This window comes from Capricornis sumatraensis, chromosome 1, assembly GCF_032405125.1.
Source record: "Capricornis sumatraensis isolate serow.1 chromosome 1, serow.2, whole genome shotgun sequence".
Taxonomy (NCBI): domain Eukaryota; kingdom Metazoa; phylum Chordata; class Mammalia; order Artiodactyla; family Bovidae; genus Capricornis; species Capricornis sumatraensis.
Window position 1 is genome coordinate 99,853,703 of NC_091069.1, and position 138,010 is coordinate 99,991,712.

At 47.0% G+C, this 138,010-nt stretch overlaps 2 protein-coding genes across 2 annotated transcripts; both read left to right on the plus strand.

The window, feature by feature from the left end:
* The first annotated feature begins 42,222 nt into the window (after window positions 1-42,222).
* On the plus strand, window positions 42,223-89,839 carry RFX8 (regulatory factor X8). Its single transcript, XM_068967311.1, has 11 exons — window positions 42,223-42,294; window positions 63,449-63,559; window positions 64,791-64,844; window positions 68,911-69,024; window positions 70,573-70,723; window positions 72,889-72,947; window positions 74,226-74,382; window positions 75,725-75,819; window positions 80,385-80,499; window positions 84,485-84,801; window positions 89,645-89,839. Exons 1-11 carry the CDS (start codon window positions 42,223-42,225, stop codon window positions 89,837-89,839), a joined length of 1,440 nt encoding a protein of 479 aa, XP_068823412.1.
* Window positions 89,840-104,519: 14,680 nt separating this feature from the next.
* CREG2 (cellular repressor of E1A stimulated genes 2) lies at window positions 104,520-120,764 on the plus strand. The gene is made up of 4 exons (XM_068989141.1): window positions 104,520-104,927; window positions 107,768-107,937; window positions 118,642-118,755; window positions 120,617-120,764. Exons 1-4 carry the CDS (start codon window positions 104,520-104,522, stop codon window positions 120,762-120,764), a joined length of 840 nt encoding a protein of 279 aa, XP_068845242.1.
* Window positions 120,765-138,010: the final 17,246 nt, after the last annotated feature.

Below are 138,010 nucleotides of genomic sequence, written 5' to 3' on the forward strand. Positions count from 1 at the left end.
GCATGAGGGATCTTAGCTCCCCAGCCAGGGATCAAACCCATGTCCCCTGCATGAGAAGGTAGAGTCTTAGCCACTGGACCACCAGGGAAGTCCCTGAGTTTACTTTTGTTTGACTCCTATCTGGGGACACTGTGTAAAGACTCACTTTGAAGAAAGTACCTGTCCTTAATCTCACTCGATAAACTAGAAAATTAGTCTTTAGGGAAAACGTTACCTAACAACCTTCATAAGCACAGAGACAGACAGAGGTCACCCTTTGCACTGTTTTTAATGCCTGCGTGTCCTACTGATTTCTCACAGGTGACTGCTGCTGCTGCTGCTACTAAGTCGCTTCAGTCGTGTCCAACTCTTAGCGACCCCATGGACTGAACCCCACCAGGCTCCTCCATCCATGGGATTTTCCAGGCAAGAGTACTGGAGTGGGCTGCCATTGCCGTCTCCGCACAGGTGACTGAGTCATTCCCTAATCTCGGTCCAAGTCTTCTGAACATTTTTATACTGGTCACTTTATTCTAACTTTCAGATTGTTCCTCAGAGAAAAATTTCGTGGTTCAAGCATTTGAATTATTTCACAGCTCTTCTATGAAGCCACATGGCTTCACACAGCCACAACTTTACGCAGGGTATCAGCCATGCACAGAAGCCCACACGCAGACATCCTAGGTCCCACTATCTCTCTTTATGTTAGCCAGTTTATTAGGTACCTGATGGGCCCTTAGCTTTTTTCTGTTTATTTTCTTTCTGGGAAGAGTCATGTTGAGATGGACAAAAGGCCAGCACTCAGAAAGTCAGTTATTGTTCCGCCAACAATCAGAAACCTGTGCCTGAAGACCTGAAGATCTGATGCTGACGGCCCTGTCCCATTCTCACATCCACAAGGGGTTTATTTTTAATAGCAGTGATGCTTCAGGGGATATAAGGGACACACAGAAAAAGGGAATGCAAACAAGTGAACAGATAAGCAAAGTGCTTCCTTTGACAGAAGGGCCTCCCCCAGTCACAGTGTTCGTCGAAGGCCATCTAGTGGATCCACGTGGGAAAAGTGCTCAGTGCTCGGGGGAGACCAGGGCCCCGGGTGCCCAGGGAGGGGGGCGGGCCCTTCAGGACTCAGAGTCCGATTTCTTCTCAGGAAGAAGAGCAGTCAGTCTCCTCGACCCGCATCAGCTCCTGCGTCCTGTCATTTCACATTGCTTGGGGAAGGTGATGGGCCTGACGTGCATGTGTGAAGACCAGAAGGCGATGAAAAATAGTAGTTATATCTACTAAACTGTGGCCTTCTCTGGTGGCTCAGATGGTAAAGAATCTGCCTGCAATGCAGGAGACCCGGGTTTGATCCCTGGGTCGGGAAGATCCCTGGAGAAGGGAATGGCAATCCACTCCAGTGTCCTTGCCTGGAGAATTCCATGGACAGAGGAGCCTGGTGGGCTACAGTCTACGGAGTCACAAAGAGTCAGACACATTGGAGCAACTAATACATTCACTTTTTCTACTAGACTGCACAAAGCTGGGGACTCAGTTAAAGGTATGGACCTCTAACACATACACAAAAGCAATCCACGATTCCCATAAACAGAGATGCCAGCATTGCAGGGTTTTATTCATTCACCAAATATTGAGTTCCCAGTATGTGGGCATTACCGTGTGCATTGATAGTTTTGACCTGATGTCTAAAGGAAGGAAAAGGCTTCACCCACGTAAAATTATCTAAAGGGAAAGGGCAGTGAAATGTCACCCTGCAACAGAGAATCAGGGAAGAAGCTTCCATGGGGAGGTGGGATTATTTTCCTCTTTGGGTTTATTTTTGGTTATAGTTAAAGAAAATGATACACACTTTTGAAACTTGAAAAAAGCAGAAGGGAACTCTATCCTCATTTCCCATGTACTTCCAGTCTCAGCAGGAAACCTCTATTTAGGGTTCACTTGTATAATTCTTGGAGGTTTTAAACTGGGCCTTAAAGGATGAAAAGGATCGGTCAATGGGAGGAAATGGGAGAGGGACAGGAGAGTGGGACACTTTGGAAGGGAAAGGGTTAATTTCAGGTAGCACCCAGCTGCGTTATCATTGTGATATATGAATTTTCTGATAGTCTCAGGCCCCGTGAGTTTCTGATAGTACTTATAATTTTTATTAAAAAAAAAGGAGAGAGAGAAGAAAAGAACTAGTTAATTCATTCCAGATACCTGGCTTTTTTCAAATTCCCCAGATATTTTTTTTCTGCTTTGGTTTGACCACAAAGTGAACCCAAGAGTATGAATCATCAGCCTTCATCTCATGAATGTTTTATTCCAAGAACTTTCAGAACTTTTTATATTGCATTCAAATCCTCGGGCAACTCAGTATTCTCCTGCTCTTGCTGGCCTCGGAAGGAAGGGCTGTGTTTATTTTTAAGTGTGGGGGTGCCGGCTCTGCAGCAGTTAAGTTAGGCTTTAACTCCCAAGTCAGCTGAGTTGGAGTGGGAGCAGCTCAGTCTCTGCAGACCTCCTGTACTAGTCTTGGTGCCCTTCCTCCGGACAGCTGCACCCACCTCTGCCAGAAGATTTAGCAATCCACAGCAAATTGCTGTGAATTATTGGGCTACGTCTCTTGGACAGCCAGGAGGTCAAACCAGTCAATTCCAAAGGAAATCAGCCCTGAATATTTACTGTAAGGACTGATGCTGAAGCTGAAGCTCCAATACTTTGGCCACCTGATGCGAAGAACCCACTCATTGGAAATAAGACCCTGATGCTGGGAAAGATTGAGGGTGGGAGGAGAAGGGGGCAATAGAGGATGAGATGGTTGGATGGCGTCACTGACTCAATGGACTCGAGTTTGAGTAAACTCTGGGAGATGGTGAAAGAAAGGGAAGCCTGGCGTGCTGCAGTCCTTGGGGTTGAAAACAGTCGGACATGAATGAGCAATTGAACAACAACAAGAACAACAAATGCAGCCCATAATATCCATGCAGCCAGTCTGCTCCCTGTGATGGGCTCAGTGCCTCGGACCTCCGACATTTACAGAAGGAATATAGGAATAATGACCAAAGAAGTTCTCTATCCAGGCAGCATCCAGTGCATCAGCCGCCAGCCATGTGTGATAAAGTGCCAGCTCACCCAAGCTGCCCACTCTCCCCAGGCAGGAAGCTGGACTCAGCACCCCTGGTGGGTGTCCCAGCTCACTCAACCTGGAGGAGACTTAGAACTTTCCAGGCTTCAGTGGCCCGTGCAGGACACACCCTCCCTGAGCCTCTCGGACCCACCACTTCTCCAGGCAGCGGTGACCACAGTCAGGGTGCCCCACAAAATCCTTGTTAGCATGCTTCCTGGGGGGGTGTCTGTGCTTCCCTTCCCCACTCCCTCCCAACCTTCAGAGGGACGCAGCCCGCCGTCCAGGGCGTGGACAGCCGAGCGCAGTGGACAGCCTAGCATCCGAGTCCACCCAGACCCTGTGCCACTGATCTCTTGGCCCACATTTCCTGTCTCTTTTCCTTAGCTCTTTAGGCCCTGGATTCCTACTCAGTGTCCTCAGGTTCTGTGTGCCTAGCTGCTGCTGCTACCAGAACAATCCCTCTAAAACTGCTGGAGGCCCAACAATGGGGGAGAGGGTATTGGAGGGGCGTGGAGGAAGGGGAGGGCGTGACAAATCGGGAGAGTAGCACTGACATATATACACACCATGTGTACGATAGACAGCTAGTGGGAACCTGCTATATAACACGGGGAGCTCAGCCTGGCACTCTGTGATGACCTAGAGGGGTGGGATGGGGGAGCGGAGGGAGGGAGGCTCAAGGGAGATGGAATATATGTATACCTATAGCTGATTCAAACTGTTGTACACCAGAAACTAACACAACATTGTAAAGCAATTATATCCCCCCCCCCCACTGAAAACCGAGGGGACTTCCCTGGTGGTCCAGTGGTTAAGAATCCGCCTTGCAATGCAGGGGATGGGGCTTTGATCCCTGGTTGAGGAACTGAGATCTCACATGCCACGGAGCAACTAGCCCACATGCTACAACTACGGAGCAGGAGCAACACAGCTGGAGAGTCTGCATGCTGCAACGGAGATTCCCCATGCTGCAACGAAGACGGGACACAGCCAAATAAACAAGTATTAAAAAAAAAAAAATGCTGGCGACCCATGATAGTAAGGGCTGATTTCTTGGTCATGTCACACACCCACTCTGGCCTGGTGGAAGAACCCAGCTCTCTAGAATTATTAAGGGACCTGGGTGGATGGAAGCTCCCAAAGCCTCCTGCTGTAGGTCATTGGCCAAACAAGCCACACGGCCGTGCCTCATCCCAGTGGGAGTGAAGGATGGTCCTGCCATACTCCAGGAAGAGAGCAGAATTGGATGGATTATCTGCAGGGCTTTGGAGCCTGGCTCCCAGATTCGCCTTCTCCCCACAGTGTGGTTGGACTTGTTTGTCAGCCAGGCTGACCTTGGCCATCCCATCCGGCTCTCAGCATTGCTTGCTCCTTGCTCCAATCCACCCACAGTTGCAGGGGAATAAATCTCTCTGGCTGAGGAATCCCGACCACTACTTCCTGCCAGAGGAAGGAACTGATCATCGTTCACGGGAGATCAGAGTGGTGTTATTAAACAGGATTCCCAGAGCACTTCCAAACACCTTCTCAGCCAGCAGTTTTCAAGTAGCCAGCCAAGGAAGTTCCACCAGCGTTCCTGAAGCCCATTTTCTGTGCCAAGTACTCTGGGAGATGCTGGGGTTACACCTACCGGCCACACGCCATCCCTGCTGTGAAAGGACTAGCGTGCCAACAAGCAGATTCAAAAATACCCCAAGCAAGCCTTACCTCATTTACTACACCAGAACCGCAGCAGGTGGGGATGGGCCAAGGGAGGCATCTGAAGGGAGTGAGCCAGAAATCTGGCATCAGTGGGGTCAGCTGTGCCCAGCAACGAAGCCTCCAGTGGGGTGCAGAGGGCTCAGCCACGCGGCTGTCTGTGGCAGAGAAGTCGTGTCAGAAAACCATGTTATTGCCCACACTCAGGCAGATCAAACAGGACATAAAACCGTTGCTTCCCGCAAACCAAGGCTTTGTATTTTAATGATACGTCTAGCGGCCTCCGCAGGGACTCACTCTCAGCTACGCGGCTCCCAGGCCTGTCGCTCTCTGCGTTGCTTTGTCATCTGTAAAGGGAAGTTTTTGTGAGCATTAAATGAGATACTCTATATTAGCAGTCTGCAACCTTTTCGGCACCAGGGACCGTGGAAGACAACTTTTCCACATACTGGGGAGGGGGAGCAAGGGATGGTTTCGGGATGACTCACGCTTGTTACATTTACTGTGTACTTTATTTCTATTATTATTACATTGTGATATATAATGAAATAATTATATAACGCACTATAATTTTTTTTATAAAGGAGGAAAAGGTTTACCTGAAAATTAGTCCCTTGTGATAATGAACAAGATTACAGTTGCATAGCAACTGAATAAAAGAATCAGATCATCCGGCATTAGATACTCATATGAAGCACACGACCCAGACCCCCCACAGATCCCTACTGTGCAGTTCCCAATAGGGTTCAGGCTCCTACTGGGAGCTTGAGAATCTAATGCTGCCCCTGATCTGACAGGGGGTGGAGCTCAGGCAGTAATGCAAGCGATGGGAAGCGGCTGTAAATGCAGATGAAGTTTCATTCACTTACCTCCTGCTCTGCAGCCATGGGCTATTAGGAGCCCATGGACCAGGCCCAGTCCACGACCTGGGGCTGCAGAGCCTTGCTATATACAAAGTACTTACTGCAGTGCCAGGAAACGGTGGCCTCTGCTAACGTCCCTGGAAGCAGGTCCAAGCACCTGCAGTGGGCACCCAACGCATGTGACATCCAGAGAGAGGGATTTTTATCCCCCTCCCTCTTTTACAATAAAACATCTTTCAGTAGTAATTAAGAAATGGAATAAATAATAATAATGGCCAGAAAAACACAGTAAAGTGTCCCTTTAATAGAACTTTATAGATAATAATGACAGCAAAACATAAAATATAAAAGAAGCACCCTGTTCAACAAAGGAAATAAATTTCCAGTACAACAAAGGACAGGAGCAACAGAACAGCACTTTCTAGTTACGTGAGCCTCCCTAATGGCTCAGCGGGTAAAGAACCCACCTGCAATGCAGGAGACAGGACACCAGGGTTTGATCTCTGGGTGAGGAAGATCCCCTGGAGAAGGAAATGGCAACCCACGCCAGTGTCCTTGCCTGAAAGGATCTCATGGACAGAGGAGCCTGGCAGGCTGAATTTTTTTATAAAGGAGAAAAACTTATACCTAAACATTAGTCTCCCTCGGTAATGAATAATACTACAGTTTCATAGCAATGGAATAAAAAGGAAGGCAAGAGACTTCCCTGGTGGCTCAGTGGTAAAGAACTCACCTGCCGGTGCAAGAGACAGAGATTCAGACCCTGGTGTGGGAGAATCCCGCACGCCCCGGAGCAGCTGGGTCGGTGGGCCACAGCTCCTGGGGCTGTGCCCTAGAGCCCAGGAGCTGCAACACTGACCCCGCAGGCTGCAGCTACTGAAGCCTGCTCGTCCGCAAGCCCGTGCTCGGCAACAAGAGAAGCCGCCACAGTGAGAAGCCTGCACACTGCAGCTAGAGAGTGGTCCCCGCTCAGTGCACCAGAGGAGGAAGTCCACGTGCAGCAGTGAAGACCCAGGGCAGCCAAAAATAAACAAAAATTTTTTTTTTTTAAAAAAGGAAGGCAAATAGAAAAACTACACTTGAATTTTAAATACCTTTTCAAACATTACTCACATTTAAGCACGTTTTTTAGGTATGGAAAATTCGCACATAACAAAAATATTATACCTTGCAGGTTGCCTGGCTTCACGGTTTCAAATTTTAAAAATAGAAACTCCAGGTGATCATCTAGAATGCCAGAGTAGAAGGAAATCATACTCCGTTTCTTCATCTCTACAACCTTTCTGCTCTCATTTATCTCAAATCTACTGTTGAAATGGCAGGAGTATGCCATTCCATAGAAGCTTAGACATGAACTTGGAGTGAACTCGCTCAAAAGGAACGCAAGACCAGTTTGCTCTCAAAGGGATGGGTGTAGCCGAACCCAGGCTAATCTGTGGCCAAGGGCATAACTGGAATCCTCTGACTCACTTTCCTGTAGCGGATGAGCTTTACTCGGCATTGGGGTAGGCAGAATTCTAAGATGGCCTCAAGATTCCCAGCCCCCGTGTCAGGGCACCATCTCCCACTATTCAATCAAACACTCATCTAGGCACCTCTCAAGGGACTTTTCAGGTGGAATGAAGGTCTCCAACCAGCTAGCCTTTTAGGAAGATTATACAGGTGGGATTGGCATGACCGCAGGAGCCCTTTCAACCTGGGAGTAGAGTCAGAGGGGCTTCCCAGGTGGTGTAGTGATAAAGAGCCCCAGAATGCAGGCAGACATATGAGAGGCAGGTTCAATCTCTGGGTCAAGAAGATCCCCTGGAGGAGGGCATGGCAACCCACTCCAGTGTTCTTGCCTGGAGAATCCCATGGACAGAGGAGCCTGATGGGCTACGGTCCATGGGGTCATACAGAGTCGGACATGACTGAAGCAGCTTAGCACACACACGTGCACGTAGAGTTAGAGACACAGGAAATCAGAGATTTGAAGCAGGAGACACATTGGATGCTCTGGGGCTGGTTTGAAGACGGAGGGAGGCCATGTGACAGATGACATGAGTGGCCTTAGGGACCCGACCCTCAGACAGGATGTGGGAACCTCAGTCCTGCCACCACAAGGAACTGCATTCTGCCACCAGAATGGGCTTGGGTGGGTCGTTTATCCCCTGGAGCTCCAGGTGAGGACTCAGTCCGGCCGATACCCTGAGCAGAGGGCTGGCTAAGGATCACTGTGCTGAATCCTGATGATCATGGCTGAGCTAATGAGCAGGTGCTGGGGTTGGTTTGTTTAATCAGTTTTCATTTTATGGAAACAAAACTGACAAGCAAAATTGTCTCTATTTAAGATGCACAGCTTGATGCTTTGACATATGTATGCATTTTGATGTGACCATCACAATCAAGCTAATTAACCTGTCCATCACCTCACAGGTTACTTTCTGTGTGTGCTGAGAACACTTGGGATTTACCCTCTCGGCAAATTTCACATACATGATACAGTATTGCTCATTACAGTCACCAAGCTGTACATGAGATCCCAGAACACATTCATTCTACGTGTTGGAAACTTCGCACCCTTTGACCGACATCTTCCCCTTCTCCTGCCCTCATCCCCTGACAACCACTGTTCTGCTCTGTGCTGTCTTTTTAAAAATTGGAATATAGTTGCTTTATCATGTTTGTTAGTTTCTGCTGTACAACAAAGTGAATTGGCTATATGTATACGTATTATTGGTCTTCCCAGGTGGCTCAGTGGGTAAAGAACCCACCTGCCAATGCAGGAGGCATAAGAGGCACAGGTTCCATCCCTGGGTCAGGAAGATCCCCTGGAGGAGGGCAGAGTAACATACTCCGGTATTCTTTCCTGGAGGATCGCATGGACAGAGGAGCCTGGCAGGTTTTAGTCCATGGCGTTGCAAGAGTCGGACATGACTGAAGTGGCTTAGCAGGCACACATCCCCTCCCTCGCGAACCTCCCTCCCTCTTCCCATCCCTCTCCTCTAGGGCATCGCGGATCACTGAGTTGACCTCCCTGTGTTATACAGCAGCTTCTCGCTGCTGCTGCTAAGTCACTTCAGTCGTGTCCAGCTCTGTGCGACCCCATAGACGGTAGCACACCAGGCTCCACCGTCCCTGGGATTCTCCAAGCAAGAACACTGGAGTGGGTTGCCATTTCCTTCTCCAATGCACGAAAGTGAAAAGTGAAAGTGAAGTCGCTCAGTCGTGTCCGACCCTCAGCGACCCCATGGACTGCAACCTTCCAGGCTCCTCCGCCCATGGGATTTTCCAGGCAAGAGTACTGGAGTGGGGTGCCATTGCCTTCTCCGAACTTCTCACTAGCTAGCTCTTTTACACATGGTTGTGTATATACGTCAGCACTACTCTCCCCTCCCCTTCCCCGGCTGTGTCCATGCGTCTGTTCTCTGTGTCTGCAAATCTAATCTTGCCCTGGAAATAGGTTCACTCCCAATCTTCACTGCAGCACTGTTCACAATGGCCAGAATATGGAAGCAACCTAAATGTCCAAAGCCAGATGAATGGATAAAGCTGTGGTACATATTTACAGTGGAATATTATTCAGCCACTAAGAACGAACAAAATATGGTCATTGTAGGGATGTGGATGGGCCTAGAGTCCTTCATACAGAGTGAAGTCAGGAAGAGAAAAACAAATATTGTATATTAATGCAAATATATGGAATCTAGAAAAATGGCACTCTGTGCCTCTGAGATTGACTTTTTCTTAGTCTACATATAAGTGAGCTCATGCAATATTTGTCTTCCTGTGTCTGGCTTCTCCCACTTGGCATAAGGCCCTTCTGGTTCATCCACATTGTCACAAATGGCAGCGTTGCTTTCTTTTTTATGAATAATATATATATATATATAATAGTATGTTCTCCATCCATCAAGGACTTAGGTGGTTTCCATGTCTTAACAAAGAAGGCTGAGCACCAAAGAATTGATGCTTTCAAACTGTGGTGCTGGAGAAGACTTTTGAGAGCCCCTTTGACAGCAAGGAAATCAAGCCAGTCAATCCTAAAGGAAATCAACCCTGAATATTCATTGGAAGGACTGATGCTGAAGCGCCAATACTTCAGCCCCCTGATGCAAAGAGCCGACTCATTGGAAAAGACCCTGATGCTGGGAAAGACTGAGGGCAGGAGAAGGGGGCAACAGAGGATGAGACGGTTGGATGGCATCATCGACTCAATGGACATGAATCTGTGCAAATTCCGGGAAATAGTGAAGGACAGGGAATCCTAGCGTGCTGCAGTCTGTGGGGTCGAAAAGAGTCGGACACGACTAGTAACTGAACAGCAAACATCTTAACTATTGTGAACGGTGTGGCAATGAAAAGATGAGTGCAGATGTGTCTTCTAGATGCTGATTCCATGTTTTTGGTTGCTTATTCAGAAGTGAGAGCTGTTCTAAGTCACTGTGTTTGCGGCCCTGTGTTATGCAGAAATAGAAACACTAACAAGGGATAAGTAACACAAATATGCTAAAGTTTACGTAAACATTATTAAAAATCGGCAATAATTGCACCAATTGTTTAGGACATAAGCCAAAAAAGATTCTTGAAGGGAGGAGTATTCTATCACTGATTTTCTTTGAATTGCTTGAGCATGGCAATAATAAAAAGCTGATGGGCTTTTAGTTGGTCTTATTATTTTAAAATTATTTGCAGATGGTGCATCTCCTTACTGCCTGCAGCTGGCTGCTCCCTTTGTTCTGCTGTTGGTGAGCTGCTGAGAACCTGGGACCTAAAGGAAGGAGGAACTTTCTGGATCAGACAGTTACTTCCCAGTAGGGCAGAAACACAACCACGAGCCCCTTCCCCTTATCCCAGGTGGCGCTGGTGGTAAAGAGTTCACCTGCCAACGCAGAAGATCTAAGAGCCGAGCATTTGACACCTGGGTGGGGAAGATCCCCTGGGGAAGGGGATGGCGGCCCACCCCAGTATTCTTGCCTGGATAATTCCATGGACAGAGAAGTCTGGAGGACCCCCAAAGGTGAGAGGAGTGAAGAAAAGAAACTCAACTACCATACACTTTTGCCAAGAGCAGGTACTAATTACTTAAGATTCAAAGAAAAAAAAAAACCCAAATCCTACTGACCCATCATGAGCATCACGAGAAAGTAAGTACAGAACACCCTCTGTTTGAAGTCTGTGCATATCTCAGAAACATCTAACAGTTCCAGGGGGCCTTTGGGGAATGATATTCTGGAATAAATAGCGCATGCACGCTCGTGTGCTGTCATGTCTGACTCTTTGCGACCTCATGGACTTTAGTCCACCAGACCCCTCTGTCCATGAAATTTTCCAGGCAAGAATCCTGGAGTGGGCTGCCGTTTCCTCCTCCAGGGGATCCAATGCAGGTCTCTTTTGTCTCCTGCACTGTCAGGCGGATTCTTTACCACTAGCGCCACCTGGGAAGACCCTGGAATAAACGGTGACTAGGATCAAGTCCCTGCCTATAGGAACCTCAGGAGCCGGGGCAGTACATCTCTCCTGACCACCTGTCCACCCAGCTTTCCCATCCTGTGCACCTGGCCAGGAGCCTGGTTGTTCTGTTGTGATGATTGAATTAGGCTTCCTTCAGAGGTAGAGGACAGCTTAGCCTTCCTGCTCTGATACCTGTTTCCAAACTTACCTCGAGTAACATTATTTTGATACATATCGCACAAAAATGTTTAAAGTGTACTTTATAAAACAATGTGAAAGCAGATACACACTACATAAAACAGATAAACAAGGTCCTACAGTACAGGATCTTGTTTTTTAATTTTTAATGAAATAATCTGAAAGCTATTTCTGCAAATAGACTAAACAGAATTCTTTCTTTTAAAAAAAAGCAATATGTCTTCTCATTTTGCCGTTCACAAGATGCCTGAGAATGATGTGCAGAAATACTTTTCTAAAAGGTTACAAAATAACTTGCATGGCATTCCATGGCTCTTTGATTTGGTAATAAGCAGCAATCACAGTAGCTTATTCACTTACAGAGACTAATTCATGCCCAGGGATACAGTCTAGAATTTGGTAGGCAGTTACTAACAGCTGCAGAAAAACGCCGTGAATCCTGGGGCGGAGAAGAATCATCATAAAAATTATAGCAATAGGATCTGCAAGGATTAAGGAGCAGCACCCAGATGAGTTTCACTGTACAAAACACATCATACAGATGACTGGCCTCCCTAGATGCAACCTCAACTCAGGAAAACACTGAGAGAAACCAGGATGTGCCAAGAGGAGTTGTTCTTGTTCAGCTGCTCAGTCATGTCCAACCTTTTGCAACCGCATGGACTTTAGCCCTCCAGGCTCCTCTGTCCATGGGATTTCCCAGACAAGGATGCTGAAGTGGGTTGCCATTTCATTCCTCAGGGAGTCTTCCTGACCCAGGGATTGAAGCCAGGCCTCCAGCATTGGCAGGTGGAGTCTTTACCACTGAGCAACCAGGGCTGCCAAAATGTAGGTGGGCCATATAGACAAAGCAGCTATGATTAGCTCCGTCGCTGAAACAGTGCCTCCCTTCCAGAAGCACAGTGGAGGAAATGACTAATTCTCGCCAAGGTTTGGGAAGATTTCTGAGAAGAAATGCCCTCTGTCCACCATTTGGACATAAGGTAGAGAAAGAAGAAAGGAGGAAACCAAAATATCTTAGGGCTTTATAGCCCAGATGTCAAGACAGTTGAGCCTAACTAACCAAGCCTCAGGCGCAGGCTTGGAAGGGTGTCTGCCCACCTGCCATTGAACATGCCTGCAGGATTTTCACGTGGTTCTTGGGGAATTAGAACGACAATATATTTTCTTTTTTTTTTTAAGACTACAAACACACTCCATTTCATACAAAGAAGGCAGGCTGCCAATCTTTTGGAGCTGAGATTCTTAAATTATTCTTGGCTATAGACTTGAATGTGTGTGAACTCAGAGCCCTTCTTTGTTTTCTTATCTCATTCCGGGGGAACCCAGATAATTTCTGGTCGCAGCTGCATATCTGGGTTTGTAAGTGATCTCCTGGAAAATCGCTGTTAAGTTGCTGAAATTATCCTTTAAACTTTTAATTTCATTCCATGACATAACACACTTGAGCTTTGTTCTTATGGCTCCATCTCGATTCCTGGCATTTCCCCAGCCGTGCTGTATCATCAAAGAACTTCATGCATTTTTAAACAAAATGATCCTACTTTCCCAGAGCCTTTCATTTCTTTTTCAGGGTCTTCGACTTTTTAACGATCAATTACACTTGCAAAAAAAAAAAATAATTCCAGAATATTGCTAACTGTGGCTTCCATTATCCACTGCCTCATATGTGAACTTTTAACTTCTCCTTTAAATACATTCTTGAAAAATTATTCAATCTTTTGTTCTTCTAATAACGTCATCTCTTTCTCAGCATGCACACTGTTTATGACTATGCAATTAATTTTTCCTTCCAGACCTAAATTTGTTGACTCTTAATAATCACCCAACTTCCAGAGTATCCAGAATATATCAATAGATAAGGATGTTACATCAATCTCTACTTTCTAAGAAATTCTAAGCTGAAAAAGTATATAGATATTATTTTATCTTGATACTAGGATCATAAATTACATTTTAAAAGATTAACTACATAAAACATAAGACTTTTAAAGATTAACTACATAAAATATAAGATTTGTTCAGCAAAAATTTACCGAAACAATAATTAATTATATACTTAACAAAGCAAAGGAAAAGCACAGGAAAATGTTTGCAGAATATCCATGGGAAATGAATAGCAACCAAATCACATCTTACTAGACCCCTCCTACACTGTTGGTCAGAATGTAAATTGGTGCAGTCACTATGGAGGACAGTATGGCGGTTCCTTAAAAAACTAAAAATAGAGTTACCACATGACCATACAACTCCACTCCTGGGCATATATCCAGAGAAAAACATGATCCAAAGGGATATATCACCCCAATGTTGACTGCAGCACTGTTGACAGTAGCCAGGACATAGAAGCAACGTAAGCGTCTATCGACAGAGAAACAGATAAAGAAGCTGTGGAGCCTACATACAATGGAATATTATTCAGCCGTTAAAGAGATAATGCCATTTGCAGCAACATGGGTGGCCCTAGAGACTGTCATACTGAGTGAAGTAATTCAGACAGAGAAGGAGAAATGCCATATGACATTCTGCATGTGGAGTCGAAAAAGAAATGATACAAACTTACTTACAAAACAGAAAGAAGCACACAGACTTGGAGAACGAACTTATGGTTGCCGGGGAGAAGGTTGGGGGGAAGAACAGTTAGGGAGTTTGGGGTGGATATGCACACACTGTTTATTTAAAATGGGTAAGCAGCAAGGACCTGCTGTGCAGCACAGGGGACTCTGCTCACTGTGACGTGGCGGCCTGGGTGGGAAGGGGGTTTGAGGGAGAGTGGATCCATGTACGTGCATGACTGAGTCCCTTTTCTGTCCATCTGAAACTATTGCAACATTCTTAATTGGCTATAACCCAATACAAAATAAAAACCATACAGATCCTTATGAAGAGCTGTTACAAATCAATAAGAAAAGAACAAACACCCTGGCAGAAAAGCAGGTAAAGAACACGATTATCATCTTCATAGAAGAGATTCAAAAGGCATGAACTGAGGAAGGAAAACAACGTTAGTAATAATCAAAATGAGAAAAAAAGGTACTGATTAGATCAACAACTTTTTTTTTGGGGGGGGCGGGTAGAATTGGCTTACAAGATAAATCAGGATGTGAAAACATGGGCAAGCGTGTGAAAGGACTGTGTGTTTCATAAAATGTAAGAGCAACTTTACCAAGGAGCAATTTGATGGTCTCTATTAAAAATTTAAACATGCTTTGGGTTTGATCCCTGGATAGGGAAGATCACCTAGAGGAGGAAATGAAAACCCACTCCAGTATTCTTGCCTGGAGAATCCCATGGACAGAGAAGCCTGGCAGGCTACAGTCCATGAGGTCACAAACAGCCGGACATGAGTGAGTGACTAAAAAACAACAAAGATGCTTCTTAACCCAACGATTTCACGTCTAAGGAACTATATGAAGAAAAGAATCATCCACTTGTAGAGAGAACTCTGTAGAATAGTATACATTGCTCTATTGTTTAAAATGAAGGGAGAGGATGAGATTTCCTATTTGTTTAAATGACAAAAAATACTGCCTATTAAATATCAACAACAAAGCTAGTATTATTGAAGAGGAAATAAAGTGCATGATAGAAACTGCCAAAAATGAGTAGACTTCTTTCTTATTTATACTGTAGCGTTAGTCGCTCAGTCGTGTCAAACTCTTTGCGACTCCATGCACTGTAGCCCGCCAGGCCCCTCTGTTCATGAGATTCTCCAGCAAGAATACTGGAGTGTGTAGCACATTTATAGAGAAGCAATAATTCCTCATTCACTTGACATAATATGGGAAACCTGAGAGGTGACTGAGTGCTGAGAGTGTCTGTCGAACGTTAGAACAAGGCAAAGATCAACTCAAACCAGTGTAATGTTAATAGCTAAGACAGTTCAGTTGGATCTATTGTCACTTACGACATCTGCTGGATCATCGAAAAAGCAAGAGAGTCCCAGAAAAACATCTATTTCTGCTTTATTGACTATGCCAAAGCCTTTGACTGTGTGGATCACAATAATTGTGGAATATTCTGAAAGAGATGAGAATACCAAACCACCTGACCTGCCTCTTGAGAAATCTGTATGTAGGTCAGGAAGCAACAGTTAGAACTGGACATGGAACAACAGACTGGTTCCAAATAGGAAAAGGAGTACGTCAAGGCTGTATATTGTCACCCTGCTTATTTAACTTCTATGCAGAGTACATCATGAGAAATGCTGGGCTAGAAGAAGCACAAGCTGGAATCAAGATTGCCGGGAGAAATATCAATAATCTCAGATATGTAGATGACACCACCCTTGTGGCAGAAAGTGAAGAACTAAAGAGCCTCTTAATGAAAGTGAAAGAGGAGAGTAAAAAAGTTGGCTTAAAGCTCAATATTCAGAAAACTAACATCATGGCATCTGGTCTCATCACTTCATGGCAAATAGATGGGGAAACAGTGGAAACAGTGGCTGATTTTATTTTGGGGGGTACTCCACAATCACTGCAGATGGTGACTGCAGCCGTGAAATTAAAAGATGCTTGCTCCTTGGAAGGAAAGTTATGACCAATCTAGATAGCATATTAAAAAGCAGAGACACTACTTTGCCAACAAAGGTCCGTCTAGTCAAGGCTATGGTTTTCCAGTGGTCATGTATGGATGTGAGAGTTGAACTATAAAGAAAGCTGAGTGCCGAAAAATTGATGCTTTTGAACTGTGGTGTTGGAGAAGACTCTTGAGAGTACCTTGGACTGCAAGGAGATCCAACCAGTCCATCCTAAAGGAGATGTTCATTGGAAGGACTGATGTTGAAGCTGAAACTCTAATACTTTGGCCACCTGATGCAAAGAGCTGACTCATTTGCAAAAACCCTGATGCTGGGAAAGACTGAAGGTGGGAGAAGGGGACGACAGGGGATGAGATGGTTGGATGGCATCACTGACTCAATGGACATGAGTTTGGGTAAACTCTGAGAGTTGGTAATGGACGGGGAGGTCTGGTGTGCTGCAGTCCATGGGGTCACAAACAGTCAGACATGACTGAGTGACTGAACTGAACTGATATTAATTATTCATACGAAAATAGCCCTTATAACATAAATTTAAACATCTATGGGGAAAAAATTAATATTAGTTTCTTAGATCCATTTTCCCCACAGTACAATGACTTGATTTAAACCAGGGGCTAAAATAAGGAATTCCCTGGTGGTCCAGTGATTAGGACTCGGCACTTTCATCGCTGACAGTATGAATTTGATCCCTGGTTGGGAATTCTTCAAGCTTCGTGACATGGTCAAAAAAGAAAAAAAAAGGAAAAGTAAGCCAGTGACTAAATTAATGGATGAATACTTATACATTTATTATGAGTTTTGTTGTGACTTTTTAATCTATATATAAATTGAAAGAGGCAATACAAGAGTTTTACTCTTATTAAATGAATTTTGCAAATAACCTAATCTTGGAGAAATTCCATTGAGTATAATTCCAGACTGACAATTCTCCAATACACATTGTAGATTACTTATTTTCCTAACCTCTTGCATTGTCTCTTGTCTGTTTTTACATTTTTGGTGTATTTGTTACACAGGTGAAAGAAAAAAAAAAACTATGCCAAATTGGGATTGCGATAAAAGACTGCATTTCCTTTCAGTATTATTTTGGGACATTGTTGAACAGTCCTGCTCAAAGATTATTTGATTCTCTAGGGAACATAGCTTTGTTTGTTATTAATTACTACTAACTATGGCCCAGATTCTTAATTGTAGCTTTTTGTCCAGTAGAGTTGCAAAGATTTGTCTGGTGAAGAAAGTTCCACCAAAGATTACAGTTTTCTTGCCCCGTCAGGATTTAATTAGCTTTGTTTCTAACAGTCTTATAGGCTGATTGTTGTACCCTCACCAAATTCATATGCTGAAGTCCTGACCCCCAGTGCCTCAGAATGTACTTGGAGATAGAGTTTTAAAGAGGTAATTAAGGTAAAATGGGGTCATTGGGGTGGGCCCTAATCCAATAGAACTGGTGTCCTCAGGGGAAGAGGAGGCCAGGAGGCAGCATACACAGAAGACAGACCGCATGAGGACACAGAGAGGCCTGCCATCTTCAGCCCACCCGAGAGGGCACCGAAAGCCTGCCCCGCCACACCTCGGCCTCTGACCTCTAGCCCCTAAGATCGCGAGCTCCCACATTTCTGTCGCGTAGGCCTGAAGCCTGTGCTACTTTGTATGGTAGCCTTAGTAAACCAATACACTTACAAAGGTATTTCAGCACAACTTTCCTGACTGAATAAACAAATTCTTCCAAGAAGGAGCTTTAAAGTTTTGCTGAATCTCCAACTAATGTGTTAAATAAACATTCTATATTTGAATGAAAGTCAAATAAACTTTTAACGTTTCGGAGATCGTATTTTGACAAAAAGTGATAAAATCTACTCCCTGTTCTCGAATTGGACGTTTACTCCATCCCAGTCTTCGTTCCCAAATGCCCTATTGTTAATTCTTTTGATATCTATCTGATAACACACCCACCAGTCAGTCATCAGCCAATATTTTAATCAGCTTTTTTTTTTTTTAAGCATCCTCTAGAGACTTCAGTTAGAATGCCCTGTGCCAGCCCTTTTCCAGGTCACCCAGATTTTTTTCCTGCCTTCTTTGTGTTATTTGAGGTCAAAGGTTGCTGACAGATTTTCAGTCACTGAAAGGTCCAAGCCTTAAATTCCAGAGGGCAGGAAGGTGAGGGAAGCTGAGGCTTTTCAGGCTTAAGAAAACTGTTAGGGGGACTTCTCCGGTGGTCCAGGGGTTAAGAATCTGCCGATCAATATAGAGAATGCGGGTCCCACCCCGGCCCAGGACCTGAGATCTCACAGGCCGTCGAGCAGCCGAGCCCGAGTGCCACAACTGCTGAGCCTGTGCTGAGATCCGGGAAGGCACAGCAACGGAAGCCTGTGTGCTCCAACAGTGCCTTGTAAGGAAGAGGAACCCCTGCTCACCGCAGCTAAAGAAAGCCCTTGTGCAGCCAAAAGTAAATAAATAAATAGACAGACACTTAAAAAAAATAAAGCTGTTAGGGAGCAGTCACCTAGCTCATCATGGGGACCATTCTGTGGGGAGCCTGACCCTAGGGATTCTGCGTCAGCCCCATTTCAGTGATGTTAGCAGACATAAAGCCTAATAGAGCTTTGTGACAATGCATCTGGGACCTTATCTTTAATCTCACCCATCAGAACCTGACGCTTTATTCACAGCAAGGCACTCTCTGCCTATATTATGAAAATAGCTATTCCACATCTCTAGAGTGGACTCAGTTGGGGCCATTTGCTGAAGACAGGGAACGGGTCTGATTCCTTACAATGCAATGGGAGGTAGTTGTTTTTAACTAAAGAAAAACACTAGTATTAGTTGCTCGATAGTGTCCAACTCTTTCTGACGCCATGGACTGTAGCCCAGCTGGCTCCTCCGTCCATGGGATTTCCCAGGCAAGAATGGTCAGCAGAGCGGGGATCCATTCCCTTCTCAAGGGGCTCTTCCTGACCCAGGGATTGAACCCAGGTATCCTACATTACAAGCAGATTCTTTTCTATCTGAGTTGCCAGGGAAGAACCCCCACCGAGAAAAAAAAAAACAAAACCACTAAGTCATTTTCAATTAGAAAAACATGTATTAGCTGACTCAAGGCACTTGGAGGCCACAAGGAAGCCCTTAGCCCAGGGGAGAAAATGTATCACAGTGTCTGGAATAATTAGTTATTAATAGCTATGTAATTGAATAATTCATTACAAATTAAATAAGTGATTCACATAAAAATAAATAAGTAAAATTCCATTTCAATTATAATTACAAGTTTAACAGAATTAGCTAGCACTAATTCAGAGGACTGCTGGATTGGGGCAGGCACACAGGGACAGAGACGTCGGTCTGGAGGCCCGGCACCCAGGCCCTGTAACAGGAAACAGAGACGCCACCACACTTATTTCCTTCTATCCCCAAGAGGAAACAGCAGTAAATATGTGAAATGTCTGTCTTCTGTAAGGTGCTGTGCTGTCCTGTCCACTGCTGAGGAGTGGGGCAGGGGATCTGCGGGGTCATCCCTGAGCCAAGATAACAAGAGTAGGCGCTGCCCACATCAGACACGTGATGGTCGTTGTCTCAAGTCACTTAGCCTTCACAACTAGCCCTGAGGAGGAGCTACTCTCCCCCTCTTTACAGGTGAGTGAATAAAGTTCGTGAAGTTAGGAACCTCACTCAGAATCACATAGTGGCCAAGCTGGGCGCTAAACTCTGAACTCTGGTCTCATGGATTCCCCAAAGTCATTCCTCAGGCACCGATAATTCCAAAGTGAGTCATCAAATGAATTAGGCATGATCTGGAATCAATGAGCATTTTTTAAAATTTATTTTGAAAATTCTTATTGGAGTATAGCTGCTTTACAATGTTTTATTACTTTCTACTATATAGCAAAGTGTGACCCCATGGACTGTAGCCTGCCAGGCTCCTCTGTCAATGGGATTTCCCAGTCAAGAATACTGGAGTGGGTAGCCATTCCCTTCTCCAGAGGAGCTTAAAAACCAAGGGTTGAACTTGCATCTCCTGCATTGGCAGGCAGATTTTTACCACTGAGCCACCAGGGAAGCCCAGGGGAATACAAACCACATTTTGAGTCCTTTTGGTGACTCAGAAAATCTGTAATGCTGAAGATATTTTGAGGTCATATGCTATTACTAGAGCATCCACACATCAGACAGAAATGAAAACCTTTTGTAAAGGAAGACAACATAACTCTAAGCTTCAAATTATTTCTACATATTATTTCTCCAACAATATCAAACACATAATGAGGAACAATCAGGTACGACATCACACCCATTTGGATGACGATTAAAGACAAAACAAGAACAGAAAATAGCAAGTGCTGATGAGGACAGGAGATACTGGAGCCCTGGTGGACTGCTGGTGTGAGTGCAGAATGGTGCAGCCTCTGTGGAAAATACTGTCCTGGTTCCTCAAAAACTTAAACATAGAATTACCATGTGATCTAGCAATTCCACTCCTGGGTATATATGTCAAAGTTGAAAGCAGCTCCTCAAAGAGACATTTCTATACTCATTTTCATAGCAGCAGTATTCACAATAGCCAAAGTTTAGAAATAACCCAAGTGTTCATCAGTGGATAAGCAAACTGTGGTCTCTACACCCAGTGGAATATTATTCAGCCTTCAAAAGAAAGGAGGACTTCCCTGATGGTCCAGCGGTTAAAGATCTACCTACCAATGCAGGGGTCACAGATTCAATCTCTGGTCCAGGAAGATTCCACATGTAGCAGGGGTGGAGGGTGGGCAACTAACCCATACACCACAACCTCTGAGTCTAGCTCCAGAGCCTGGGGGCCTCAGCTACTGAAGCCCTCGTGGCCACAGCCCATGCTTGGCAACAAGACAACCCAGCACAGTGAGAAGCCTGTGCACTGCAACTGAAGAGTAGTCCCTGCTCCCTGCAACTAGAGAAAGCCTGTGTGCAGCAGCGAAGACCCAGTGCAGCCAAAAAACAAATAAAATTTTAAAAATGAAGAAGTGTTTAAGAAAGGAAATTATAACACTTGTTATGACATGGATGAAACTTGAAGCCATTATGCTAAGTGAAATAAGCCGGTAGCAAAAACACAAATACTGAATGGCTCTAGTTACACAAGGTACCTAGAGCAGTCACATTCATTGAGACATAGAAAGAAGAATGCTGATTTCAAAGAGATAGTGCGTGTGCATGCTAAGTTGCTTCAGTCATGTCCGACTCTTTGCGATCCATGAACTATATACTTCCAGGCTCCTCTGCCCTTGGGATTCTCCAGCCAAGAATACTGGAGTGGGTTGCATGCCTGCCTCCAGGGGATCTTCCCGACTCAGGGATAGAACCCACATCTCTTATGCCTCCTGCACTGGCAGGCAGGTTCTTTACAACCAGAGCTACCTGGGAAGCCCTCCTCAGAAGGGAGGAGAAATGAAAGAGTTATCATTTAATGAGTATACAGATTCAGCTTTGCAAGATGAAAAGAGTTCTGGAAATGGGTGGTGGTGAAGGTTGTGCAACAACATGCATGTACTTACTCGCTCTGAATTGTACACCTAAGAATGGTTAAGATGGTAAATTTTATGTTAGGAGTGCTGTGCTGTGCTCAGTCGCTCAGTCATGTCCGACTCTGAGACCCTGGGCTCCTCTATCCATGGGGATTCTCCAGGCAAGAATACTGGAGTGGGTTGCCATGCCCTCCTCCAGGAGATCTTCCCAACCCAGGGATCAAACCCAGGTCTCTTGCATTGCAAGCGGATTCTTTACTTTCTGAACCACCAGGTATTTACCATAATAAAAAACATTGAGAAAAATATTTGAAACAAACCAAAAATTACCAGGCAACCAAAAGACAGATAATACTAATGTGAATTTTTAGGAACAACAAACAGTAGAAATGGGAACTCCAGACAGGGGAACTGCCAGATTATAAAGAAATCCACAATCACTATGCTCAAAGAAGTAAAAGCTTGAAATTTTTGGCAGGGAATTGGAAGGTATAAACAAAATCAAGTGTTTGCTAGGAATTCAGGGGGAAAGAAAGAGTGGAGGAACAAAAAGCACTGGGGATTTTTAGGACAATGAAATTGTTCTGTATGCTATCCTGTACGTGATGTCATGCTTGCACATGTGTACCTAAAGACATTGCATAGGATGAAATGTGCACATCCCAAACTGGAAGCCACCCAAATATCCATGAAGAGCAGAGAGGATAGATAAATCACAGTATAGTTAGACAACCATGCGGACTGCTTTGCTGCAAAGAGCATGAGCTAACTGCAACTAGATGAGGCCACAGGCGTGAATTTTAAAACCATAAGTTAAAAATGTCTTGCTGCAAAAAAATTAAGTGATTTCATGTGTAATACCTGAAATAGGTAAAATTGTCTGTACTGTTTAAGGATGCATACCTGGGAGTTCAGGCTGTTTAGAAAAGCAAAGATGAGATTGTCATAAAAGTCAGTATGGTGATTCTGTTTGTGAGAGGAATTATGATTAAGAAGGGCTGAGAAAGGCAATATTTCATTTCTTAACTTGGTTGATGGTTACAGGAATGATTACATATTAGTATAAATGACTGTAGAGTCAACAAACTATGACCTGTGGGCTAAATCCTGTTTGCCACCTGTTCTTGTAAATCAAGTTTTACTGGAACACAGCCTTACTCATTTGCTTACATATGTAAGCAAGAACACAGACAGAGTCTCTATTTCAGCATTTATACAACCATGTGGGGCTCCATGGCCCCTATTTTCTCTAACACATTTGAAGATTCATGGTGTGTTTTTAAACATGTGTATTGTCCAAAGATGCTCAGTTCAGTTCAGTTCAGTTCAGTCACTCAGTCGTATCCGACTCTTTGCAACCCCATGAACTGCAGCACGCCAGGCCTCCCTGTCCATCACCAGCTCCTGGAGTTTACCCAAACTCATGTCCATTGAGTCGGTGATGCCATCCAGCCAACTCATCTGTTGTCCCCTTCTCCTTCTGCCCCCAGCCCCTCCCAGAATCAGCCAAAGATGCTACAATTCATTAATCTGTATTTGTAGTCCATCCCATCCTTAAAGCTAAGTGACTCCACACTCCAGTGGGGATCTGATAGTCCCTCCTCCCTTGACTTGCCTGTGGATTTGCAAAGTGACTTGACTGTCAACTGTGTTGTGAATGTTCCTCTCATTCTCAGCAAAGCTGCTTTATCCAGGAAGAAGAGTCACCTTTCTTGGGTTTGAGGAACTCTCTTCTTTGTGTAAGACAAACAGTTTTTCAGCTACACGAGAGCTGAGTTTGGGCGCCATTGTTTAAGCTTTCCTGTGCTGCCTTTCGTGATAAATTGAGACTTTTGTTTTGTTTTGTTTTTCTTCCTTGCAGAGGAAATCAAGTACAGGAGAAGTCTTTATGGTGGGCTATATCTGATTCAGCAAAGGCAACAAACTCAGGAAGTTCAAATGTTGTCTCCCTGGATGGACCCAAACACAAAAATACCACCTCCATCTAATAAAGTAGAAAACACTACGCTGGAGCAAAAGATGCAAGAAATGGTCTTTTTAAGAAACACAAAACTCGAGTATTTTTTATCACATCTTCTTAGAGGCCCTTTCTCATTAGTCATTCAGCAAATGTTACAGTATCTATCCAGTACTATGCTAGGAACTCCCCACATTAAGGAGCTTACTTTATAGGCAAGGGATAGGACTTCCCTGGTGGTCCAGTGGTTAAGAATCTGCCTGCCAATGCAGGGGACATGGGTTTGATCCCTGGTCCAGGAAGATTCCACATGCCATGGGGCAACTAAGCCTGGACACCACTACTGAAGCCTGTGCACTCTAGCGCCCATGCTCTGCCGTGAGAAGCCTGCACACAGCAACTGAAGAACAGCCCCAGCCCCCCGACTTGATGCACCTAGAGAAAGCCCATGCACTGCAATGAAGACCAAGCATAGCTAAAACTTACTTTAATTTTTAAAAACGTATAAGAGAAGGGAGAGCCCAGTGTGAGCAATGCCGGAGTGGGGTTGAGCCCAGGTGGGTATGGAGGACACTGGGAACCCCCACTTAAACTGGCTGATGAAGAAGGGGGCCTGGAAAGTCTTCCAGGACAAGGGGAAATTGAGCTGAAGTAGCCTGGACACCAGTTAGCCAGAAGATGAGAAGACCCAAAATTCCAGGCAGTCAGAACAGCTTGTGCAAAGGCCCTGAGCTGTGCAAACATGCAGCTCCTCACAAAACTGCAAAGTTCTGTGCTTTAGGGACGTGAGTGAGATAGGGCTAGAGTAGCAGTTGTTCAAATCTGAATAATTTCTATACAAATATTTGAAACTATAGGCTTCCATCTGTAGGGAAGAAAAGAAGTCCTCAGGCGTGTGGTCATGGACTTGTCATGCTTTTTGGTAAACAGGACCCAGAGTGTGACAGAAATGTGCACAATCAGGACACATTTAGTTGCAGTAAAAATTGCAACTGTATGATCTTGAGCTAAATACTCCAGTTCTCTAAGGCCTCAGTTGATTTACCTACAGAGCAAAAAACATGCTGCTGCTGCTGCTGCTAAGTCGCTTCAGTCGTGCCCGACTCTGCGACCCCATAGACGGCAGCCCACCAGGCTCCCCCGTCCCTGGGATTCTCCAGGCAAGAATACTGGAGTGGGTTGCCATTTCCTTCTCCAATGCATGAAAGTGAAAAGTGAAAGTGAAGACCCTCAGTCCTATCCGACTCTTAGCGACCCCATGGACTGCAGCCCACCAGGCTCCTCCGTCCATGGGATTTTCCAGGCAAGAGTACTAGAGTGGGGTGCCATTGTCTATTCCACAAATGGATGCGCATGAAAGCGTTCTGGGAGCAAATGTGATGTGACGGTAACCACGAATGCACTAAGTTTCGCTGGGTTTGCCATCAGTGTTATTATGATCACAATTTTTGTAATTATATTATTACCATAGTTTTCACCATCTTGACAAAGTTAATCACTTCCCAGAAAGATGAGCAATGAAAAGAAAGGAGAATAGAGAGGATAAAGTAGAGGGGGAAGGGAGGAGAGGCCCAGGGACTCCAAACCCCAGAGTCCCTGGGGGCAATGGCAGAGGGAAGCCTGCACGCAGGGCCAGGAGGAAGGCCACGGCCGTAGCTGTGGCGTTTGGCTGGGCTGTATGAGAGGCAGGAAGGGGAAGTGGCTCGTTGTGTGGCAGGCAGAGAAATAATAAGAAAGTAAGCCTGTGAACCAACAGTTTGCGGCTCTCAGCATATTTCTTGAGCAGCTATGATCACACTCTGTTTTTTGTTTTTAAACGAATAAAAGCAAGGAAATCCTAAAGTGATGTGTCTGTTCAGGTTGCACGAACCCTTCCAGTGCATAGCCCACACGCGAGCTCAAGTGCCGACTAGAGGAAAATCCCAGAAAGTCTATTCGGATCCTAGCAGAATGCAGAATGTATAAAACACGACTCCATATGTGTTTTTAGTTCCATATGTTGCCTCTCCTTGGACACACCGAAGGCTGGCACAGATCCTGTGGCAGAAGGCACAGCACTGCCTGCAATCGTGGGGGGCTGGGGGGAGTCAGGCCTTCACCCCCATACCAGGGAGAGCAAATGTCCCTAGCGTCTCCTGTTCACACTGCTCCTGTGGGCGGGGTAGGCGCAATGAGCTCAGGAGGTGCCTCCCCCATCTCTGGGTGTGGGGTGGGCTGTGGGGAAGAGGTTGTCGAAGCAGAGAGGTGCTCAAAGGAAGCCAAAGACTAGGACCATTTGTGTAAAGCAGCGTGGCTTCTGGGACAGCTCGAGATATCTGACTAATTCCACACTGCAGCTCATTGCAGCTCATTTGCCAGACTTAGTGCCGTGGAAACCCAGGACCCGTCAAGAGGCTCATTTGTGGTAATCAATGTCATGAAGAAACAAATAAGCCAAAAATGGGGGAGGGGTGGAATTCTGCAGACAATGAAACTAGAAACAAGAAATCAAACGGAGTGAAACAAACTTATTTCCCACAGGACCTCTCAACAATGCAGTAATACCAGGTGGCGCTAGTGGTAAGGAACCCACCTGCTAATGCAGGAGACATAAGAGATGCAGCTTCAATCCCTGGGTCAGAAAGATCCCCTGGAGGAGGGCATGGCAACCCACTCCAGCATTCTTGCCTGGAGAGTCCCCATGGACAGAGGAGCCTGATGGGCTATAGTCCATAGGGCCGCAAAGAGTCGGATACCACTTAGCACTCACACCCATGAATCATCAAGATAGGATTTGGGAGTTTCAAAAGGAGAACCTCTTTTTTTTTTTTTTTTTGACAGAACACTAAACCAGAGTCCTCATAATGCCATATTGATAAAACACTAGTGCTAATTATACTGTTAATAACATATTGCATTTGAGTATCTAACATGTTGAAGAAAGTTTTTAAGGCAGACCTGAAACTACTTTGTGTGTATATGAATGTATTTTATGGATCATCCCCTAGAATACAGCGTGTGTGTGTGTGTGTGTGTGTGTGTGTGTGTGTGTGTATAGTCATGTACAGATGTGAGAGTTGGACCATAAAGAAGGCTGAGCACAGAAGAATTGATGCTTTCATATTGTGGTGCTGGAGAAGGCTCTTGAGAGTCCCTCGAGATCAAACCAGTCAATCCTAAAGGAAATCAACCCTGAATATTCATTGGAAAGACTGAAGCTGACGTTCCAAAACTTTGGCCACCTGATCAAAGAGCCAACTCACTAGAAAAGTCCCTAATGTTGGGAAAGACTGAAGGCAGGAGAAGAGAGGGTGAAACAGGGTGAGATGGTTGGATGACATCACCAACTCCATGGACATGAGTTTGAGCAAACTCCGGGAGAAAGTGAAGGACAGGGAAGCCTGGTGTGCTGCAGTCCATGGGGTTGCAAAGAGTCAGACACAACTTAGCAACTGAACAACAGCAGTATATATATGAAATAACTTAAAAAAAAAAAAGAAAGAAATAACTGAAATCATGTTAACGATTTCTTTCCAAAGGCAGCTGGACATAGGTAACAGTCACAAATTTACTGAGCGCTTACTGTGGTGCCAGGCACTGTGCTGAAAGCTTCATCCACCTGCTCTTAACCTCACAGCTATACTCACTGGTAGCGAGTGCCCTATTTCAGAAACAAGGAAAGTGTCTCTTAGGCCTCCCCCCAAGAGTGGTCAAGCCCATGGCCCTCTGCAGCTGTGTGACTTTGGACATGGTTCTACAAGCCTTGTTTTCCTCCCTGTAAAATGAGGTGAATAGTACTATCAATTCAAGTGGACTTACAGCTCATGAATAAGACCCTAAGGGGTGCCATGTTCTCTTGCATCTGTGGGGTACCAGGCTGGGGGAATCTAAATTTTGGGCTAATCTTCTAGAGTTACCCCATGTAATGATTCTTTCAGCCCTCTGAGCCCACTCCCGGTCTCCTTAGGTAAACAGGATCTCTCTGTCAGTTTCTCTTCCTTCCTCTGCCTTTCCCCAGGATGGCCTGAGGCCACATGGGGTCTGTGTGGGAAGACCACATTACTCATGGTTCAGGCCAGGCCACTCTGGAGCATGACAAAGACCGCTAGAAACAGTGGCACAAGGGCCTCAGGCATAAGCTGCACTGTCCCCAGCAAACCCACCCACGTGGGTCCCCTGGCACACCTTGCCCTCTTCTCTGGCTGCTGGGACTCAGAGGCTACAGCCTTGTCCTCTGGTGACAGGAAGGCCAGTGTCTGAGGTTAGGCATGGCTGAACCTCGGTCACCCTCCCTGGAGACTTGCTCCCTCTCCCTCTGGAGGGCTCAAGGAGGACCAAGGAGGTCTGGATGTGCCTACCCCAAGGTGGCTCCATGCCAGGAGACCCACCCTGTGACCCTGAGTTATATGACCTTTCTGATGAGATCCCTATGAACCACCGTCTGATGTGTTCAATTATACAGAAAATTTGGGGGTAGCCCTGTTTTCATTCCTAGCCCTTAGTTAGTGACAGCGATGGCTGTGGGTACCACCAGGTCAGGTACCACTGCAAGGTGTTCTTACTGAGACCTCTGCACCCTCGAATATGCATGTCCTATGCACGCGCTTCATAATTATTCATTGAGCGATGGCTCAAACCTAGCCATCCCTATGCTGAGCCATGATCACCAAGAATACCTCAAAGTGGTCTTCTTCAGGTTGGTGTGGGAGCAACCTGCTTCTCCCAGAACGCTCCCTGAGAAGATACAAGTTTTAAAACTACATCTACTCATCATAAGATCTTCTTTAACTAGCTCAATGGCAAAGGCAGTTTGCTGGAAAACACAGAGGAATCCTGCAGAACTCAGCTCCAGGAGGGACAGCTGAGCCACCTAGGGAATGGAAAGTCCTCAGGCATCAGCCCTGTCCAGCTCTCGCCACCTGTATCCGTGGCCCCTCACTGCAGAGAGCTTCCTTCAGCTCATCTACCTCCTGGGCAAGGTCCTAAGAAGTGTGGCCAAGCTAAGTGATCCAGGTGGGAGATGGATCTCCCTTGACTGCTCAAGTGCACGTAAACATGGATAGGAGGGGTTACATAAGCGTCTAGGCTTCTGGCACAGTGATGACACATGAAAGTGACATTTGAGAATGATGCTCTTGACAAACTGTTTACATCTTGGATTGGCTTTGGGGTCTTTTTTTTTTTTTTTTGGCTGCTCTGTGCCACCTTTGTGATCTTAGCTCCCTGAAAGGATAAGCACAGAGTCCTAACCACTGGACTGCCAGGAAAGTACCCTCTTTGGGGTCTTAATGTGAGCAATTTTTAACCCAAGTGGAGACATGCTTCTTTTCATCAAACAGACTTTAACAATATTTAGGCACCTATTGCAGAGAAGGCAATGGCACCCGACTCCGGTACTCTTGCCTGGAAAATCCCATGGATGGAGGAGCCTAGTAGGCTGCATTCCATGGGGTCGCTAAGAGTAGGACATGACTGAGCGACTTCACTTTCACGTTTCACTTTCATGCATTGGAGAAGGAAATGGCAACCCACTCTAGTGTTCTTGCCTGGAGAATCCCAGGGACGGGGGAGCCTGGTGGGCTGCCATCTATGGGGTCCCACAGAGTCGGACACGACTGAAGCGACTTGGCAGCAGCAGCAGCAGCAGAGACTTCAGTTATAATGCCCTGTGCCAGCCCTTCTCCAGGTCACCCAGATATTTTTCCTGCCTTCTTTGTGTTATCTGAGGTCAAAGGTTGCTGACAGATTTTCGGCCACTGGAAGGTCCAGCAGTAGCAGCAGCAGGCACCTATTGGGACGAGTACTTTTGTCTGGAAACAAAGCATCCAGGCAGATGCTCTTTATAAGACATGCCTCTGTTTTTAGATTTATTCTGTAATTATAAATTAATTATTTCTTTGGAGTATAATCACTCTACAATGTTGTGTTAGTTTCTGCTGTATGTATCAGCTATATGCACACCAAGACACAGCTGGGAAAGTGAGAGTGTTAGTTGCTCAGTCATGTATGACTCTTTGCGACCCCATGGACTGTAGCCCACCATGCTCCTCTGTCCGTGTGATTCTCCAGGCAAGAACAATAGAGTGGGTTGCCATTCCCTTCTCCAGGGGATCTTCCTGACCCAGGGATAGAACCCAGGTTTCCTGCATTGGCAGGTGGATTCTTTACTATCTGAGTCACCAGGGAAGCCCCTATATACAGCTATATGTGCACATATATCCCCGCCCTCTTGAACCTCCCTCCCTCCTACAGCCCCCACCCCCACCCCCGCCGCCATCCCACCTCTCTAGCTCATCACAGAGCACTGAACTGAGCGCCCTCTGATAAAGCAGGCTTCTTGCCTCTCCCAGGTGGGGAATCCTATTCGCTGATTAGCAGGAGAGGGGTCACACGTCCACTTGAAAAGTGTCTACTGTCCTTTAGTTGCTTTCAGAGAGATGTGGCAAACAGTGACTCTGGGGATGCTTTAGTGGAAGTTATCTCCTGGTGAGCATCATGAGATGATTCCATGCAGACAGCAGGGGACAAACAGTTGTCAGAGTATGTTTTTACCAAAGAATAACATGAACTATGAAGCAAGACGAAGGTTTGTCATACCAAGGGGTCAGCTCATGCTACCATTTTAAAACTGCTTAGAAAATAATTCCTCCACACTCAAAAAAACTTAAACAAAATAGTATCTATGGAAGTCTAAAGTAATTGCTGCAGGTTCCCCAATGGCTTAAGCAGTAAAGAGTCCACCTGAAATGCAGGAGACTCGGGTCCGATCCCTAAGTTGGGAAGATCCCCTGGAGGAGGAAATGGCAACCCACTCCAATATTCTTGTCTGGGAAATCCCTTGGACAGAGAAGCCTGGCTGATTATAGTCCACAGGGTCACAAATGACTGCACACACAAGCATAGTCATTGTTTAATATGCTTTTGCCCATTCTCTTGGGAAATTATTAAATGAGTCAAGGTATAATTTATGATTTTGCACACGATCATGATTTGAACAAGTGCCTTTTGAGGTTATGTGACACCTAAAAAATGACTTCTTTAATTCCTATGTTCCTTTGCGCACAAGGAAACCACTTTTCCTTTTGTTTCTGCTTTGTGTTCTATCAGCCTTCCAGAAAAATCCCACTTTGAATGTAACAAAAGAGTTCAAATGTGTTACTCTACAAATTACAGGTTACAAGCAGTCAGTGAGGAATGAAGTCCATTCCTTCTCTTTCCACACATTCTGAGAGTTCCCGGCGGATAATACCGTTGATCATGCTGCAGGTGGCCCACCTTTCACGTGAACCGAGAGGATGGGAGACCATGGTCAGTGGAAAACAAGCTGTGCAGAAATGGCATGCCCCTGCATGGCTCCAGACCATGGGCTTCAGAGCAGGAAATGGCAGGGACGCACTTGGTGTGACTTGGAGCTGCCCATCACCCACATGCCAGGGACTGTCATGTCCCCATAAGTTTCAACAAGAGCCTGATCCAGACACTCAGAAGGTGAATCCAGACCAAGGAAAATTTCAACATACGGTAGTGATCTGGAATCTCTCCAGTGAGATTGTCTTGACTGAGCACAGTTTGAAAGTCACCATGGCTTATGGGTTTAGAGCCCAGTGATCTTAAAAGGTCCCTTTCAGGGGCTTCCCTGGTGGCTTGGTGGTAAAGAATCCACCTGCCAATGCAGGAGACATAGGTTCCATCCCCGATCTGGGAAGATTCCACATGGCTTGGAGAGTTCCAGAAAAACATCTATTTCTGCTTTGTTGACTATGCCAAAGCCTTTGACTGTGTGGATCACAATAAACTGTGGAAAATTCTGAAAGAGATGGGAATACCAGACCACCTGACCTGCCTCTTGAGAAATCTGTATGCAGGTCAGGAAGCAACAGTTAGAACTGGACATGGAACAACAGACTGGTTCCAAATAGGAAAAGGAGTACGTCAAGGCTGTATATTGTCACCCTGCTTATTTAACTTCTATGCAGAGTACATCATGAGAAACACTGGGGTGGAAGAAGCACAAGCTGGAATCAAGATTTCCGGGAGAAATATCAGTAACCTCAGATATGCAGATGACACCACCCTTATGGCAGAAAGTGAAGAAGAACTAAAGAGCCTCTTGATGAAAGTGAAAGAGGAGACTAAAAAGCTGGCTTAAAGCTCAATATTCAGAAAACTAAGATCATGGCATCCAGTCTCATCACTTCATGGGAAATAGATGGGGAAACAGTGGAAACAGTGGCTGACTTTGTCTTTCTGGGCTCCAAAATCACTGCAGATGGTGATTGCAGCCATGAAATTAAAATACACTTACTCCTTGGAAGGAAAGTTATGACCAACCTAGACAGCATATTAAAAAGCAGAGACATTACTTTATCAACAAAGGTCCATCTAGTCAAGGCTATGGTTTTTCCAGTGGTCATGTGTGGATGTGAAAGTTGGACTATAAAGAAAGCTGAGCGCCAAAGAATTGATGCTTTTGAACTGTGGTGTTGGAGAAGACTCTTGAGAGTCCTTTGGACTGCAAGGAGATCCAACCAGTCCATCCTAAAGGAGATCAGTCTTGGGTGCTCATTGGAAGGACTGATGTTGAGGCTGAAACTGCAATACTTTGGGCACCTGATGTGAAGCGCTGACTCATTGGAAAAGACCCTGATGCTGGGAAAGATTGAGGGCAGGAGGAGAGGGGGATGACAGAGGATGAGATGGTTGGATGGCATCCCGACTCAATGGACGTGGGTTTGGGTGGACTCCAGGAGTTGGTGATGGACAGGGAGGCCTAGTATGCTGTGGTTCATGGGGTTACAAAGAGTCGGACACGACTGAGCGACTGAACTGGACTGAACTGAACTGGAGCAACTGAGCCCACACACCACAACTACTGAGCCTGTGCTCTAGAGCCCGGGAGCCGCAACTACTGAGCCCTGCAACCCCTGAAGCCCCCGCACCCCAGAGCTCGTGCTCTGCAACAAGAGAAGAAGCCACAACCAGAAACCCGGACACAGCAACAAGAGAGTAGCCTTGCTCACTGCAACCAGAGAAAGCCCGCACAGCAACGAAGACCCAGCGCAGCCAAAAACAAAGAAATAAATTAAATTATTAAGAAAGGTCCCTTCCAGGCAAAAATGGAACATACAGTTGTCTGTTTTCTATAATGCTCTGTCTGTGCAGATGCCAAATACATTCTACTTTCTTGACCGAGTGCATCTGACTCATTAGCTGTGTTTAACACTACATCTATTGCCCAGAGACACCTGGTATATCTACAGAAAGTGAATAATTGTGAGGATTGAATGAAATTAAGCTCCCTAGATCAGAGATGGTTTTGTGCAAGGAAAAGGCACAGCTGTTGCCCTTTTAAAAGGTGAAATGTGACTAACTGGATCATCTATAAACCAGTTAGACTGAAGTAGGCAAAAGATATAGCTGTTTGGCTAAAAGAGACATGGCAGAGGGGAGACAGAGCTTTGTGTGCACAAAATGTGACATCAGGAGTTGGAATTCTGTGTATATAAACTTTAAGATTTCCTTTCCCTTGTGATGACAAGGGGACATTTTGAGGGCAGATCCTGAGCCTGAGTTAGAGAGAGGTTGGACTTTTCAGGTGCAAGAGAGCCTATAACTAGGTCTGACTGCCTCATGAAAATTTTTGTTATGTCTGTGGCAAGGCCACATTATTTGAAAAGAAAATGGATTTTATACCTAATTCTATTTAGCAGTCTATGTGGCTATATGCTGAACTCAAATGAAAGCTGTAATTATGCTGCTAGCGGAAGGATCACGTACAGAGCCAAGTGTCCTTTCCACATCCAGCACATAAGGAAGGCAGAAACTGTGAAAAAAAACCTGACTGTTACAGTGCTAACATGTATCTATTCAAATGCTTCATCTGTAAGGGACTGGTTGAACTAGGGGCACCAGCGGTGGTGGGTGGAATTAACCGGTCCTTTGGGTGGAGGGTGTGAAATTGACCCAAAGGCCTCATTAGTAATGTCCTCTCCCCACCAGACCTCAGTAGCTCTGGAACAAAACGAGGTAATGTGTGCACTTTGCAGCATCTCATGTTTGATGCGGTAAACAGCAAAGAGGCCAACAGTCAACCGAAGAATCCTGGTACCTACTGTGTTTCCAGGGTTTCTCGGTGCCTGGTGCTTGCCGGGGCTCAGTAAATATGTCAGTGTTACATAATCAGCAATGATGCAATAGGGCCACAAGTTGGCCTTGAATAACAGTGAGCTCATCTCTTGTTTATTTCCAATCTCTGTGGAAATGGGTGGGCTTCTTGGGGAGCTTCTTGGGTGGCAGGGAGCTACTGCAGGATGGAAGCTGACATGCTCTCAGCTCCTACCGGCCACCAAAAAGGATGCGCACCGCTGGGGACCCAGGACCTGGGCACGCAGGCCAAAGCAAAGCCCATGAAGGGGCCTCACAGGGCCCCCACCAAGTGGGTGCTACCTCTTCTCAAGACAACCACAGAAGAAGGGCTGCCCTCCAGTTACCTTGGAGGAGCTGCCATGTCCTTTTCCCAGTGGCTTCCTCTCTCCTCCTGCGGGTCCTCCTTCACCTCTGCCTTTCTGCTTTCTCCATCACAGGTGCTTCCTGGCACTGCCTGAAACCTGTGCCAACCTGCTCCTTGCCCATGCCGCTGGCCTCCCATGCTTGCACCATGAAGGACTCTCTACAGACACTGTTCCCCTCAGCTCCTGTCTTGAGAGGGGCTGACGTGGGGTCAGGCTTTCCAGGAGGCAGAGTGGTGAAGAACCTTCCTGTCAATGCAGGAGACCTGGGTCAGGAAGATCTCCTGGAGAGGGGAACAGCAACCCACTCCAGTATTCTTGCCTGGAGAATCCCATGGACAGAGGAGCCTGGCGGGCTACAGTCCATGGGGTGTCAAAGAGTTGGACACAACTGAAGGGACTCAGCACGCACGCATGACATGGGGTCAGCTGTTCCCTGATGGATGTTTTAAAGCAGCCAGTCCATAAAAAAGGACATTCAGCTGAAAAGAGAACTAGGGCAGACAGCGGCCCCATCACTTAATTACAAGTTCTTCCCACATATCCGCCCATCCTACTATATTACCTTCCCCAAAAAAAACCTCCCCAAGTTTCAGGACCAGGGTGATCCCTGGCACAGCTCAGCAAAGGAGAGTCAGGTACTGTCTGAGGTGGCTCCATTGACCTGGCCAAACCTCAAGGCTCAGACTCTGCACTGAACATCCTAGGATGTCTCCACTGGGACTGCCTTGGAGTCTTCCCCTGACACCCTGATAATGGGGACCCCCTGACAACTACATCACAGTGCTGTCACCTGGAAGGCAGTTGGCACTGTCTGTGGACTGAATCTCTGTCCTGCTTCCAGAAATGGTTGTCAAATGTACATGTGGTATTATTGGTGGTGCCTGGTTTCCTGTTTTGATCTGTTTTTTGACATTTTTAGAAATTTTGGTAAAATACACATCAGTTCAGTTCAGTTGCTCAATCGTGTCTGACTCTTTGCGACCCCTTGGACTGCAGCACGCTGGGCCTCCCTGTCCATCACCAACTCCCAGATTTCACTCAAACTCATGTCCATCGAGTCGGTGATGCCATCCAACCATCTCATCCTCTGTTGTCCCCTTCTCCTCCTGCCTTCAATCTTTCCCAGCATCAGGGTCTTTTCCAATGAGTCAGTTCTTCGCATCAGGTGGCCAAAGTATTGGAGTTTCAGCTTCAACATCAGTCCTTCCAATGAACACCCAGGACTGATCTCCTTTAGAATGGACTGGTTGGATCTCCTTGCAGTCCAAGGGACTCTCAAGAGTCTTCTCCAACACCACAGTTCAAAAGCATCAATTCTTCGGCGCTCAGCTTTCTTTATAGTCTAGGTCTCATATCCATACATGACCACTGGAAAATACACATAAAACATAAAATTTACCATTTTAAAGTGTACAATTCTGTGGCATTAAGTACTTCTACATTGTGATGCAACTATTTCCACTATTAATCTCCAAAACTTTTCCATCATCCCAAACTGAAATTTTGTATCCACTGCGCAACCCTCCATCTCTCTTCCCCCAGCCCCTATATATATACATACATATGTGTAAATGTAAATGTCGCTCAGTCATGTCCGACTCTTTGCGACCCCATGGACTGTAGCCTACCAGGTTCATCCATCCATGGGATTTTCCAGTCAAGAGTACTGGAGTGGGTTGCCATTTCCTTCTCCAGGAGATCTTCCCAACCCAGGGATCGAACCCAGGTCTCCCGTGTTGTAGGCAGACGCTTTACCATCTGAGCCACCCAAGAAGTCTATATATATATACTTTATATATAATTCTTTGGTGATGGACAGGGAAGCCTGGCATGCTGCAGTCCATGGGATGGCACAACTGAGTGACTGAACTGATACAATTGTTTATATTTAATATATACTCTTTATCTTTACTCTTTTTAAAAAAATAATAGCAATTTCAATGAGTACGGCATAGTAAATCAGCACGGGTTTTGATTTGCATTTCCCTTTTGATGAAAGTGAAAGAGGAGAGTGAAAAAGTTGGCTTAAAACTCAACATTCAGAAAACTAAGATCATGGCATCTGGTTCCATCACTTCATGGGAAATAGATGGGGAAACAGTGGAAACAGTGTCAGACTTTATTTTGGGGGGCTCCAAAATCACTGCAGATGGTGATTGCAGCCATGAAATTAAAAGACGCTTACTCCTTGGAAGAAAAGTTATCACCAAGCTAGATAGCACGTTAAAAAGCAGAGACATTACTTTGCCAACAAAGGTCCATCTAGTCAAGGCTTTGGTTTTTCCTGTGGTCATGTATGGACGTGAGAGTTGGACTGTGAAGAAAGCTGAGCACCGAAGAATTGATGCTTTTAAACCGTGGTGTTGGAGGAGATTCTTAAGAGTCCCTTGGACTGCAAGGAGATCCAACCAGTCCATCCTAAAGGAGATCAGTCCTAGGTGTTCATTGGAAGGACTGATGCTGAAGCTGAAACTCCAATACTTTGACCACCTCATGCGAAGAGTTGACTCACTGGAAAACACCCTGATGCTGGGAGAGATTGGGGACAGGAGGAGAAGGGGACAACAGAGGATGAGATGGCTGGATGGCATCACCGACTCGATGGGCATGAGTTTGGGTAAACCCCAGGAGTTGGTGATGGACAGGGAGGCCTGCTGTGCTGCAACTCATGGAGTTGCAAAGAGTCGGACACGACTGAGTGACTGAACTGAACTGAATGACTAATGATGTTGAGCATCTTGTGCTTATTGGCCATCTGGATATCTTCTTTGGGAGAACAAAATCCTTTGCTCAGCTTTTAACAGGGCAATTCTATTGTTCTTATGGTCCCCTGGTGTCTCAGAAGGTAAAGAATCCTCCTGCAACGCAAGAGACTTGGGTTTGATCCCTGGGTCAGGAATATTCCCTGCAGAAGGGAATGGCAATTCACTGCAGTATTCTTGCTGGAGAATCCCATGGACAGAGGCACCTGGTGGGCTACAGTCCATGGGGTTGCAAAGAGTCAGACATGACTGTTCTTATCGTTCAGCTGTCCCATGTGTTTTTAATCTAGATGAAGAAGTCCTTCCTAGGGACTTTGGAGCTGTCAGTGGCCCAAGTAATAGTGGCCTGACTGAGCCTGTGTCCCTGCCACATGCCCTAATACTTAAACACACATGCCAGGCCCCTGAGAAGCGGGGTTAGGAGACAGCAAGCAGCTGGTCTCCCCAAAAGGTAGTAATTAAATAGTTCTTGAGAGAAGGACCGCTACGGCAGGGCTGCAGGTCCAGGGACTCGTCTAGGGCAGGGGGTCTCACTAGGCTCCAGTTGGAGTCGCCCCCACCTCTCCTCCCTCCAATTCCCAGCACCAGAGGTTCTCACCCCAGGTCGCAGGTTAGCATCACTAACCTCTGAGGAGCTTATAAAAGCAAGTTTGAGCAGGCCTTCCCCTCAAACCCCAGACCCTCTGGGGGTGTCTCTTGGGAGGCTACATCTTTGAAACCTGCACAAGTAACTCCAAAGCGCAGTCAAGGTTGAGGACCACGGTTGAGGGATTCACCAGATGCCCTGACCTGACTTGAACTCGGTGCGTGCACTGGGTTTTGCGTGTTGCAACCTTGTCTGACTGGTTGGCAGGGGGAAGAGCGCCGCGTGTATTTCTGTTCTACGGTCTTTGGATCCTGGGAGAAGCGAGGACACCGCCCCCCAAACCGTCCCAGCAGGCACGGGGCGTGGCCCAACGCCACCAGAGGCCCGGGGGGCCCCTCCAGACCGCCCCGCAGGACTACGCGTCCCCCCACTGCCCCCAGCAACCCCCCACCCCGCGCTCTCCAGCCCTCCTCCAACCACGCGTCCCCCATGCGCGCCCCGCCCCCGAGGTCCCCCGCCCCTGCCCAGACCTCCACGCGCCCCCTGCGGACCCCCGAGATCCCCAGCCCCTCGCTGACCCCGCGCCCCCGCGCGCCTCCTCCCGACCCCCGCGCGCCCGGCTCTAAAGTAAACAGCAGGGAGCGGCGGCGGCCCGACGGTGCCGCTGCGGACTCGCCTCCTCGGAGCAGCGGGCGAGTCTAGCCATGGCCGAGGGCGAGCCGCTCTCCCGGTTGGGCGGCGCGGGCGGCCGGGGCCTGCACAGCGGCATCATCCAGTGGTGAGCGGCCCGGGGGCGGGGGGCTCCCGGCGGATGGGAGGGGCGGGGGCGCGGCGAAGAAGGGGGCGCAGCTCCCCCCGCTGCTGCCCCTGGGACCTCCGGCCAAGTGCCAGGGGCCACCGCCTGCGCCCGGGGCAGATAAAAGGCTCGAAAGGACAGCCGTTCACACGCAGGAAGGACCAGCGTTTTCTAATGTTGGTGGGATAGGTCTAGACACACACACACACACACACACACACACACACACACACACACACACGATGGGCCATGTAGACACACACACACACACACAAAATCGGCCATTTGGGTTTCCCACCTGGGGGCTACCTTGTTGGTCTGCCAGACACACACACCATGACCCATGGGGGGTTTCCCACCTGGGAGCTCCCCGTTGGTCACACTTCCCTGCAGGAAGTAATCCAGCCCGCCCTCGAGGGGCTTGGTGGTGGGTCTGGGCTTCCATCTACATGGAGAGCACCCAGCTAGGCCAGGAGAGGAAGTGTGTTCTCTGAGTGTGCCATTCTGCCTGGGAAGTTCTCTAATTTAAGGCAAAGCCGTTTTTTTAGCTCTAACAATGCACTCCACATTTGCTTGTGAAGTTCACTTCTGGCTATTTAAATAGAGGAACTGGAAGAAAAACACCACCAGCCCTTGGGACTGATGAACTCAAGGGTTTGTAGCTCTTCCTAAGTAGCAAAATAATTGAAACCAGCCCTAAAACCTTCCCTTTAGAAGGTGAACAACGAGTAGACAGCTGATTGCTTCTCTTTTCAAGTTTTAAGGCGTATTTCTCAAGAAAAACTTTCTGAAAAATTTCAGTGGGTGAGATAGAAAAATGAACAGTGTGTTTGTGATTGGAACCTAAAAAAGTCTAAATTGGTCACCCCTTTTCTCCAAAAGGAGATTCTCGACGTCTTTTCTCTGGCATAAGAAAGAAAATCAAGAGAATAAATATTTTTTAATGTTTTAAAATTATTTTAAAATATTAAAAACAATAACCACAGTACACACAGTATTTTCCAAGTGTTTCAAGCAGACCTCTGCTTCTTTCACACTTACTCAGGCCCCTCATCGTATCAGCAACCTTCTTACAAAAAAGGGCTCTGAGGAGGCCGTTGTCAATTTTCAGGTTAGACTTTCTAGGACTGGAAAAAGTCTAGAGACTCGGAAGAATGATTCGAGATTCAAAAAAATACCTGGAGCTTCTCCTTGGGTCTTTTGTAAACTGGTGGGATGCAGGCTGCCCACGAAGCTGGTGCCCTAAAGGCAGGATGGTGTTCAAGGCCTGTGTCGCCAGTTTTGTCCCTGCAGGCCTGGGATTCCTAGGTGGGGTTGCGCTCTTCAAGCGTGGGAGGGCAGGAGGTGAGGAGGGGCAGAGTTTCCCCAGGAGGACTGCTCTCTAGGCATCCAGTCTATGAGGTGCTAGAGAAGACTCTTGAGAGTCCCTTGGACTGCAAGGAGATCAAACCAGTCAATCCTAAAGAAAATCAACCCTGAATATTCATTGGAAGGACTGATGCTGAAGCTCCCATACTTTGGCCACCTGATGCAAAGAGCAGACTCATTGCAAAAGACCCTGATGCTGGGAAAGATTGAGGGCAGGAAGAGAAGGGGATGACAGGATGAGATAGCTGGATGGCATGAAGAAGTTAGAACCCTTGTGCACTGTCGGTGGAATGTAATTTGGTGCAACCACTATGGAAAATTATAGCGATTCCTCAAAACATTGAAAAGAGAACCACCGTGTTATCCAGCAATTCCCCTTGAAAGCAGGGATTGGAACAGATATTTGTACCTCCATGTTCATAGCAGCGTTATGCACAATAGTCAGAGACGGGAGTAACCCAAGTGTCCATCAGTGGATGGATGGATAAACAAAATGTGGTCTATACATAATGCACTATTTTTCAGATATAGAAAGGAAGGAAATTCTGATGCAGACAGCAACATGGATGAACCTTGAAGACATTATGCTAAATGAAATAAGCTAGTTCCCAAAGGATAAACACTGTGTGATTTCAGTATATGAGAGGAGTCAAATGCGTTGAGACAGAAAGAAGAATGGTGATCGGCAGGGGCTGGGGGGCTTCCCAGGAAGTGCTAGCAGTAAAGAACCTGCCTGCCAATGCAAGAACCTTGAAGAGAGGAGAGTTCAATCCCTGGATCAAGAAGGTCCCCTGAAGGAGGGCACGGCAACCCACTCCAGCTTGCCTAGAGCTGGTAGGCTACAGTCCGTAGGGGTCACAAAGAGTCAGACATGACTGAAATGACTTAGTAATGCACACACACAGGCAAGGGCAGGGAATGGAGAGTGTTTCTGGCTGGTACAGAGTTTTAGATTTGTGAGAGAGCCGGAGTTCTCTGGATGGATGGTGATACACAACAAGGCACCAACAATTTCACAGTAATGAGAAGACGCTTAATGGCACTGAACTCTGCATTTTATAATATGCTTTATGGTATATATATTTTATCAGAATTTTAAAAAATGAACAGTTAAAAAAACACACAGAACCCCTCAGTTTGTAACAGAGCCAGCCTGGTGTCCTGGAGGATGTTAGAAGATGCCTTTGCAGATGTAACCAGTTAAGAGGAGCTCTCACTGGACTTGGGGGCACTGGAGTGGAGCATCCATCCACAGCCGAGGAAGGCTAAGGGTTCCTGGCATCTGCAGCAGCGAGGAGGGAAGGATGGAGCACGTGCTCCCCCAGGCCTCAGGAGGAACCGACTTGGCTGACACCTGGTTTCTGGACTGTCAGCTTCCCCAACTGTGACAGCATACATTTCTGTTGCTTAAAGCCACCTGGCCTATGGTAGTTTGTTACCTGAGGAAATCAAGACAGGGTCAAAGCTTCCTCCCATCCCCATATGATGACTTTTCCTCCTTCCAGGAAGCAGATGGGATTAACAACTGTGGCCTCTAGTTTGCAAGGAAAGTCAGTTTAGACCTCAGCATGCCTCATCCCAGAAAATAAGCTGTGCAGTAAGAAAGAAGATGCATTGTTGGTAAAGTGTTAGTCACTCAGTCGTGCCTGACTCTTTGCTACCCTGCAGACTGCCACCCACCAGGTTCCTCTGTCCATGGGATTTTCCAGACAAGGATACTGGAGTGGGCTGCCATTTCCTTCTCCGGGGGATCTTCCCGACCCAGGGATCGAACCCGGGTCTCCTGCAGTGCAGGCAGATTATTTCCTGATTAAGCTACAAAGGAAGCCCACATTGTTGGTAAATTCCCTGCTAAAAAATGCTTCTGTGTTTAAAAACTGCTGGCTTCGCCAAGGAGGAAAAGTCAGATTGGGAGATTGGAATTGACCCGTATATACTACTGATACTATGTATAAAATCGATGCCTAATGAGAACCTACTGCATAGCAGAGGGAACTCTATTCAGTGGTCTGTGGTGACCTAAATGGGAAAGAAATCCAAGAAAGAGGGGACAGATGTATATGTATAGCTAGTTCTTTACCGTCTGAGCCATCTAATTTTGATCCCTAGGTCAGGAGATCCCTGGAGAAGGAAATGACTACCCACTCCAGTATTCTTGCCTGGAAAACCTCAGGGACAGAAGAGCCTCATGGGCCACTGTCCGTGGGTTGCAACTAACTCTTCATGGCTGGTTCACTTTGCTGTACAGCAGAAACTTATGTAACTGGAAATCAACTACACTCCAATACAAATTAATTTTAAAAAATGAATCAAAATATAGTGGCTGCCCTAAGTCACTTGGGTTTAAAAGTTATGTAAACAACTGTTTCAGAGAAAGAGGGGGAGGGGAGAGCTGTGCATACATGTCCCAGGTCACAGGCACATGGGCACCGGGAAGCCACATGAGCTCCAGCTGTCACCCCCCAGGGGTGTTGACTCTATGCGGGCAGGGGGAGTGGCCTTGTTTTGTGTCCTGGTGAGTAAATACTCCTCTGTGTCATAGTTACAGAGATCTTGGCTCTCACCTTTGTAAAGTTACATGAAGCAGTGTCTGCTGAACACAATAATTTGGGCTTCTTATTAATATGCCTGCACACCAAAAAGATATAAAAGCGACAATACTGCACCATGTTGGAAGTCTAAAGTCACAATCAACATATTGATACTTAACTCTGGGCCAAGCACAAAAGGGTACATTGCAGATACTGACAGATTAGCCATGGCGTTCATTCAATAAACTAAGTATGTTTCATTTAGTTAGATCCACCCTTGTCTCTGACCCTTATGAAAGCATCCCCTTCTAGAATCACTGATGCCAGCCTCCTCTTCCTGCTCTTCCTCCCCACCCCACCCCCAGGTTGGTTGACAATTTCTGCATCTGCGAAGGATACAGTGTGCCTCGCTGCCTCATGTATGAGATTTACATGGAGACCTGTGGGCAGAATGCTCAGAACCAAGTCAACCCAGCCACATTTGGGAAGGTATGTTGTGAAGATAAAAATACAGTGTCCACTGAGTAAAAAAGTATGCAAGTTATTAATAATCAATGAGGAAATGCTGAAGAGTCGGACACGACTGAACGACTTCCCTTTCACTTTTCACTTTCATGCACGGGAGAAAGAAATGGAAACCCACTCCAGTGTTCTTGCCTGGAGAATCCCAGGAACGAGGGAGTCTGGTGAGCTTCCATCTATGGGGTCGCACAGAGTCGGACACGACTGAAGCAACTTAGCAGCAGCAACAGCAAGTGGATATAACCGGCTTCACCCTGGAAACCAGCCAGATGATGAGCCTACTTCCTCACACCTTCCCAAAGCCATCCCATCCTTTGTCCACACTTCATAGTGAGAGGCCAGGAAAGGGAAGGGTGGGGTTACATTCACCAGAGAGAATGCAGCTCTGGCAGCCCCAGAGACCCCCGGCGCTCAGCCAGGCTTGCCGGGTCATTGTTCCCTGCATAGACATGCCACATCTCAGGACCCCAGAAGCACTAAGAGCTGCCTTGTGAGGTCAAACAGCAGATCCTTCCCACAATTTACTCATATCTAGAGAACTCTTGTGCTCTCAAAGGTTTCTTCTGGAGGTTAAGAGCTCTGTCAGGGGCTTTGTTTATACCACGCAATATGCAGCAAATGTTAGCACAAGGATGGCCCATCTGAGACCCTCTACATCCAACAAATATTCATTGAGCAACTGCTACTTCAGCACTGTTTTAGATGCCGAGAGTACAGCAATTAACAGAGAACAGAGAGAAATTCCTGCCTTCACTGCACTTATTATTTTTTTATTTAAATTTACTCTATTTATGTATTTATTTTGTCTGCACTTGGGCTTTCTGTAGTTGCAGCAAGCCAGGGTTTCTCTCTGCTTGTGATGCTCGGGTTTCTCAATGCAGGAGCTTCTCTTGTTGCAGAACACAGACTCTAGAGTGCAGGCTCACTAGTTGTGGCACGTGGGTGTAGTTGGTCTGTGGCATCTTCCCGGATGGACCAAGGGTCAAACCCATATCCCCTGCCTTGGCAGGGAGATTCTTAACTACCAGTTCCTGTGTTTATTATTAGTATATTATAGTTGATGGAGACAAATAAAGAATATAAAATATATAGTCTAATAGACTAGATTGTGTAAATGGAGAAGGCACTGGCACCCCACCCCAGTACTCTTGCCTGGAGAATTCCATGGACAGAGGAGCCTGGTGGGCTGCAGTCCATGGGGTCGTGAAGAGTCGGACACCACTGAGCACATTCATGCATTGGAGAAGGAAATGGCAACCCACTCCAGTGTTCTTGCCTGGAGAATCCCGGGGACGGAGGAACCTGGTAGGTTGTCTTTGGGGTCGCACAGAGTCGGACGCGACTGAAGTGACTTAGCAGCAGCAGCAGCAGATTGTGTAAATGCTGAGTAGAGTAGAAAGAGTTAAGGATCCATGTGTGTGCCTGTGTGTGTATGTATATGGATGTGTGTGTTAGGGGAAGGCCTGTAATTTGAGGGGAGGCAAGAAGTAACTTTTGAGTCCAAACTTCCAGAAGATGAAACACTGAGTATGGGGCTATATGAGCAAAGAGCAGAGCAGGCAGAGCCAACGTCAAAGACGCAAGGCAGGAGGGGGCTGACACAGCAAGGAGGCTGCAGTGGTTGGAGGGCAGAGACCAGGGAGAGAGGATCAGAGGCTCAGTTCTGGCAGGTGGGAGAAGCCCAGGTGTGTAGGGGTCAAATCCTGGGTGTATTTGGAGGACAGCCAATAGGATTTGTTGATGGAAAGAATTAATAGAATCACAGAGCTTAATTGTTTTAGCAATAATAGCTTTCATATTGCTTCATATTTACTTTCAATCTGGTTTTCAAGAACAGACAGAATCTACTCAAAACAAGTTAACAGGATAATTTTGATTGTTATCATTTTTTAATTTTCTTTTGGCCGCACTGGGTCCTAATGGTGGCGGGGGGCTTCTGTAATTGCAGCACTCGGAACTCATTGCCCTATGGCGTGTGGGGTCTTAGTTCCTGAGCAGGGATCGAACCTTCATCCCGTGCAATGGAAGGTGGATTCTTAACCACTGGACCACCAAAGGTCTTGAAAGGAGAATTTTTTTAGAGGGATATCTCATTTAATCCAATTCCAAGAAGTTTGACCAGACCTCATAGAATCTAATCTAGTACTGCCCAATAGAAATGTAATAGGAACCAGATATATAATTTTTAAATACTCTAGATTTTCCTTTTAAAAGTTTTTAAGGTGAAATTGATTTTATAAATTTTAAATTTCACCCCAAATATTCAAAATACTATCATTTCAAGATGGAATCAGTATTTAAAACTTACTGAGTTGTTTTGTTCATTCTTCTTGCTAGATCTCAAAAATCAGATGCATTATTTCACACATAGTTGTTCAGTCACCTAGTCGTGTCCGACTCTTTGCGACCCCATGGACTGCAGCACACCAGGCCTCCCTGTGCCTCATCATCTCCCGTAATTTGCCCATGTTCATGTCCATTGCGTTAGTGATGCTGTCCAGCCATCTCATCCTCTGACACCCTCTTCTCCTTCTGCCCTCAATCTCTCCCAGCATCAGGGACTTTTCCAGTGAGTTGTCTGTTCGCATCAGATGACCAAAATACTGGAGCTTCAGCTTCAGTATCCGTCCTTCCAGTGAGTATTCAGAGTCGATCTCCCTGAAGATTGACTGTTTTGATCTCCTTGCTCTCCGGGGTACTTCCAGGAGTCTTCTCTAGCACCACAGTTCAAAGGCATTAATTCTTTGTTGTTCTGCCTTCATTACAGTCCAGCTCTCACAACCGTACATGACCACGGGGAAGACCATAGCCTTGACTGTGTGGACCCTTTACATGTACAGCCCGTCAATCAGACCAGCCCATTTCAAGCGCTCAGTGGCCACTTGTGGCTGCTGGGTCGCCTCTCAGACAACCTGGACTAGATTCTGGGTCACCAGGCATCTCCTCTCTCCCTCTGGTGTGTCTGTAAACCACTATGGGGCTGCTTCTCCTGCTAGGCCCGCTCCAGGCCGCATCCCGGAAGCCAGCGTCCCCCCCCCCCCGCGGTGTCACGATTCCCCATGATGCCGCTTGTATGGTGCTTGCTTTCCAGATGCTTTACTTGACCTTCTGCCCCAGGCCCTGACTCTGTAACGATCTGCAGGCAAGAGAGGCCTGCAGGAAGGATGGGTGGGTGGGAGGAAACAGTTGGCATCCTTAATGCTTGGTCTTGTGACAGCCGTCAGCCGAGGCAGGTAGCGTTAGAAGTCAAGGAACAAACCATGAGTGAGTAAGGTCAAGGTTCCCACAGCCTGCTACAACGCTGGGGCAGTTGACTTCATTATGGACTTCATTCAACTGACTTCATTCAGACTTCTTTCCACCGGTTATTCCCTCAAAAGGATCCTGTATTCCCAAAAGACCCTGGAGGTCACTGGTCCAACTGCATATCCAGTGACAAGCCCTTCAAAGTCACCTCCAGCTGGGAGCTTTGTATGAGAACAGGATGCCCTCTGGGGGCAGAGAGAGGCCTGGGACTCAGAGCTGTGAGGGGGCAGCGTGTTTCTCTGTGTCCGTTACAAGGAAGTGACTCTTCCCCTGGGCAAACAGTCCTCCCCCAGGATCCGTGCTTGGCAAGCAGAGCACAGGCGGATGGAAAGCCACCTGGCTCCTTGCAGGCCTTGGGGCAGCTCACAGTCTGCAGGATCAGACCCCCCTGGAGCCCCCTAGCTGGTGCTGAAATGACCTGGGGATAAGGAGCCTGCTCACGGGCCACAGAGGTGTCAGTCCAGCCTCTCTCTGGTTTCTAGTCTTTCTTCCCTTCCTGTCTGCTGCCTTTCTCAGTGTTCCTCAGCAGACAGAGTGGAACTGGCTCCTGACATGCCCTCACTTTCCATCCACTCATGGCCTGATTCTCTCGGGTTCTTTTGTTCTTTTAAACAATATGATAAGCATCTGTGAAGCCACCACCCTATAGGAACCATGTGGCCAGAAACCCCTCTCCCTGCCTTCCCCAGCTCCTGGGAACCATCAACCCCTTCATCATTATCTTGCCTTAAACATATTTTTTTTAATTTTTTGGGCTGCATTGTGCATTATGTGGGAGCTTAGTTCCCCAACCAGGGATGGAACCCGTGCCCCTGCATTGGCAGCGTGGAGTCTTAACCACTGGACCACCAGGGAAGTCCCTTTCTTGCCTTTTTAAAAAGAATCGTAGTACATTTATATCATTTCTTTTTTCCTTAAACTTCTGATCCCCTTAACCCATTTTGCCCATGCCCCACCCCTCCTGTGACCTCTGGCAGCAGCCAGTCTGTTCTTTGTGATCAGTGAGGTTTTTATTTGTTGGTTTGTTTTTAGTTTTGCTTTTGTTTTGTCACTGTTTTTTTAGATTCCACATATAAGCAAGATCATACCATCTTCGGCTTCCTCTGTCTGACTTATTTTATAGATTGCATTTCTTTCAAAAAGCCCAGTTTTAATTTTTGTGGCTTGACTTTTTTTAGAAGGAAATCATGTTATGTGTCATCTTTGGGGACTTGTTCCACTTCCTCTTACATCAAGACTCCTCTGCATTCGTTTGACTGCTGTGTAATAGTTCAGTTGACTCGTTCGCTCTCCTATTGATGAGCATTTGGGTTGTTTCCCAATTTTGCTGTTATGAATATTCACATGTGTCTCCTACTGTGCACGTGGAGCTGTTCTCTTGGGTGTGTGTCTGGGGGTGAATTTGCAAGCTGATGGGTTATTTGACATCATTTTCTGAAATGATGGCTCCTGTTGGGCTCCCATTGGGCACCCATGGGCAATTCTGTGAATTCCAGTGATGTTTCCAAAGCACTGATATTCACCGCTCCACTGAATATTCTTGGCTCTCAACTTTTAACTTCCCTGCCCATTTGTTTCATTATGACTTCAATGTATTGGTGTTTCTCTTCAAAGATAGGTTCCCCAAGGGTACAACTCAGTGTCTCAGGAGGGCTCAGGATGGAGCTTTTATTTTTATTTTGTTTTACTTCTTTGGGTAATAACCCTTTTATCCTTCCCTGCCATTATGTTGGTTTCATTTAAAGCTTGTGGTCAGCAAAAGTTTTTTTTTTTAATCACTATTTTTAATCACCATTTTTTTTTAACACACGAATTAGAAGTAAGGTGGCTCAGTGATGAAGAATCCACTTGCCAATGCAGGAGACACAAGAGATGCGGCTTCAATTCCTGGGTTGGGAAGATCCCCTGGAGTAGGAAATGACAACCCACTCCTGTATTCTTGCCTGGGAAATCCCATGGACAGAGGAGCCTGGTGGGCTACAGTCCTGGGGGTTGCAAAAAAGTCAGACAACACTGAGAGACTGGGCACAGGCCTCCCAAAACTGCTTTGTAAACTGTAAAACACTCCAGATAAATAGAATATTTTGTCCTTGTTATCAGATTGTTGTCAAGCAGATGGGTGTTGGAACCCAAGAGTGGCTGTTTCCTTATTCCAAGTTGTAGCTTCTTAGTTCTGACCTGCTGAATCTTCTAGACTCAGAGTCATCCAGCTGTGTCAGCTGCTGAAGCTCACATGTAGCCCTCCCTCAATAAATCAAAAGTGATGTGGGAACGAATGAGGTGTTAGGCTCTGGAGCTCCCTGAATGTCTCTGGGTGAGGTCTTCCAACCCACCAGGAACTCCCCAGCTGTCTTATCACTCAGCCCACATTTTGCCCTTTCATCACTCAACATATTGGGACACTTCCTCTAAGGCTTTTGAGTCTGGGCATCCTGGCACTACAGCACTTTCCTTATCTGGCAGCCTTATCAGATGGGAGCGGGGTGACTTGAGCTTGACACATTTGGGCTCTGGATCATCCCTGCCTCCTTTTTTAAGAAACCTAAGGCTCCTGTTCAAAACCTCTCTTCGATTTCCTTCTCAGTCGTTTCTCATCCAGGGTGGTCCCACTGCAGTGTTCCAAAGAAAGTGTTAAAAAGAGCCTCTGGTATGATCGTGGGCATTTGTCCAGTGTTTTTGATCTTCCGACTTCCTTTCAAATCCATCCCCCAAGACACTGGGGTCCTGGCTTTCAGTTCCTGTTGGGAATTTGCCCAAAGAATGAGCCAGTTCAGTGGTGCTGGTCTTGGAAAGGGACTCTGAGTTGCTGAATCTGTGACTCAAAGAAGGGAGAGGAAGGGGAAAAGGATGTGATCCCAAAGCTTGTTTACAAGAGAAACAGCAAAATACCCACTTCTCACTTCCTGCCTCTTCCCCTGGGAATGGAGTTGATTCCAGGTTCCACACAAGTTCCTGTGCAGATGTTGGGGTGTTTCTTGCTCTGCTCCACAGTCCCGGGTACATGACGGGTCATCTCACTCCCAGTGCAAGTAACAGGCTTACGAGGATGAGGAAACTTCCCGAACGCGGACTTCATTTTTTTCAAAGTAACATTTCCTGATGCTTTTCTGATTATGAAATAATACATTCCCTTAATAGAAAATGTGGAGATTTGAGAAACGTGTACAAAAGAAGAAGGCAAATGTTGGCCATGGCCTCATTGTCCAGAAATGCAGCCTGACCTCCCTAGAAATGTTGGGTAATACAAAGCCCCATTGTCATTCTGGTTTACCAAAGGGTACCTGTCTAACAAGGTCCAGCCCCATGTGACATCCACACTCTGAGTTAAAGTGGAATGGTTTCCCCAATCCTCCAGCAAGGTTTCTCATGAGCAGACTACTAGGAATGGGGACCTCCTTTTCCTCCCTCCCCTCTCCCACCACCTCTCTGGGTTTTGGGAGAAGTAAAAGTGGACGGAAAATTTCTACCACACATCTTCACATTTGGGGGCTAGGCAGACCCTTGTCTCCTGGTCCCCCAAGGGGCTTCTGCAGAGCAACCCTTGAGAATGTTCTAGAATGCATCCCTGGCTTTAGTGAATGACTCATTCCAAAGCCTGACTGCCCATCCTGGGGCCTTGCTAGGCAGAATCTGGGCCTTCTCACCTGTCAGCTCTGTTTTTTTTTTTTTTTTTTATGATTTTTTTGTTTAATATGGGCCATTTTTTAAAATTTTCTTAAAAGTCTTTAATTGAACTTGTTACATTAATGCTTCTGTTTCATGTTTTGGTTTTCTGGCAACGAAACATGTGGGATCTTAGCTTCCTTACCAGGAATCAAACCCACATCCACTGTATTGGAAGGTGAACTCTTTACCACAGGACTGCCGGGGAAGTCCCCTACCTGTCAGCTCTTTATCACGTGTGGCCAGCGTCTGGCTGTGGAAACTTCTCAGCCATTTTTGTCTTGAACAGGCTGTGGGTGTGTTGGAGCCAGGGCAGCGACCACACTCCTCAGCCTGTCCCCAAAGCCACTGGCCAGCTGTCTCTCATTGACTTGGAGTCCTGTACCCAAGCCAGACATTGAATGCAGGGGCCTCAACATCAGTCCTTGATGCTAATTCTTGAATCTTCTTCCCCAGGGTCTGAGGTAATTGGACTACCCCATCCTACCCACTCTTCACAGGTCAAGGGGTGATCTGAGGGAGCTCTGAGGGAGAGGCTCTGAGGGAGCTGTGAGCAAGATAAGGTCTGCAGGAGTGCTGAGAGAGCAAGGCTCTGAGGGAGGGAGGGCTGGCTGAGGGAGCCAGGCTTTCAGGGAGCTCTGAGTGAGAGGGTCTGAGGGTCTGAGGGGGCTCTGATCCAGAGACTCTGAGGGAGTGCTGAGAAAGGGAGGCTTTGAGGGAGCTCTGATCCAGAGAGGCTCTGAGGGAGCTGTGAGTAAGACAGGGTCTGAGGGGCCAGTGTGGGAGAGAGGCTCTGAGGGAGCAAATCTGGGGGAGCGCTGAGGGAGGGAGAGTCTGGGGGAGCACAGCTCTGGGGGAGTCCTGAGGGAGCACGGCTCTGGGGGAGCTGGAGTGAGGGATGGGCTGCTGGTCTGAGGGAACTCTGATCCAGAGAGGCTCTGAGGGAGCGCTGAGTGAGAGAGGGTCTGATGGTCTGAGGGAGCTGTGAAAGAGAGAGACTCTGTGGGAACTCCTGAGGAGGGACTTTTTTGAGGCAGCTCTGATTGAGGGAAGCTCTGAGGGAGCCGCGATGAAGAGGCGTCGGGGGAGCTCTGAGTGAGGAAGGGTCCTCGGAAGCTCTGAGTGGAAAAGGGTGTGAGGGTGAGGGAGCTCTGGAGGTTAGTTGGTCGGAGCTAGTTCTGAGGAAGAGAGGGTCCGAGGGAGCTCTGAGTGAGGGTGGGTCTGAGGCAGCTGTGAGGGAGGGAAGCCCTGAGGCTCTGAGGGAGGGAGCTTCTGAGGGAGCCTCTGAGGGAGCTCTCCTGTCAACGGTTTCATGTCTGTTTCAGTTCTCCTTCCTTGATTTGGCCTCATGACTTTGATGTTAATTGTGCCAGACCGAAAGCAATTATACTCCAATTAAAATATATGTAAAGTAAATATGGAAAAAAAATAACGTTCCAGACCTGCCCTCCTCTCCCTTTCTGTGCCTCCACACCCGGTCCGGTGGGGCGAAGGGAAGTAGGGGAGCCTTCCTATAGGAAGAGGCAGGCAGGAGAAATGTTTCATGACATCCAACCCTCCCACTTGGAAGCTGAGAATAAAAGAGAGAGGAAGGCAGACCCAGAGACGAAGAGAATATGGAAGAAATCATTACATGGCCGCCTGGAACATCCTGCCCTCCTGCTCTGTAGTTTTGCAATTTTACCAGAACACAGGATTTCCCTTTCCAACAGTCATGCACTTGGATACTATGTTTGTCACAGACCTTTAGACAGAACAGACTTCTGGTTTTTAAAAAATATAATTGGTCATAAATATCATATCAGTGCTAACAGAATGTACATCAGAAAGATAGTGGGTAGGGAGGGAGGTGGGAGGGAGGCTCAAGAGGGAGGAGACGTGTATACCTATGGCTGATCCATGTTGATGTTTGACAGAAACCAACACAGATACTGTAAAGCAATCATCCTTCTGGTAAAAATAAATAAAAATTTAAAAAAAAAAGATAGTGGGGATGGGGACTTCCCTGGTGGTCCAGTGGTTAGGACTCTGCCTTCCCAATGCAGGTTTGATCCCTGGTTGGAAAACTAAGATTCCACAGCCACTTGGCATGGCCAAAAATAAATAAATAACTGATGGGGAGATGAAACATTGAGTCAGAAGTAGCTCTCATTTAATATTTTGTAACATTTGCTAGCCAAATCTTTCAAATGAAAAGTAAATGAATAAATTTTAAAATGAAAATGCCAATCACATTGGAAAAAGGAGAGTCGCATGATGGACTGTTTTGCGGTGTTAGTAATGCCCTGTTTTTAGAGGATTTTTAATGACAAGGGGAAATGTTTACAGTACAAGGTAGGGGGAAGAAAGTGGGAAGCAGAGCTGCTGACACGAGAATTGTGACGATGCCAGTATTTCCAGTGTAGACTTGCAGAATCCACTCACACAGTGAGGCTTTGGGAAAAAGTCAGGAATGAACTGCGTTGGAGTTTACATGGTGGTTTCCTTGGAGTGCTGTGTTTTCTTCTTTATACGTGTCTGATTATTCCAAATTTCATTTATTTATATTTTATTTATGATTAGAAAAGAGGGAATACAGTTTAAACATGGCAAGAGATGAAGCTGAAAGTTCTGTTTCTAAATTTTAAAATTGTAACTTTACATCTAACTTATTCCTTTAGCTCGTGCACTTGGTTTTCCCTGATCTTGGCACCCGGAGGCTGGGAACGAGAGGCAGTGCCAGGTAGGTTGATCATTTTGGTTTTATTCTAAATGTTAAAAACACACATTTTGAAAAATCACAAAATGGATGACCAAAAAGTGCAAAACTAAACAAACTATAAATATCAACTCTTCGCAAAGAATTTCCATAATTAAATGAAATTCCCAGTGCCTGGTACAATTCAGGTGATGCCAGAACCGAATTTGAGTCTCTGTTTTCTCAAGAGATTGTGTTAAAGTACAAAAGTCACAGTGTATTTTTCTGTTTCAACACTTTCAGTGTTTAGACATGTAAATGCCTAATAGTTAAGTAATGATAGCCCTAGAACAATAAAACTATTTTAATTACTCTTTGAACTAAAATTGCTAAGTGTTCCATCTAATTCACATATTTGAATTATATTCAAGAGACCAAGGTACCCAGGTGATATTTTTAACACAAAAGGAAATTCCAGCATTATCGGGTGCATCCTGTTATAATTATCACTCAGTTATCATTGTTACTTGTTGTTTGTTTTAAATCAAGAAAAGTCAGGAGAAATCAGTGAGAGCCAGAAGTCACTAAGAAGGGACAGAAGCCAAGTTAGGGAAGGACTTGCCACCCATGAAGGAGCTGAAGGCATGGGAAGTGTTTGCCAAGTTAAGCATTGGGCAATAGTTAATTTGAAAAAAAAAAAATTGTTGGGCTGCTATGAGCCCATACAAGCTGCTGCCTTTCCTAGGCTTAGCAGAGGAGGAACCAAACTTCCTCCTGGGGGTTTGAGAACCTGAGTCCATTCAGCAGAGGGAACACTGGCCTTGGTCTGCATTTCTTTGAGAAGGTCAATGGCAGAGACGACAGGAGGCTTTCCCTGTGGCATCTCTCAGATTCAAGTGTCATAAGTCGGGAAAGCAGAGGAGGACATACGCGAACTTGTTTCAGAGCCGATGCGTGTGAGATAGTATGAAATGGTCCACCTACCAGAGCCTGGTCAGGCTGAATGACTGACTAGCTTTTCCTGCTAAATGGGGTCAATGATGAAACCCAGAGAACAGCTCTAAGTCTTCCTTGGCTAGTCTGTCCTGTCTCTTCTCTAAAGCCCACTTAGTGGTTTGATACCATCTTTAAGACCGTGTTTATTTTTCAGGTATCATTACGACGGAATCTGTATCAAGAGAAGTTCTTTCTTCTATGCCCAGTATTGCTACCTTCTGGGTGAAAAAAGGTGCCCCAGGTTAGTACCTGTCACTTAGGTATTTTGGCCTTGGTCACAGCCTGATTCCTATTAGGACCATTGGTACTTGCTTTGACTTGAATTGGCTCTTTGGCTGTTGTGCCATTCATCCTTCTTAAGGATGGAAGCATGCACGTCACATCAGCACGCCTCTGACATGGACAACGTCAATCCTCTGACATGGAAACGTGTACCGTGTTCATTTCCTCAGTTATGGATCATTTTCATCATCATCTCAACGGCCAGGGCCATTTTGCACCGTCTTTGTTCTTCTCCTCTGTCAAATTTGATAGAATTGGCCACGTCCTTCTTGAAATTTCCTTTAGCCCTCAGGACTCTGCGTCATCCAGTCCCTTCCCTAGAATGAGCCCTTCTTGGTCTCCTGACATCTCCCCTCCCCACCAGGACAGGCATCTCCCAGAGACCCGACGCTTCATCGTTAATGACGCTTTTCCTACACTTTGAGCCCAGGACACCGCATTCTTTTCTTTCACCTGCTGCTCCCTCCATGGATGAGTCCTCCTTCTGAATCACTTCTCCTGCTCCTCATCTCACCCACCCCTGGGGATGTTCTATTTGGCCGTCTCCTGGATGTTTCCATGCAGGAGACCCACTGGTCCCTCCCACTGAAGACGTAGAACTTTAACTTCATCACTGAAGACGTAGAACTTTAACTTCATTCTCTCCCTCCCGTCACCTCTGCCTCTTGACGCCCTCATTTCCATCTGTGATCCCAAAAGATAGAACCTATGCAGAGGGTCACCCCACAGCCCTCCCTGACTCCCCGGGTCACAAGTCCTCTTAATCCTCCTCTCCTGGATCTCCTGATGGCTCTTCCTGGCTACAGGTGTTTCCTGTATGTCCTCACGATGTCATCTCACATCGAGATTATTTTCATGGGTCCTGTGTAAGCTCCCTCCCTTCACCTCACCACTGTCTGAACACAGCCACGAGACTAACCTGCCCCTAGTTCTTCAGTGTTTCTCTCTCTTGCTCGGAAATCTCAGGAGCTTGCTCTTACCTCCTGTGTAGAGCCTACAGCCCCCTCTTCCCAGACTGGTGACCGTCCCCAGCTCCTTCTGTAGGCACTTCTCATCCACGTTGCCAATTTCTCCCGAATGCACAGCCTTGGTGTCAGCCATGCTCGCTTTGCTCTGAGGACATCAATCAAATGCGCGTCTGTCTTGGCTCCCCGTCAATGCAAGATGTCATTCGTTCTCTCTCAATCCAGCTATCAATCCAACTGCTTGGATGAATCCCCAGGGAATTACAGAGTGGGGGGGGAAAACCATCTCCAAGGGTTCCATGCTGTGTGATTTCGTTTATAAAACATTTTGAAATGACAAAGTTTTTCTTTCCTTTCTAGTTGAAGGGTAGTTGATTCACAATGTTGTGTTAGTTTTCAAGTGTAGAGCAAAATGATTCACACACACACACACACACACACACATACACACACACACACATATGTTTTCATAGTCTTTTCCATTATGGTTTATCACAGAATATTGACTACAGCTCCCTGCGCTCTACAGCAGGACCTTGTTTATCCATCCTATGTATAATAGTTTACATCCGCTAATCCCACCCCCCAAATCCATCCCTCCCCCACCCTCCTTGTCTTTGACTGCGTCAAGCCTGTTCTCTATGTCTGTGACCCTGTTTGTGTCTTGTAGATTTGTTTGTTTGTGTCATATTTCAGGTTCCACAAATAAGTGATATCATGTGATATTTGTGAAATGGCAAAGTTTCTGGAATGGAGGACAGCTTCCTCCTTGCCGGGAGTTAGGGACGTTGGGCTGAGGGAGCAAGAGATGGTGCAGCCACAGTCACCTTGTGATGAGACACGCTCTGTGTCTCAGCCGCGGTGCTGGATGCAAGCGTTTCCATAGGCGGGCTACATGCCCACATGCAAAAATGAGTTTAAGTAAGACTTGGGAAACCCGAGTGAGATCAGTGAATTTGTATCAGTGTCAAAACCCAGATTGTGATATTGTACTAGAGCTTGGCAGGATGTCACCATTGGGGGAGATCAGGCAGAGGTAAAATGGAGCTCTCTGAATGATTATTTTATTTTTTATTGGAGTATAATTGCTTTATAATGTTGTGTTGGTTTCTGCTGTACAATGAAATGAGTCAGCCATAGGTATTCATACATCCCCTCCCTCTTGGACCTCCCTCCTTTCCCCTCGCCCCATCTCCACCCCTCTAGGTCATCACAGAGTGGAGTCAGAAAAAGAAAAACAAATACCGTATATTAACACATATATGTGAACTCTAGAAAAACGTTGGTGATGAACCTATTTGCAGGGCAGGGGTAGAGACACAGACATACAGAACAGACATGTGGACACAGCAGGGGAAGGGGAGGGGGGGTGAACTGAGAGAGGAGGACTGAGGTACAGATACTGTATGTGTGTAAAACAGACTGCTGGCGGGGGGGCCTGCTGTTAGCGCAGGGAGCTCAGCTCAGGACCCTGAGTGATTTCTTACCCCTGCTACCTACATTACAAATAATGAATCAAGCCTGACCCTTCAGTCCAGGAAAACACGTGATGGCAGGTCCTAGGAAGTGGCCAGTCTTCCCCTGCCAACGTCTTCTGCTGGCGTCCATTCCCGCTTCGGCAGTTAGAGCCCAGACTGTCCCTGAGTCTCAGAGCCCTCCTCACTCTGGCCTGTGTGTGTGTGTGTGTGTGTGTGTGTGTGTGTGTGTGTGTGTGTGTGTGTGTTGGGGGCCGGGGGCTGGACAGGTAGCACAGGTGTTCACCTGTGCCCTAACCAAGCACTCCCCCTCTGTCCTCACACACCTGGAAGTAGGCAGGTCACTGTGTCAGCCCAGGGCACACCCTCAGGTCCCGCTGTTACAAGCTCACTAGCATTCAGAACCTGGAGGGGATCCCCCAGCCAACCACAGACCAGCATCTTCCTTGCTCCCTGGAGTGACGGCTCCAGTGAGCCAGGTGCTTCTCTGAAGGTGCAGGCAACTGAGGTCTGATTAGCACTTTCCTGCTAATATTTGCCTCTGGAAGGAAAAGGCATCTGGATTTTTCAAGGGCATCTTGTGTTGTTGTTGTTGTTGTTGTTGTTTTCTGGACCTCATGTTAAGGAAAGAAATGGAAACCGCGGATGAGAGCATCAGCATAGAGATTTGGCTGGGAGCCAGGCTGGTGGCTTTAAGGGACTCTGGGGGCCTTTCACTTTCTCATCACTGCCACCACCAGGCACTGCAGAAAAAGCAGGTAATCTAATCACAATCAGTTTAGTCTTGAGATAAGCCCCTGTCTCCTCCCTGTCTCCTCATACCGTCCCTCGGAGCCCTTTCAGAGGAGAAACTCTACTGTCAGCTCTCTGCCACCACCCACCACGCCCTGTCCCTGACGCCAGCAGCTTAGCAGGAGGACAGGATCCCTAGCCAGGGACATCTTTCACTGGACTCCTCACAGGCGGCCCAGGAGCAAGCAGCCTGGGAACCCTGGTGTCTGCAGCGTTTGTTTTCCCTGGAGGTGAGGGGGGGCGGGCAGGGGTGGACGACCATGTTGTGGTGGGTCCCACTGAAAACTGCTGAGGCAGCATTTCCAAGAAGAGACCAAGATTTGATTTGCAAAACCAACGAGCAGCTTGAGGCTTTTTTTTTTTTAAAGGAAAATGACTATAAATATGCAGCTTGTGCCAGATGCAAAGGAGCCCTTTCCTAACTCCAGGATACTTCTGCCCTGCTCCCCTCTCCAGGGTAACATCTTTATACAGGGAACAGACCTCCCCAGATCCCAGTCTTGTTTAGCTGGCAGCCGGACTGAGCTCTGGACCAAGGTCTAAGCGCTGACCTAGAAATTCTTGGAGGATGGAGGCCAAAGTATAAAATGCTCTGTTATCGATCGTCCGGGGAAGGGGAGGGAAATGGAGAGAGAGTGTGTGTCGTTGTCACATCTAGAGAAACAGCTCTGCTTAACGTGTTTATTCTCTACCTCCTAAACACCATTCCTGGCTGACATATCACAAGGAAAACTCTGTCATTTTCCAAATAGATGAGACCCTGGTCTATCTAATGTGACTTCTGGGGTTAGTGGGACAGAGGCCCAGGTTTCTCTCAGGAAATATGAAAACTAGCCCTTGCCCTCATCCATCCCCCAGTCCACACACACGCGCGCACACACACACACACACACACACACTCACTCACTCACTCACTCACTCACTCACTCAGCTTTTCCAACTTAGCATATTAAAAGCCAGTAAAAAGCTTCTAAAATGGGGCCTTCCCGAGTCACGCCTGCCTTTGTTCTCTGTGCCTTTGTTCCTCTGCCAGCTCGTGAGCTCAGGGGGCTGCCTGGCAGCCTGCAGAACCCAGGACCTTGGGTCCATGGCTGGCTGGTTGTGCCCAAGGGAGCAGAAAGGCTCCGGTTTATCTTTCACATTCATCACCCTGGGAGGGCGAGTTCAAGGGAGCCGTCAGCCAAGCGATCGTGGGCACCGCAGACCCAGAACATCTCGGTGACTTCGTGGAGTCTTTCCCGTGGAGTCCACGTGGCCCCAGCGCCTGCAGGAGATAAACCCTCCTGGGGCCAGCCCTCCCCCCACAGCAGGGCTCTGCTGAGTCCCTGGCGGCCTCCTTCTCAGGTATAATCAGGGGTCCAAGTTGCAACCCGCACTTGGGCCGTGTCCACCCTGTGCTTTGCAAGGCTGGTTGGAACTTGTTAAGGTGTTTAGTTTTTTTTAGAAAAAATAGGCATTACCTGGTTGTTGTCTAGCAGCTCACAAAACATAGGTGTGGAGGATCCCGCCCTGGACTGCACCCTTGCTGGGGGAGATTTGAAAAGCAGATGAAGCTCCCAAACCATCTCACCTGTTCAAAGCACCCCTCACATCCTCCTCTCCAGCCCAGACGCCCAGACAAGGTGGCATGCCATCTGCCGAGGAGGGCTGGCTTCCGGTTGCTGTTTTCCCTTGTGAACGATAGACTTTCAGCAGTTTCAAAGGTGTCCCGTTAGATCATCATTTTGTAATTAAGTTGCCCATAAAAATCTAATGGGAATAGAGTTAAGCAATGTAAAAGCAACAGCCCCCAGCACAGAAAATAAGGAATCCACACCACTCAGCCACACTCAGCCAATCCAGTTTAAAAAGAAGGCTGTTCTTCCTAAATGGGAAAAGAATGAAAAAGAATAGATATATGTATGTGTATAACTGAATCCCTTGGCTACACACCTAAAACTAACACAACTTTGTTAATCAACTATGTGCCAATATAAAATAAAATAACCAGTGAGGACCCACTGAATAGCACAGGGAACTCTGCTCAATATTAGTAATAAGCTAAATGGGGAAAGAATTTGAAAACCAGTAGACACATGTATATGTGTGTATATATATATGTATATAAAACTGAATCACTTCGCTGTATGCCTGAAGCTAACACGACACCGTTAATCAGCTATACTCCAATATAAAATAAAAATTTTAAAAGTTGTTCTTTTCCACTTTGTTTCAAAACCCTCGCATCTTCCTTTGCCCTCCTCGTGTACATTATTTATTATCACACATACGTGTGTCTTACAGCAGTGGTCCCCAACCTCTTTGGCACCAGAGACCAGTTTCATAGAAGACAGTTTTTCCATGGACTGAGGTGGGAGATGGTTTCGGGATGGTTCAAGCGCGCTGCATTTCCTCTGCACTTTATTTCTATTATTATGGCATCAGTTACACCCCAGGTCATCCAGCATTAGCTCCCGGAGGTTGGGGGACCCCTGTCTTAAAAGATGGAAGAGTGGAAGAGGAGGTAATAGTGATGAAGATGTGAAGTCAGAGCTGGGTTTCTGGCTCTGGGAATTGTTTCTTGTTTCCTGTGTGTAACTGGGGAAAATAATGAATTAGTATCCGCTACCTAATGGATCGTTGTGAGGAGTAAGGGGGAGTGAACAAGGCACTCAGCGATGCGTAAATGCTCAGTACATTTTAGTCGCTAGTGTCATTGTCTGTGTGCTTAGTGTGATCAAAAGTATATTAAATAAAGCTTTTTGCAATCATAAGACCTATCCTGATATGAATACATACATTGACTATTTAACTTGAGATGTAAAAGTATCAAGTTGATTAAAAAAATTAAGTGGGAAAAAAATATATCAAGTTGAGAGGCTTCCCTGGTAGTCCAGTGGTTAAGACTCTGAGCTCCCAATGCAGGGGGCACGAGTTCAGTTCCTGGTTGGGGAACTAAGACCCCACATGCAGCATGGCACGGCCTAAAATTTAAAAAACAAGTTAAGGGTGTCTTACCCAAGTTCATTCCCTGGGTCAGGAAGATCCCCTGGAGGAGGAAAATGGCCACCTACTCCAGGATTCTTGCCTGGAAAATCCCATGGACCGAGGAGCCTGGTGGTCGCAGGGTCAGACACAACTGAGCAACTAACACACACTGCTAACCAAAAACAGAGTCGTTGATTCATGTTCTTTGAGTAAAAATGGAAATGAAGTCCTTCAACGATGAGAAGATGAAACACCTTCCCTCCACAGTCTGAGGCTGAACAAGTCCGGGACGTGAATTCGGTTTTATTACATTTTTATCTTCTTACCTTTGTAATTGCTTCACGTTGTTGTTTCACTGCTGTTGGGATGATTTGCAAGGGCAAATGATGATGCCAAAATGATGCAAATGAAAGTCTGGATTAATGACAAACGATGTCAGAACCTGAGAATGTGGATGCAAATTGTACTTAAGCTAGAAGAAAGTTATATGCCAGAAAGCGTATTAAGCTAACACAACACTTGAGATTTTCCGAGGAAAGGAAAAAAAAAAGGCTGAGTCGTGTGGCATATAATCATGTCCAGCCCTCTTACGCTGGACCCTTTTTAGCCAAATTGATCGTAAAAGCTAATTAAAATCAAATGTGTTTTTATGTGTCTACACTGAAGCAGACAGTCTGCAGGACCCAGGAGGGACCCTGACCTTCCTCTGACCTCCTTTGTGAGGCTGGGAGAATCCTCTAACCTTTGTGCACACCCTGGAGACTTTGAGCAAAGGTTACAGGCTCTGGGGGTTGGAAAAGTTCTTTTAGTGGTGGGAGATTGTTATTGTTTAGACGCTAGTTGGTATCCAACTCTTTGCGACTCCATGGACCATAGCCTGCCATGCTCCTCTATCCGTGGAATTCTCCAAGCAAGAATACTGGAGTGGGTTGCCATTTCCTTCTTCAGGGGCTCTTTCCAACTAAGGGATGGAACCTATCCCTTCCTTCCCCTTCATCGGGTGGAAAATTGAGGCTCTCAGAGCTCAAGTGGCACAAGAAAGAACAGCCAAGTGATGCCTGTCCTGTTGTGGAGTTAGCTGCCGCCTCCTTCCCAAGCTGGCCCTCCCCTGTCCCCCAGCAGTTAAAGCTTAACCACCTGGGCCCTGCCTGTGCGGACAGCCCACAAGGAAGCCGAGTGACCTCTCCGGGCCTCTCACCTCCAGGTAACTCCTGCGCCCTGGCTTTGTTTCTGTTGTGGTGATTTGACACTTATTTTGTTGTTGTTCAGTCAGTAAGTCATATCCAACCCTGCAACCCCATGGACTGTAACTCAGCAGGCTTCCCTGTCCTTCAGTATCTCCCGGAGCTTGCTCAAATTCATGTCCATTGAGTCGGTGATGCCATCCAACCATCTCATCCTCTGTCGCTCACTTCTGCTGCTGGGGAATCGGCTCTTTGCATCAGGTGGCCAAAGTATTGAAGCTTCAGCTTCAGTATCAAGTCCTTCCAGTGAATATTCAGGGTTGATTTCCTTTAGGATTGACTGGTTTGATCTCCTTGCTGTCCAAGGGACTCTCAAGAGTCTTCTCTAGCACCACAGTTTGAAAGCATCAGTTCTTCAGCGCTCAGCCTTCTTTTATGGTCCAGCTTTCACTTCCGTACATGACTGTTCGAGAATGGACTGACCCAAACCTAAGATCAAGGGAGAGCTCCTGGGACTTTAGAGAGGCTTGGAGGGGATGAAGGACCTTCCCGCGTGAGATAAAAGCCATTTTCCTCCACTTCCTTCTGACTACCACCATCCCAGGCCATCCCTGCCTTGAAGACCGTGCACTTGCATCCAGAAGCAGAAGCAGAGTGTTGGTCTGCTATCTCACACCACATGCACAGAACTGAATCTATTCTCCATGATGTATAGAATCTTTTCTCCAAGGTGACATGTGAACCCACTTGGTGTGGTGACATGGACCTTGCATATTATTCCTTCTCAGTTTCCCTGTTCTGTGAAAGTGCCCTGCCCCATCCATTGACTCAGAGGATATTATCATTTCTGAGTTGATCATTTTCAAAGCTCCAAATCAGAAAATAGAAGACTTCATCTGCATAATGATTTTTCTTTTCTCACCAGAGCAAGTTCTAACCATGAGGATATCATATTCTTGCTTCTGAAGGGAATAAACTTTTAAAAATAAATTTGTGGTTGTCACAGTTATACAAACGAATTAAAAAAAAACCTTAAGCAGGTGATAATCAGCAGTTGTGGAGAGAAACTTGGAGGAGGGTTTTGAAATCAAAGTGGTGTGTGTGTGTGTGTGTGTGTGTGTGTGTGTGCTGTGTGCTCAGTCGGTTCCGATTCTTTGCAACCCTATGGACGGTATTCCCCACCCACAAATAACCTCACTGCAAAAGAACCTTTATGCCTGAGCTCAGAAATAAGGTTCTAACTAAAATTATTTCTCTCTTATCTGTTATGTCACAGTGGAGACATTGTTGTCTTTGAAAAGTCTACTAATTATAACCGCATTCTCCAAGAAGAAGGAGCAGTGAGTGTTGAATAAAATAGATTTGCTATGATAGACCCTGAAATATTCAGTAATTGTTGAATTAGATGCAGTTCTTTTCCTGTGTATAACGTTATTATGGGCAGCCCTTAGCCACTCACCCCCCTGATCCTCAAGGTGATGCTGGCTGGTAACGAGGGAGCATCAGTGAGGAGGAAGCTGGTGGCTGCTCTCAGTGAGCGCAGTGCCCGTGGGACACAGGCGGGGTGGCGCTCCTAGCCCTCAGGGTGGGGAGGGCAGTTCAGAAGACCTCTCTGTCTTCCCGTGGCTTGTAGACAAGGGCCTCCTGCAAACCCACATGGACGATCTGCTAAGCAAATTGAGTAGCTCAGAAGTGAATAGCTCAGTGAGTAGTTTAGAAAGTCTCAGAGTGCAGAACGAGAAAGCCAAGGAGGATATACTGACCCTGGAGCTGTGCTGCCACAGAGCAGGCCATCAGGTTGGAGAGGATGGAGGGGGCTCCCCTGACCCAGGTGCAGTCCACAGGGCAGGCTATGGGGCTCAACTTCCAACTTCCCAGGAACGCTCTCACCTACTCTATTAGAATGGAAATTATTCAAAAGATGTCAGGGAAACCCTGAAGAAATCATTTCAGTACAGTCCTTCATGCAAAGCAGGAGCAGCCATGCCTCCCCTTGCTCCAGGCTGGGAGTAGGACAGGGAGGTGAACAGCAGTGTGGCTGACACAAGGCAGGAATGTTGAGTTCACTTTCTGCTGCGTTGCCTTTGTCCATTCTTAATGAAAATGTTTTGCACTCTGTAATCTGTTCTTCGAAAGGAAAGTCAGTGCCCCTCACTTTCCTTGTTCATTCGGCCCTGAGATTTTATATATGACTGACCATTTCTGTAATCCAGGGACAGTGACCCAGACAGGAGATGGTTGTAGTTCAAGGGCGGACCACCATGTAGACAAGCATTGTAGAATGTGTTTATGGCATCGGATTTTTCATAGGTTGTCTTTTTATTGTTTGTTACTATACAGCGTTTGTGGGCTTCTCAGGTGGCACTAGTGAAGAACCCACCTGCCAGTGCAAGAGACAGACGTGGGTTTGATCCCTGGGTCGGGAAGGTTCCCTGGAGGAGGGCATGGCAACCCACTCTAGTATTCTTGCCTGGAGAATCCCATGGACAGAGGAGCCTGGTGGGCTACAGTCCATGGGGTCCCAAGGATTTGGACACGACTGAAGCGATTTAGCACGCACACACACATAGAGCATTTGTAATGCAAGGCCATTTTGAAATATTAAATATGTGAAATATTAAATCCTAATTGCTCCTTGATGACCCAAGAGTATAGTCTTATAGAGGAAGGTTAGTATCATTTGCAATGAAACAAGAGGGAATGGTTGCTGGGATCAAGAAAGTCCCCAGGGGTGTGGATGAAAGATTAACCTATAGCAGCAGTGAATAATTATTATCTGACTTGAAGAAATAATCTGTGTGAAAATGGTTTTAGGGTGACAATCATTCACCGATCAAGACAGAACCTGTTGGATCCCCTTCATCTGAATTCAGGAGATGCCCATTCTGGGAGCAGGAACTGGCAAAGAAATACTCCTACCACATGGTAGGCTTGGGACTTCCCTGGTGGTCTAGTGGTTGAGAGTCTGTGCTTCCACTGCAGGGGACATGAATTTGATCCCTGGTTGGGAAGTTGCACATACTACACAGTGTGGGAGAAAAAAAGTTTTTTTAACGGTAAGTTTGCACACATGAGGGAGACTAATGCTCCATGCTTTGCTGCCTGGGGCAGTAAATGGCTTCTCAGTCTGCCAGTGACCACAGTAGTACAAAATGGACTAAGATTTGCCTTCTGCCAGGCCCGTGAGGACTGTCATTCCCTCCTGGGCTGGGTGATGGTCAGGAAATTCAGGACTTCTCCTCATGCCCTATAAAAAGACTCCACCTGGGATCATGTCACATTCTAGAATAAGGGTCTCCATCACAGAGCAAGAAACAGGTTTGTGCATTTTCTAGCAGCTGGGTCTGGGGGCATGTAGAAGGGGAGATGGGGCTTTAGAGGGAAAGGTGGCAAAGATCGGTGGTCTTTAGAGTGGGTGGTACAGACCCGGAAGTAAATGTTATGGCATCAAAAATGAAGCAACTTCAATTTTAGTTGAAGAAGTGAACTCGCTCAGTCGTGTCCAGTTCTTTTCGACCCCATGGACTGTAGCCTACCAGGCTCCTCTGTCCATGGGATTTTCCAGGCAACAGTGCTGGAGTGGATTGCCATTTCCTTCTCCAGGGGATCTTTCTGACCCAGGGATCGAACCCAGGTCTCCCACATTGTAGACAGATGCTTAACCTTCTGACCCACCATGGTGGTCACAAGTTATGCATTACTCCACATGAAATGAAAATGTCGCTCAGTCATGTCTGACTCTTGTGACCTCATGGACTGTACCCCACCAGGCTCCTCTGTCCATGGGATTCTCCAGGCAAGAATACTGGAGTGGGGTACCACTTCACATAACTATCAGTAAAAACACACGGCCCCAGGAAAGAGTTTGGCTAATGTCACAGCCAGATAATATTATTATAGGCCTGCAATGCAGGAGACCTGGGTTCAATCCCTGGGTCAGGAAGATCCCCTGGAGAAGAACCTGGCAACCCACTCCAGTATTCTTGCCTGGAGAATTCCATGGACAGAGGAGCCTGGTGGCCTACAGGCCATGGGGTTGCAAAGAGCCAGAGACAGCTGAGCGGCTGACACACACTAGGGCCTCGGCAAGGTCTGTGAGAAGCAGGTAATGCTAGAAGTGGGCTGCAAGCTGAAACGACTCTCTGTATTCTCCTAGGTGACCTTTCTTGCTGATGAATACTGCAACTGCTGTCAAGACATTTTGCAACATGTGAGGAACCAAGAACTCGAGAGGGTAGGGTTTTATCTACAAAACGCAAGCATTTATGATTTGTTCTTAACCTTTCTGCTTGAAAAGACCCCTCAAGGGATGTGGAGCAGGACTTCATCGCACTAAAATGCTTAGAATGCAGCTGTTTTATAGTCAGTGAGCTCTTGAAGGTGATATTTTTATTCAGTTTAATCATCTGGAAATTTTCCAAGGTGCTCATATGGATAATTTTACACTTTAAATATAAACTCAGCTATTTTTAGATCCTCATTCCAGCTGATCTGAAGTAAAGTGCTGACGGCTCAGTGATAAAGAATCTGCCTGCCCATGCAGGAGACTCAGGAAACACGGGTTCTATTCCTGGGTCAGGAAGATCCCCTGGAAAAGGAAATGGCAACCCACTCCTATATTTTTGACTGGGAAATCCCATGGACAGAGGAGCCTGGTGGGCTACAGCTCATGGGTTCCCAAAGAGTTGGACACAATTTAGCAACTAAAGAACAACAGCTTTATTTACATCGGGATTCTCAGTGATGGTTTTCAGAGCTGTTACTGATACATGCTAATGCATGGAGAAGGCGATGGCACCCCACTCCAGTGCTCTTGCCTGGAAAATCCCATGGACGGAGGAGCCTGGTGGGCTGCAGTCCATGGGGTCGCTAACAGTCGGACACGACTGAGCGACTTCACTTTCACTTTTCACTTCCATGCATTGGAGAAGGAAATGGCAACCCACTCCAGTGTTCTTGCCTGGAGAATCCCAGGGACGAGGGAGCCTGGTGGGCTGCCGTCTGTGGGGTCGCACAGAGTCGGACACGACTGAAGCCACTTAGCAGCAGCAGCAGCAACACACAAGACAGTTTGAAGCAGGGTGCTCTGACATGGGAATCATCAAGAGTGGGTTGTATTCTAGAATTGTCCATGAAAGGCATGAAGAAATCTTTTAGCCATTCTATCTTTTACCATATAAAATGAAAATCCAGAGAAGCAAGTACACATTTAAATGAAAGGTCTTCTGAGGCTTCAGTGTTCTAAGCACTTCCGCTTTGGGAGATAATATTTACCCAGCATGAAGGCATTTCATGCTTTGTAGAAAACATTGGCCTGAAGGAGGGACCAGGCTGTCTTTAGAGTGACCCCTGGCCTATTAACACCATGTTATAAACAACCCCCAAGTTGAATATCCAATCCACTCCTTCTTGTCTATGATGCTTCATCAAGTACAAATTGAATACTTACCCTGTGACCAGCACCGTATCTGGAACAAAGAGGGTACTCCCTTGGAATCTTGAAAAGCTGATAGTCTGGTACTGAAAGGAACAGTGTAAGCCAATGAGTGTGATACGGTACAGAAAGTTCTAGAACACGGTGTGATCGGACTGTTCTCGGCTCCCAAGGGAAGAAAAACAGAGACGGCTGGAGAAGTTTCCCTGGAAGAGGCCATGTTGCCGGCGAGTCTCATAGAAAAGCAGAAGTCCAACAGACGCTACATGAGGGAGAAGAGGGATTCTGGGAGGAACGCATGGTGCACACAGAGGCAGAGGGTGGTCACAGGCGTCGCAGGACAGAAAGGTCGCTAGGACCGGATTTATTATCTCACTGGCCCCGTGGGAAACTCTGACTTACTGAGAAGACGGTGGGTTGGCGGTGACATCAGATGCCATATTATGGGAGCAGAGGGTGGGGAGGAGGCTTTGCCACAGTCAAGGTGAGAAGGAAGGAGGGCTGGGTCGGGAACAGTGACAATGACATCAGAGAGAAAGAGGGACAAATCAGAGGAATATTTCTGTAGCAGGCGAATCGGGATGGATGACTCGGAACATGGGAGGCGGGACGAGGGGTGGGCTGACACAGTGCTGTCTCATCCAGACCCATGAGCCCCAGGAGCCTCCAGCCTGGGAGTCAAAGGATTACTCCACCCTGCTCAGCCCGTTCTTGTCTTTCTCATTAAATACCTGAGTCTCTTTGGAGATGTCTTCTTTTGAACAGAAATTTGAAGAGATTTTCAAATCAGGTACTCCGGGGTCAGCACTCACAGCCTACACAGAAGAGACAGCGTTAAGAGTCTGGGGTTCTTGGAGTACCTGGAGTCAGTACTGTGTTGCCTCAGGATATCTGAGCTGCAGAAATCTCAGAAGGCCAGAGTCTTCATGAGCTGGCAACTCAGATGGGCCACCAGATCCACATGGGAGGAAATAAAGAAAGGGCCCTGCCATTTTGTTACTCAACAGAAGTCTTTAAAGAAGGCTCCTTAGGCTCGGGGAAGAATGGACACATGTATACGTGGCTGAGTCCCTTTGCTGTCCACCTGAAACTATCACAGCACTATTAACTGGCTAGACGCCAATACAAAATAAAAAGTTAAAAAGATGCAGCTGGCTTTCAGGAGGTGCACTCAGAATAAAGTGGCAAATACACTATTTATGGAATTATAGGCTCTTTTATCAAGGTTTATAGCATTAACCCAGATCATGATAAAATGCCATTTCACTTTAAAATGAATAAATATTTTGCTAATAATAAAAAGAAGTACCCTTTGTAGAATCACACTGGCTCCCTTTAGCCGGCGCTGTCCTTAGTCAAAGCTATGGTTTTTCCAGTAGTCTTGTATGGATGTGAGAGCTGGACTATAAAGAAAGCTGAGCGCCAAAAAACTGATGCTTTTGAACTGTGATGTTGGAAAAGACTCTTGAGAGTCCCTTGGACAACAAGGAGATCCAACCAGTCCATCCTGACGGAAATCAATCCTGAGTATTCATTGGAAGGACTGACGCTGAAGCTGAAACTCCAATACTTTGGCCACCTGATGCGAAGAGCTAACTCATTTGGAAAGACCCTGATGCTGGGAAAGATTGAAGGCAGGAGAAGGGGACAACAGAGGATGAGATGGTTGAATGGCATCACCGACTCGATGGAGATGAGTTTGAGTAAGCTCCGGGAGTTGGTCATGGACAGGGAAGCCGGGCGTGCTGCAGTCTGCAAAGAGTTGGACACGACTGAGTGACTGAACAGAACTGAACTGTCGGAGGTGAATTCCAACGTGATGTCAAGGAGGAGGCAATATATCTTGGGTTATATATGGTTACACGTCTTCCTGAGCTGAAAGTAATTGAAGGGGTCAGTCAGTCACTGAAAATGTATTCTGAGCTCTGCTTTGTGCCCCCAGGGCCCCATCTTCCTCCTACTGTAAACAGTAGAGCCCCCTTGTTATCATAATCAGCCTTCTTTCTAGAAAACTGCCTCAGGACCAGTCTTCCACCCACCCAGCAGGTGCCCTCTGATGGATGTAAAATCACTCTAAAATACAGCTTGGGAGACCTTCCTTAGTGCTCCAGTGGCAAAGACTGTGTGCTCCCAAGGCCGGAGGCCTGGGTTCCATCCCCAGTCAGGAAACTAGATCCCACAAGGCACACTAAGAGTTTGCATGAAAGTGGAAGTGTTAGTCGCTCAGTCGTGTCTGGCTCTGCAACCCCATGGACTGTAGCCCGCCAGGCTCCTCTGTCTGTGGGATTCTCCAGGCAAGAACGCTGGAGTGGGTTGTCATTCCCTTCTCCAGAGGACCTTCCCAACCCAGGGATCGAACTTGGGTCTCCTGCATTGCAGGCGGACTCTCTTAACATCTGAGCCACCAAGAAGCCCTAAGCATTCGCATGCTGCAACTAAAAGATCCTGTGTGCCACAGCTGAGACCTGGAGCAGGTCTTAATTATATTATAGATAAATTTATTATTTATTAATAAATATCATTTATAAAGCCTGGAAAATCCCATGGACGGAGGAGCCTGGTAAGTTACAGTCCACAGGGTCGTAAAGAGTCGGACATGACTGAGCAACTTCACTCACTCTATTTATTAATTAATAATGAGATTTACTTACTTAGATAAACATTTTTAAAAGTAAAATACAATACATTAAATACAGCTTGGAAAAGCCGACAGGCAAAGCTTTCCATGGATTGGAATGAAATTCATCCAGTTACCGTTCGGGGTTGATGAACTGCCTGTGGAGGACTGGTCTCACCAGGCACAAAAGCAGGGCTCAGAGCTATGTTCTGTCCCTCACGTCAGGTGAAGGACTTGCTGATGTCCTTCTGGAAGTCTCTGCAGCAAGACACAGTGATGCTCCTGTCGCTGCCTGACGTGTGCCAGCTCCTTAAGAGCTACGACGTGCAGCTGTACAAGGTAGGCTGTTCCTTCCAGGTGCTGGCTTGTGTCCTGTCCAGAAGTTGGCACCCAGTGCTGGGGGCTTCCCAGGTGGCACTGCTGGTGGTAACAAACCCACCTGCCAGTGCAGGAGATGCAGGAGAGGTGGGGTTGATCCCTGGGTTCAGGAAGATCTCCTGGAGAAGGAAATAGCAGCCCACTCCAATACTCTTGCCTGAAAAATTCCATGGACAGAGAAGCCTTGCGGGCCACAGTCCATGGAGTTGCAGAAAAGTCAGACATGACTGTAGCGACTTAGCGTGCTCACACTGGGGTTAGAGCCACCGCCCTCGCCCTCTGGGGTGTCCATGGATCTCAGATCTTCTGAGCAATCAGTGGTGGGGCCAATGGACCAGGAGCCTTAGCTCTTTCCCTCAGACTCAGTTTTCCTTTCTGAATTCACTGAGAATCCGAGTGACCTCGTGTAGAGAAAAAGCCAGTGAGTGTGATACAGTATGGAAAGTTCTAGAATACAGTGTGATTGGACGGTTCTGGGCGCTCAAAGGAAGAACAGAGATGCCTGGAGGGGGCTACCCAGAGGAGGCCGTGTTGCCGGCAAGTCTCGCAGGAAAGGAGAAATTCTACGGACTGGACACGGAGGAGAACACACGTAGAGGAACACGTGGGGCAGGCAGAGGCAGAGGGTGGCCACAGGCGTCACGGGGTGGGAAGGCCGCTGTGACCGGACTTACTGCCTCACTCGCCCTGTGGGACACGGACTTCCTGAGGAGACGGTGGGTTGGCAGTGACATTGGATGCTGTATTTTTGGAGCAGAGGGTGGAGAGGAGGCTTTTCCACAGTCAAGGTGACAAGGGAGGAAGGTTGGACTGAGAGATCCGATGACATCAGTGAGAAAGATGGACAAATTAGAAAGAGGGACGGACACAGCATGACTGGGGGGTCCAGTGACTCAACTCAGTGAACCCCGAATTGAGTCAGAGTCCTTACTCTGATATTTTAACAAAAGAGGACTTTTAAAAATAGGTAATCGGAGTCATTGCGTTGGAGTGTACACAACTTCTGGGGTTTGTAGGTTTGTTTTTTGAACTCTTTGTCTAGAATGATTAATTGTGGTTTGGGGTTCAATTACATATAATTTCTGGAGTGAAATGTACTTTCCTTAAGCTTGTCATGAACTTTTACCTTTTATTTTATATTTGTTTTTAGGGAAAAAAAAAATCTAGGGCTTCTAAAATTTTTAACACAAAGGTTGAAAACTTGAGGCTGGGTTCAGCCCTTAAATATTTTGGTTTGACCTCAAAACCAAAACCAGTCTCAGCCAGCATTCATGTTGTATACATTTGTGAATCTGTCCTCAATATTTTGAAATGTTTCAGAGTTCTGATTCCAGCCTCTCCAGCCTGCTGTCCTGCCCAGTGGGCAGCAGCCAAGGCTACGTGGTGGCTGCGTCCTTAGCTGGGTGGGGGCCCCTCTCTCGGGCTGTGGCTCACGTGACCCCTGGCCTCTTGTAACCAGAGGCTGCCCGCACTGGCTGGTGGCCATGTGTCTTATCACTTCTGTTGTAGGGAATTGAGGACATTCTCCTCCATGACTTTTTGGAAGATGTTTCTATTCAGTATTTGAAATCTGTCCAGTTGTTTAGTAAGAAATTCAAGCTGTGGCTCCTCTCTGCTCTGGAAGGCTTTCCAGCCCTCTTACAGATCTCCAAACTCAAAGGTGGGTTTCCATGGAGAACGTGGATTCTGTGAATTCCACGTGGGGTAGGTCGTCTCCCCTCTACTGCAGCCTGAGGCGTATAGGATCTTAGTTCCCCAGCCAGGAATCAAACCCGCACCCCCTGCAATGGAATCATGAAGTCTTAACCACTGGGCTGCCAGGGAAGTCCCTCTCCCCTCTGGTGTCACTTTGCCCTCGTGCACTGAAGTGCAGTCCATAAGTCCTGGCCGCTTCGGCTTTCTCAGCTTTTCCTTTAATGCCCATAAGGGAGGCATGTGTTGATCCATCCAAACCCTCTTGCTGACTCCCCAAGCAGGGCCAAGGGGGTGGGGAGGTAGAAAAGGGCAAGGGGGAGGCCAACCAGCTCCGCCATCCTTGGCTCACTGCCCACCCAAGCAGGGCCAACGAGGGTCCTGGCCTCTCTGTGCTCTGCTCAGGCCCCACGAGGCTCCAAGAGCTTCACTCCTTCCTTAGAAATTCCTCCCAAGGCCCAACTTGCCCACACTCCAGGCCTCCAGACGTTCACGCCCACGTGGAATGTGAACGCAGGAGGCTGTTGGTCTGCTCAAGCCTGCAGCGGCCGCTCCAGGCCTTCCTGAAGCTGACTGTTGGTGTCTCTTCGACGCCATGGCCCTCATAAACTCCGGCACACGCCCTCTGGATGGACAGTGTCTTTTATGGTCCTGGAAATACCCTTGTTTCCCCCTCCTGCCTTTGTGAGGTTCTCCATCATCGCCTCTAGCTTGCCAGCCCAGCCCCACCCTTCCTGGGCAGCTCAGGCCTCTCCCAGCGCCCAGCCCTCCCCACCTATTCCCCTCCGTGCTGCAAGTCCGCCTCCCTGGCACCCTGTGTGTGCCATCTCCCCCGAGGGCCCACAGAACGGGCCATGCCTTATCTTCACCCCCTGGCACCCCCAGCACCCCTGGCTGCATTGATCCCTGTTTGACCCATTTGGAAACTCACAGGCCCAGGGCGAGTGATCACCAGTCAGGGATGTGGCAGGAAGGGTCCCCCAGAGAGGACAGTGAGGTCTGGTGCGTGCTGGGAAAGGGGGCCCAGGACAGGGTCCCGTTTTCCGGTGGCCGCTTCCCCACCTGCCCTCATCCTGCCCTCCGGCTCTCATCCCTCCCCCCCAGGCTCTTCAGTAGCTTCCACTCGGATGGTCCTGCCTCCAGCCTCACTCTCCTTGGTCACACGGCCCTCCCCTCCCATCACCCCCAGCACCTCTGGCTGTGTTGATCCCTGTTTGACACTCTTGGAAACTCACAGGCCCAGGTTGTGTGATCACCATGTCCCCGTTGTGTGGGTGGGCCATGCTCCTTCACTGCTTGACCTCTGACCCATCCCTGCTCACCTGCCCCCAGGGGCCTCCAGCACCCACTGGTGCTCCCCAGAGACTCCTGACTCGTGCCCAAGAAGCCCTCGTTCCTGCTGCTGTTTGTACCCCATCGGCCTACCCCAACCCCTTGCCTGGGCAACTCCTGCGTACATGTTAAGGCCAGACTGAAGATCCACTTCCAGGTGGAGCTGCTCCCGACACTTTCTACCCCAAGAAGCCTTCGCTCCTTTCTCCCCATGGCTTATGTTGCCGTGAGCTCTTGCCCTGCTGGTGGGAGACTGTGCCTTGGTGACCCGTCCTTAGCCAGAGCCCCCTGGACAGTGGAGGTCGCTCTCCTTCCTCCAGCTGTGAAGGCGCTGGAGGGAGTATCCCTGGGAAGGAACGCATGAATATAATGAGTGAATGAGTCCATCCAGGAGGGCGGCCCCCTCTCTCATTTTCGCATTTCTGGTCATTTCCCAAGGAGAGCATGCAAAGAGGAACTCAGAGTTCCTGGGCAAAATGGTCACCTGCACAGAGCCCACGAGGCAGGGGCTGCTGACACCATTTTTCTAGAATTGGGGGTGGGGGAGCGGAGAGGGTTAGTCACCTTGCCCCCAGAGGATCTAGAGCCATGTGGGAAAGGGCAAGGGAGGCAAGGGTACTGGGGGCCTGGCTGTGTGGGGCAGGCAGTCAGCTGTGCCATTCTGGGCAGACAGATGTGCCAGCTGTGGGCACCACCTGTGTGCGCCTCCTCTCCCTGCCTGCTCCCTTTCCCTGCCCCTAGTCAGTCATGTGAACTTGAAGTTATAGGATCAATAATGGCTGTGTGTATTGTTCTTGACAGAGGTTACTGTGTTTGTCAAAAGGCTAAGAAGAAAGACATACCTTTCCAACATGGCGAAGGTAGGTTTCCTGAGTGTCCCCCGGGCCCTGTCCTGGCCCCCCACCCACCCAGGTGTGTGTTGAGGCCACCAGGTTCTGGGCTCTGACCTTCTCTGTCTTGTGTGACCACGCAGCTTCAATGTTAGAAGCAGGGGGAGAGGGGCCAGAGAAAAGATTCTGGAATCTGTTCTGAAATCCCATGGCAGCAGATGGGGACAGAGCCTGGGACCAGTCCTCTGCCCTAAAGCAGCCCCGGGCAGGGAGGCGTCCAGCCAGGCCCGCCTTTGACAGTCTCCATCCTCCTGGCGCAGAACTTCTTCCCCATACCCAGCTCCTCCAGCTGGTTCCCCCTTCTGTGCTCAAGGGCTGATGGCCACGGCTCTGCAGCACAGCCTCCGTTCCAACCTGTCTGCAGCAGCCACCTCAGGCTCCAGAGCCAGCCCTGCTCGGAGCCAGCCCTTCGGTGTTCCCCGGGGGGGAGTTTCTTAGTACCCTAGGGCCCGTTTCCTCTCCATAAAACTGAAGTGACTGTAGCGCCTGCTCCTGGGGCAGGGATACGGGTGACCCACCTCCCGTCCTACAGACCCTGAGTATGGAAAGGATTGGATTGTCCCCTTGTGTGTGCATGTGTGTGCTCATTCGTGTCCGACTCTTTGTGACTGCATGGACTGTAGCCCGCCAGGATCCTCTGTCCATGGGATCCTCCAGGCAAGTGGGTTTCCATTCGCTTCTCCAGGGGATCTCCCTGACACAAGGACTGAACCCCTATCTCCTGCGTCTCCTGCATCGGCAGGCTGATTCTTTACTGCTGAGCCACCAGGGAAGCATCCCCTTGGACACTGGAGGCCAAATTCACTGCCCAGGTCTCCCAGGGGAAGAAAAGGCACGGCTTCTGTGTCCCCTCGGCTACCCTGTAGAGTCCGCCCACCTTTTGCTTTTGAGAAACACACTTGCCTTGTAGACCCCGAGTCACCCACTGGTTCTCTCTCTGGAGCATTCAGGCTCCTTGCTAGGGGCACGGAGGATAAGTGGCTGGGAGAGGAGGCACCACAGGCCCTGAGACCCACCTGCCCCCAAGCAGAAGCGTTCCAAATGGTGCATTTCAGAAAGGCAGTTGTCGAATGTGGGAAATTCAGACATTTTCATTGTCAGCTGGGATTCCATTTTAGTGGGCAATACCCCCAATCCAGTTTTCTTTCTCTTTGATAACTACAAAATCATGGTAATTGGAGAGGGGGGCGTCAAGCCACAGTACGATGATGAGATTTCAGTAAGTGTTGTGTGTGCCTTTGTCTTCAGACCATGAGGATGGTGCTGAGAAACACCAGAAGGGTCAGCATCCTGAAGTCGGATCTATGCACCATCTTCCATCAGGGCGTTTTGGATATTTCCCAGAAAGTCCTGTCCAGGGACCTGAGCAGCGCTGATGTCCTGGGAGAGAACACAGAGATGAAATGTAATCCTCCTTCAGCCGCTGCTCTGTGCAGTGCTTGGTATATGATCGGGGCCGGCGTGGCCATCCCCAGTATATGAATCTGCTGAACTAACTAGGGGCTTCCCTGGTGGCTCAGTGGTAAAGAATCCGTCTGCCAATGCAAAAGACACAGGTTCAATTCCTGGGTCAGGAAGATCTCCTGGAGAAAGAAATGGCAACCCACTCCAGTATTCTTGGCTGGGAAATCCCATGGACAGAGGAGCCTGGCAGGCTTACAGTTCATGGGGTTGCAAAGAGTCGGACGTACCTAGCAGCTAAACACCAGCAGTTCTTCATAAGTAGCCCCTCCCCCACCTCTCGTCTGTCCCTTGAAGATCTCCCTGCTCCCTGCTAACCGGCTGTCCCAAATCCCAGATCCTCCCCCAGGAGACGCCCCTCCAACCAAACCAGCATCTGAAAAGCATGCACTGAACCCAGTAGACCTCAGGGCTATGGAAACCCCCCTCCCAGGCCACTGACTCCGCTAGAAATCCCAGGTGACTTCCCAAACCTTGCTCTCACCCTCAGCCCAAGCTCAGAGAGACCCAGGAGGCATAAGGCCTCCCCCGCCAAGTGCGTGCCAGCCTTCCAGGGGCTCCCTGGCTCCTGATGGCCTCCTGTGTGTCTCCCCAAGGGGGCACAGATCGGCAGGGAGGCAGCATGACACCTGAGAGGTGAATGCTCGAGGCGTGCCTGGAAATACTTCCGGATGGAGCCTGGCGGGGCCTCTGCCAGGGCCGAGGCAGTCCACTGGGTTTCCAAATCTTCCTGGCATTTGGTGGCACTCAGCTGGGGGACCAAAGGCTGTCCTTCTGCCCTCTCTCCCCCACTGCTGCCTGCATAGGTGGGGTCCCCAGGTCCCTCATCACTTCCCAGCCTCCACCCCTCAGGTCTGTGCTGACAGAGTCCACAGCCCCCGGCAAGGCACCCAACATCCCTCAGCGGCTTTGATGTCCTTCATCCCCTTTATAAAAACAGCGGGGATGGGTGAGGTCATGTCTGTATCATGCAGTGAGCTCACTTGGATCCAAGTTCTGCATAATTACAAGGTGTAGTTACAATTTCAAAATCTTTCTTCCCATTTTAACAAGGAGCTGAGGGGGTCGCTGGAAGGCAGGAGCACAGAGCTCTGAACCAGTCGACCTGGGGTGACACATCCCACCCAAGAAGGCAGCCTTTGTGTTCACAATGAGTGCGAGGCCCCAGGGGATGCCTTTGAACGGCTGTGAGGATGTGGTCCCCTAGGTTACCTGGTATACAAATACCTACTGGGAAATTCTACCGCATGGCTCACCATCTTTTGGTTTGTTTTGTCTGTTGATAGGTTTGAGCAGTTTAATTTCTTTGCTGGGGACGTCAACAGATCTCAGTGTATTCATGAATTGTCTGTCTTCAAATCTCCAAGAATTTGTCTTCCAGGTACAAAAACATATTTTTTTTAAAAAAAGAGAAGAAGTAAGTGTTGGTCATTCTAGCTATATTATAGCACTGAGTGCTCAGGACCTGGTGCAAAGGGAAAGGGTTTTCTCTGGGGCTCTGGACAAAAGTGTGTCATGGTGGGGATGGCACTTCAGGATGGGAAAGTAATATCTCAGAGGCTTGTACATCATACAAGTGTGTGTGTATTTGCTTGCAAGTGGCACATGTGTGCATGGGTGAGCATGTGTGTGGGTGGGTGTAGGCAGGTAAGTGTGAGTGTGTTTGCCCTTTTGAGTATGTGAACAGGAGTGTTTAGGAGGGAGATAGGTTTGTCCATTGACAGATATTGACTTAAAAATAAAGTCACACCTAAAAGTTGAGAGTTATCTTTAATTCAGCGGAAATTTTTAGGACTTCAAGCCTGGGAGACAGCATCTCAAATGACCCTGAGAGAACTGCTGCAAGGAGGCAGAGGGGAGAGTCAGGTTATATAGACATTTGCAACAAAAGGCAGGTAATCTGAACATCAAAAGCATTTTGTGAATTAAAGAAAACCAGATATCCCAAGTTAAGCAATTTAGTGCTTTTCTGTGTATGGAAGATGCAAGAGTCTGGGCTCTCTGAAATCATTCCGCTCATATGCATCTCAGCTACCTAGGGCCAGAATCCTGTGTTTTTCACACCCAGAGTTCCTCAGGACTCACCGTAGGGAATGGCTGCAGCCTTGTGGATGCCAGATTGCAGCTATTCTTTTCCTTCCTTGGTGCCCTTAGGGCTCAGGAATACACATTTGGAGGGCTGGAATCACTGATGACCATGATATCCTTGTTTACTGATATGGCAGGAAATACTCCCTTTCTCAGGGAGAACGGTGCTCATATGGGGGTTTTACATACAGTCCCAGTAAAGTGTCAGGTTTGGGTTCATGAAAGCCAGCATGAATAGGTTTTGGATGTGGGTGGGTTTGGTCCTTCTGACAGACATGTCCCTTGGGTTCAGTACACCCTTTGGCTTGATTGTCATCATCACCAGGATCAGAAAGTCACAGTACTGAATCAGGTTCAGCTGCTCACTGCTCAAAAATCAATACTGGAGTGAAGCAAATGTTGGTAGAGAAGAAAATTGGTTTTGATCAGAATGCTTGCAATCTGGATTGAGATGATGAAACTCAGTGTCCCCAAAACCACCTCTAGAGATTCTGCTTGGCCCTGAACATCTTTAAAGGAAAATGGGGAAGTGATCTCAGTTAATCGCTGAGAAGAGGAGGGAAGGGTCCTCCCCGTCCTCCACTGCATGCAGGCTTGTGTCCAGGCTCGTCCGCTCCTTGCGGTCTCTCTCTCTCCTTTTATTTTTTGTCATGCGTGCATGTGTACTTCGGTTGTGTCCAACTCTTTGAAACCCCGTAGACTGTAGGCCACCAGCCTCTTCTGTCCGTGGGATTCTCCAGGCAAGAATACTGGAGTTGGTTACCATTTCCTTCTCTGTAGATGCTTTCTTGTTCACACAGTTTGTTCAGGAGATTACTGAAGGGGAAGCTGAGAAAGAGATCTGGTCATCTGTTGATTCTTACTCTTCATTTCTACTTCTTTAATCTGCAGAAGGAAGCAGTAGGTCAGGCGAAGCATTGCATGATCAAAAGGTCTGAAAGGTGTGCTTGGGCAGGAAATGAGCAGGGCAGAGCCAGGGAGGTGGGGAGGGGGGGTGCCTGGTTCGAGGTTAAGGACAGAATGGAAAAGGCCTCCTCCAGAGAGCACCTCCTGCCAAAGGCTGCTTCCAGTCACCCTGTCGGAGCTGACAATGCTATTGGGGGAACCCCAGCACCAGGCCCCAGTGGACCCCAAACGCCTTCTGCCCATGAAGACACCACCCTCTGAAAGCTAAGGCATCTGGGAATGGGCTTGACTGGGAGGCGAAGGGCAGGTAAGAGTAAATTAAGCTGAGAAAGGGAGACAGCATTCCTGAGAGAGGTCGGCAGGAGTGGAGTGGGCATAGGGAAAGCGGGGGACCAGTCTAGGGAAGAGGGGAGACATCTCTGCAGCAGAGAGCCCTGGAGGGCCTGGAACCAGAAGGTGACTCGAGTTTTCTCCAGAAGTCTCCAACAACAGGTCTTCCCAATCCCTCCCTCCTGCAGAATGCCCAGGGAGGAGCTTGACAGCTGGGTTCTAAGCCTTGGCAGGTGTCTATTCTCATTCTTTGCTTCTTAGAAATAATCTTTTCAGATTCTGTGTGGGCTTTTTAATCATTTTACTCATCTGTTAATTCTTGGCTGGGTCTTGCTCCGTGGGCTTCTCTCTAGTTGCAGTGAGCGGGGGTGACTCGCCAGTTGCGGTGGCCCCTCCTGTGGCAGAGCACTGGCTCTGGGGTGCACAGGCTTCAGCACTCGCAGCACGTGGGCTCAGTAGTCGTGGCACATGGGCTTAGCTGCTCCACAGCATGTGGGTCTTCCCGGATCAGGGATCAAACCAGTGTCTAGGTTGGCAGGTGGGTTCTTTACCACTGATCCATCAGGGAAGCCCTGCCGTGTGGTTTTGATTTCTCCTCCTTGGTCCTTGGCAAAGTTCACTTGTACCAGAGGTCACGTGCGCAGTTGCATAGCTGTGGAGACTCCGATTTGTTCAATAGGGTGAAGCTCTCTGTCCTCTGGTCCTTGTTTCTGACACTCACGCAGCCTCAGCTGTGCCCCAGCCGAGCCCACTGAGACCACGGGTAGCAGTCCAGCCTCACAGCAGCCCAGGCCCATCCTGTGTCCAAGCCCATGTGACTTGGTGTGTCCACCCTCACCCCCACAGCCCTCATGAATGAGACATCTCAGGAAAGCGGTGGTTTTGTGTCTGCCTGCATTTGATGGGGTTGTTTTTCTAAAACAGCTTGACTGATTAAAAAAAAAAGACTACTGTCAATAAAATACTCAGACTGTTAAAATGTGAAGCCTCAGGCATGTCCAAGATGACTAATCATCTCAAGTTGTTAGCATCTGGAACACAGGGAGACGCTCAGCTGTGTTGTCTTTCATTTGGTTCCCCCAGTTCTCGTGCAGTTTGGGCCCAAGAGTAATTTCTAAATGTGGGAACCCAAGGTGTCATGCTATGGCAAGAGGAGGAAAGCCCGGGGGTTGGGCTGAGATTGCCCACTGTGACTTCTCTGGTGGTTTAGGGACATCTTTGTTTATGCTGAACCACCTCAGGGGTCCTCCCAAGAGCCCCCCTATCCAGGAGGTCCAGAGGCATGGGGAGAGGATGCCCCTGCTAAGGGGAGTCTGTTTCCAAACCCAGGTTCATGTTCAGGATGCATTGTGAAGCTGAACAGACTGGAAGGTCAGAGGTTGGAGCAGAGAAAGGTTTATTGCAGGGACATGCAAGGAGAACAAGTGGCTTATGCTCAAAACTCCCCAGAGGCTTTCAGCAAACCATTTTCAAGGGCCAGGTGAGGGGGCGGGGCTCAGGGTGTTTGATTAGCTTGTGCACAATTCTCTGGTTGATGCTGAGATAACAGGGCAGTTAACGTTACTGATCCTTAGACACTGGAAGGCCTGCGGGCTGTGTGCTCTGATCAGTAAGTAGTTAGTTTCTTCCGCTTGTTGGTGATGTTTAGCATTGGAAAAGCTCAGGAAAAATACAGAAGATGCTCTCATCTGGGTACTTCAGCAAGGAGCCACAGCAGAGGATATGGGGGTGGGGGGTGTCTGTCCCAGGGAGGCCGCCCACATAGGGTCTTGCTTGGTTACAGGTCCACACCCACCTAGAGCCCCGAGTGGTCCTTTGGGGGTTCTTGGTGGGGGCTGAAGATAAGCAGAGATGGAAAGGCACCTCTTTATTCCTCGCCAGTCACCGCAACTCTTCCTTGGAGACTGTGGTTGAGACTGTAGGGGGTCCCCACGCAGGGGAGGTTCAGGGGCTTCACCCCAGCCTGTGCTGGGGAGCTCCTGCAGCTCTGCCAGTTTGTAATTCACCAGAAGTGCAACCCAAGGCTGCCGTGTGTCTGGTGGGGGAGTTCCTTGGTCTGCACATATAGCATCCCCCAGTACCCAGTTAAATGCCACTCAGGCCATCGGATGACCACACAGGTGGGCCTTCCGGGCCTCGATAATTCACCCAGTGCAGCAGCCAGCTTGGTGCTTTCCAAAATCAGCCCCCTTCCTCCCATCTCTGTGGGATTCTGGGCCCCTTTATCACAGCATCTGACTTGCCAAGTATAAATTAGCCCCGGATGTCCCCAGTGGCAACTGCCAAGGGGGCCTCAGCGGGACTGCCCTGCAGGGGTCACCCTGAAGGGGTCCTCACAAGTGACCTCTTTTTAAAAAATTGTGGGGATTAAAAAAAGAAGTAGGCCCCTCTCCCACCTTTGTCTTCTCCCCCCCACTTCAAAAGGTCTTGCCAGGAATCACCCCCGACGAGCGATGGCGAGAGACCAGGCCTGGGCCTCCCCTCCCCCTGCCCTTCCCGCCTCCTCTCCCTCTTTGGCCACATCAGTGTCTGCACCCGCCGTGGGCGACTTTGACGACATGCTCGCCTCAATTTCTATCATAAACCCCAGCATTTTTTTTCTCTCTCTCTAAAATGTAACAGCCAAGCAGAAGCAAAGAGGAGTTCATCCAATTGGCCGCCAGCTTCCAGCTGAGGTGGAATTTCCTCCTCACAGCAGTGAGCAAAGCCATGACCCTCTGTCATAGAGACAGCTTCGGTAAGTCCGAGAACACACAGTGGTGTGTAGGCTGCCAGCCACAGGTGTGGTTACAGCTCAGTGCTCGCCATGTGGCGACGTGAAACCCACTCACCGTCTTCTCTCCTTTTTATGTAAAATAAAACACGGACACAGAGAATCACACAAAACCATGCTAATCTTTTTATAACAACACGATGATTCATCAAATGGTTGGACCCTGCCTCCCTCTCCTGTCCATGAAAATAATCAGTAAACAATCAGAAATAAGAACAAAGTTTTACTTGAGCCAGACCAAGGACCAGCGCTCGCAGGTAGCCCTGGTGGGAAACAGTCCTCCTGTCAGTGCAGGGGTTGTGGATTCAGTTCCTGGGTCGGGAAGATCCCCTGGGGGAGGGCTTGGCAGCCCACTCCAGTATTCTTGCCTGGAGAAGTCCATGGACAGAGAAGCCTGGAGGGCTACAGTCCATGGGGTCGCAAAGACTCGACACGACTGAAGCAACTTCACACACACGCACTAGGTCTAGCCCACAAGCCCGCTCCCCAGACGACCCTGAGAAGCTGCTCTGGATGCTCTGGAGAGCAGCACAGTTGCATTTCTTGTCAGAACAAAGAACATTTCCTCAAGGTTTTAAAAGAGAGAGAGACCAGCACGCACACAGCAAGTCAGCATGGCCTTGACACCTGGAAGGGGGGTCTTATCATTGACGGAGGACCAGCGTTGGTGTCCCCAGAAGGCAGGCATTTAATCTCTGTTTTCCACATGGACGTTCTTCTGGTCAATATGTCCTTTTCTCTAACAGTCAAAGCAGAGGGCCTGTGTAGGGTTGATAGGCCACAAACTCGATACTAGTTTCGTTAGCATCGGAGTCAAGTTCACTCATGTATAAAGCCAGATGCCTCCTCTAGAGTTCAATATGTGGAAGTTTCTTTTATCATTCCTCTGCTGTCATTGTCAGATACGCAAGAAATCTCCTCTGACTTTTTAATTATCTGCTTTGGGACATTCTGAGAAAAGAACCAGGCACCCACTTCTACTCCCACCTGAGATGGAGGGAAAAAATGGGTTCATTGGGGCACCTGGATTTAACTTCCAGGAATAACAATTGCTAAAGCTCCCCCTGTGGGCTTCCCTGGTGACTCAGACAGTAAGGAATCCGCCTGCCCATGCAGGAGACCTGGGTTCAGTCCCTGGATTGGGAAGATCCCCTGGAGAAGGGAATGGCTGCCCACTCCAGTATTCTTGCCTGGAGAGTTCCGTAGACAGAGGAGCCTGGCATTAGAAAGAGTTGGACACGACTGAATGACTGACGCCTCTGTGTGCAGATGGTGGGAAGAATGAAGCAGAGTCTGTCTTGCAAACTTTCTTGCCAAGTGGATGGTCTTCCTGTGCTGGGGGAGGTCTCACCTGTCACAGCTGTGGTGCAGATGCGTAGGACAGGGGAGTCGTGGGGAGGGACAGTCATCCCTGAGGCCCACAGCCCCGTGGACGGGATCACTCGTTCCAGCAGAGATCTGTGCATTCTGCAAAGTCCCAGGCTCCTTCCTGGACACTGGACACACAGCCATGGACAGACAGACAGAGCCTCCACCCACGAGCTCACACACCACTCAGGGTGAGGAACCCCTGGCCCAGGGCTGCCAGAGGCCCTTGCAGTGGGTACGGGGATCAGGAAGAGCGGACAAAGAGCAGAGAAGCCCTATTCTAGACCATTCTGCAAACTCGGGGTCTCTTTGGAGGGTAAGCAGCCACACAGGTGGCATCCATTCATCGTGGGGCTCTGCCCATGAAGGTCAGGATGACAGGCTTAATGTTGATGCTCTTCCAGGGCAAAGTTCAGGTACAACCACAAGAGGAAAACCAGCCCTATCAGTAGTTTGTACTGCTGACTGAAAAAAAATGCACAGTCTGAAAGTTAAGAGTTATGTTTTATTTAGTGGACAAAACTGAGGACTTAAGCCTAGGACACAGCATCTCAGGTAGCTCTGAGGGACTGAAGAGGTGAGGGGCGGAGCCAGGATGTATATGAGTTTTTTGCAACAAAGACCAAGTAGTGGGAACCTCAAAAGATTGCTGTTAATTAAAGAAAACCTGACATCTCAAGTTATGGAATGTGTGTGTGTGAGTGTGTTAGTCGCTCAGTCATGCCCGACTCTTTGCGACCCTGTGGACTGTAGCCCGCCAGGCTCCACTGTCCATGGGATTTTCCAGGCAAGAATACAGGAGTGGGCTGCCATGCCCTTTTCCAGGGGATCTTCCCAACCTAGGAATGGAAGCTGGGTCTCCAACATTGCAGGCAGGTTCTTTACCATCTGAGCGTCCAGGGAAGCCCTGAGGAATTGAGTGCTCTTCTGTCTGTGGGAGGATGCAAGAGTCTGGGCTCCCTGAAATCATTCCTTCGATATGCTTCTCCACTCTCCAGGGCCACTATCCTGTGTTTTCTCACCCTGAGTCTCCCTGGGGGGGTGCTGCTGGGGCGGCTGCAGCAGCTGATGACTAGATGAGGAGTGGACACCTTGCCTCCATCCCGCGTTCCCCCAGGGCTCACTGTCGGGGGCTGTAATGTGGTGGCTTGGTGGCCGCAGCACCCTTTGATAACTCATAGAGTGGGTGCCATTCTCGGCTTACAGTGGTTTCCCCCTCCACCTTCTTGGACCTTCATGTGACGTCAGAGTACTCACACCACCCATTCTTCCTCTGCACATGGACCTTGGTTTCACAAAATCAAACAAGCAAAGAGTTGTTTCGGGGTCAGACTTATTCCAGACCAGGCCATGTCATGTCACAGAACCAGGCTCTCTCACCCAAGACCTAGCAGAGAAGAGTGGACTTTGTGCAGCGCTTTGAATTGCGCAGAAAGGGTCAACACACCCTTCTGGGGTTGGTGCCATCGTTCATGGTCTGAGTTATTTTATAGCTCTTGCAAATTGTATCAAACAGGTAATATGATTCTCCTGCCCAGAAGTGCAAACTATAGTGTGTCAGGTGGGCGCAGCTGAGGACAGCCGTGTGGCATCTATTCGCAAATTAATGTCAGCGGCATTCTTTACTGTCTGTGTATGTTTAGTCCTTTGAATTCTCTCTTTTTCAAATTTATTTTTTATTGGAGTATAATTGCTTTGCAATTATACTGTTGGTTTCTGCCTTTCAACAACATGAATCGGCTGTATGTATACGTATATCCCCTCCTCTTGGGCCTCCCTCCCGCTGCCCCATCCCTCCCCAGTAAGTCATCACAGAGCACCGAGCTGAGCTCCCAGTGCTATAATCAGCTGCAGCAGCTTGCTGTTTCTCTGATTAATTGAGTCCCATAAAATCTTTGAAATGCATTCATTTTATATCTGTGTAAGAATCACGGTTTTATCTTCATTAAAAAATTACCTTTTGATGTGTGGCAGAAACCAACACAAATCTGTAAAGCATTTATCCCTCAATTAAAAAATAAGTAAATTTGAAATTTAAAAAGATTTTTAAAGATTAATTTTAAAAATTATCTTTTAAGAACTGTTATAAGCCAGATATCCCCCCCCACCCCGTTTCTCAACTGAACTGTTAATTATCCTTTTGTTTTCTGGAGCCAGAGGACTTAGGATTCAGAGCACTCAGCTGGTGCCTGCCCGCCAGCTCCCTAAGGACAGCCCCTGCACCCCTCACGCGTTTCCCCCCAGGAGAGTGGGTGGTCGAGGGGCTCGCTCTCCACCTCCGGGAAGGGCACCCGTTTCCCTGCAGGTGGCCCTCCTCCCAGCTCACAGAAGCTGTGCTCATGTTCCCTGTCATGACTCAGCTCACTGAGCACCTCGTGCTAAAGCCACCTTCTGGGGTCCTCTGGGTATGGGATGCTGCGAGGGTGATGGACGCTGCAGGGACTCGGGCTTTGCCAGGGGGAATGAGGCTCTAGTGCACGGGAGCTGAGAGCCCTGGAAAAGCTGTTCGTTCCACCGGGATCTGTTTACCTGTCCATCTGTCTGTCTGCTTATTCACTGGGGGGTTGTTATGTCAATGTAGGCTCCTGGCACCTGTTTCACTTGCTGCTTTTGGAATATGTGATTCATATACTTCAGTCGTGCATTGAGGAGGAAGATGAGGAGGACAACGTGGGGAGTCTCAAGGAGATACTGCCAGATGACCAGTCTCCCGTCCAGCCAGACCATGAGCCCCACCACCCTCCAGACTGCCCCCCAGCTGAGGATCGTGAAAGCCTGAGTGCGGATCCCCCCCGGGTGATGCTCAGATGCAAGGGCCAGAGCCCCGGTGCCACGGCGGGGAGCAGTGTGGTGGTCAGGGTGCCTGGCTTCCTGGTAGACACCGTCACGGGCAACAAGGTACGCGCACCGCGGCCCGGCCTTCCGTCCACCGGTGTTCTCAGGGAAGTGAGAACCCAGAGGGCTAGGAAACCCACGTGCTGTGCGTAGGCACTTAGCTGTGTCTGACTCTGCAATTCCGTGGACTATAGCCCATCAGGCTCCTCTGTCCATGGGATTCTTCAGGCAAGAATCCTGGAGTGGGTTGTCATTCCCTACTCCAGGGGATCTTCCCAACCCAGGGATTGAACCCAGGTCTCCCGCATTGCACGCAGATTCTTTACCATCTGAGCCACCAGGGAAGCCTAAGAAACCCATAGAGGGGGTTATACACTGTCCAAACGAGGACACGGGATTCTAGATTCATCTCTGCTTTAAGCGATTTTGCCAGTGTGCCTGTTGACCACTGCTCAGCTCCAAAACGTGCCTGGTCTGATGAGAGCTGTGGAATATGGGGACAGCTGAGCCTGCCTGGCATGAACAGACTCACTGAGCAGCAGATCACTACAACTAAAAGGAGTGACATGCACTGAAAATGCCTCTGGCAGCGTTTAAAGAAAGGAAACACTGAATAGTCTGAGTACAAAGGATTTTTGAAAGGATGGAATTGGGGTCCATCTTGAAAGATACAAAAATAAGGATTGCAGGAATTCTCTGGTAGTCCAGTGGGTAGGACTGTGCACTTTCAGTCCCAGGGCCTGAGGTTTGATCCTGGTTGGGAAATTAGGATTCTGAAAGCCTTGCAGCATGGCCAAACAATTAAAATAATGAAAAGTAAGGCAATTTCTCTGGTGGTCCAGTGGCTAAGACTCCACACTCCCAGTGCAGGAAGCTGGGGCTCGATCCCTGGTCAGGGAACTAGATCCTGCACGCTGCAACTAAGACCTGGGGCAGCCAAGTAAATAAAAAATACATATTAAAAAAATAATGAAAGTAAGAATGGCTACTTATCGAATGTACTGTGCACACTTGATATATATTGTCTCAAAGCCATACAACCCTGCACAGTATCTGTTCTTATCATTTTCATGCCATGGATGAGGAGACAGAAGCTCGGAAAAGCTAAGTAGAGGCCCAGAGTCACACAGCAAGTAAACGGAGGCTGACACCCTGGCCTGCCTGATCTCATCATTCTTCTCCTACAGTGCTGGATGGGAGGAGGATGGTCCAGGCCCCCAGAAAACTAGGACACAGGATGCAGAGATCTGAGATGGGGTCGCGAATGCCAGGGAGGGGAGGCAGATTGAGCAGGAAGTTCAGCTAGATGCGAGGCAGGGGAGTGGGCTGGTTGGGAAAATGAACCTTGACAACAACTGTCAGTAGTAATTTCTAAAACTCCTGCACACATGTTTGGAAGCTTGGCCTCTTTACGTGGCATTCTTTTCACATCCACAAGTTCCCCAGACCCCTGAAGGCAGGAGTGTGACCTCAACTTGGATGAAACGTGGTCAAAGCCACGTGGCTGAGTCACAGCTGGAACTGTCTGTGCCCTGCAGGCATGCTGAGTCGCTTCAGTCATGTCCAGCTCTTTGTGACCCCATAGACTGTAGCCCGCCAGGCTCCTCTGTCCGTGGGATTCTCCAGGCAAGAATACTGGAGTCAGTTGCCATTTCCTTCTCTGGGGGATCTTCCAAACCCAGGGATCAAACTTGTGTCTCCTGCATTGGCAGGACGTGCCACCTGGGACGCCCGTCCACGCCCTGCAGCCCTTCCCCATTCCAAGCGCACAGAACCTCGGCCAACTGTTACTGAGCTGGACTGGACGAGACACCCACTGGCCTGGACAAATGAAACAGGAGCCAAAGAGCCACTTCTCACAGTCACCAGCCCTCTGTCTCCATCAGGTGCTCATTTGCTGACCTCGAAATAGTGAATTCAACACCCAGTGCTTCCGTGCTCTCGGTGCCAGAGACTCTAATGTGAGTCTGTAAATAAGAAACTCATCTCCCTGGGAGTGTGTATATGAAGTCAGCAAGACAGAGACTGGGAAACGGGAAAACACTGGCCCCCGATCAGGACGGGTGAGGGGGGAGGGGTGCTGGGCCACCGAGAGAAGGAGCAGATGGAGGCGGTTCAGGCTGCACTCATTGAGCTGCTGATTCAGGGCCGTGGGCAGAGAGAAGGCCCAGCTCAGTCTGGAGAAGGGCAGGTTGGCCAGACTGTGCCCTAGAGAACCCTCTCCTGGCCTCGACCCTCTGGAGAACACACCCTGTCCTGGGTGGCAGGACCCACCGGGAGGGCTTACCCTAATCGCTTGGGAGCCCCAACAGGACGCGTGTCTGAGCTGAACGTTCGAGTCTGATGATTTGGGAAAATATCTGTAGCCCACTGAGCAATCCCACGTCTTCCACTTAAGCGGGTTTCCTAGGTGGCTCGGTGGTAAACTTCCCCTGCCAGTGCAGGAGACAGATTCGGTCCCTGAGTCGCGAAGGTACCCTGGAGAAGGAAATGGCAACCCACTCCAGTATCCTTGTCTGGGAAATCGCATGGACAGAGGAGCTGAGAACATTTGGCAAGACGCTTTACTTGCCTGCTCAGCTTCCTCTTCTACAAAATGGAAATAAAGACATCTAAAGACATCTAATTCCATAGGCTATAATGAGGTATAAAATAAGTCAATTATTTGTAAAATTCTTAGAAGCATAAAAAGTACCCATAACCCTAGTCATTGTTATTATTTCTCCAACAAAACCTCCTAATCTGAACACCCTTCCAGAACATTCTCTCCCCAGTCCCCTAGCCACTCTGGAGTTTATTGCAATGGGTGCATTCCACCTATAATTAATTGGTGGCAACAGTAGAAAGGACATTAAATAATTGAGTGACATAATAATAATAAAGCAATACAAGCAGATACATGTCAGATAATCCAAGGTAATATGCATTAGAGATTCATTAAACCTGCTTGTGCTCGTGCGAGCCTGCCAGTTTAGCCATAATGACTTAAACACTCGAACACTGAAAAGTTAGGCTTGTCTGATTTCCATTGCACTCACTAGTCAGCGTGTGCACTTGTCTTCAGCAAAAAGGCACACCCTCAGGGTCCCATGTGCTTTCCTCTGCCACGAGTTAACACCTGTTCAGCTGCACCTCTGGGGCTGATGCCCCTGAACAATTCAGCTCAGTCCCTGCACCTACAGCAGCAGCTCAAGTCAGCAGTCCCCACCGCCGCTTCCATCTGTCGCTCTAGTCCATTCTACCGATGCTCAAAATAGTAAGATGCCAAGGCATGTCTTAAGAATAAAGGAAAAATTATACTGCTATTAAATAAAGGCCATTTTCCCTAACCTGGCAACCAGTTCCAGTATTCTTACCTGGACAGAGGAGTCTGGTGGGTTACAGTCCGTGGAATTGCAAAGTCAGACACAACTGAGTTTTCAGTTTAGGTCATATACTGAAGCATGAAAGCATGGCAAAAATATTTAAAAATAAGTGACTTCAGCCAAAAGGTAAAGATGAAGACAGGTGGTATTTGTTTTGTTTTGTTTTTGCTTTGTTTTTTGTTTTGAGAGACAGAAGAAAAACATCTTTTCATTGGTTGGTGACGGTTATCATTGAATTTATGGAGAATGGGTGAGATATGTACTTTCATTAACCTTGCATTCAAAGTCATCTTTTGCACCTCTTTGTCAAAATATGCTAGCTTATGGAGATGGAGGGGGCACTGTTGAAGAAATCAGATCAAGAAAATACATCTCTGTCAGTTTGAAAGTAATCATATCTGGGGATTTGCCCATCTTTCGAATACCCTTGGAGCTGAGGGTGGCGTATTATCCTTGTTTCTCTGATAGGAACATTTGCTCAGGCAACTTGATGACTATCTGAGAGCCAACATCAGAGTCTGTGAATGTCTCATGTCAATTACTACCCTATAGAGTGTTAATGTACAGAGAAGACAATGGCACCCCACTCCAGTACTCTTGCCTGGAAAATCCCACGGACGGAGGAGCCTGGTAGGCTGCAGTCCATGGGGTCGCTAAGAGTCGGACACGACTGAGCGACTTCACTTTCACTTTTCACTTTCATGCATTGGAGAAGGAAATGGCAACCCACTCCAGTGTTCTTGCCTGGAGAATCCCAGGGACGGGGGAGCCTGGTAGGCTGCTGTCTATGGGGTCCCACAGAGTCAGACACGACTGAAGCGGCTTAGCAGCAGCAGCAGCAGAGTGTTAATGTAACCCATGAGAGTCTTCACAGACTTCCTCCTTTATACACTGGTCTATTTGACCAGTGGTGGAGGGAGGGTCTGTGTGGGAACTTGAGCCAACTGTGCCGGCTCATAGGGTCAGTATCCATCTGGAAAGCAGCCAAGGTGACGAGCGTTACAGCTGCGAGGAGACCAGTGGGCACTTCACAGGCTCCCTCCTGACTTTCACAACTGATCCAGGCTCTCTGAGTCTGTTTTAATTTCTAATTTTTTGGCCGAGCTTCGTGGCATGAAGGACCCTAGTTCCCCAACCAGGGATCGCACCCGCACCTCCTGCATTGGACGCACAGGATCTTAACCCCTGGACTGCCGGGGAAGCCCCTGCCCTGTGCCTTTCATGGCAGTGTTGCTCCCCTCTCTGGCCTCACAAACACCTGCAGTGCCCCCATCCTTCTCAAGGGAGCCACCCGCTCCCACTCTTGCGCCAACCCCCAAGACCCTCTCTTGTGCCATCCTGGGTTTCAGATTCCTTCCACAAAGTCTTCAGCAGCCCCTGAGTGCTCCCCTGGGAAGTCGGGGTCCCCTGCAGTAGGTCCAGGGTGAGATGAGTGTGTGGTAGGAGAATTCAAATGGTGGGTCCTGAAACAGAAAAGTGTAACTTTCTCTTTTCATTTTTTCTTCTAAACACCGCCTCCCCGCCCCACCCACCCCACACAGCTCATCCAAGTATTGTTGGAGGATAAAGCCACAGAAAGTACCATCAAACTCAGCCTTCCTCTGGGACAGGAGACCCTCATAACCCTGACAGATGGACAAAAAGTTGTGATCCACGTATCAGATGTATCCCAAAGCTCTGAGGATATTTATCTTAGGGAAAGTCATGCTGACACGGGAGATTATTTATTGGACTAGGACCTGAGAAAACATACATGTTTTTCATTCTTAAGGATAGAGTAAATGATAACACTTTTGTATTAGAGAAAGAAGATTTTGTGTAAATAATAAAGGTAGCACTGTTTTCTGTTTATATGTATTTCAAGGAATTGGTTTTGATGAATCATATAAACTGATTTGGAGAATAACTTTTGCCTCTGTTGCCTTTATTCAGAGTATTCAAAATACCTTTATTTTGCGGTATTTCTGTGGGGACTTGAGAGAAATTTAAGAAATCCTGTTGGTAATAAAAACATGGATCATTCTCCAGTGAAAGATAAAGTTTGCAGAGTAGCAACCAGTACAAGCAGTCAAAGTGAAGTGAAGTCGCTCAGTTGTGTCCGACTCTTTGCGACCCCGTGGACTGTAGCCCACCAGGTTCCTCCGTCCATGGGATTCTCCAGGCAAGAATACTGGAGTGGGGTGCCATTTCCTTCTCCAGGGGAACAAGCAGTCAAAGGCCTCTCATAATATTTTTCGTCCTCTTCAGGAGTACCCTAATCAACTAGAGTTTGTAGAAAGATCCCTCAGGCCTTGAGGAAGAGGGGGAGAACTCAGTTATTTGACAGTGCTGTTAGAGTTACTCACTGCTCCAGCACAGCAGGGGTCCCCAACCCCCGGGATCTAATGCCTGATAATCTGAGGCGGAGCTGATGCAATATCAATGGAAATACAGTGCACGAGGGATGTAACACACTTGAATCATCCCCCAGACCCCCGGTGGATGAAAAAATTGTCTTCCAAGAAACTGGTCCCTGGTGCCAAAAAGTTTGGGGACCCCTGCTAAGGATCCCACCTTGGCCTCATTCACATGGCTCTTTTCTTAAAGTGATACAGAACTATGAACCCAGCGGTGTCCGCCACGAATGTGGATGTCCTGCTGATGCTCTGTTCCTCTCTAGCGCAATCCCCAAAAACCCTGAAACTGAGCGTAGATCCCTGTTAAACCAGACCACTTTAATGTAACTGATTATGATACTTGAAAGGAATTTAACAATTCATGCTTAACACAATGTCTGGTAGCAGTGGAAATAAGGGAATGTTTTATTGATCTCCTAGTACATAAATGAATTAAATTTCCCGAAATGCTTGGGAATTTTAAAGAAATATCAGAACTCTAGATCACTAGATTCATTATTCATCGTTATGGTTTAAAAAGTAATCGTGTTTTAGAGCCTTTACTACTGCATTGAATATGTGATCTCATTTCTTAAGCCATCTGGGAGCAGTTATTTGTCAAAAAAAAAAAACACACTCAGAGGCCTGCATCCCTTGCCTTACTGTTACAGTGACTTTGCGTATCCTTTGTTCACATCTAAGTGGGCAGGTGATGGGCTGAGTCAGGGAACAAAGGCAACAATAAGCTTTATGGGTCCGGGAACAGTGAATTGTGTTTGCATACTCTGGGGTAAACTGATTAGCTGAGAGCTGACAGAGGGCATTCATCCTTGAAAAGACCATCCAGGCAATCAAAGAAAATTCCACTTATCTGTTTATCTGCAGGGTTTGAAGTTAGGATAAGGGGTGGGGGAGGGTGGGTAGTAACAGAGAGGAGAGGAAGGGGCTTCCGGGGCCCTCATCGGCTCCAGCTCTTGGTCTGGGGGTGGCCCTATGGCATGTTCGCCTTGTAAAAATGTGTTTCAAAGCTTCACATTTGCTTTGATTGCTTCTCTGTACATGTTCTATATGACAGCGTACTTTTTAAAACAGAAGTCTGTGCATGTAAGGAGGGGGTGGGGGAGAGAAGGACAGGGAGTTTGAGGGTTAGCGAACTATTATTATAAACTACCTCAGTGAGGGCTGACTGCTCAGTCCCTTAAGTCATGTCTATTTGTGGCCCTGTGGACTGTAGCCCGCCAGGCTCCTCTGTCCACGGGATTCTCCAGGCAAGAATACTGGAGTGGGCTGCCATTTCCTTCTCCAGGGGATCTTCCCAACCCAAGTATCAAACACAGGTCTCTTAAGTCTCCTGAATTGCAGGTGGATTTTTTACTGCTGAGCCACCAGGGAAGCCCATAAATGACCACAAACTACATGCAAATATATATATTATACTACTGTTATATATAGGATCAATAAACAGCAAGGTCCCACTGTATAGCATAGGGAACTATATTCAGTGTCCTGTGATAAACCATCATGGAAAAGAAATTTTTAAAAAGAAGGTCTATATATGTGTGGCTGAGTCTCCTTGCTGTACGGCAGAGATTAGCACGACATCACAAATCTACTTCAATAAAAAGTTTAAATTAAAAAAAAAGAAATCCGTGCACACATTGTGGAGATTGTGCTGGGGGTTCCCAGCAGGAGAGAACGAGGCTAAGACGCACACAGGAGGGTTTGGAAAGCAATGAGAGCCCTGTATTTCTCACTCCCCATCATCAGCAGGTGCTTGGATGGTTCTGCAAACCTGGGCTGGGCTCACTCAGCCAGCTGCTGTCCCTGGCAGGCTCGTGGGAGCCGGCAGGTCTAGGGTGGTCTCCCCTGGGATCCCTAGGCTCCCCTCCCACATCCCTCCGGCAGCCCAGCCCAGGCATGTTCTCACAGCAGAGCTGGGGGCCAAGGAAGCAGAAATAGAAACAGGTTTTCATGCTCCTGTTTGCATCCATGCCTGCCCCATTATCCAAAGCATAGTGGAGACGGTTCTAGGAAAGGGTGTGCACACAGAGGGGATGTTGAATGGGTGGATTTTTCCAATCTGCCATATAGAGGTCAATGCTACCTGCTACCCAAATCATTATCCCAGATGTTTGATTAGGGAGACAGTTTTGCAGGAGAATGACCTGCTCGAGGTCATTTGGACAACACTTAGAACCTGACCATCAGAACAAGGTCCACAGTCACCCCCATGGCATCATCCACTGTGACGTTTTGACAGCACTGCCTTCATGCAACATAACCTGATAAGAAACATAGACATTAGCTCCTTAGTGCTGCAAAGAGCCCATAGTAGTTTCCGAAACAGTCACTTTAAGTAGGAATACCAAAGAGAACTTGTACAGATGGAAATCTCCCCAGGGCACATCACTGATTGTCAGTGTGGAGCCTACGGCAAGAGCAGCACGTTGAATTTTCTTCACATAATAATAATAACTACACCCACGTAGATCCTGGAACATGCATTTTCACTCGTGGTGATGGTGAGTTGGAGGCCCACTAACACTCCGTCAGTGGATTTTTCCAAAACCAGAAATTTGATCTAAAATGTACAGTGATGTGTTCCAAAACTCATGCATTCTTTTACCAGGTCCTTTTTAAATACGGGGGATCATCAATGAACAAAAGAGGCATCTCCCTGCTCTTAAAGGATGAAGAAGTTCAGAACAAGCCTCCCCAGAAAGTTCCACATTGGCATGGGGGCCGTGCAGGCTTCAAAGAAATATATTCCCTCCCTTGACTATGTATACTTGACTCTCATACTTTGGCCACCTGATGTGAACAGCCGATTCACTGGAAAAGACCCTGACACTGGGAAAGATTGAAGGCAAAAGGAGAAGTGGGTGGCAGAGGATAGGATGGTTGGATGGCATCACCGACTCAATGGACAGGAGTTTGAGCAAGCTCCAGCAGATAGTGAAAGACAGAGAAACCTGGCATGCTGCAGTCCATGGGGTCGCAGAGTCAGACACTTTGCAACTGAACAACAACAACCCTGACTACCTAAAAGAATGTAAAGCCAAGAAGAGAGTCCTCACCAGATATCGGCTGGGCCCTTTATCCTGAACTTCTCGGCTTTCAGAACCATGAAAAATAAATGTCTTTTGTTTGGACCGCCTAGCCTATGGTATTTTGTTATAGCAGGCCGAATAGACTACGACAGCCCTTTGTCCCACGTTGAGTGACATTAAGAGCTGAGATTGGTCAGTGGACTCAGGTGTGATGCGGACCCGGCTGATCCTTCCATTACAGGATTCCACATAAATATTTCATTGAATAATTTTTATACAGATTATTGCTGCCTATACTGATTGAGTCATTCAGTTCTGTTCAGTCGCTTAGTCATGTCCAACTCTTTGTGACCCCCACGGACTGCAGCAGGCCAGGCTTCCCTCTCCATCACCAACTCCTGGAGCTTGCTCAAACCCATGTCCATCTAGTCAGTGATGCCATCCAACCATCTCAGCCTCTGCCGTCCCCTTCTCTTTTCACCTTCAATCTTTCCGAGCATCAGGGTCTTTTCCTGATGAAGTCAGTTCTTCACATCGTGTGGCCAAAGTATTGGAGTTTCAGCTTCAGCATCAGTCCTTCCAATGAACACCCAGGACTGATTTCCTTCAGGATGCACTGGTTGGAGCTCCTTGCAGTCTAAGGGACTCTCATGAGTCTTCTCCAACACCACAGTTCAAAAGCATCAACTCTTCAACTTTCAGCTTTCTTTATGGTCCAACTCTCACATCCGTACATGACTACTGGAAAAACCATAGCCTTGACTAGATGGACCTTTGTTGGCTTTTTAATATGTTATCTAGATTGGCCGTAGCTTTTCTTCGAAGGAACCAGTGTCTTTTAATTTCATGGCTGCAGTCACCATCTGCAGTGATTTTGGAGCCCAGAAAATAAAGTCTGACACTGTTTCCACTGTTTCCCCATCTATTTCCCATGAAGTGATGGGACCGGATGCCATGATCTTCGTTTTCTGAATGCTGAGCTTTAAGCCAACTTTTTCACTCTCCTCTTTCACTTTCATCAAGAGGCTCTTTAGCTCTTCTTCACGTTCTGCCATAAGGGTGGTGTCATCTGCATATCTGAGGTTATTGATAATTCTGCCAGCAATCCTGATTCCAGCTTGTGCTTCATCCAGTCCAGTGTTTCTCATGATGTACTCTGCATAGAAGTTAAATAAGCAGGGTGACAATATACAGCCTTGACATACTCCTTTCCCAATTTGGAACTAGTCCATTGTTACATGTCCAGTTCTAACTGTTGCTTCTTGACTTGCATACAGATTTCTCAGGAAGCAGGTAAGGTGGTCTGGTATTCCCATCTCTTTAAGAATTTTCCACAGTTTGTTGTGATCCACACAGTTAAAGGCTTTGCCATAGTCAGTGAAGCAGAAGTAGATGTTTTTCTGGAATTCTCTTGCTTTTCCTATGATCCAATAGATGTTGCAAAATAATGACTTTTTCAATTTTATAATTGTTTCTAGACATATTGGCTGGAGTTCATATAGAAAGCAAAACTTCCCCTCATCAGCAATTTGGTGGTTGTTGTTGTTGAGTCGCCTAGTCGTATCTGACTCTTTGTGACCCCATGCACTGCAGCATGCCAGGCCTCCCTGTCCCTCACCGTCTCATGAAGTTTGCCCAAGTTCATGCCCATTGCATCAGTGATGCCATCCAGCCATCTCCTCCTCTGGTGCCCTCTTCTCCTCCTGCCCTCAATCTTTCCAGCATCAGGGACTTTCCCAACGAGTCTGCTGTTTGCACCAGCTGACCAAAATACTGGAGCTTCAGCTTCAGCATCAGTCCTTCCAGTGAATATTCAGGGTTGATTTCCTTTGGGATTGACTGGTTTGATCTTGCTGTACGAGGGACTCTCAGGAGTCTTCTCCAGAACAATTTGGTTACCTTGAAATATGATTCATAGAGGGAAGGCAGGATCAATGCTTGAGTTATTTTTGCTTTAAAAAAAATAAAAGTGGGGGAGGGATAAATTGGGAATTTGGGATTGACATATTCACACTAGCATACATAAAATAGGTAACCAACAAGGATCTACTGTGTAGCACAGAAAACTGTTTTCAATATTCTGTAATAACCTAAATGGGAAAAGAATTTGAAAAAGCATAGATAGATGTATATGTGTATAACCAACTCACTTTGCTGTACACCTTGAACTAACACAATATTGTTAATCAATTGAACTCCAATATAAAATAAAATTTTTAATTGTTTAGAATTATCTGGGGGAAAAAAAAAGTTTTTTCAGATTAAGCTGGATGTCCTAACAGTTTCCACTGATGACGAATGAGGGTTTGTTTTCAGTTGTTTCTAATCATTATTAACTCAGAGATGTGTGCGCTCTCTTCCCAGTTCCCCCCAATACTAATTCACATAATTAGATTATAACATCAAAAGTCGGAATTTGCCATGGGTGCAGTCTGTGTGTGTAGCTCTAGGACTTTCTCTCACCTGTGGGCAACGAACCCCACAGTCAAGACACAGAACTGTGATTCCGCAGAGCTCCCTCATGCTATAGCTGTTTACAGCCACACACAGTCACTAACCCTGAGCAACCCACTGTTTGCCACTCCTACCATTTTGCCCTTTTGAAAATGTTATAGAAATGAAATCACACAATATGTAACCTTTGAGACTAGCTTCTGTTCTCAGCAGGATGCTTTTAAGATCCACCCAAGCGGTTGCATGTATTAATAGTTTGTTTCTTGTTAGTGCTGAGGGGTACCCCATGGTATGGATACACTGCTGCTCATTGACGTATTGAGGGGTATTTGGATTGTTTCCAGTTTGGGGTTATCATGAATAAAGCTGCTATGAACAGTGGTGTATATAGGGTTTTGTGGGGGACATTTTTCTATTTCTCTGGGATAAATGCCCAGGAGTGCAATTGCTGGGAAGTATGGTAAATCGGTAAATGTAAGTTTGGACTTTTTTTTTTAACTGCCATCATTTTTCGTTTTGATACTTAAATTATTCCATCTTTTCCCAGTAGATCTTCAAAGTTGCCTCTTTGACATGTTCAGTTGGTCTTTTCTAGCTGCTGCTGCTTTCCTTTCTTTCTTTCTTTCTTTTTTTTTCTTTTTTTTTGACTCAAGAAAACCTCCCAGGCTCCTCTTGTAAATCTCCAGCCCCAAGCTTTAAATTGTGCTTTGTTACCTTTGACTGTGTGCCTCTCATTTTCCTTAACAAATTACTGGGAAGTGATGGGTGAGCAGCACACCTACACTCTGATTTCTCCTATTACTAGTCAAATCTGCTTGTAAATATACCAAGGACCAATTTCCCGCAACCAAACCTCACATTGTTTGCTAGTAGAGGAATACTTTTCTGTAACTACACATACATGATGGTTCAGGATTGTTTACAACACACAAACCTGAAACCTATGGGAAATGTTACTAAACCAAGTAACTGAGCTCCAGTTCCAAACAGCTCCTTCGCATCATTTAGCGACCTCATGGAGTGCTCATATATTCCCAGTAGGGCTACAACATGGCGTGCACACACACACAAAATCACTTTGGAAAATGGTTTGAAAGTGTTTCTTTTTGCTTGGGTTTTCATAACAGAATGTCATAAACTGAGTGACTTAGAAAAGAAACCTTTGTTCCTCCTTTGGAGGCTGGAAGTTCCAAGATCAAGGAGTCAGTTTTCTCATGAAGGCTCTCCTCCTGTTTGCAAATATCTGCCTCGGGCTGTGTCTGTGCACGGGCTTTCCTGGTACATGAAGTGAGGCAGGGGTATGGGCACTCTGTCTCTTCCTTTTCTTATAAGGCCATTAAACCCATCAAGACCTAGTTCAGTTAGTTCAGTTGCTCAGTTGTGTCAGACTCTTTGCGACCCCATGAATCGCAGCACACCAGGCCTCCCTGTCCAGAACCATCTCCCGGCGTTCACTCAGACGCATGTCCATCGAGTCAGTGATGCCATCCAGCCATCTCATCCTCTGTCATCCCCTTCTCCTCCTGCCCCCAGTCCCTCCCAGCATCAGAGTCTTTTCCAAGAGTCAGGTCTTCACATGAGGTGGCCAAAGTACTGGAGCTTCAGCTTTAGCATCATTCCTTCCAAAGAAATCCCAGGGCTGATCTCCTTCAGAATGGACTGGTTGGATCTCCTTGCAGTCCAAGGGACTCTCAAGAGTCTTCTCCAACACCACAGTTCAAAAGCATCAATTCTTCGGCGCTCAGCCTTCTTCACAGTCCAACTCTCACATCCATACATGACCACAGGAAAAACCATAGCCTTGACTAGATGGACCTTAGTTGGCAAAGTAATGTCTCTGCTTTTGAACATACTATCTAGGTTGGTCATAACTTTTCTTCCAAGGAGTAAGCGTCTTTTAATTTCATGGCTGCAGTCACCATCTGCAGTGATTTTGGAGCCCAAAAAATAAAGTCTGATACTGTTTCTACTGTTTCCCCATCTATTTGCCATGAAGTGATGGGACCGGATGCCATGATCTTCGTTTTCTGAATGTTGAGCTTTAAGCCAACTTTTTCACTCTCCTCTTTCACTTTCATTAAGAGGCTTTTTAGCTCCTCTTCACTTTCTGCCGTAAGGGTGGTGTCATCTTCATATCTGAGGTTATTGATATTTCTCCTGGCAATCTTGATTCCAGCTTGTGTTTCTTCCAGCCTGGCGTTTCTCATGATGTACTCTGCATAGAAGTTAAATAAACAGGGTGACAATATACAGCCTTGACGTACTCCTTTTCCTATTTGGAACCAGTCTGTTGTTCCATGTCCAGCTCTAACTGTTCCTTCCTGACCTGCATACAGGTTTCTCAAGAGGCAGGTCAGCTGGTCTGGTATTCCCATCTGTTTGAGAATTTTCCACAGTTTATTGTGATCCACACAGTCAAAGGCTTTGGCATAGTCAATAAAGCAGAAATTGATGTTTTTCTGGAACTCTCTTGCTTTTTCCATGATCCAGCGGATGTTGGCAATTTGATCTCTGGTTCCTCTGCCTTTTCTAAAACCAGCTTGAACATCAAGGAGTTCACGGTTCACGTATTGCTGAAGGCTGGCTTGGAGAATTTTGAGCATTACTTTACTAGCATGTGAGATGAGTGCAATTGTGCAGTAGTTTGAGCATTCTTTGGCATTGCCTTTCTTTGGAATTGGAATGAAAACTGACCTTTTCCAGTCCTGTGGCCACTGCTGAGTTTTCCAAATTTGCTGGCATATTGAGTGCAGCACTTTCACAGAATCATCTTTCAGGATTTGAAACAGCTCAACTGGAATTCTATCACCTCCACTAGCTTTGTTTGTAGTGATGCTTTCTAAGGCCCACTTGACTTCACATTCCAAGATGTCTGGCTCTAGATTAGTGATCACATCATCATGATTATCTGGGTAGTGAAGATCTTTTTTGTACAGTTCTTCTGTGTATTCTTGCCACCTCTTCTTAATATCTTCTGCTTCTGTTAGGTCCATACCATTTCTGTCCTTTATTGAGCCCATCTTTGCATGAAATGTTCCCTTGGTATCTCTAATTTTCTTGAAGAGATCTCTAGTCTTTCCCATTCTGTTGTTTTTCTCTATTTCTTTGCATTGATTGCTGAAGAAGGCTTTCTTATCTCTTCTTGCTATTCTTTGTAACTCTGCATTCAGATGCTTATATCTTTCCTTTTCTCCTTTGCTTTTTGCCTCTCTTCTTTTCACAGCTATTTGTAAGGCCTCCCCAGACAGCCATTTTGCTTTTTGCATTTCTTTTCCATGGGGATGGTCTTGATCCCTGTCTCCTGTACAATGTCACGAACCTCTGTCCATAGTTCATCAGGCACTCTGTCTATCAGATCTAGGCCCTTAAATCTATTTCTCACCTCCACTGTATAATCACAAGGGATTTGATTTAGGTCATACCTGAATGGTCTAGTGGTTTTCCCTACTTTCTTCAATTTGAGTCTGAATTTGGTAATAAGGAGTTCATGATTTGAGCCACAGTCAGCTCCTGGTCTTGTTTTTGCTGACTGTATAGAGCTTCTCCATCTTTGGCTGCAAAGAATATAATCAATCTGATTTTGGTGTTGACCATCTGGTGATGTCCATGTGTAGAGTCTCCTCTTGTGTTCTTGGAAGAGGGTGTTTGCTATGACCAGTGCATTTTCTTGGCAAAACTCTATTAGTCTTTGCCCTGCTTCATTCCATATTCCAAGGCCAAATTTGCCTGTTATTCCAGGTGTTTCTTGACTTCTTACTTTTGCATTCCAGTCCCCTATAATGAAAAGGATATCTTTTTGGGATGTTAGTTCTAAACGGTCTTGTAGGTCTTCATAAAACCATTCAACTTCAGTTTCGTCAGCGTTACTGGTTGGAGCATAGACTTGGATAACTGTGATATTGAATGGTTTGCCTTGGAGATGAACAGAGATCATTGTGTCGTTTTTGAGATTGCATCCAAGTACTGCATTTCAGACTCTTTTGTTGACCATGATGGCTACTCTATTTCTTCTGAGGGATTCCTGCCCGCAGTAGTAGATATAATGGTCATCTGAGTTAAATTCACCCATTCCAGTCCATTTCAGTTCGCTGATTCCTAGAATGTCAACAATCACCCTTGCCATCTCTTATTTGACCACTTCCAATTTGTCTTGATTCATGGACCTGACATTCCAGGTTCCTATGCGATATTGCTCTTTACAGCATCGGATCTTGCTTCTATCACCAGTCACATCCATAACTGGGTGTTGTTTTTGCTTTGGCTCCATCCCTTCATTCTTTCTGGAGTTATTTCTCCACTGATCTCCAGTAGCATATTGGGCACCTAATGACCTGGGGAGTTCCTCTTTTGGTATCCTATCATTTTGCCTTTTCATACTGTTCACGGTGTTCTCAAGGCAAGAATACTGAAGCGGCTTGCCATTCCCTTCTCCAGTGGATCACATTAATCTAACCCTAATTACCTTGAAAAAGCCCCACCTCCAGATATCATCCCATTAGGGGTTAGAACTTCAACATATGCATTTGGTGGGCACAAATATTCAGACCAGAACAGAAAATTCTGTATAAAATTAAACATATACCTATTCTAGGACCAAATGATTTCATTCCTAAGTACTTACCCAAAGGAAAGAAAACATATATTCACAAAAAGACTTGTAAAGAGGGCTTATAGCAACTTTAGTCATAATAGATAACACCTGAAAACAATACTAATAACCATCCATCAGTTCAGTTCAGTTCAGTCACTCAGTCGTGTCCGACTCTTTGTGACCCCATGAATCACAGCATGCCAGGCCTCCCTGTCCATCACCACCCCTGGAGGTCACTCAGACTCACGTCCATCGAGTCAGTGATGCCATCCAGCCATCTCATCCTCTGTCGCCCCCTTCTCCTCCTGCCCCCAATCCCTCCCAGCATCCATGGGAGAGCAGATAAGCCAATTTCAGTGTATTTATGGTATTCATCTAATATACCACAGACTGATGGCTTAAACAACAGAAGTTTATTTTCTCGTAGTTCTAGAGCCTGGCAAGCACCAGATCAGGTACCAGCTGGTCTGTGAGGCTTGTGGGCTCTCGAAACTGACAGCTGACAACTCAAAGGCTTGAGAACCAGGAGAAGCAATACAGTGGGTCCCAGCCCGAGCCCAAAGGCTCCGGAACGAAGAGTGTCAATGTCCAAGGGCAAATGCACAAGGGTGTCGCGATCAGGCAGAGAGCAAATCGGCCCTCCCCCCGCCTTTCTGTCCTGTTCAGGTCCTCAGTGGATAATGCCCACTGCATCAGTGAGTGTGATGCTCTTTATTCAATCTGATTCAAACGCTAATCTCTCCCAGTAATACAGACACACCCAGAAATAATGTTTTACCAGCTATCTGGGCATCTCTTTCTCCAGCAGAGCTGACACATGAAATTAACCATCACCACAGGCCAAAGACAATTTATAACACAACACCCCAAACCAGGAACATAGGAAATAAAATTAATTCTTATGAATCAATACAAGAAAACACAGACAACCCAATAAAAACAGACAAGAGGTATTAACAGGCATTTCACAAAATGAGAATATCCAACTGACCAACACATGTATGAGAAGGCAATGAACCACATGAGCCATTAAAATAAAAATGAGTTATCAGGGACTTCTCTGGTGGTCCTGAGATTAAGACTCCACCCTTCCAATGCAGGGAGCACAAGTTGAAGGTCTGGTTGAGGAAGGAAGATCCCACATGCTGTGTGGCACAGCCAAAAAACAAAAATCAAACATTTTTTAAAAAATGACTTATCATTACTCATCCATAGATTGCAGGGGTCAGTTAAAGAACCTAACAAGAATATGCCGATGAGAATATGGAGGAGCAGAAACCACCAGACACTAATGCTAGTGATAAACTGATACGATCATTCAGGAAATCAGTGTGACGTTATATAATAAAGTGAAACACACTTGCGGCCTAGACCCGCAACTCCACCGCAAGGTACGTTCTCTAGAGAACCCTTGTGTGTGCACACCTGGGCCTGAGCTTGGCTTCCTCCCAGGAACTGAGTCTAAGACGCGGACTTGACGTAGGTGCTCGCTTTGGGATATGGTCCTGCAGAACCACAGTGGAGGGCACTGGCCAGAATTACGGGGATATGGCGGAAGGAGAGCCACTCCAGGGGAGCATCACTGAGTTGCTTACCACTGTGAGGAACCGGGGCTCAGCCCTGTTGGAGACCCTCCAAGAAACTGTGTAGCATGACCTTCAGAATCATCCACCTGCAACTTGGAAGTGGGGAGCGTTCACCCTCTGGTTCTTAAACCCACTGGTCAAAGGTTGTCCCAGTGGGGATTGATGTTCTGCAACTGTGGGTTTCCACGTTGCTCAGCCGAACCCTACTGATGTTCCATGTGGCAGCTGGCATGAAGGCCCTGAGGCAGAAAGCAAGGGGCGTGCAGACCGCTGAGGTGATCTGATGCTGTCTGCACCCCATTAGACAGTCACCACAGCAACAACCGGAGGAAACAAAGGGGCCGAGAATAGTGAGAAAGGGCACAGAAGATGCCGCCACACAGGCATACAAGGCTGTTCGTAGAACTCTATTACTGGAAGGGAAGGGAAAGTGAAGCCGCTCAGTCGTGTCCGACTCTTTGCGACCCCATGGACTGCCGCCCACCAGGCTCCTCCGTCCATGGGATTCCCAAGTCAAATTCCCATCCACCAGTTGTCATTCAGTGGCTCAGTCGTGTCTGACTCTTTGTGACCCCACAGACCGCAGCACACCAGGCCTCCCTGTGCTTTCCTATCCCCTGGAGTTTGCTCAGACACACGTCCATTGAGTCAGTGATGCCACCCATCCGTCCGAGACTGTTTTTACATAGTGGTCCTCTCGTACAGTCCTCTGTCACACCATCCTGGCCACATCCTCTCTGGGGGCAGGCATGTGTTCTCCCTCTCTCTATCAGACTGCGCCAGGGTCTCAGCTGACCCTCGAGGGATAATCAAGAGGTCGCATGCTCGGTGAAGCATATGAACTTACAGGTGGGACATGTGTGATCCAGTTCCTCAACCAGGGACCAAACTAGGGCCCCCTGCATGGGAGCTGGAAGTCCCAACCACCAGACCACCAGGAAAGTCCCTCACCTTTATTTTAGTGTGTAAGTGCAGGGGTTAATAGTCAGCCGCCTGTTGCTCTGGCTAAGCCTTGAGAAAATCACCGTGGGAAAAGAATAAAGGCAAAATATAACAATACAGCATAACCCAAATAAAAAGTATATCGGGTTGATCAGTTGGGGTCGGCATACCCTGAGAGGCTAAAGAAAAACAGTGTGGACCTTGGAACGCCGGGTCAACGCAAGTTCAGAACGTTGCTTGTGCACACACTAACATGTTTTCCCAAGGCAAAAGCAGGTTTATGACCTCCAGCTAGGTGATAGCCCTTGTTAAGAAAATAACAAAGATAGTTTAAAGTAATCAATAAAATGGGAGATGTGACCGGGGACACAGGAGGCTGACTTCATCATAACACAACAGATACTTCCTGCTTGCCAAGACACTAAATAAAACTGATGTGGGCCGGAGGAACAGGGTTCTGGACCCAAGAGGTCTTGAGTCCCCTGGTCCCATCTTTCAAACTGTAATTCTGTCTCTAGTTTCTTTTCCCCAAGCTGTGCGTCGACCACTTGCGGTCCCTATCTGCTGCTCCGGCCACAACATGTAAGTAGTCAGCAATTTGATTATGATTTTAGATGTCCTGCCCTGTGCTCAGTCCTGTCTCATTCTCTTCGACCCCATGGACTGTAGCCATCCAGGCTCCTCTGTCCGTGAAATTCTCCAGGCAAGAATACCGGAGCCAGTTGCCTGTGCCCTCCTCCAGGGGATCCTCCTCACCCAGGGACGGAACTTGCAGTCCTGCAGGTGGGTTCTTTACTACTCGGAGTTTTAGATGGACGGATGGCAAAGCCCTCCTGTCACAGCCAAGTGTAAGACAACCACGGTCCTTACAGAGCAAGAGGACAGGGCTTTGGCCTCAGAAGACTTGGTAAGACTAATCTTACCTTCCCCCTTCGTTTAGCTTCCTCCTCGACCAAACGACAACCACCCCTGCCTCTTGTCTATTTCACAGCACAGAGCGCTTGCTTCATGCCACGCACTGGCCTAAACCTCTTCAAACATTAACCGCTTTCACCCTCCCATCCCTCACCCCCGCGACGGTAGATACTGTTTTCTGTGTTTCCTAATGAAGGAACCGGGCACAGAGAGGTTACGTGACTCGGCAGGGCCGCACAGTTGGTGAGTGGAGGAGTGCGCTGAGCCGGGACCTCAACGGCCCCGCGTCTGGCTGCAGAGCGCTGTGCCATCCACACCGAAAAGGAGCGCAGCCCCGGCCGGGCGCGCAGCGAGGACCGCGCACCGGGGCTGCAGTGCGTGCGGGAGCCCCACCTCCCAGCGCAGCGCGCGGCTGCGAGGACCGCCCGGGGCCCCACCCGGGCACCTGCGGCGGGGGCGGCGCGTGCCTCTCGGGGTCCCCGGGGCCCCGCGCGCTCCGCAAGATGTCGCGGCGCCGCGGCCGGCGGCCCGGGCCCCGCCTGTCCTGGCTGCTGTGGTGTGGCGCCCTGCTGTCCCCGGCCGCGGGCTACGTGATCGTGAGCTCCGTGTCCTGGGCCGTCACCAACGAGGTGGACGAGGAGCTGGACGGAGCCTCCACGGAGGAGACGCTGCCCGCGCTGCTGGGGGACTCGGGCAGCCTCTGGCAGCGGAGCTTCCCGGCCTCGGCGCACAAGGAGGACGCACACCTGCCTCCCCCGGAGGGCGCCGCCCGCTCCAGGCCGCCCCCCGCGCCGCCCGGGATGTTCTCCTACCCGCGCGAGGGCGGCGCGAGGCTGCGCCCGGGCATCGCCCGCTTCCTGGCCCACGCCAGCGCCTGGGGCTGTCTGGCCACCGTGTCCGCCCACGAGAAGGTAAGCCGCCCGGCCGGAGCCGCGTGCAGGGGCGTGCCTGGCGCGCCCTGGGGACCCGGAGAGCCTGGGGCCACTCCCGTGCTCCGATCCAGGTCTAGCAGACGCGCGCGGAGGTCTGGATCGGGGTGGGCAGCGTGTAATTAATGAAAGCAGATTTTGCTTCGGTTACCCGGGCAAATCCGGGGGGCGGGGGGTGGTGGTGAGGGGAAGGACAAGCAGGCTTCCTGCCAGGTGGATGAGGACCGAAGCGCGGTCTTGAAATGGCCAAAGAGGGTGTGTAAATCACCACGCCTGACCAGAGGCCTGGACAAAAGAAGCCGGAGCTGCCTTTGGCATCGCCAAGTGGCACACCAGCCCCTCCCCGCGTCCAGCCCCTCCCCGCATCCAGCCGCATTCCTGCCCGCCGCCGGCCGGAATTGCCCTGTCACCTGCTGACTCCAGAACAGTGGCTTTGGTGGAAATTTACATTTAAAACCATGGCATTGGAGAATTGTTCTGGAAAGGAGGCTCACTGTGCCGAAGCTGTGAGTGTTGGAGCGACAGCGCTGTCCCCAGCTGCCGCTCTCATCCTTGAGTTCACAGGTTATTTTATTCACCTGTTAGACATGATTCCACCTGAAGCTGAAATGACATGGATACTTGATGAGGATGTAGCATTCCTACGTGAACACCCGCCATGAAGCTTTTAGGGCTGTTGAGATAGACGTAAGGAGCCCAGCGGCGGTCCAGTGGTTAGGACTTGGCCTTCCCTCGCAAGGGCTGTGGTTCCATCCCTGATGGGCAGCCAAGATCCCACCTGCCTTGCACCCAAAAAGACAAAAAACAGAAGTAATATTGTAACAAATTCAGTAAGTGAAAACAGTCCACTTAAAAAAAAAAAAACTAAAAAAGAGACGTATGGCAAAAACGATCACAATATTGTAAAGTAATTATTCTCCAATTAAAATAAATTAATAGAAATTTAAAAAGAGTTAGTTGTAAGGGTTTTATTACAGGGCAGTAATTTGAACCCCTATTTATTTAATGCAAAAAAATTTATTTTATTATCACGTTTGTAGATCATGGGGTAGGGTGGTGGGGGAAGGTTCTGGGCCCAGATCCGAGTCTCACCAGCTCCGAAACTGTGGCTAAGTCATTGGGTCCTTCACTTCGCTTTCCTCATCTATGAAATTGTGTTGGGCTAGGTAGTTCTGATGGAGAAGGAAATGGCAACCCATTCCAGTGTTCTTGCCTGGAGAATCCCAGGGACGGCAGAGCCTGGCGGGCTGCCGTCTGTGGGGTCGCACAGAGTCGGACACGACTGAAGCGACTTAGCAGCAGCAGCAGCAGGTAGTTCTGAAGGTCTTTTTATGCTTTGGAAAAAAAAAAGAATCTAAATGACAACTTTATTCTGATGATGGTGATGATCTTAACGTCTCCTACAGCCTTCAAATAGTTTTTCGCAGCAATATCTTATGCCCCTAAGACACACCTTCAGAGGATATGAACCTGGTCTTGGTTTAAAACATAGATCACTCTCAGCAATTAAAAGTCTAATGCCAAAGTATTCAAAGATATTATGACTTTCAACATTCCTTTTCTTAGCCTTGTTAGTAGTTCCCTTTTCCACTATTGACATTTACACCAAATCCAATAAATTCAGAGAACATTTACTACGTGCCTGGCATGTGTGCCCAGCATGACCAGCCAGTTTGCAAATCAGTTCAGTTCAGTCGCTCATTCATATCCAACTCTTTGCAACCCCATCGCAATGTTTGTGAATGACCAGCTGAAAACAGGATCTGGTAATGACATGTTACCATTTTGTAGGATTTCTTCAAAAGTTAAAGCCTCCCCTTATCATAATTCTACATACTGTTGTTAAGTGATACTTCAAAGACAGCCCCCGAGTGCTGAGCTAAGTAACAATAAGAAACACACTCTATAAAGGTCATGATGCTGGACCCAGCAGGGCTTGGGAAAAACCTGAGAAATATTTGTGTGTATGTCTGAGAATTTCACCTGCTTTACTGAACGATCTTGAACAGAAATTGCTTTTGCATGCTTCTATGTCTTCCTTGACGCTAAAAGGGTAAGAAACAAATTCCCTTAAGTTACTGAATTATATGACTGAAATATTACTTACTATAATAAAATATATGAGTGATAAGTGAGGAAGTGGTATAACCCGAAAGGAAACTGTAACAGAAAGTTCCTGGATTCCAAAGACCAGGTAAGATATGAGATTTAAATTCTATCCCCAGAGTTGCCAAAAATTTGGGGGAGGTGGTGAAGGCAGTGGGATTCCTGGGGCAGCTTGTGAGAAAGGTCTTTAGTAACACTCCACCCCTCCATGAATTTCATTGCCTTTCCCCCAAATAACTTTCAATTTAATAGAGTGGTTTTTAATTAGTTTTTTATTTTGTCCCTTAATTTTTTGGTTTGTTTTGGGCCACACCACATGGCATGTGAGATCTTAGTTCCCAGACCAGGGATCGAACCTGGGCCCCCATGTGAAAGTATGGAGCCCTAACCACTAGACCACGAGGGAAGTCCCAATACAATGTGTTTGCTGTTTTTCTGAAGCTTCAAGAATAATTCCCTCACCAGCCCCCATCCACAGGTGCCACTGCTAAGCTCCTCTATAGAAATCATGAAGCCACCATTGCGTACTGTGGATAGATTGGGAACCACTCTGCCTGGGTTTACGACCTGTCAAAACTGTGGTGATGTCATGCTGCCTTTGCGTCCCCAGTGCTCTTTTTTCTGGTCAGAGACACAGACTTAGCTCCCAGCTCAAGTCAGTCCACAGCCCTCTATTGAAAAGGCCCCCCCTTTTTTTTTTCCTTGATGTCTGTTAGATCCCAGGCCTGCCATTTGGGACCTGCCTGCCCATCAGTGATGGCCCCTTCAACAACAGTACAGGGATTCCTTTCTTCTACGTGACACCCAAGGACCTCCTGGTGGCCGATCTGATGAAGAACCCCATGGCCTCGCTCCTGCTGCCAGAATCTGAAGGAGAGTTCTGCAGGTAGGCAAGGGCCTGGCCTCCCTCACCCAGCTCCTCCACACAAGGCAGGGAGGTTGTGGCGTTCGTGGGGCCCTGAGATGCAAAGCCATTCCTCACCACTCGACCAGGGCTGTTTCTGGTACTGGCTTTTGGTCTCACAAGGCTCCAAGACTGTGGCCGAGGCACTGGGGTCTCCATGCTGCTTTCATCATCTATGGAATTAAGCGATGCACTAGGTAGTTTTGAAGGTTCTTTTTTGTTTTGAAAAAAATTATTGAAGCAACAACTTTATTCTGAAGTTGGCAATGATTGTAACCACTTAGGCAGCTTCCAAATGGGTTTTCACGTTTCTGTTTTATGTCCCTAAGACACGCCTTTGGAAGACAGGAAACTGAAATGTGAAGCTGATCTTGGTTTAAAATACAGATCATTTCAAGCAATTAGAAGTCTAGTGCTGGGGGGATTTCCCTGGTGGTCCACAGGCTAAGACTTTGAACTCCCAGTGTAGGGGGCCTGAGTTTGATCCCTGGCCGGGGAACTACATCCCACATGCCACAGCTAAGACCCAGCGCAGTCAAATAAATAAACAAATAAATAAAAAAATTTAAAATATATTTTTTTAGAGTCTAACGCCAGGGACTTCTCTGGTGGTCCAACAGTTAAGACTCTGTGCTTCTAACACAGGGGGATCCCCAGTTGGGGAACTAAGATCCCACCATGTGCCAAGGTGCACAGCCAAAAAAAAAAAAAAAAAAAACCTATAAAAGTCTAGTGCCAGTGTGTTCCAGATACATTGGCAACATATGTTGTAAGAATGTATTATAGGCCGTGGAATCAGATCGATAGAATTCTACCATTCATGAGGTGTGTGATTTGGGGCTCAAAGTTATTGAACTTTGGGAGCCTCCATTTCCTCATCTGTGAAATGGAAATAGCAATTTCTACCTCCTAGGGTGATGGGGAGGGTTGGAAAGATTTGAGTGTCTTGCAAAGCACGGGTGAGTAAATGATAGCTCTTGCTGTGACGGCAAAGGTGGAGGTGGGGAGGAGAGGGTAGAGAAGGAAGAGCCAGTGGTTTGTCCCCCAGGAACAGGCTGCACAGAGTCTATTTAGTGTTTTTCTACCGGCCCCCATGAGGCATGCGCGATGAAGACCCAGAGTCCCTAAAATCACTTACTCAAGAACTATCTAGGGATTTCCCTGGTGGTCCAGTGGCTAAGACTCTACATTCCCAGTGCAGGGGGCCCGCATTTGATCCCTGGCCAGGGAACTAGATCCCACATGCTGAAACTAAAAGGCTTAGCACAGCAGAATAAATAAATACACATTTTAAAATAAATAAATGTTACTTCTTTTTAAGAAGACAACTCTCTAAACGAAAGGACAGTTAGGCAAAAATGGAACACTGTCTGAAATAAAAATGTGGTGCTGCTAGGGAGATGTCTGAAATAAAAATGTGGTGCTGCTAGGGAGATGTCTGCACCCAGCTAGCTTCTGGAGGGGGATGCATGGAAGGGACACCCCCACAGGAGTAGCAGAGGTGCCAGGAGACCTCGGGAGAGTCCCTTCACCCCCAGAGCCTCAGTTGTCTTCACCTGTAATGTAGTGATGAACTCAGGTAAAATTCCTCCCAGCTCCAAAATGCTGTACTTCTGTATGCAAAGCATGAAAAACACATTAAGTGAACAGACGTCAGTTCTTAAGGGGCTTCATTCATGTCTGACTCTTTGCAACCCCATGGACCCTAGCCCACCAGGCTCCTCTGTCCATGGGATTCTCCAGGCAAGAATACTGGAATGGGTTGCTATATCCTTCTCCAGGGGATATTCCTGACCCAGGGATGGAACTCGAGTCACCTTCATTGTAGGAGGATTCTTTATTGCTGAGCCACCAGGGAAGCGCTTCTTTGGGGCAGGGAAGTGGTAATAATCAGAGCAACAATGTGCCATAAAATGCAGCCTGGATAAGGCCCTGTTGCTTACACCCCACCTCCACCCTTCACCCGTCACCCCCCACGCCCCGCCGCTCCCCGCCCCGCTCCTCCGCACTGGAGCTGACAATGGGGATCCAGCCAGCCAGAGGCAGTTCAGCTGACCCAGTGCTTTACCTGAGCATCTTTCAAAACCCAGACAAGATCCACAAGATCCTAAGATTCTCCCACCTAAACTCTTTCATTAGGAAAAGATAACAAAATCCTGAATATGGCCTAGGAGACTCTGCCTGGGAGCTCCACCTACCTCTCAGAATAAAAATAATGGCTGATCTCTAATAGTCAATATGATCTCTAATAATTAAGTTAATACCCCTAATAATTAATAATTGACTTAATATGTGGTTTAGGCCTTCCTTCATTGCAGGAGACGCTGGTTTGATCTCTGGGTTGAAAAGATCCCCTGGAGAAGGGAATGGCAACCCACTCCAGTATTCTTGCCTGGAGAATTCCATGAATAGAGGAGCCTGGTGGGCTACAGTCCATGGGGTCACAAAGAGTCAGACAGGACTGAGCAACTAACTCTATTAAGTGAGAGCTTTAACCTGAAAACTTGTCATCTAAGCTGATGTATGTGTTTGGCAAGTAGCTCAGAAGTCCTTTTTTAAAAATTGTGATAATTGACATGTTGATTTGATACATTTATGTATTACAATATGTTACCCCTGCAGTCCTAGCTAACAACTTGATCACATCACATAATTATCATTTCTTTTTTGTGGTGAGAACATTTAAGATCTAGTCTCCTAGCAACTTTGACATTTATAACACAGTAATGTTGAATATTCATTGGAAGGACTGATGCTGAAGCTCTAGTACTTTGGTCACCTGATACGAAGAGCCAACTCACTGGAAAAGACCCTGATGCTGGGAAAGGTGGAGGGCAGGAGGAGAAGGGGGCGACAGAGGGTGAGATTGTTGGATGGCATCAATGACTCAATGGACATGAGTTTGAGCAAGCTCAGGGAGATGGTGAAGGACAGGGAAGCCTGGCGTGCTGTGGTCCGTGGGGTCACAAAGGGTCGGACACGACGGAATGACTGAACGACAACAACGTTGGGTATGACCCCTGTGCGGACTCTAGATCCCCAGGACCTAGTCATCTTCTGACTGCAAATCTGTGCTCTCTGAGCAACATCTCCCCAGTTCCCAAGCCCCTAGACCCTCATAGCCACCACTGAGTCTGTTTCAGTGTGTCCGGCTTTTGCAGCTTCCACGTATAAGGATGTCATGCAACATTCGTCTTTATCCGGCTTGGTGTGATGCCCTCAAGGTTCATCCACGTGGCTGCAGACGGCATTAGTTCACTTTTTATTGCTGCATCACAGGCCATTGTACACCTGTTGCTGCCTCTTTACCCACTCACCTGTCGACAGACACCTGGATGTTTCCATGTCCACCTACTGTAAATAGTGCCGCTGTGAACTTCCGCATACATGTGTCTTTTTGAATTAGAGCTTCTGTCTTTTCCAGATATATGCCCAGCAGTGGGGTTGCTGGATCATGTCATAACTCTATGTTTAGTTTTTTAAGGAACCTGCATACTGTCTTCTGTAGTGGTTGCACCAATTACGTTCCCACCATGAGTGCAGGAGGGTTCCCTTTTCTTTAAGCCCTCTCCAGCATTTATTATTTGTAGATTTTTTGATGGTGGCCATTCTGACCAGTGTGAGGTGATACCTCACCGAGGTTTTGACTTGTATTTCTCTATTAATAATCAGCGATACTGAGCATCTTTTCATGTGCCTATTAGCCATCTGTGTGTCTCCTTTGGAGAAATATTTATTTAGGTCTTCTGCCCATTTTTTGACTGGGTTGTCTTTTTGACATTGAATTTTATGAGTTGTTTGTATGTTTTGGAGATTAACCCCTTATCAGTCGCATCATTTACAAATATTTTCTCCCAGTTCACAGGTTTTCTTTTTATTTTGCTGATGATTTCCTTTGCTGGGCAAAAGACTTTTGCGTTTGATTAGGCCTCATTTGTTTATTTTTGTTTTTGTTTCTTTTGCCTAGGGAGACTGAGCTAAGAAAAAATGCTGCAATTTATATCCAAGAATGCTTTGGCTAATGTTCTCTTCTAGGAATTTCATGGTGTCGTGTCTTCTATTTAGGTCTTTAAAACACTCTGAATTTGTTTTTATGTGTAGTGTGAGGGAGTGTTCTAACTTCACTGATTTATGTGAGACTGTCTTTTCCCCATTGTATATTTTTGCCTCCTTTGTCAAAGATGAGTTGACCATAGGGTATGGGTTTATTTCCGGGCTCTATTCTGTTCCGTCCACCTATTAGTATGTGTATGCCTTTGCTGGTACAGTTCGCTCGACTCCCATCTCAGGCCACGTTGAACTGAATGCTGTTACCTGCACTGCGTTCTCTTGGGCTTCCTAGGTGGCTCAGTGGGCAAAGAATCCGTCTGCAATGCAGGAGATGCAGGAGACGTGTGTTTGATCCCTGGGCCGGGAAGATCCCCTGGAGGAAGGCATGGCAACCCACTCCAGTATTCTTGCCTGGAGACTCCCATGGACAGAGGAGGGCTGTGGTCATAGGGTCACAAAGAGTCGAACACGAGCGACTGAGCACATGGCCTCTAATCTGATCTTCTGCCTCCCTCTCTAAGGAGCCTTGTGTTTCCCTTGGGCCCGTCCAGATAATCCAGGATAAACTTCCCATCTCACAGTCATTGACTTAATCATGTCTATGAAGTCCTTCTTGCCATGTAAATAACAGTCAGACGTTCTGGGGACTAGGACGTGGACATCTTTGCCGGGAGGCTTTATTCAGCCCACCACGGATGGATGTACAGTTTCAGTGCATTTGCAAGTGTGGAGAGAAACATGGTAACTCATTCTGACATAGGCTAAGGCTCTCCTTGGTATACTGAGGGAGTCATGATTGTTCCTATTTATAACATACATGTTTTCTAAATATAGATATTAAAACGACTCAACCTGATATGCAATCAATTCATATAAATTTTAATATATTCTTAGCACAGCAAAATGATAGAGAGAGGTGAAAACTGCAGACAAGTGGGTTGTAAACTGAACGGTCCTGAAATCATGATTTGCCCGTTAGAGTGAACTGTTTTTGGCATCCCTGCTGCTCTCCCGCCTGGGAGTGGACCTAGCTCCCCCTTTCGCATGTCTTGTCCCTCTGCACGTGTCTCTCTGGAGTCTATTGAATCACAAGACTTGATGGATCAGAGAAAATCCTAGCCCAAGACACTCACAGAAATGTAGCAGCCTGTCCTACAAAGACACATGGCCAAGGCTTCCAAATGACAACGATTTCATCCCAAGAAACTCAGAGAAGTCATGGATAAGAACATCAACCAGGAGTAGAAATGGCATCAACAGCATGAAAATGGACCAACTTGTTCAGAGTCTCAAAAAATAGAGGCTGGAAGGGCCTGCTGCTGCTGCTGCTAAGTCGCTTCAGTCGTGTCCGACTCTGGGTGAGTGCAGAGACGGCAGCCCACCAGGCTCCCCCGTCCCTGGGATTCTCCAGCCAAGAACCCTGGAGTGGGTTGCCATTTCCTTCTCCAATGCATGAAAGTGAAAGTGAAGGTGCAGTCGCTCAGTCGTGTCCGACTCTTCGCGATCCCATGGACTGCAGCCTACCAGGCTCCTCCATCCATGGGATTTTCCAGGCAAGAGTACTGGAGTGGGGTGCCATTGCCTTCTCCGGAAGGGCCTGCAGATGAACCCAAATAACTTTCACAGTTATTCCAGAACAGACTGTTTAAAAAAACAATAGTGTTGGGCTTCCCTGGTGGCCAGTGGTTAAGGTTGTGTGCTCCCAAGGCAGGGGGCATGGGTTCCCTGGTCAGGGAACTAAGATCCCACTTGCCACATGACAAAAAGTAAAAATAAATAAATACATAAGTTTGTCCAAGATATTAACAAAAAAGACTATTTGAAAAGAAAAGTGACCCTTCCTGAGATGGATTTGCTCCCCTCCATTATCACCACCACCTCAACCTGAGTCACACAGAGATGCACAAATGCAAAATCGGCCGCAGTCACTATTAAAAAGCTTTAATAGTGAGGTTCTCTTGCTCCATTAGGAGCCAAGGAATGAAGTTAAGCTAGAGTCAGAGGTCAAAGAGTAGCAGATGGTGTCTCAGACTAGGGAGCCTGTGTGCATGCTAAACAGAAAACAAGGGGAGTACGGAAGACCTCTAGGTTCAGGAAGGCAGAACAGGCGGTTCCTTTGTGCCTGCTAACACCGCCAGCTAGGGGAGCGGGCCCCTAAAAACCCTGGACTAGTCCGACAGAACAAGGCCATTCAAGGCTTCCAAACAGTACCAGCAGCATCTCTTCCATTATTTTGCTCTATAACCCTCGTAAGATGTAATATTTTGTCTAAAGAAGAGATAACAGGCTTCAGGGAAAATTCATTCTCTTGCCTTTTCCAGCTTCTAGAGGCTCTCTTCTCTCCTGGGTTCAGCCCCACCTCCCATATTCAAAGCCAGCTATGGCCAGGAGAGTCTTTTTCCCATCACATCACTCCAACCTTCTGTTTTGCCTCCCTCTTCCACTTTTAAGGATCTTTTTGATCACACTGATCCCAGGTTGATAATCCAGGTCAGCTGATTAACTCCCCTTGGCCATGAAAGGTGACACATTAGAGAGTTTGGGGTGGACATGTACACACTGCCATGTTTAAAATGGGTCACCAACAAGGACCTACTGCACATCGCAGGGAGCTCTGCTCAATGTTATGTGGCAGCCTGGGGGGGAGGGAAGTGTGGGGGAGAATGGATCCATGTATTTGCATGGCTGAGTTGCTCTGCTGTGCACCCAAAAACTATCACAACATTGTTAATTGGTTTTATACGCCAATATAAAACTAAAAGCTAAAAAAAAAAAGTAACACAGTCACATGTTTCAAAGATTAGTATGTGGACTTTTTCAGGGGCTCTTATCCCCCCTATCATAGTGGGAAGGAAGTTAGAGGGGTTATCTACTGTGTAAATGAAAAGCTTTCAATTTACCTATTTAAACACATTATCTTCTTTCTTGGAGAAGGAAATAGCAACCCACTCCAGTTCTCCTGCCTGGAGAATTCCATGGATGGAGGAGCCTGATAGGCTACAGTCCACGGGGTCGCAAAGAGTCGGACACGACTGAGCGACTTCACTTTCTTTCTTTCTATAGTTCCTTTTGGAGAAGGAAATGGCAACCCACTCCAGCGTTCTTGCCTGGAGAATACCAAGGACAGACGGGCCTGGTGGGCTACGGTCCATGGGGCTGCAAAGAGTCGGACACGACTGAGCAACACACACACACACATACACACACACATCTTCTAGCTGGTGTAATCACCACCAATGGAGATGGAAAATGCTCCCTTCTTAAATGCAATGGTTCTTCTATTATGACTTACTTATGAATCCTCATTTCATTGCTTTCATGAAGGAGCAAGTTTGTAGGGAAAAAATGGCTTTACTAGCAAACAAATTCAGTACAACTGATGACAGTCTTGTCGGGTACATGTAAATTTAGTTCCCATTTACTATTTTTACTTTCTCCTATCCAGCTCAGGTTTTTATGCAAACTTCAATGTCAATTCAGTGTTTACAGCTGTTATGTAGATTGCCTCCCATCCTTCTTTCATCTTAGAAAAATTCACAATTCAGCAACAACACTATTGTGGTTCAAAACCATCATGAATGGTAACACTTTCAAATGGTACACAATGTTCTCACATGAAGCAATTTATGTGGGTGTGTCCACTCTTTCTCTTGTTAGGACTCAACAGAGTGTGTAATAAAGAAAAACTTGTAGGCAGGTGAAAACAAGTTCCCTAAGTATAAGCAAGACGTGTGTTTTGCTTAACAAATGTACCTTTCTCAAGTTAATGTTATAATGGACAGGAATGAGTTCTAACGAGTCAAGCCTCAAAGCCGCCGTTTTGTGATATACACCATCTTTGAAAAGAGCATCCTCAGAGTCTCCTTGGTCATCTGTACCTGGGGTCCCAAGACCACCCTCAGGTTCCTTGGAAGAACTCACAGGACTCAACAGCTCATGGTTTATTCCAGTGAGAGGATACAGATCAAGGTCATCAAGGGCAAAAGGGGCATGAAATAAAGTCCAGGAAAAACCAGGCCTGAGCTTCCAAGGGCTCCTTCCCGCTAAAATTACATGGAGATACCCTTAATCCTTCCACAAATGATGTGTGACAATAGGTGCAAGATATTGCCAACCTGGGAAGCTCACCTGAGCCTTGGTATCCAGGATTTTTCTTGGAATCCAGTCACTTGGCAGTTTCAACATCTGCATGATTGATCTTAGCTACTCAGACTCAGGGCCCAGGAGGTCAAGCTGACCCAGCATGGCCCAGGGCCTCAGGCACAAAAACATGCTTATGAAGTAGGGAATCTCAAGGGCTCAGAGGCATCTTCGAGGAGCCAGTCAGGGGTTGGTCCTCCTGAAGACAAGCCTTTCAGAACCCAGGTCTGCTGAGTTACCCCTTCACTGCCCACCAGGAGATAATGGTATGTGACCGTTATTTTTCTTTTTGGTCTTTTTCCAGCTTTATTGGGGTATAATTGACAAAATTATAAGATATTTAAAGTACACACCCTGATGATTTGATATACATACACATTGTGCAAAAATTCCCACCACCTTACAGCCAGTGAGAAGAGTAGAGAGATTCCTTAAAAAAATAAAATTAGAGCTCCCATATGACCCTGCAATCACATTCCTGAGCATATATGTGGAGAAGAACATGATCCGAAAGGATACGAGCACCTCCGCGTTCATTATAGCACTGTTTGCAGTAGCCAGCACATGGAAGCAAGCTAAATGGCCCTCAACTGAGGGATGGAGAAAGAAGATGTGAAAGAAAGGGTGGTGTGTGTTTATATACAATGGAATACTGTTCAGTCATCAAAAAGAATGAAATAATGCCATTTGCAGCAACAGGGATGGACCCAGTTTGTCCTCGAGTGAAGTAAGTCAGAGAAGGAGTAATATGGTATGACATCCCTTATATGTGGTATCTAAGAAAAAATGATACAAATGAACTTACCTACCAAACAAAAGAACACAGGTTTAGAGAATGACCTTATGGTTGTGGGGAGTGGGAGGAAGGAAGGGAAGAAGGGATAGTTAGGGAATTTGGGATGGATATGTACACACTGCTATATTTAAAATGGGTCACCAACAAGGATGTACTGGGTACCACAAGGATACACAATGCTACCTGCTCAACGCTACATGGAAGCCTGGATGGGAGCGGAGTTTGGGGGAGAAGGGATACATGTATCTGTATAACTGAGTCCCTTTGCTGTCCACCTGAAACTATCACGACATTGTTAATTGGCTATATGGCAATACAAAGTAAAAATTTTTTAAAAATCTCACCATGTAGCTAATTAACATATCTGTCACCGCTATTTATCTTTTTTTGTGGGAACACTCTCAAGTTCTCTTCTCAGAAAATTTCCACTACACAATATAGCATTGCTAACAAGAGTTGCCATGGTATAAATTAGATTCTCAGATTTTCCTCATCTTATAGCTGCAAGCTCATACCCTTTTACCAAACTCCCTATCGGGCCCCTAGCCCCTGGAAACCACTTTTCTGCATTACATAATTGTAATAGTCAAAGAATACAGAAATATATGAAATAAAAAAGAACTTTCCCCCAACACCTCAAGCCCCTCAAATCTCTTTCTGACTTCACTCAGTGTGATCATGTCTAGGTCTGTCTATCCATGTTGCTCCAAATGGCATTATCTCACTCTTTTTTATGGCTGAGTAATATTCCATTGTATATACGTACCACAAATGTCGGAAAGAAAAAGACAGATATCATATAATATAACTTACATGTGGGATCTAAACTATGACACGACGAACTTATCTACAAAGCAGAAACAGACTCACAGGCATAGAGAACAGACTTGCGATTGCCAAGGGGGAGGGTGCTGGGGGAGGGATGGACTGGGAGCCTGGGGTTGGTAGATGTCAACTATCACCTTTAGAATGGATGAACAACAAGGCCCTACTGTATAGCACAGGGATCTGTATTCACGGCCCTATGATAAGCCATCATGTAAAAGAATATTTTTAAATAATAAAATATATTAAATATTTTAATATTATATATATATATATAAAACCAAAGCACTTTGCTGTACAACAGGAATTAACACAAGCTGCCAGTAATTTTATTGGAACACAGTACATCAACTGTGTTCCAATAAAATTTAAAAGTTAAAGTATTTTCACACAGCCAGTGTGACAGGTGTGTTTGTGCACACTAGATGTCAGTCTGCATTCTCGGGCCAGGAGACAACTTGGGAAGTGCTAGTCAAGAGCATGCAGGCCAGGGCAGGGCTCTGCAAGGCCCTCACTGGGAGCCCCTGCTCAGTCCGCTCACTGCTCTGTACAGCTCCGGACCCCGTCTTCATCCATCCATCCGTCGGTGGACACTGAGGTTGTTTGCTTGTCTTGGCTATTGTGTATAGTGCTGCAGTGAACAGTGGGGTGCGTGTATCTTTTTGGATTATGATTTTCTCTGGATATATGCCCAGGAGTGGCATTTCTGGATCATATGTGTCAAAGTATTTTCAAATAATTCCAGAAAAATGTAAAAACCTGAATGATATAACTAGCGATGTAACTATTATTTTCTCTTTTTCGTAAAACTCTTCATATGTCCTGCTGATGTTCTATCATCATTTTAATATCTGGAAAATGTCCTTCAAATGCAGAAAAAACATCGTGGACCCAGAAGATCCTCGCTGTGCCCGGTTAACGCTCACTGGTCGGATGGTTGCAGTGTCTCCAGAAGAATTAGAATTTGCCAAGCAAGCCATGTTTTCAAGGTTGGTATGTGGTTTAAGTGTTTGCTCTTACCAAACCCTTAAAAGTTACTATGACACTGGCATCAGAAGTGCCTTCCTTCATGTGCAAATATTTGTGGAGTTATTGACCTGCCCAGGCAATGGCACCCAACTCCAATACTCTTGCCTGGCAAATCCCATGGACGGAGGAGCCTGGTAGGCTGCAGTCCATGGGGTTGCGAAGAGTCAGACACGATTGAGTGACTTCCCTTTCACTTTTCACTTTCATGCATTGGAGAAGGAAATGGCAACCCACTCCAATATTCTTGCCTGGAGAATCCCAGGGACGGGGGAGCCTGGTGGGCTGCCGTCTATGGGGTCGCACAGAGTCGGGAACGACTGACCGACTAACACACACACACACACACACACACACACGGTTTAAGGGGCTTCCCCCTGTGGCTTAGCCTTAAAGTATCTGCGTGCAATGCTGGAGACGTGAGTTCGATCTCTGGTCTGGGAAGTAAGATCCCACATGCTGTGCGGCAACTGAACCCAAGCAGCTCAACTACTGAGCCTGCACATCATAACTAAGGCCTGGTGCAGCCAAATAAACAAACAGCAATACTAAAAAGCAGAGACATCCTGCCAACTATGCCAAAAAATAAAAAAACAGAGACAGCACTTTGCCAAAAAAGATCCACCTAGTCAAATCTATGGCTTTTCCAGCAATCATGTATGAATGTGAGAGTTGGACCATAAAGAAGGCTGAGTGCCAAAGAACTGATGCTTTCGAATTGTGGTGTTGGAGAAGACTCTTAAGAGTCTCTTGGACAGCAAGGAGATCAAATCAGTCAGTCCTGAGAGATCAACCCTGAATGTTCATTGGAATGACGGATGCTGAAGCTGAAGCCCCAATACTTTGCCACCTGATACAAAGAGCTGACTCACTGAAAAAGACCCTGATGCTGGGAAAGATTGAAGGCAAGAGGAAAAAGAGACGATAGAGGGTGAGATGGTTAGATAACATCACCGACTCAACAGACATGAGTCTGAACAAACTCTGGGAGATAGTGAAGGATGGAGGAGCCTGCCGTGCTGCAGTCCATGGGGTCGCAAAGAATTGAACATGACTTAGCAACTGAACAACAACATTTATTTATATTTATTTTGGCTGCACTGGAGCTGCTTGCTAGCTCCATGGGCTTAGTTGCTCCGAGGCATGTGGGATCTTAGTTCCCAGACCAGGGATTGAACCTGAGTCCCCTGTATTGAAAGGTGGATTCTTAACCACTAGACAGCCAGAGAAGTCCCAATAAATATTTAGAAAATAAATAAATACTCAGTTTTTAAACAACGAAATAAAAAGAGAGAGGCTCGAAATTCTTTTAACATCTCATACAGAGACATTTTAAGCCTTTCTTGATGCTTCCTGATAGCAATGACCCACGTCCCCTGAACACTTCCTCCATGTAGGTTCCTTATGAGCCTCACTGGCTGCTCCCCATGCAGCCCTGTGATCCCAGCAGCATCCCTCTCACCCCACATGACCAGTGAGGAGAGGGCAGATAGCGCGTGAGGCTTCCCGGTTTATCAGCAGCCAAACTGTGGTTCAAACCACGTTGCCTGGCTCCAGACTTGCGCTGTCCACCACCCTCTGGGGACGAGAGTGTCCTGCCCTCCTTTCGGGGTCCCAGACCCCAGCCCTCCCAGGGACAGAGGAGCCGGCAGGGGCTACAGTCCATGGGGTCGCAAAGAGTCAGACAGGATTGAGCAGCTGAACACAAGCCCAGGAGCCCTGGCGTCTGGCCCTGTGACCTGGCCAGGGCTACGTCTGGCCCTGTGCTCCAGAGGCGCACCCTCTAATGAAAGCTCCCCTATGGCGACTTCTTTATTTCCGCAGACACCCAGTGATGAGAAAGTGGCCTCGGCCATATGAATGGTTCTTCATGAAGATGAAGATAGAACACATCTGGCTTCAGAAATGGTATGGAGGAGTAGCCGACATCTCCAGGGAGGAGTACTTCAGAGCCGTTCCAAGAAAGGCCTGATGGAGGGAGAAGAAAGTCCTTGAGGCTTGCGTAAAATGGAAACCTTTTACGCAGCACTGCCGGACAGCGGTTGACTGCTGTCTCTTTGTGGAAGGGTTCACAGCAGGCCTGTCACCCTGACAGCAAGCAAGATGAAAGCAGGTCACCAGGGACCCCTGTGCTGGCAGGAGAGTGAAGTGGCCGTTTGCAAATACCCAGATCACACAGGGACTCCACCTAGAGAGTCTGTTCACGTGCTTTCAAACCAGACTCACCTGTGTGGGAGCATTGTTGGTTGTCATAGTGACATGTTGAGACAGCTGCTGTTCCATTCAAACAAAACTTATGCCTGTGTGTACAACGTGATTGTTTTGTATTATAAGAATATGTTTGTTGCCTGTTGTGCCCAAAGCCGTGTCTTGGTTCTAAGCTCATTGCAACCACAGAAGAACTGAATACGCATATACAGCTGGCATCTTGTGTTCAGGGTGAGGGTGCAGGAATCTTTGTCTATGGGTTACTATCCTGCTGGGCTTCCCTAGTGGCTCAGTGGTAAAGAATCCCACCTGCAATGCAGGAGACCCAGGTTCAATCCCTGGGTCGAGAAGATCCCCTGGAGAAAGAAACGGCAGCCCACTCCAGTATTGTTGCCTGGAAAATTCCATGGACAGAGGAGCCTCGCGGGCTAAAGTCCATGGGATCATGAAGAGTTGGACATGACTGAGCGACTAACACTTTCACCTTTTCACTACCATCCCTCTCTTGAATGGTGGATGCATTCTTCAATCTCATTTGCTAAAATGTACTGGTCACTCATGAAGCTTTTTTCCCCACTGCAACATGACAAACCATGTGAGAACCCCTGAGTCTGGTGCACAGCCCTGTTCTAGGCAATGATCAGGTCATGATAGTGCATGAAGGGAGGGGCAGCTTCAGCATCAGGCTCCCCAGACCCTCTCTCCTGGTGCAGTCACAAAGCGTCCCCTTCTCTTAGACACAGGGGGTGGTACTCAGTCTGTGGTGCAGAGAGAAGAGGGGGAGAGGGAGAGGCTGGGAAGGAAGAAGAGGCCACGTGTAAGAAAAGGGAGGAGAGAAGTCAGTAGCTGAAGGCATGCTTCCTGCCCATCCGTGGGCCAGGCCCTCGACAGGATCGTCTCACTGGAGTCTGACAACCAAGGAGACGCATCATCGTTGCCACTTTCAGGCAAGAACACTGAAGCTCAGAGCGCTGAAGTCAGCATCCCAGGGTCTGACTCCAGCACACGCTGCACCCAGAGGACAGACTGCCACCCAGACGGCCTCTGGTTCTCCCAGCATGCACTGCGCACCATGGACAGAGTGGTGCCCACACAACCTCCAGCTCTGAGAGCAAGACAAAGAGTTACTGAAATACACAGGCAGTCACTGAATCAGCAAAATCCGTAAAGCGATGACTAACCTACCTGTGGATGATCAGCTACCACTTTCTACCAAAAAAGAAAAAAAGTCTCTGAAATCTGATTCTTACTTTAGATTTTAAATTTTCTACAAATTACATACAGGAGCACCCACATCATACCTTTGTATACACCTAAGACCTTCAAGGACCTATGAGTACACATTTGAGACCACTTGTATTTGAAATTTATAAGGAATCTAGCAAGACCCAGTTTTCTGCCTTTTATATGACTCTAAACCCTCTTTGGTGGGTTAGGTATGTTGTATAAACATTAAGAACACAGCCTCCAAATATAGGAAGTATTCACTTAAAAAATGAATAATAGTGTTATTACTTGCTACACTTTTGTTTAAAAAGTAAGACATGAAGAGAGTTTGAGTTGTCAAAATATTTTTAAGTGCCTATTCATAAAAGCATAGTCAAATGCACAGAATTCTTTATTTATCAAAAGTCAAGTCACAAAAGCATTCTTTAACAATAGCAATGTCTAATATAGAAGAATAAAGTAAATTTGAGGGTAAAAATAGAGCTACCATATGACCCAGCAATCCCACTCCTGGGCAAGAGGAGAGAAAACCATAGTTCAAAAAGACACACACACCCTGACATTCATAGCAGCACTGTTGACAATAGTCAGGACGCAGAAGCAGCCGAAATGTCCATCAGCAGAGAAATGGATAAGGAAGATGTGGTACCTATATACAACAGAATATTAATCAGCCATAAAAATAAAACTGCAATTTGAAGAGACGTGGATGGACCTAGAGACTTATACAGAGTAAAATAAGTCAGAGAAAAACAAATAACGTGCAATGTCACTTATATGTGGAATCTAGGGGAAAAAAATGATACAGATGAACTTATTTGCACAGCAGAAATAGACGTGTAGACATAGAGCACGGATGCACGGATACTGGGAGGGGATGGAATGAACTGGGAGGCTGGGATTGACATATACGTTACTATGTATCAAATAGATGACTAAGGAGGACCTATTGTGTAGCGCAAGGAACTCTGCTCAAGGCTCTGCAGTGACCTGATGGGGAAAGAAATCCGAAGAGGGAATATGTGTAAACATGTAACTGACTCACTTTGCTGCACAGCAGAAAATAATACAACTTTGTAAAGCAACGATACTTCAATAAAAATCAATTTAAAAATAGATCATAACCCTAAACATGAAATGTAAATCCATAAAAATTTTTAAAAAATAGAAAATCTTTGAGACCTAGGGCTGATCTAAGCTAAGCCTTCTTAGACTTGACACCAAAGGCCGAAAGTCCATAAAAGGGAAGTTTAATAAACTGGACTTCATCAAAATTTTAAACTTTCATTCTACAAAAGATCATCATGTTAAGAAAATGAAAAGACAGGCTACCTACTGGGAGGAAAAACCTGCCGATGGCATATTCAACAAAAGCCTACCATCTGGAATAGACAGAGAATGCTTAAAACTCAACAGTTTTTTAAAGATCCAATTAGACAACGGAGAACATGAACAAACTTCCTCTGAAGGTAATATGGCAGATAAGCACATGAAAAGATATTCAACATCATCAGTCATTAGGCAATTGCAAATTAAAACTCCAATAAATACCATGGGGCACCTACCAAAATTGCTAAATTATAGTAACAACATCAAACGTTAGCAAAGATGCAGAGCAATGGGATCAGTCTATAGCTGGTGGGAAAAATCAAACAGCCACTTTGGAGAACCAACTCACAGTTTTTTACGGAGCTAAACAAGTGACTGTCATACCACTTAGCAATTGCACTCCTGGGCATTTATCCCAGAGAGGTACAAACTTATGTTCACACAGAAACTTGTACATGAATGTTCAAAGCATTTTTATTCATAATATTCCAAATCTGTAAACAACCAGATGTCCTTTAACGGGTGACTGGTGAAACAAATTGTGATACAAGCAACCACTTGGATGAGTCTTCAGAGAACTATGCTGAGTGAAAAAGCCCATCCCCAGAGGCATGTAGCTCCACTTATAGAACATTTTGAAATGTAAAATTCCAGAACCTGAGACTAGGTCACAGTCACCAGGGAGGAGGGTGGAGAAGGAGAGAGGCAAGGGTGATCATAAAAGTGGTACTCACTGTGATGGAAATGTTCTCTAGCTTGTCTGTATCAATGTCAAAACCCTGGTTGTGATACTGTATCATTCTGCAAGACTCCGGGCAAAATAGATAAAAGGCAATCCCTATTCAATCTTTCAACTCCCTGTGAATCTACAATGATCGGCAATTCTCTCAGAACCTACAATTCTCTCAGAGTAAAAAGCTTAACAAACAAAATTTAAGGCTTAGCTTAAATAAGACATTTATGTCCTTTCACTGGTTCCTAATCAAGTTAAGAACTGATCTATGTGCCAAAGCCTAGCAGAACAGACGACAGTTTGTTTTCTTTAGCCATTAATATATGCACTGTTTGGAGGAGGGAGAATATTTCTATCAAAGTTTTCAAGAGGTATTCAACTTAATACAAATTAATAAGAATTTAACAAATCTGCTGTATGGGTTTTATGTGGGACACTTAGAAGAGGAGGAAATCTTCCAGTTTCTGGCAGAAACACATTAAGGTACAGGCGTATATAGGCCTCCAAGTCTGGGCACAGTGAGTCTCCACTGATGTTCACAGCAAAGAGCTGTATTTACAGTCATTCTCCAGTAAGGATTCTTTTTGTTTCTATGAATAAGCTATATCCTGCCCCACACATTTTTATTTTCCATGATTGTACACAACTATGATGTTGATGTAGACAGTGTAATTCTGATATGACTTGTTTCAATATGTCAACATATACGTATATATTTGTATATGTATACATATACCTACATGACATATACAGCCTTGTATATGTCGACTCATTCTAAGAGAGTTGTCTGGAGTTGATATGTATTTCTACAATTTTCCCAGAAAGTCTGTATTTCATTTTTAATAATTTAACCATCAAATACTGTTCTGAAAATAAAACTTCTCTAGAATAATTTCTTAATGCTTATTTGATTGCTTCTACCAAGTCAAATGCTAAAAAAAAATTTGAATTATAATCAAGCTACGGTTTGCGCCATGTAATGCATGTGGAGTGTAAAATATATTTTTGCAACTGGATATGTCTATCTAATTAAACACTATTTCATTTCGGATATGATTTCCATGCTCAATTAAATAAATGTATAATATTTCTACACAGCCCTTTCATGGACTATTACCAATTGACATTATTAGATTAATAAGAAAATAGATGCTATTATAATCAGCAGTTACATTTCCAACAGAAAGAAAAGAACTAGCTGGTGACTGTTGTTGATATGGCTTTTTTTTTTTTTAATTTAGCTGCAGCACACATCTTTGTCACGTGCAGGATTGGCATGTGGGATCTCCTTCCCTGACCAGGGATCAAATTCAGACCCCCTGCATTAAGAGCACTGAGTCTTAACCGCTGGGCCACCAGGGAAGTCCCTTGATATGATTTTTTTAAAGCTCTGAGTATAATGCAGTTAATTTGCAGACTGGAAATGCTGATATAACCACATTTCAGTGTTCCCACTCTTAGACATCTTTGCCATTTTTAGCATAGTTGTTATTCCTAGAATTCAGGGCTACCAAAAAGAAAAGCTCCCTTTTGCTGATGAGAAAATAAACCACACACACTTAAGCCTAGGTCAAAAGAAGACACATGCCTGCAAGCATGATCGATCCTGCAGCTTTCACAGACCACCCCTGACACTCAGGCTTCTCAGAGATGCTCTTGTCTTAGAGACAAAGCAGAGCGCAACCAGCAGCCCAAGTGACCCAGGACTGAGGGGTGCCTGGGACACAGGACTTTCAGTGGCAAAGTCAGAAAACTCAGGGCAGACGAAGATGGATTAAGTCAGAAAACTCAGGGCCAACCAAGATGGATTAAGTCAGAAAACTCAGGGCCAAACAAGATGGATTAAGTCAGAAAACTCAGGGCCAACCAAGATGGATTGGTCACCCACCCTAACTCCACTCCATCTCACACTCCGGGTCCTGAGCAGGTCATTCCCAGGACCGGCCAACCTCGGAAAATGCATTCGGACATCCAGGCACGTCCTCCAACCTCTCCACCCTCCTCCCAGCCCTCTCTGCTGCTGGAGCCCCGAGCCTCTTCTCTGACACCATCTGACTCACTTGCCCAAGCAGGCGTCTGAGAACGCGGTGGGATTACAGTGGAGAAGAAGGCGCAGCCCCCAGGAGGCTTGTGTTCTGTAAAGGATAGGTGAACAAGCAGGTTTTGAAGTCAGGTGATTCGGTAATGTCTGTGGACTCGGCTCCATCACGTTAGCCAGGATCCTCAGCATCCCCACTGTTTTCTTTGGGAACCACACAGCAGACCCTGTCCTGTATAAATTCCGTGACCATCTCTGCAGCTTCACTTGTAACAGAGAAAAGCTACAGCCACCAGGAGCGGTCTCAGCTTAAATCAGGGCTCCTCATCCTTGACCAGCCCTCCGGCTGCCCAGGGACCCCGACGTGGTTCTCCCTGAAGCTCTCCCTGGCTCTCATACGCAGTTGTCTCCAGGGCCATCCACAGTCGTCAGCCCCTGGGAGCCCATCCCCTCAACCGCCTCACTCTCAGCGGAAAAAGAAGAGTGCTTCCCGGAGAACCGTCAAATAAACACAACCTCGATCGCAGAATTGTCTCTTGCTCCGTTGCTCCCCCTCTCTGAACACTCTCGGCAGCTGGGTGAGTTTTCTGGATGCAAGGGTGAGCAAGGCCAGGTTTATGGGGGATAGTAGCAGTGCTATGGAGGAGGGTCAGACAAGGGGGAGTTTAGAGTGTCTTTAAGAGTAGGGGCTTAAAGGGGTAAACTCAGGGGCTTCCCTGCTGGCTCCGCGGTAAACGATCTGCCAATGCAGTGGACACGGGGTTAGAGATGAAGGCGTCATATGTCTCATTATTTTCATGCGCATGTTGGTCATCTGCCCCCGGGTCAGCCTCCTGGGTGAGGCTGTGAGCCACTCCAGGGACTGATTAACACGCCAGCCGTTTGTGGCTCTTGGTTAAGTGCTTGGCAGGCGGTAAATGATCTGTGGGCTGTGGGCCTGAGCCCCTACCTTTCAGTCACACGTATTCTTTCCTCCCCCCACCACCACCCCACCCCCAGCTCTGGCTCTCCTCCTAGCCTGTGTGTCCTCACGGACGTCGTCCATCCTGACCTTTTCCAGATGGGCCTCTGACCCACCCTCGCAGAGCTTCTGACAAAGCAGTTAGTCCCAACAGCTGCGCAAAGAACCGTCGCGCCCCCTGGTGGCTAGACCTGGAAACTTCCCCTTGTTTAGACCAGACTCCTGGCGGAGGAAGAACCTAGAATGTATACAGTCCAGGCCAATTCCCAGAGGCACCAGCCATGCGCACCGAGTGCTCTGCACTCACTTGGAAAATACAGTGTTTTCCTGCATGTGATGGCAGGACAAACACTAATACTTTGACATTTGGATAGTGATATTTTCATTGATAATTAATTATTAATTACCTGGTGGCTCAGAAGGTAAAGAATCCACCTGCAAGGCAACAGACCTGGGTTCGATCCCTGGTTTGGGAAGATCCCCTGGAGAAGGAAATGGCAACCGACTCCAGTGTTCTGGCCTGGAGAATCCCATGGACGGAGGAGCCTGGTGGTCTCTAGTCCCTGGGGTCTCAAAGAGTCAGACATGACTGAGTGACTAACACTTTCATTTTTAAATTATTTATTTATATTTTAGTCATTTATAAATAATTAGCTAACTGCAGCGGAGAAGGCAATGGCACCCCGCTCCAGTACTCTTGCCTGCAAAATCCCATGGACGGAGGAGCCTGGTGGGCTGCAGTCCATGGGGTCACTAAGAGTCGGACACGACTGAGTGACTTCACTTTCACTTTTCACTTTCATGCATTGGAGAAGGCAATGGCACCCCACTCCAGTACTCTTGCCTGGAGAATCCCAGGGATGGGGGAGCCTGGTGGGCTGCCGTCTATGGGGTTGCACAGAGTCGGACACGACTCTAACAGCAGCTAACTGCAGCAGTTACTATAATTTAACTCATCCTGTGAGCTAGGTATTTTATATACTTTTTAAGAAATCTCTTTTAGTTTCTACATCCACCCTGCAAGGAAGGAAAAAAACTTCAGTTTTCTGTGTGAGAAATCTGTTCAGTAAGCAGTTCTCAGACCAGCGTTCCTGGGAACTAGGACCAGGTAGGAGGCCCAGTGAGTACTGAGCCCAGGGCCATCTGAGGACTGACCCCAGCCTCCTATCCCTCTTCTCAGTGCTTGGGTGGGCGGGAGGGGATTGGAGGAGAGCCAGGTGGATCTCCGTAGTTCTTCTTCTCTGCCTTCTTTCCGTGGCCCAGGCGAGTGGCTGTTCCGGGTGTGCCCTCAGGCTCAGGGAGGGGCAGGTGCAAAGACAGTGGAGAAGTTACTAAGCGCTCTGTTAGCTCTTCACAAGCTGGACCTGGTTTAGTAGCCTACCCACCGTGGGATGTAGAGAATTCTCTCTAATTGCCAAGTGAGAAAACCTGAACAGAGCCCAACTAGTAAATGGTGATGAAAAAAGAAATCATTAACAGGACTTTCCTGGTGGCCCAGTGGTTAAGAATCCACCTGCCAATGCAGGGGACACGGATTTGATCCCCAATCCAGGAAGATTCCAGAGAAGGCAATGGCAAGCCACTCCAGTACTCTTGCCTGGAAAATCCCATGGATGGAGGAGCCTGGTGGGCTGCAGTCCATGGGGTCGCTACAAGTCAGACACGACTAAGTGACTTCACCTTCACTTTTCACTTTCACGCATTGGAGAAGGAAATGGCAAACCCACTCCAGTGTTCCTGCCTAGAGAATCCCAGGGATGGGGGAGCCTGGTGTGCTGCCGTCTATGGGGTCGCACAGAGTCAGACACAATTGAAGTGACTTAGCAGCAGCAGCATCCAGGAAGATTCTACGTGTCATGGAGCAACTACACCAGTATGCCACAACTCCCGAGCCTGGGAGGCGCAGCTGCTGAAGCCTGAACACCGAGAGCCTGTGCTCCACAACAGGAGAAGCCAGCACAGTGAGGTCTCACACCACAACAAAGAGTAGCCCTCTGCTCTCCACAACTAGGAAAAGCCCGAGCAAAGCAAAGACCCAGCGCAGCCAAAAAAATGATACAAAAACAGAGAGAGAAACCCAAAAAACATTATAAGGAATGCCTAAACAGAAACTCTTATGGTAAAAAGCGAAGAAGTAAAGGCCCTCTTGATGAAAGTGAAAGAGGAGGGTGAAAAAGTTGGCTTAAAACTCAAAATTCAGAAAACTAAGATCGTGGCATCTGGTCCCATCACTTCATGGCAGATAGATGGGGAAAGAATAGAAACAGTGACAGACTTTATTTTGGGGGGCTCCAATCACTGCAGATGGTGACTGCGCCTTTGAAATTAAAAGATGCTTGCTCCTTGGAAGAAAAGCTATGAGCAACCTCGACAGCATGTTTAAAAGCAGAGACATTACTTTGCCAACAAAGGTCCATCTAGTCAAAGCTATGGTTTTTCCAGTAGTCATGTATGGATGTGAGAGTTGGACTATAAAGAAAGCTGAGCACCAAAGAATTGATGCTTTTGAACTGTGGTGTTGGAGAGGACTCTTGAGAGTCCCTCGGACTGCAAGGAGATCAAGCCAGTCAGTCCTAAAGGAAATGAACCCTGATTATTCATTGGAAGGACTGATGGCTGAAGCTGAAACTCCAATATTTTGACCACCTGATTCGAAGAACTGACTCTTTGGAAAAGACCCTGATGCTGGGAAAGATTGAGGGCAGGAGGAGAAAGGGACAACAGAGGATGAGATGGTTGGATGGCATCACCGACTTACTGGACGTAAGTTTGAGTAAGCTCCTGGAGTTGTGGATGGACAGGGAAGCCTGGCGGTGGTGCAGGTCATGGGGTCCCACGCAGTCAGACTCAATTCAGCGACTGAACGGAAACAGAAACCTCAATTATATAGAGCCAGGTGACCAGAAGAGGGCGCTCTCACGTTGCGGGAGGAAGCTGCCCTACAGGATAGGAGAAAGTCTTCTCTGAGAACAGCTGAGCCGATGGAAATCCATGGGCTCTTTGTTTACTCTAGCCCTCCGAGCCTCCTTTTCCCACTCCAAAAGAGTTCTTCCTTTGCTGTGCAGGGACTCGCACTTGCCCCCCAGGGTCACAGACCCCAGACTATGTTTCTCTGCTGATCCCTGTGCGTGCTCAGTCGTGGCCGACTCTTTGGGACTCCATGGACTGTAGCCAAACAGACTCCGGTGTCCATGGGATTTCCCAGGCAAGGCTACTGGAGTGAGTTGCCACTTAATCCCTTTCAGTGGCACCCATGTGAGCCCAGACCTTCAAGTCCATGCTCTGAACCACCACCCAAGAGGCTTCCTCAGGCTTCTTTGTGTCTTTTCCAGTATCAAATTGTGATTCACATTTTAATTTTGATTCAATAATACTTTCAAGAACAGTAACTCAAGTGTGGACTCACAGCCTCCAGCCAGGCAGTAGGAGCTTTTGCCATCTTCCCGGCCCCCTACCCCACGTTCCCAACCTCACACTTCCTCAGATCTTCCAGCTTCTTCTTGACCAAGTCCCTGCATTAAACCCCTCTTTACTTGAAATACCTGGAGTGATTGAATGCTGCCTGACTTGCCTTTCAACATGAAAGAAACATTTGTGCCATTGATCTCTGAGTTTCTCATGCAAGAAAAAAGCCTTTGTTCTGTCGTGACTGTATCTGACATTTCCTAATTTATCATATAATATTCTAATAAACCTTTGTTCTAAACTTATATGAATGCCACTGTTTATAGGCAGTTTAAAAGGATTTTGTAGTTGACCTAAAAAAAGTTCCCAAAAGTGTCTGGAAATAATAAAACAGGGATTTTTGTTTATTTGTTTTTTAACATAGCAGGGTTTTTGTCTTTTGTTTGTTTGTCTTTTAAATGTATATAATTTCTTAGATGGCAAAGGACAGGGAAGGCTGGCATGCTGTAGTTCATGGTGTTGCAAAGAGTCAAACACTGTTTAGCCACTCAACAACAAATTTCTTTTTTTAGATTTTTTTTTAATGTGAAGTGAAGTGAAGTCACTCAGTTGTGACCCCTTGGACAGTAGCCTGCACTAAGCTCCTCTGTCCATGGGATTTTCTAGGCAAGAGTACTGGAGTAGGTTGCCATTTCCTTCTCCAGGGAATCTTCCCGACCCAGGGATCGAACCCAGGTCTCCCGCATTGTAGACAGATGCTTTACCACCTGAGCCACCAGGGAAGTGGATCATTTACAAAATCTTTTGTTGAGTTTGTTACAATATTGTTTTTGTTTTTATGTTTCAGTTTTTGGGCCATGAGGCATGTGGGATCTCAGCTCCCAGAGCAGCTATTGAACCTGCACCTCCCGCATTAAAGGATGGTCCTAAGCACTGGATCACCAGGGAAGTCCCTAGAAGTTATTTTTAAATAAAAATTGTACTCATGGTATCCTTCTGGAGTGTAGCTGGTGATTTTTAAATTTTTGAATAAAGACTCAATTCTCTCTCCAGACACTATACTGAGAAAGGAAAACTGCCCTGTCCTTGCCCTGAATCTGACTGGCACACTAGACATAGGGTCAGTTGCAAACTTAACTGGCGACATTTCTCCCAAGATCATGCTACGAATGAAAAATGTCATAACCAACCCCTTTTCGAGTGACTTCTGATTTCTCAGTGAGAAATCATGTTCTAAATTCAGCAGCTGTCAGAACCTTTGATGTTTGAAGTCTAATCAGTAATGGTACCACAAAATTGGGCTCACTTCTTGGTGAGTGTCAGGCCAAAAGGCACAACGAAGCCAGAGATTGTTATGCCCAAGTCGCGAAATCTCCCAGTGACCACCAGGGAGCGGATATCCGATGCAAAAGCAAGAGAGTTTTTATTACCAAGCTCGAGCTGGGGCTCCCACCGTTACCGACGCAGCGGCTAAGGAGAGGAGCCCCGAGTTTTGGGTTACACTGCTTTTATAGGGAATATTCACGTGAAAGGGTAACAAAGGGGTGTTCAGGCTGAAGGACTGCTGATCGGTTACCCTCTTCTGTAGGGTTGTGTGTGGATTTCTGATTGGTTTTTTACTTCCACGGTAAATCATTACTTCCAAGGTAAATCACAAAGGTAAATCATTACTTCCAAGGTAAATTACAAATTCTTGAACTTAAAGTCAGGAGGTTTAACCTAAGGGCTGATTGGCTCATGCACAGCGGGGCAAGTTTAAGCAATATCCAAAGTCTAAGTCTGTTTGCCCGGTACCTTTGCAAAATGGAGTTCTTTTACAAGATGGAGTAGCTCAGGCTCTACAAGATGAGGAGAAGGAAGGATGGGAAAGAAGGAATTTATTACCTGCAACAAATAAGGAGAACACTGGGGATCTTTCCCAAAGCAGTGCCTCCCAAAATCGAGATGATTTTAAGCTAAAGGGTACATGCCCATGCCTGAGGGGCTTGAGTAGAGGAGAATTCGCAAAGAATTGGGGCAAAGGTCAACAGAGTCCAAGCTTTAGTGGATTAAAGTCAAGGGTCAGAAAAAGTTAACATCATCATCTCCAGTCTATCAGTTCCGTCACTCCGTAGTGTCTGACTCTGTGACCCCATGGACTGCAGCACGCCAGGCTTCCCTGTCCATCACCAACTCCTGGAGCTTGCTCAAACTCATGTCCATCCATTTGGTGATGCCATCCAACCATCTCATCCTCTGTCATCCCCTTCTCTTCCTGCCTTCAATCTTTCCCAGCATTAGGGTCTTTTCCAATGAGTCAGTTATTCACATCAGGTGGCCAAAGTATTGGTGTTTCAGCTTCAGCATCAGTCCCTCCAGTGAATATTCAGGGCTGATGTTCTTTAGGATTGACTGGTTTGATCTCCTTGCAGTTCAAGGGACTCTCAAGAGTCTTCTCCAAAACCCAGTTGAAAAGCGTCAATTCTTCAGTGCTCAACTTTCTTTACAGTCCAACTCACATTCATATATGACTACTGGAAAAACCATAGCTTTGACTAGATGAACATTTGCCTTTGTTGGCTTTTTAATATGCTGTCTAGGTTGGTAATTGTGCAGCAGTTTGAGCATTCTCTGACATTGCCTTTCTTTCTTTTCTTCCAAGGAGCAAGCATCTTTTAATTTCACAGCTGCAGTCACCATCTGCAGTGATTTTACAGCCCAAGAAAAGAAAATCTGTCATTGTTCCTATTGTTTCCCCATCTACTTGCGATAAAGTGATGGGACCAGATGCCATGATCTTAGTTTTTTGAATATTGAGTTTTAAGCCAGCTTTTTCACTCTCCTCTTTCACTTTCATCAAGGGCTATTTAGTTCTTCTTCACTTTCTGTCATAAGGGTGGTGTCACCTGCATATCTGAGGTTATTGATATTTCTCCCAGCAACCTTGATTCCAGCTTGTGCTTCATCCAATGCAGCATTTCACACAATGTGCTCTGCATATAAGTTAAATAAGCAGGGTGACAATATACAGCCTTGACGTACTTCTTTCCCAGTTTGGAACCAGTTGGTTGTTCCGTGTCTGGCTCTAGCTGTTGCATCTTCATTTGCACACAGGTTTCTCAGGAGGTAGGTAAGGCAGTCTGCCTTCTCATCTCTTTAAGAAATTTCCACAATTTGTTGTGATCCACAGTCAAAGGATTTAACATAGTCAATGAAGCAGAAGTAGATATTTTTCCGGAATTCTCTTGCTTTTCCTGTGATCCAATGGATGTTGGCAATTTGATCTCTTGTTCCAATGCCTTTTCTAAATCTAGCTTGAACATCTGGAAGTTCTTGGTTCACGTACTGTTGAAGCCTAGCTTAGAGAATTTTCGGCATTACTTTGCGAGTAAGTGAGTGAGGTCGCTCAGTTGTGTCCGACTCTGCGACCCTGAGGACTGTGTCTGTGGGATTTTCCAGGCAAGAGTACTGGAGTGGGTTGCCAATGTGAGATGAGGGTAATTGTGTGGTAGTTTCAGCATTCTCTGACATTGCCTTTCTTTGGGACTGGAATGAAAACTGACCTTTTCCAGTCTTGTGGTCACTGCTGAATTTTCCAAATTTGCTCATCTTATCCTGTGAGAACTCCAAAACTGCAACTCGCTGCTGAACAACCATGAACAAGAGAATGTTGGATCCCACCAAAAAATGATACCCCAACCCCCAAGGCAAAGGAGAAGCCCCAACAGGATGGTAGGAGGGACAAAATTGCATTTGGAATCAAAGCCCATACCCACCAGAACCTTGTGTGCACCAGGACCCAGAGACCCCACAAGAGACTGAGCCAGACCTGCCTGTGAGTGTTTGAGTGTCTCCTGCAGAGGCAGGGGTCAGCAGTGGCCTGCCTCAGGGAGGGGCTCTGGCTGCAGTAGACTTGGGAAGCACAGCCTGTGGCATCGCCATTAGCCCCACCAAAGAGCACAAGGAGACAGCCCACAAACTGAAGAGGTTCCAGTTGATCCGGTGGTTGAGCGCTCGAGGAGGGAGGGGTTTAAATTCTGCAAAACAGCTCAAGACAGCTTCAGGCTAATCTTTACCATTGAAACAGAACTTGGAGTCTTTACAACTGATTTATTATCTCTGTTATTGTTATTTCTGTTGCCTGATAACAGCTGCTTGTTCTTTGTTCCTGTAAGATTAGTATTACTGAGACCTGTTCAAGGGCAAGCATTGTGACCAGGCTTAGATCACAAAATGGCTTAGACCTGGGACTTCCCTGGTGGTCTAGTGGATAAAACCCCAAGCTCCCAATGCAAGGCACATAGTTCACTCCCTGGTCAAGAAACTAAGATCCTAAAATAAATAAATAAAAAGAGAAAAAAAATTGAAAAAGCAAAGCAAAGAAGAACTAAGACCCTCCATGCCACATTGTGCAACCAAAAAGTAGTAGAAGACAAAATATACATATATTTTTAAATGGCTTAGACCTAAAATGGGCCTTCTCTAGTGGCTCAGATGGTAAAGAATATGCCTGCAATGCAAGAGACCCAGGTTCGATCTCTGGGTTGAGAAGATCCCCTGGAGAAGGGAATGGCAACCCACTCCAGTATTCTTGCCTGGAGAATCCCATGGACAGAGGAGCCTGGCAGGCTATAGTCCTTGGGGTCATGAAGAGTTGGGCATGACTGAGCGAAAAACACGTAAGACCTAAAATGGCTTTTCTCGTGTCGAAGGGCAACATCTAGGGCACCTCCCTGGCACTTCCAATGCAGGGAGCACAGGCTCAGTCCCTGGCTGGGGAGCTAGGATCCCACATGCTGAATGGTGCAGCCAAAAACAAAGCTACCTCTGGTTCTTTTTCTCCAGGAACCCACTACCTTATCTGCTTATAGTAGGAAGGAAATAGTCCACTTTGCCTGGAAGATCTATGTCTTTAACGTAGAAAGTAGCCTCTATTTCCAACCCCAATGCAGGCTCCAAACATAAGTCTTTATAGGAAAGACCTTGTGTTGGTATCTTGACGTGTCATTTCCAAGAAACAGGGCCCTAAGTCCACTTTGCAGTTTAGACCCAAAGCTGACCCCTGTATGCCTCACTGAGGCTACCTAAACATTGCTTCATTTAAATTTGACTCCTTTCCCCCTATATCACATAATAACCTGGTCTCTTTCTTTCACTGATGTAATGCCTCAGGCTCTGCTGGAATGCAGTCTCCCTTCCCAGGAGCCGGTAAACAGATCGGCCTTGGGGTTTGTCCTCAGGACACTGGCTGAGGGAACTCGGTGATGCCATTCAAGCATCTCATCCTCTGTCGTCCCCCACTCCTCTTGCCCTCAACCTTCCCCAGCATCAGGATCTTTCTTTTCTAATGAGTCGTCTCTTCACATCAGATGGTTGGATGGCATCATCGACTCCATGGACATGAGTTTGAGCAAACGCCAAGAGATAGTGAAGGACAGGGGAGCCTGGCGTGCTGCAGTCCACGGAGTGACAAACAGCTGGACACGACTTATTTACTAAACAACAACAACAACATGAAGTGAATCCACATGCAACTGATTTGTAAGCCATCATGCTAACTTATTAATGTTTAGTTCAGTCACTCAGTCGTGCCCGACTCTTTGCAACCCCATGAACCACAGCATGCCAGGCCTCCCTGTCCATCAACAACTCCCGGAGCTTACTCAAACTCGTGTCCATTGAGTCGGTGATGCCATCCAGCCATCTCATCCTCTGTCGTCCCCTTCTCCTCCTGCCCTCAATCTTTTCCAGCATCAGGGTCTTTTCCAATGAGTCAGCTCCTCACATCAGGTGGGCAAAGTATTGGAGTTTCAGCTTCAACATCAGTCTTACCAATGAACACCCAGGACTGATCTCCTTTAGGATGGACTGGTTGGATCTCCTTGCAGTCCAAGGGACTCCCAAGAGTCTTCTCCAACACCACATTTCAAAAGCATCAATTCTTCGGCACTTAGCTTTCTTTATAGTCCAACTCTCACATCCATACATGACCACTGGGAAAACCATAGCCTTTACTAGATGGACCTTTGTTGACAAAGTAATGTCTCTTGCTTTTTAATATGCTGTCTAGGTTGGTCATAACTTTCCTTCCAAGGAGTAAAACATCTTTTAATTTCATGGCTGCAATCACTATCTGCAGTGATTTTGGAGCCCACTAGATCATGCATATATAACCTAAATCAAATCCCTTACAGTGGAAGTGAGAAATAGATTTAAGGGACTAGATCTGACAGACAGAGTGCCTGATGAACTATGGACAGAGGTTTGTGACATTGTACAGGAGACAGGAATCAAGACCATCCCCAAGAAAAAGAAATGCAAAAAAACAAAATGGCTGTCTGAGGAGGCCTTACAAATAGCTGTGAAAAGAAGAGAAGCCAAAAGCAAAGGAGAAAAGGAAAGATATACCCATTTGAATGCAGAGTTCTGAAGAACAGCAAGGAGAGATAAGAAAGCCTTCCTCAGTGATCAATGCAAAGAAATAGAGGAAAACAATAGAATGGGAAAGACTAGAGATCTCTTCAAGAAAATTAGAGATACCAAGGGAACATTTCATGCAAAGATGGGCTCAATAAAGGACATAAATGGTAGGGACCTAACAGAAGCAGAAGATATTAAGAAGAGGTGGCAAGAATATACAGAAGAACTGTACAAAAACGATCTTCATGACCCAGATAATCATGATGGTGTGATCACTCACCTAGAGCCAGACATCCTGGAATGTGAAGTCAAGTGGGCCTTAGGAAGCATCACTGTGAACAAAGCTAGTGGAGGTGATGGAATCCCAGTTGAGCTGTTTCAAATCCTGGAAGATGATGCTGTGAAATGCTGCACTCAATATGCCAGCAAATTTGAAAAACTCAGCAGTGGCCACAGGACTGGAAAAGGTCAGTTTTCATTCCAATCCCAAAGAAAGGCAATGCCAAAGAATGCTCAAACTTATTAATGTTAAAAGAATAAAATATTTGTAGTAAACCATAATCATTGGTTTTGATATTAGAACTATTAGGTGTGAAGAAGCCAAATTAGAGAGCAATACTGCAAGGTAAGCCTGATGGCAAAGGAAGATGGAGGCGGTGGGGAGACTTTCTGGATCTTTGAAATGCCATGAGCAGGTGTGTAAAGCTTCTGCAGAGGAGAGGGAGCCAAGATTCTGGCATCTTCTTTCTGGCAAGTGGAGATAGGGCGGCTGCCATCAGAACACTGACTTAGCCTTAGCAATATCTCTGTTTCTCTCTTTCTGTTGTGTGGTAGCCAGTTAAGAAGAATTTTGATCTTGCTGTACTTTTCCTTTATTTGTTCAATAAACATTTATTAAGTATGAGCATGGCAATTGTA

Bases quoted from the DNA above. Each gene is read 5' to 3' on its own strand.
- RFX8 (XM_068967311.1), top strand. From the start codon at position 42,223: ATGTATGAGATTTACATGGAGACCTGTGGGCAGAATGCTCAGAACCAA. The intron at 69,025-70,572 runs GTAGGCTGTTCC...CTTCTGTTGTAG, and splicing joins ACGACGTGCAGCTGTACAAG to GGAATTGAGGACATTCTCCT. The intron at 80,500-84,484 runs GTAAGTCCGAGA...ATGTCAATGTAG, and splicing joins CTGTCATAGAGACAGCTTCG to GCTCCTGGCACCTGTTTCAC.
- CREG2 (XM_068989141.1), top strand. From the start codon at position 104,520: ATGTCGCGGCGCCGCGGCCGGCGGCCCGGGCCCCGCCTGTCCTGGCTG. The intron at 104,928-107,767 runs GTAAGCCGCCCG...GATGTCTGTTAG, and splicing joins CCGTGTCCGCCCACGAGAAG to ATCCCAGGCCTGCCATTTGG. The intron at 118,756-120,616 runs GTTGGTATGTGG...TTATTTCCGCAG, and splicing joins AAGCAAGCCATGTTTTCAAG to ACACCCAGTGATGAGAAAGT.